The 140,912-nt window shown below is 37.6% G+C and overlaps 13 protein-coding genes across 18 annotated transcripts in view; 7 read left to right on the top strand and 6 right to left on the bottom strand.

Annotated features, from left to right (window-relative positions):
• LOC149003911 (uridine kinase-like protein 3) overlaps nucleotides 1–12,263 on the bottom strand; it is a 15,105-nt gene extending 2,842 nt beyond the window's left edge. The window contains exons 1-12 of the mRNA XM_089167757.1: nucleotides 12,099–12,263; nucleotides 8,996–9,031; nucleotides 8,751–8,906; nucleotides 7,266–7,357; nucleotides 6,591–6,660; nucleotides 6,013–6,131; nucleotides 5,590–5,686; nucleotides 4,852–4,931; nucleotides 3,739–3,933; nucleotides 3,487–3,570; nucleotides 3,310–3,370; nucleotides 2,845–2,905 (exon numbers count right to left, since the gene is read on the bottom strand). Of these exons, the coding sequence (XP_089023883.1) occupies nucleotides 2,845–2,905; nucleotides 3,310–3,370; nucleotides 3,487–3,570; nucleotides 3,739–3,933; nucleotides 4,852–4,931; nucleotides 5,590–5,686; nucleotides 6,013–6,131; nucleotides 6,591–6,660; nucleotides 7,266–7,357; nucleotides 8,751–8,904 (1,013 nt within the window). The 5' untranslated portion in view covers nucleotides 8,905–8,906; nucleotides 8,996–9,031; nucleotides 12,099–12,263. The remainder of the gene's footprint in view (nucleotides 1–2,844; nucleotides 2,906–3,309; nucleotides 3,371–3,486; nucleotides 3,571–3,738; nucleotides 3,934–4,851; nucleotides 4,932–5,589; nucleotides 5,687–6,012; nucleotides 6,132–6,590; nucleotides 6,661–7,265; nucleotides 7,358–8,750; nucleotides 8,907–8,995; nucleotides 9,032–12,098) is intronic.
• An 11,348-nt stretch (nucleotides 12,264–23,611) lies between these two features.
• Nucleotides 23,612–35,757, top strand: KP1 (kinesin-like protein 1). Its single transcript, XM_089167969.1, has 18 exons — nucleotides 23,612–23,874; nucleotides 24,318–24,525; nucleotides 25,497–25,660; nucleotides 26,685–26,828; nucleotides 27,651–28,013; nucleotides 28,720–28,788; nucleotides 28,961–29,182; nucleotides 29,764–29,845; nucleotides 30,139–30,234; nucleotides 30,323–30,502; nucleotides 30,949–31,055; nucleotides 32,266–32,444; nucleotides 32,663–32,827; nucleotides 32,918–33,171; nucleotides 33,458–33,621; nucleotides 33,715–33,909; nucleotides 34,001–34,704; nucleotides 35,121–35,757. Exons 2-18 carry the CDS (start codon nucleotides 24,375–24,377, stop codon nucleotides 35,278–35,280), a joined length of 3,399 nt encoding a protein of 1,132 aa, XP_089024095.1. The 5' UTR covers nucleotides 23,612–23,874; nucleotides 24,318–24,374; the 3' UTR covers nucleotides 35,281–35,757.
• A 1,842-nt stretch (nucleotides 35,758–37,599) lies between these two features.
• Nucleotides 37,600–38,753, top strand: LOC149003913 (uncharacterized). Its single transcript, XM_089167653.1, has 2 exons — nucleotides 37,600–37,677; nucleotides 37,777–38,753. Exons 1-2 carry the CDS (start codon nucleotides 37,635–37,637, stop codon nucleotides 38,751–38,753), a joined length of 1,020 nt encoding a protein of 339 aa, XP_089023779.1. The 5' UTR covers nucleotides 37,600–37,634.
• A 1,471-nt stretch (nucleotides 38,754–40,224) lies between these two features.
• On the top strand, nucleotides 40,225–46,353 carry LOC149003914 (regulatory protein RecX family protein). 2 transcript variants are annotated; one of them, XR_016175525.1, is made up of 7 exons: nucleotides 40,225–40,323; nucleotides 40,647–40,915; nucleotides 41,131–41,356; nucleotides 42,256–42,348; nucleotides 42,792–42,879; nucleotides 45,066–45,759; nucleotides 45,891–46,353. XR_016175525.1 is itself a non-coding variant. In XM_089168155.1 (6 exons), exons 1-6 carry the CDS (start codon nucleotides 40,253–40,255, stop codon nucleotides 45,345–45,347), a joined length of 1,029 nt encoding a protein of 342 aa, XP_089024281.1. In that variant the 5' UTR covers nucleotides 40,225–40,252; the 3' UTR covers nucleotides 45,348–46,353. The 2 variants fall into 2 exon arrangements, 1 of the variants encoding a protein (XP_089024281.1); XM_089168155.1 differs by having other exon boundaries at nucleotides 45,066–46,353.
• Nucleotides 46,354–46,713: 360 nt separating this feature from the next.
• LOC149003915 (LRR receptor-like serine/threonine-protein kinase RGI3) lies at nucleotides 46,714–51,167 on the bottom strand. Its single transcript, XM_089168154.1, is given in 3 exon segments — nucleotides 46,714–47,192; nucleotides 47,902–48,373; nucleotides 48,376–51,167. Coding segments are annotated over 3 exon segments (3,411 nt in total). The 5' UTR covers nucleotides 50,836–51,167.
• Nucleotides 51,168–58,591: 7,424 nt separating this feature from the next.
• LOC149003916 (protein transport protein sft2-like) lies at nucleotides 58,592–63,276 on the bottom strand. The gene is made up of 4 exons (XM_089169641.1): nucleotides 62,855–63,276; nucleotides 60,744–61,011; nucleotides 60,535–60,639; nucleotides 58,592–60,148 (listed from the first exon to the last, which is right to left on the bottom strand). The coding sequence occupies exons 1-4, from the start codon at nucleotides 63,049–63,051 to the stop codon at nucleotides 60,038–60,040; spliced, it is 681 nt and encodes a 226-aa protein (XP_089025767.1). The 5' UTR covers nucleotides 63,052–63,276; the 3' UTR covers nucleotides 58,592–60,037.
• Nucleotides 63,277–64,757: 1,481 nt separating this feature from the next.
• On the bottom strand, nucleotides 64,758–77,613 carry LOC149003917 (DNA-directed RNA polymerases IV and V subunit 4-like). The gene is made up of 9 exons (XM_089168904.1): nucleotides 77,498–77,613; nucleotides 70,714–70,788; nucleotides 70,440–70,514; nucleotides 70,191–70,292; nucleotides 66,467–66,578; nucleotides 66,242–66,319; nucleotides 66,095–66,128; nucleotides 65,919–65,987; nucleotides 64,758–65,124 (listed from the first exon to the last, which is right to left on the bottom strand). The coding sequence occupies exons 1-9, from the start codon at nucleotides 77,562–77,564 to the stop codon at nucleotides 65,050–65,052; spliced, it is 687 nt and encodes a 228-aa protein (XP_089025030.1). The 5' UTR covers nucleotides 77,565–77,613; the 3' UTR covers nucleotides 64,758–65,049.
• A 966-nt stretch (nucleotides 77,614–78,579) lies between these two features.
• On the bottom strand, nucleotides 78,580–89,780 carry LOC149003918 (WW domain-containing protein). 2 transcript variants are annotated; one of them, XM_089168270.1, is made up of 10 exons: nucleotides 89,584–89,780; nucleotides 88,625–88,717; nucleotides 88,019–88,140; nucleotides 83,964–84,808; nucleotides 81,710–83,073; nucleotides 80,731–80,810; nucleotides 80,547–80,642; nucleotides 80,391–80,464; nucleotides 79,910–80,045; nucleotides 78,580–79,332 (listed from the first exon to the last, which is right to left on the bottom strand). In XM_089168270.1, the coding sequence occupies exons 1-10, from the start codon at nucleotides 89,666–89,668 to the stop codon at nucleotides 79,249–79,251; spliced, it is 2,979 nt and encodes a 992-aa protein (XP_089024396.1). In that variant the 5' UTR covers nucleotides 89,669–89,780; the 3' UTR covers nucleotides 78,580–79,248. The 2 variants fall into 2 exon arrangements, with proteins under 2 accessions (XP_089024396.1, XP_089024397.1); XM_089168271.1 differs by lacking the exon at nucleotides 89,584–89,780 and having other exon boundaries at nucleotides 88,371–88,711.
• Nucleotides 89,781–96,234: 6,454 nt separating this feature from the next.
• On the top strand, nucleotides 96,235–107,809 carry LOC149003919 (uncharacterized). 2 transcript variants are annotated; one of them, XM_089168846.1, is made up of 7 exons: nucleotides 96,235–96,693; nucleotides 97,305–98,017; nucleotides 105,021–105,342; nucleotides 105,760–106,523; nucleotides 106,671–107,060; nucleotides 107,162–107,230; nucleotides 107,652–107,809. In XM_089168846.1, exons 1-7 carry the CDS (start codon nucleotides 96,366–96,368, stop codon nucleotides 107,739–107,741), a joined length of 2,676 nt encoding a protein of 891 aa, XP_089024972.1. In that variant the 5' UTR covers nucleotides 96,235–96,365; the 3' UTR covers nucleotides 107,742–107,809. The 2 variants fall into 2 exon arrangements, with proteins under 2 accessions (XP_089024972.1, XP_089024971.1); XM_089168845.1 differs by having other exon boundaries at nucleotides 105,021–106,523.
• Nucleotides 107,810–107,864: 55 nt separating this feature from the next.
• LOC149003920 (uncharacterized) lies at nucleotides 107,865–116,096 on the top strand. 2 transcript variants are annotated; one of them, XM_089168847.1, is made up of 9 exons: nucleotides 107,865–107,920; nucleotides 108,037–108,253; nucleotides 108,725–108,916; nucleotides 109,020–109,099; nucleotides 109,208–109,280; nucleotides 109,365–109,466; nucleotides 109,977–110,082; nucleotides 113,385–113,472; nucleotides 114,971–116,096. In XM_089168847.1, exons 2-9 carry the CDS (start codon nucleotides 108,065–108,067, stop codon nucleotides 115,161–115,163), a joined length of 1,023 nt encoding a protein of 340 aa, XP_089024973.1. In that variant the 5' UTR covers nucleotides 107,865–107,920; nucleotides 108,037–108,064; the 3' UTR covers nucleotides 115,164–116,096. The 2 variants fall into 2 exon arrangements, with proteins under 2 accessions (XP_089024973.1, XP_089024974.1); XM_089168848.1 differs by lacking the exon at nucleotides 107,865–107,920 and having other exon boundaries at nucleotides 107,927–108,253; nucleotides 114,971–115,168; nucleotides 115,271–116,096.
• Nucleotides 116,097–118,295: 2,199 nt separating this feature from the next.
• On the top strand, nucleotides 118,296–124,639 carry LOC149003921 (zinc finger protein CONSTANS-LIKE 9-like). The gene is made up of 6 exons (XM_089168502.1): nucleotides 118,296–118,441; nucleotides 119,271–120,013; nucleotides 122,573–122,800; nucleotides 123,568–123,860; nucleotides 124,202–124,342; nucleotides 124,482–124,639. The coding sequence occupies exons 2-5, from the start codon at nucleotides 119,453–119,455 to the stop codon at nucleotides 124,338–124,340; spliced, it is 1,221 nt and encodes a 406-aa protein (XP_089024628.1). The 5' UTR covers nucleotides 118,296–118,441; nucleotides 119,271–119,452; the 3' UTR covers nucleotides 124,341–124,342; nucleotides 124,482–124,639.
• Nucleotides 124,640–132,109: 7,470 nt separating this feature from the next.
• On the top strand, nucleotides 132,110–133,728 carry LOC149003922 (putative E3 ubiquitin-protein ligase XERICO). The gene is made up of 2 exons (XM_089169195.1): nucleotides 132,110–132,326; nucleotides 132,800–133,728. The coding sequence occupies exon 2, from the start codon at nucleotides 132,916–132,918 to the stop codon at nucleotides 133,366–133,368; it is 453 nt and encodes a 150-aa protein (XP_089025321.1). The 5' UTR covers nucleotides 132,110–132,326; nucleotides 132,800–132,915; the 3' UTR covers nucleotides 133,369–133,728.
• The window catches only part of LOC149003923 (BTB/POZ domain-containing protein At5g47800-like), a 7,993-nt gene continuing 790 nt past the window's right edge, over nucleotides 133,710–140,912 (bottom strand). The window contains exons 2-7 of one of the 2 annotated variants that reach the window (XM_089169193.1): nucleotides 137,735–137,783; nucleotides 136,822–137,008; nucleotides 136,660–136,729; nucleotides 135,825–136,223; nucleotides 134,981–135,715; nucleotides 133,710–134,572 (exon numbers count right to left, since the gene is read on the bottom strand). In XM_089169193.1, the coding sequence (XP_089025319.1) occupies nucleotides 133,952–134,572; nucleotides 134,981–135,715; nucleotides 135,825–136,223; nucleotides 136,660–136,729; nucleotides 136,822–136,880 (1,884 nt within the window). In that variant the 5' untranslated portion in view covers nucleotides 136,881–137,008; nucleotides 137,735–137,783 and the 3' untranslated portion in view covers nucleotides 133,710–133,951. Of the gene's footprint in view, nucleotides 134,573–134,980; nucleotides 135,716–135,824; nucleotides 136,224–136,659; nucleotides 136,730–136,821; nucleotides 137,012–137,734; nucleotides 137,784–140,912 lie in introns of both variants that reach the window. The other variant, XM_089169194.1, reaches the window with a different exon arrangement.

Consider the following 140,912-nt stretch of genomic DNA (forward strand, 5'->3'; position numbering starts at 1 on the left):
AAAGGCAAAAACCTCAGAAACAAGCAGTTCTTTTACAAAAGTTAAGATAGAGAAAAAATGAGCAACAAAATTAAACATGTTCATACATACCTTCGCATCTTTTATCAGGAATTTAACTTTAGAAAATTAACCTAGGCAATGGCCTCCTGACTACACTAAGATAATACTTTTGTAGAAGATTAAATGTTCAGGATAGTGTTGTAATGGTTTTGGAAAAAGTACTAGTGCCAGATCCCAACATGATACATCCCTTCTCTGTTTTAGGCCCTGAAATAGTAACACAGGACTACTAGAGTCTAATAGTAGAATTGGGAAGAGAAATTCATTGGACCACAACAACAGCAAGCCTTATCCCAACTAAATGGGGTCAGTTACATGGATCCTTGCATATGCCATACTGGAAACAAAACCTAAGCCATGCACATCCTTTCTCACCACTTGTAAAGTTCTCTTAGGTCTGTCCGTAGCTCTCCTAGTTCCTTCGATCTAGATTAAATCACTTCTCCATACAAGGGCATTTGAAGGCCTCCAGCAAACATGGTTGTGCCACGTCAATCGACTTTCTAGTAACTTATCATTTATCAAAGCTACTCCCAAACTAGCTCTAATATGACCCTACATTACCATATTCTTCCTAGTTTTTCCAGTCATCCATTTTAGCATCCTCATTTCTGCTACACTAAATTTGTCCATATGATGTTTATTGACAACCCAATACTCTACACCATACATCATAGCTGGTTGTACAATAGTCCTATAGAATTTTCCTTTGAATTTTAAAGAAATACGTTGATCACACAAGACCCCCAACGCACCTCTCCACTTCGTCCACCATATTTTAATTCTTTGGGAAACATCATCCTGTATATTACCGTCTTTATTTATGATTCAGCCAAAGTACCTAAGGGCCTGTTTGGTTGCATGAGTCTAAAGATTTCAAATATCTAGAGATTTCAAATCTATGGAGTCATAATTCATAAAATTAACTGTTTGGTAAATATGTGGATTCATCTAGAAAAATTATTTGGTCAACGTGACTTTTGTGAATGCGCAAATGTTTAGCGCTTTTATAGTAGGGGTGAAATCTCTCACCCCATACCTATAAATCTATAGATTCATGTTTTTAGTATAAAAAGATGAATATCTAGATTTCATGAATCCAGAAATTTTCACAACCAAACGGGTATAAATTTCCCATTCATGAATCCACAAATTTGAATTCTTTGGATTCATGTAACCAAACAGGCCCTAAAATAATCACTTTATGGAATCTCCTTCTCATGAAGTTTCACCACCTCATCATCCTCCTGGTCACGACCAGAGTTACACACTAGATAATCCATCTTTGTTTTACTTAGTTTAAAGCCTTTTGATTCCAAGGTTGCTCTCGATGATTCTAATTTGGTATTAATCCCTACTAGTGTCTCATCTATCAAAACATATCATTAGCGAAAAGCATACACCAATGAACCTCATCCTAAATGTCTTTTGGTTAAATCATCCATTATATGTGCAAATAAATAGGGGCTTAAAAGCTAATCCTTAATGTAGCCAAATTGTGATGGCAAATTCTCCACTTTGTCCTTATAATTGTTCTTGACTTGTCAATGAACCATCACATGTATCTTTAACTATGTCTACATACTTACTTACAACATTCCTTTTCTCCAGTAGTTGCCAAATTAATGCCCTAGGGACTCTCTTATAAGTTTTTTTTAGGTCAATAAAGACCATAAGATGATCTTCCTTACACTCTTTATATCTTTCCATAAGTCTCCTAATAAGGTAAATAACTTACATTGTAGATCTTCCCAACATAAAACCAAATTGGTCCTCCATAATGGTGGTTTTATGTCTCAAACGGGTTTCAATCATCTCTCCTATAGGTTCATAGTATAACTCATTGGTTTTATGCCTCTATAGTCTACAATTACTACAAGTTTGAATATCTCCTTTAATTTTGTAAATTAGGACCATAATGCTTCTCCTCCATTCATCAGGCATTTTCCTTGTGCTCACAATCTTATTAAATAACTTGGTTAGCTAACCTAGCCCATATGTTCCTAAACTCTTCCTATGCTCTATTGGGATTTCATCAGGATCTTATGCCTTGCCTACTTCCATCTTCCTTAGAGCTTCTTTTACTTTAAATGTAGAACTCTTTATGCATATGTATGATAATTGGACAAAACATTTTAGTGCGAAAACCATTAGGTGCTCGAGAAGGGGCATGCCTTGGCACAACGGTTGGTGGACCATAGTCGTAGCCAGGAGATCAAGGCATTAAAACAGCCTCCCAGCAAAAATTGTTGAGGTAAGACTGTGTAGGAAAACTGCACCCCCCCCCCCTGGGGGACTTTGCTTGTGCGGAGGCCATTGGCATCGGGTTCGGCCTTTTAGGTGCTCGAGGGAGAAGCAAAGTACACTGTTTAAACAGTGGTATTGTTTAGAACAGTCCAGGTAAGATTTGTAAGACTGCCCCAAGGAACCATCATGACAACTTTATAAAAGGGGCAAACCTGGTGCCAAAGGTTTCCACACAAACAGAGTCCAAGGGGCAATTTTCCTACAACCCTTACCCCAATTTTAGCTAGGAGGGTGTTTTGATACCTTGACAATTTTACAATCAGATATAATCAATTTTTGTTTGGTTTAGAATGTCTGTCCACAGCAAGAAAGTCAGACCAGCAAGACCTGAAATTAAAATTTCAATCAGAAGTTCATCTACAAACCTCTAAAAATAATATCTCAATCACAAAGGATATGCACAAAGGAGATCATAAAAAATCTAAGGTTAACATCAAATAAACAACACTAAAACTAGAAGCAGAACAGAAATTGTACCTTCTAATTACCGACACACCACATAACCTTTTACAGAAATCGACCCCAGTGTAAACAGAACCTGCATTTTATGCCAATGAAATTAATTGCATATGTGAACAACAATACTCATTTACTATTGTAAACAAAACTACTAAAAATCTCCCCTAGTGACCTCCTTTTTTGTTAGTGAATAACAAAAGGACAGCACATGCACATAGATAACCTACAGATTACTGCTTGGCTCAAAATGTTTAAACCAAGTAATATCATCCGATCCAAAGAATGGCTTCTTTTTTGTTAGTGAACTACAATTTCAGAAACAGAAGACAGCACATGCAAGCATAGATAAATTGCAAATTGAGTGTTTCTCTCAATTGTTGAAATCAAGCAATACCATTTGCCCCAAAGAAAGGGGGGGAAATTACAAAAATTACATTAAAGAAAAGGGATATCTTTTGTATATTCATAGAAAAGATGGCTCACCAGTTGGAGTGATAACTTGCTTTTCTGTAAAAGGAAGATGCCCAAGGCCATGTTCAACAACCTACAAGTGATGAAAAATATTTGGTCAAGCACCGCCAAGAACAAAATTTACATCCATAAGACAACAAAACATAATATAATGAATTGACCAATATAAATACAAAGTAAAAAACATACCAAACGAATCAACCGATCAGCATAGAACACAAAGTCATGTTTTGTTGTTTTAGCATCACGTATAAGCGTATGCATGCCACGTATCTGTATTGAGTAGGTAAAAGGTATTGGACCTTACTAGAAGCACAGTAAGATAGGAAACTTTGACTTTAGACCTTAATAACATACCAACTGACACTAAAAGTTCATTAAAATTTCAGAAGTACCATACCCCAAAGGAAAAGAGTCAATAAATAGTAACCTAGACAATACCTGAAAAGTTGACTGGATGACATAAAGGTTTGAGTATATTTTACAGAGATCATGTTGACCAAGTTTCGTATGAATGTGTTGCACAATCAAATCAATGGCCACAGGATTATCTCCTCCCCGAGGAATGATAATATCTGCATACTTCTTTGTTGGAAGAATGAAGTCATCAAAAGCAGGTTTGACAAACTTCGAGTACTGCATAAAAGATTGAAAATTAGCATCCTACAAAAACAAAATAAACTTTGAATTTGATTAATAGCAAGGGAAAACTGAATGATTTAGCTTCAGGCATCAGTAATCTCCAATAGCAAAAATCAGTGAACATCATCAAGGATCCCAGGACCTAGGGCACTGGTCCTTTGGACATTGTTAATCATCCTTGTTCCACGCAGACTTTGAAGGTCTGAAAATCCCCTACCAGTCCATGTGGATGAATTGTATGTGTTGTAACTAATGGATTCAACATAGACCACCCATCTAGAAAGAGGGACTGAAATTTCTGAATCTGGGGAGGGTCATAATGTATGCACCTTACCCCACTTCAAGAGGCAGTTCCCAACTCAAACAACCACTAGGCTGCAATGGAGCAACCTTGCCATTGCACCAATGTCCATCCTCTATGATGACATATATATAAGAAATTGATTTGGTAACATGCAGATTGCTTTAATTCTTATCCCCTGGCTAGGGACCAGAATGTTGTCAAAATGTTGTCAATCCAACTCTTGCTTTTCCAACTTGTATTTTTGAGTACTTGTTATCTGAATCTGTTTTTAAGCAGTCAAAATTTTCTTTTATCATAATAAAGAGAAGAGGACGGGGAAAGAACCATGGTTCAAGATTTCTATTTTAACCTCCTAAGTCCCTCTTTTTTTCAACCAAAATTTGGCATGTTCTGGCTGTGGCCACTTTGGTGGTTGTAAAAGTCACATCAGGGGGACCATAATCAAACATTTCTAACAAAATATAGGAACCATTACATTGTAACACTACTTCTATAGATATACAGTAAATGAAATTCAAAAAACGCTATCCACCACACAAGCAAATCAAATCAACCATCCTTCCACAATAAAAAGTAACATTCAAAACAACAAATGGGAACTTCTTAACTTGGTCAAGTACTGTTCTGATATCTCTGCCCTTTTCAACAGTATCACGTCTTATCCTCCTCGCCAAACGTACATCAGCATCTGCACTGAACAACTTCCACTGTGAATAGCAAAGAAGTAGAAAATTTAACACCAGAAGACAGCAAATCAACAGAGAAATGGAATGCAAAGTTAAAACCCCAATTTAGAAAGAAGAAAAAAATGGTGTGCATAGTCCACGCAGAGTTTGCACTGCCGGCATGTGGTGGAGGGCAAGTTAGGAGAAGAGGGGACTAGGAGAACCAGAATTGGAGGGGAGAATCACACAAAACACAGCCATCTAAACTCAAATTCAGTTCTTCAAAATCTTCATGTCTCTGTTCTATAATACAACGAATAAATAGAAAAGACTCTTGCATGAAATTGAAACTATAGAAATGAAGGGGGATTAACCAAGTAGGAAAGCTTGAAAACCATCTTACTTCTGACTTCTGAGAGATGATCCAAAAACATGCTACTAATTCTATGTGTGTGTGTGTGTGTGTGTTGCCCATCATCAACACCACAAGTGCATGAGTATCATACCAAAGCAATAAAAAAATTTCATCTCACAAACTCCAAATGAGTCAGGTGCAGTATCTTTCAAAGGTCTGAAGGTAAATCTGTATAATTTGTGCACCTAAGTCAATGAGTGTCAACCTAGCCAGTAGGACAAAGTACAATGGAAATAATGTACTTCAAAGGGAAGCAGCAAAAGAACCTGTATCAACAAATATCTTCATGTTCATCAATTCTCGGACACGTGTATCATGGAAAAGCAGTATGCCTTCCAAAATTATTACATCAGAGGGATTGACCTGCAGCGGAATATACAGAAAATGAAAACTTAACAGTATGTTCAAAGAAGTGACCAGATAGAGTAAACTGGACTGAAAGTAAAAGAACACAGGAAGTACGTAAAACCAAGGGAAAGACCTGCAAACTCAATATAAGAAATTCTCATCAAAGGGGACCTCATATTCTAATACCTCCATAATTCATACTAAGACCCCATGACCACATTCAATCATGCATTTCTCTTTTACGTCTACACACTAAATTCAAATATATATATAAAAAAGGGGTGGAACAAGTTCATGCTCCGATGCTCTTCATTAACCAATCAGAAGTAAAAGAATCATACCCTTCTTTTTGGTAATACATTGTTTTTGTAACTCTTAAAGTCATAATTAGGAGTATCCACCGGCTGGCCCTGCTTCAACCTCTCAATAGTCAATAGTAATTGCTCCGTATCAAAAGCATCTAAACTCAAGAAAAAAGAATATTGTGAGAAAAACAGCAAATCAACACGAAGCATGTACAAACAAATGTAAATAATTGTGGACCACCAACGTGCTTCGTTTTTTACATGCTTTGCTCAAACCTCTAGAGAAATAAACCTATGTCCTAGGTAATGAATATGGTAAGCAAATGGCAAGCAAGCTAATTGCAATATAAATTACAAAATAATCAACAGGGTAAAAGGTATAGAATAGAAAGAATATATATATATATATATATATATATATGATTCAAGAATACCAGTAACACAAACGGTGATCCTTTGGATTACATAGGACAAAAATAAAGGATCAAACTTGAAAACTAAAGCAGAAAACCATCAAACCAATATATATATATCATAAAAGAGAAAATAATTTGCCACAAACTTTCATGGGAAGTTTGCATAGAAGTTGTTTGCTAACATAAGACAAACATTACCAGGATGGTCAAAGTTGTATTCATGAACTCGTGTCAACTCCTCTTCAGACAAATTGTGATAAAAAGAATCCTGCAATATCAACCATTAAAAACCTTAAGAAACTTTTCTTTGCAGGTAAGTTTAACATGAACAAGAAACTCAAAGAAATTTGAGCAGTTGGGCTTTATTTTATTCAAGAAAAGGGGAGTGGAACTTAGTTTGGGAACTAATTAAAGTTAATCCTAATCAGTGAACTGCAGAGAAATCTCTGAATAATTTTTCCATGTTGCTGAGATGCTTTTTATATGCCATGCAAATAGTAAACAGTAGAAACAACATCTGTATTGGCATGGATAGATGGGTTACTACTTACAATGAAGTGCTACATATTCCAATGTAATCAACTTATCATTTAGCTCTCCTTCAGTAAAATGAAAAAAATCTTCTAATGGATACATGGAGAGACCTGACCATCTTCCAATTAAGTATTTAAATATTAGCACCTAATAAAATGGAACAATTCTTGTTCTACCAATGATTCCAACATTTTGTAGCCAAATGCAAATGTGATTCTTCTTAGGATAGGCTAACTTTGTTAGTTAAAAAGATTTGCCATAGAACAGCAGAGAAATCTCACTTGATCAACTTTATCACTAGGATTACTAGAATCAGAAGTCTCTAAAAGCAGAAAATACCTGGTTAATAAGCACAACACGCTGATCCCGAAGCTGCTCAATAATCATATCGCAGACAGTAGTCTTCCCAGATGCTGCACCGCCCGCAACTCCTGCAGTATTGAGGAGTATCAAGTTTTATACGAGAATGTATGCCTAACAAAAAAGAAGTGTTTTGGCTTGGCAAGAAGTTAACTCCAAATCATAACAACTTGCTTTCATTAAGTTGAATAGCAAGAAGAAAAGAAATGATGAAAAAACTTTTGGTATGGACTAGTAATTCATAACTATCACATTATGTTATGACAGCTCCCAGATATGGAATGGGTAAGTAACCATCATTTTGACAGAGGCCATGAAAATATTCATAAACAAAAAGACGAAGAAGGATTCAAAGGAGAAAACAAAATCCATAAAAATGACAGGAAGCCCAATAAAGGGCAAGGAGAGTGAAAAGACCAGAGATAAGACACACAATTGCATAGGTAACCACACAATGGTACATCTTTCATTCCCACACTCTTTTCCTTGCCTAAAGAATTCCATTGGTCCCTGCAATATGACTGCAATCTATATTGTCAAAGAATCCTATGGCTCTAAAAGCCCATGATATTAAAAAACTAACCAAGCATCAAGTTGCTTGGGAAACCCAGTCTGCAAGGTCCAACTTTCTGCTCTGATGATCCAGACAGAATAAAGGTGAACTGCTCTGGTTTTCTAGGGGATCATACAATGAAAAGGTCCACGGTCCAACAATTGTTCAAAACATTGAACTAGACCACTGAAAGAACTTTTCATAGCGAGTAGATATTTTAGACTTTTACTCTGTTGAACTTCAATACAAAAGAGTCGGCATATGTATTATATATAGTAGAGCCTACATTAGAGAAAAAATTAGAAAGCACTACATTGTCTCTTCTTGTTTTCAAATTTTCCTTCTCTTTATCCCCCCCCCCCCCCCCAAAAAAAAAAAAAAAAAAAAAAGGTGCAAAGGAATCCTTTTAGAGAGGGTAGGAACTTTCCAATATTCATAGGAAGCCTCTTGAGCCCTGTCACACAGTTTTCTCTTCACTAATTGCAGCCTGGACAAGGAAACGTAGCTTTTTCAATGGAATTCCTTTTTATTCCAGAAATGTTCAAGCTTGACCAATCAATACTTTTGACCAGGACTGATCCTTTTGACAGGGAGGAAAATATATAACTAAATAAACTCATTTGATTCTTGATGAGGAATGATTACTGAATGTTTTTGAAAACTTCATATACATAGTCTCAGTACTGTTATTTGAAAACCACCAGGGACTTGATGCAACTTAAACACCAGTTTTAAATTCTCTTAACAGCACATTTGTAGTTTAAACCTTTATAAAGATCTTTCCCTCCAATTATATGGATGAAGCAACCGTTGAGGAAAGGATAGTTTCTATACTGAGGTAATTCAGTTACAGACTAAAAGACAAATTCTTATATTTATTCTTCATTTAAGAGATTTAATTGAAAGCTCACCAATTATGAAAGGCTGCTTATGCAGAGTTTCAGTTTCTGAGGTTGTTGGTTGCTCCAACTCCAAATTTCTTGGCTTTACTCCATTTAAGTGAAATCCAGAATAATGAACTCCAGATGAAGCTTCCAGTATTTCTACAGCAGATTTGGAACCCATATCTACTCCATACAGGGGAACAGAAAAAATGTCAAGATCTTAAAGAAAGTATCATCAACAATAGAATTCCTGTTGAACATATTAGACTTACCTGTTGTACACTGAATTGCACCAAGCTATCTGTTATCTGATACAAAGACACAAAAAAAGTGTACTGAGAAACAACCATTTAACAACAGCCAATGACAAGAATAGAAGCATCACACGGATAAAGTTTGGTGCCAACAAAGATTTCAACCATTCAAAGAATATAAATGCAATGTGGATGCAGTGATGTGCACAGGTGGCAGACTTCAAATTGGAGGATTAATCAGAGACTCAGAAGGCATCTGTTGGATTGGTTTCACTAGATGTATACAAGGAGTTAATATATTAGAAGCTGAATTGAAGGCCATTTGGAAGGACTATGGAAGGTGACAAGGGATGGGCTCTTTCCTCTTTATATGGAATCTGATGCCCAGGAAGCAATTTCTCTGTTGAAGCTGAATGTGCAAGCCCAAGGGAAGATTGCAAGGGTGGTGGAAGCAACTAAGAATTTAGCCAATTTAAATGGAGTCACAAGATTTTTCCCATGTCTACAGAGAATCTAATGGTGCAGCCGATTGGATGGCAAAGAGGCAAACTAACTTAGAATATCTCTTGCTTGATAGTCAGAATCTACCTCAAGAACTAGAGGTGATTCTTCAGGCAAATACAAGCATGACTCTGTAAGTTAACCCCGTTTTGGTATCCCAAAAAAAAAAAAAAGATTCCAACCACTCAAAAACCAAAATTATGGTCAAGAACGGTTGAAACCAAGTAATTTTTTTTGGGTAGAATTTGACATGTGATGACTGATGAGCTGGCTAAATGATTTAACCATGCCTAGCCCCCTCAAATTACCATCAAAACTTGACCCAAGAACCAAGCCCAATTAGCGCACCAATGACCAAACCATCAGAAGGGTAATTTGGTCTTTTCCCCACCCCCTTTGAATACAGAATACCAAAAGGGTCTGGTAAATTCCCATATATTTTTAGGAGTCCATATCTACTTTTTGTTTTTCAATTGGAAACTGAATCAGACCTAGCCGCACGCTTCGTTGAGAGTTTTGAGTATGATTTAGCTGCTGTTCTCTGAGTTTTAGCCTTAAACAGCAAGGATCTAAACCCTAGTTTCCTGGTGGTTCAATTTGAGAGGATCCTGAAGACTGGCCCAGACCCTAGGTTACATCACCAAAGTTTGTTTAAACTACCGAATATGGTTTAAACTAGTCGAAACTACTGAAACTACGCATGTTGAAATGGTTTAAAATAAGTCAATTTTTTTTTTTGGATGAATAAATAAATATATTAAAGAAGCGAAAGCAAGAGAACAAGGTCTTTAAGAAGAAGACCAAAAAGCAGAGCTAAAACCCCAGGAGACAATAATAAGCCTGTTCCTTGAGGTATCATCAACAGGGGGTGGGGAATAGCTAATAATCTAGAAGAAACATCAAAATAGATGGCGTTCCAAATCTTGTCTATAGAGTGAGATTAGGAGGTCCATCTCCGAAGATTGTGCTCCCACCAAAGGTGGTGGATCAAGGCACAAAACACTAGCTTACCGATCCGATCACAAATGGAAGATCCTGAAAAGTTTATCCAAATACATGACCAATCTCGCCCAAACCATAGGAACGCCTCGAGCGAGGCCAAATGGAGGAAATGGCTTTTCCCCAGATAAATTTGGAAAAAGGACATGAAAAGAAAAGGTGCTCAATGTTCTCCGAATCAGACCAACAAAGGGTACAATTGGGGTTAATGGGGACGTGGCGGCCAATAAGGAAGGATTGGGTGGGAACGACAAGGTTAAAGGCTCTCCAATGACGGGGAATGTGACCTTAGAACCAAAAGTTGGTATTTATTGGTCAAAAACTATCAACATTTTCTGGAATATTGCAGAAACTGGTCAAAACCTGTTGAAACTTGATATCCTATAAACTCCCTAAAGACTTTTGCTCCTTACCTACAAAACATAGATTTGTTTTAATGATCAAACCCATGAATATCTGTTGGTTCTTTTGTTTTTATCACATGGTACTACATCTATCGACAGCTACACTTTTGCCCCCAAAAAATTATTTTTACACCAAATCAAATGGGATACCCTTTTTTTCAAAGAAGTAAAAAACTCAAAGCACACCATGTGAAATACCTAATTGAGAAGTTTCAAAATACTTTACTGATTTAAGTTCATCGCCGCTTTTCGTGGTGCTTGTCCCAAGTAAGAGTATACGAATGTTTTACCCTGCTATCACAGAGAAGGAGTCTCCACACTTGAATTTGTGACTACTTGATCACAATGAAGCAATATAACCGTTGCACCAAGGCCTATGGTGCATATTTTTATCTTATATAAAATATTTCCCCAGAAAATTCATAATAAACTGTAGCACAGATAGATTGATACACAATCAATTGACTGAAGGGCGCCCATAGAGGCATCACCTGATATTAGCACCTAATTGCTATGAAAATTAAGCAAGGTTCTCACAGAATGCATTGATGGAGAACCAAAAAACTAAATAGTAAAAAATGAAAGCATTCAAGGGGAACTAGACAGTAGTATTAGTGGCGGATAGGAAGATTTAAGATGGTTCGGTCCATTAAAGATAACAGGTAAAGAATGCACCGAAGCAAGGCTTTGTTAAAACACCGTGGATCAAAAAGAATTTAGGTTGACGTGATTATGGGGTGGATTTAGTTCTGGTGAACTAAAAAGAATAAATTACTGTCCGCCCCAAAAGAGAAATCCAGATTCGATAAAACTCATCTTTCTAGGCCTTCATGTATTAAAAATCATCTACCCAAAATGATGGTATACCAAATATCATTAGCTACATCAGCAATGGGCCATAATAACTTATGATTTCCCAATAGTAACCCTTAAAAAGGATGACTCAAATACTCAATAATAAGACTTTCAGCAACTGTAACACGAATTAAATCTCAAGAAGACATCATGCAAAAATTGAATCTTTAGATATGTTATCTCAGGGAGACCTCCACAATAAACAGTAAGGTGTTGGGATGGAAGTGAAAAAAATGTTACAAATACAGATCAATGAGTCTGCACATCATACAGAAACTAAAAATCGACAAATGATCAACAGGAATGCAGATTAAACAAAACAAAACAAAACTGTGCCAATGTGGATTATTGATTATACTTACTGAATCGAATAGAAGAGTCTCTGCAAACTGAGATTATCCTGAAACACGGTTTGAGTTTCTAAATCCTCTAGTTTCGCATTTGCGGTTTAAGCAGATTTTGCATTTGCAGAAATTCAGTAATTCAGACGGAAGACGGAGATGATGATTCGGGGAAGAACACTAACATCTAGGCGTGTCTTTTTATAGGGGAATCGTTGGGAGAGATGTGCAAAACTTTTATGGAAAATTTAATTTACGAAAATATCCTTCCGGTTTATTGAAATTACGATGAGACACCTAATTTTGGATAGTTAATGCGTCTTATCAATGGCAGCTGTTATTTACTGTCCATTTCCGTTAGAACAATGCTCCGCCATCGTACGTTGTCGCTGAGTGCCGTGGAAATTGAGGAGTGAGGACAAAGACTTAGGCATTCTGTAATTTGAGTGAGGTCATTTTGGTCTACTAATTTGACTATGGAGAACAATGTAAAAATGAAAGATGAAGGTTCCACGTAGAAAACGATTCATCAGTGGGGCCCAATCGAGTAGACTCTGAGTCAGTGACCGTGTCAAAGACGATATTTAAACATGCTGTGAGTTCTCTGCTGTCGTGTGTCAGATTTCTGCGGCATGTCTCCGGATCGGTGCGGTGCGATAAGAACGAAAGTCCGACATGAAGCATCATGTGGGTCCCAATAATGATACCCTACCGCTACAAGCCGTTCACACTTCCATGTTCATTGCGGCGCAACCCGACCCGTACCCATGCGCTACCGCTCCCCCAGCCGCTTCAGCGGCGATACTATTCTGGCGAGTATGCACAGCATTCGCCACATATACCGGCGGGGGCCCCGGCCCCGCCCGCCCCGGCCCCGCCGCGGCCGTCCCGTGTTGCCCTGTGTTTTTCTGTTTTTTTACTTCCTTTTGCCTGGGCTGTCCTCTTTGGTTGGTGGTTGTCTCCCCCGGTTTGGCCCTGGTTCCCTCTGCTCCCCCCCGGGGCGTTCCCCCCCCCTGGCGCGCGCCGTGCCCTGCTACAGGCACTATACATATATACCAAATAACTAGTTGAGAAAATAAAAAAAAACTACAATACTATTTTGGAATTTTTAAATTTGAAATCAAACTTTAAATCTCAGTCTATTATTTGATATAAGAAGTGCACTACAGCAAATGATTTTTTCAAACACAAGAGATGAATTAGTTGGCAAAAGATGTCGAAGTTAGAATCCCCTCGAGGTCAGAGGCAAAGCACGTCTATATTAATTATTAATTTTTTATGTTTTCTTATATTAATTATTATTTCTAGAAAACTCTTCTGAGGATGTAGTCGAAGTGTGTATGAACTGGTCCCAATGAACATGTTCTATTTTTTTTGTTACATATGAATGGAAACTATTCTCATTTGCAGCTCAAACCCTTTGAGATTTTGGATTATCAATATCGTCATAAATGTCTTTGATCTTTTTTCTTATATACATACTACGATCTTTTATTTTCTAGTTTTGTGTGCCCTATCAACTATGATTGTTGATGTACCATCTCAGCAATACGTAATCATAAAATACCAAAACATATATAAAATTATCTTACCCATGGCTCCACTATATCTTCAAAAAGGTCTTTCAACGTAAATTTTCAAAAGACCTAGTTGATAATATTGTTTAAATGTCATGTTAATGGTTTCCTCAAGTATTTGTATTGTCAAGTTAAATTTACATTATCAAGGAAATGCAACTTTAAAATTTGTACTCATGGTGGAATATTAGTTCTACATGAAAATCTTTACGTCACCTAAATGGAATTGTATGATAAGAGAGAGAGAGGGGGAAGAAAATTACATATATATTATAATACTATATGACTTTCTAGCTAGAGAGTCTTTCAAGTAATGTATAAGTTTTAATATGTATCCTTTTTTTTTCCTCTTTTGGATAACTAATGCTTTATTCGGAGAATTTGGATTCTCTCCTCAAACAGCTTTCCTACACTCAATTTTATTGTGTCACAATCCATATGACACAGGCTCTTGGGCCTACCTATTGTTCGTTGGATTGTGACTTGTGAGACAATATTTTGGGTGTAGGCAAACACTAGAAGCGGAAAATCTAGGCTCTCATTTAGAAACATAACATAATAGCTCGTACTGTGAAGATTACACAATTCACCCTTTTACCCTCTATTGCGACTGTTTATCAATTCTCATTCTACTCCAAGCATTTAGGAGTCCTACGATTGTTGACCAGGAATTAAGGGGGGCAATAAGATTAGGGTGATGGATTTTTTTAATATTTTATTAGTTTTTACTTGTAGGTCTTACATAATTTGTGACCGTAACGCCGTAAGAAGAGCACATAGTCAGGAGATATGATTCACACCGCTCAAGCATTTATGAAGCATGAGAGAGATGGATTATCGTGAGATGAAATAAAACCCAATTCAAAGCAGAACCACACAGCTTAGGCTATGCCACAGGCCAATGAAATATGTTGAATGATCTCCTACCTTTTCATATTGGACAACAAATTTCTTTAGTAGGTCTCTACTATTTGTTGAGTCTTACAATTTATCACATCACAATTCACATATAACACTAAATAGAGATATAGGACCACATAAACACATATAAATCTTACTTCAACCTTTAAATGTGACTGATGGATATGTGTTCTTTGTCAAGAGGAAAATAGATGATGTATTTATTTGTCAAAAATCAACCTGATAAAATTCCAGGGGATTAGATCGTCTACAACCACAAGGGTGTGGAAGTGTGGAACAACACCAATGTTTAAATTTAAATTTAAAATTTTAAATCATTCAAGGATGTAAGATTATCTGAATGACACTTGGTGCGCTATTATTTGATAGTTGAAAGATGATTGGATATATCCATAATTCAGGTGGAGAATCCTCTAAAGCCTTATTCCATTAATGATACAGTTGTCACATTTAATTCGATTATGAAACGTTTTACACGATTATGCCTTTTTCTAATAAAATAAAATACCCTGATGTTTGTGCTTGTCCCCTTTCAAGCCCACTTTATTGAATGGTTGGTTCTCATCACGTTATTTTATTATTCTTTTTAAGGATTAGATTCATTTGGATTAGTTTGTGCGCAACTCGACTACATCCTTAAAGGAGATGCTTCGACAATAATCAAACTCACGAATCCGGATCATCACCCCCGTCGGGTCCCGATGGTTTTACCACCACAAAATCGGTAGGCCCCACAGCTGAAAATTATTTTAAAAAAAAAAAAAACTCTCATCATCCAACCCTGAGCCCCCTGTATTTGGGGTGGAAAAGCCCGACAGGGTCGCAGATTTGGACTTCAAACTCACATCATCTTTACTGAAATGTGTAAATCTTACCACTGGAGCAACTCTACCTATGAATTTAATTCTTTTAGGTAAACATAGCGTATGAATTAATGCATCAAGAAGTCCATTTTACAACGATGTGTTATTTTGTTGACTTAGAAGCCCGTTCTCGATTCTATAAGTTGAAGAATTTGAATTATCATTTATTTGTAATAAACTTTTAGGATTAAACTTGTGTAATTCGTGATTGAAATTTGATTGAGAATAAAGCATCTTATCCTAGCATCCATGAAAAAGATAGATCGAGTAGGCAATTCTATCTTTTGGTGGTGTTGTGATATATCTCAAAGAATAGCTTTTTCACTTTAATTTTATTCTCCTATTCGTTGTCCATAAAAAATCGATCCAATCGTGTCTAGGAAAAATGATCATAGAGTGCAAATTCCGCAAGAATTGAAAGCAACATATAAAAGATACATACAATGACATTTAGATATTGTGACCCTATAGATCAATTTGCAACCTTCTACCCTAGGCCTTTTAAGTTTTGGACTAAATTGAAATCAAGTTGACAGTGTTATAGTTAATCTCTGGTTCATCTGGGTTAGTTTACGTGTATTTCGACTACATCTCCAGAATAGCCCAATGGGGTCGGTCGGCATAAGGTATTGATGAAAGGTTAGAGCAAGAAGCTAGCAAGCTTGCTAGCGAACAAGTGAGGAGGAAGATAGAGCACATTATTGCTTGCTTCCTCTCCCACGGCCATTAGGTCTAGCTTCTTGCCCCTTACTTTACATATCTTACTAGTTTTGACTATCTTTCAATGCTAGCAAGAAGGCTAGCTCTTCCACCCTTAGCTCGTGGAAAAAAGTACCCATGCCCTCAACGAGTCCATACATAAGGCGGCACCTTCTTCTTATTTGGTGGATGAAATACAGGTACAGTATGTGTATTCCTATGTTGAATTAGCCTGATGAAGAGCCTTTTTGTGATTAATCAATATTCTCTATCTCCACCCACCGCCCAACCAACTCTTTTGATAGCATGACCACGAGTGAGTAGCCTTTGCCAAAGAAGCGCATTGAGCCTGGACCATATCTTACAATAATTGAGAATGGTGGAAATCGAGATGAATAGCGCAAGAGGAATGCAAAATGATAGAGACATGTTCCACATGATTTGTTTGAAGCTCTCTTTCACTCTCTCTCAGTGGTAGCAGTATCTCATGTACTCATCCGATTGCCCACCTGATTGCTTCTCTATCGCTTCACTCGTCTTTGCCCGACGTGCTTGCAGGTTTTTTAGCCCTTGCGCGCATTAGCCTTTAAATAAGAAATTGATAATCATTTATAATTTAAAATACCATAAGAAGAGTCAAACCCCATGATCTCTTCATTAAGAGATGTTAGTCATCGCCAATTGAGAAGGGAAAAAAATTAAGGAAAGTCATAGAAAATTTATTAATTATGATATTCTTGTCTTCGTTGGACCATGGAAGGACACACCCCGCCCCGGGCGTCGCGCCGCGCGCGCCCGCCCCCGTGCCGCGCCCTCCTCGCTTTTCCCTCCCGCCTTCCCTCCCCTCCCTCTTGCCCGGGGGGGGGGGGGGGGGGTTGCGTGTTGGCGTGTTTTTTTCGTCCTTGTTTTTTCGTCGTGTGTCCTCGGGGTTTTTGGGCCTCCTCCTCCCCCCTCCCCCCCCCCCGCCTCCGCGGCGCCGGTTTCCGCCCCCCTCCCCGTGTTTCCGTCGGTCCGTGTTTTTTTGTTTTATTCTGCCCCACCCGCCCACCTTGGTGGGTGGAAACTTCGTTCTTGGGTGGCCCTAGTAGGCATGGGCTGAATTAAAACACATTTGGATTGGGTTAGGCCCAGCGAGGCCCATTGTCACCGTCATAATTCATAAAACGCTAGAACAGTCGATGTCGACGTCGTTTGAATTGCGTCTTGTTGCCGCCTTATTTTCCTGTTTGCCCCGAAAAGATTTTTCTTCGTTTTGTCGAGAAAGGTTATCGCCATTCGATCATAAGCTGATTGATTGATTGATTGAAACAAGCTTTTCTTCTCTGATTTGAAGATATTCTATCTGCTACGGTCATTCTTGAAGCTGAAACAAACTGTAATTGCTGATAATCCGATAACTTCTACCAGGTAAGTAATTCGCATATCCAAACCCTAGCTATCAAATCATTTCGCTTTCACTATTGAACCGCATCATGAATTCAGATGTAATCGGAATCGTTGGTGGGAAAATTCCTTTGAATATGAATGTTAATCACCATAGGCCTGCAATCCACAGCATGTCTCCGTTTCTTGATCTTGCAATGCCAACCTTACTTCCCTGTTATATGCCATCCTTCTTCTACACCAGCCTCCATGTGATCGACGAAAGTTTTAATCGACTTAGGGTTTCCTAGCCCAATATGCTCTGCTAGTATTACATAGTTGAGTTGCAACATAGCTTTGCATATGCATTACGGAGGAGTTTTCCTCACTAAGGTTGGATTTTGTTTCAGCCTTGACCTTCATAATTGTGATCGTTGATCTTTTGCCAACTGAACAACCCCTCGAAGTTAGATTTTAGTGTCTTGGTGATAATTTTTTAGCTGAAACATCAGTATTCTACTAAATGCTGCTGGGCATGAGAGAGATGTTTAACTCCCCATTTCATTTAGAGAGAAGCAGGATACTAAGAGCTAAATTTGCTGCTATCTTATCCTGCAATCTTTTATTCCTATGCATCCATAACAAACAAGAAGTCACATTAATCACCGAGAAAAACCGCTCACACATCACTTTTCGGGTTTAGATGTCTGGAGCATGGAGATACAGAAACTCCTGAACATCCAAGGTTTTCAATACACAGCCCTAAAGGCCTGTTGTCCCATAGGTGCTTAGTGATATTGTAAGAGAAGCAATCATGCAAAATAGTTTCTGGAGGGACCATATGTCTAGAGATCCTAACTTTAACGGGAAACCCATCATGAAGAATTCTCAGGAAGAAAAGAAAAAAGATTGAACAATTAGGTAGAGTGTCCAGAAGATTTTTTCACCGGAGGTTTCAATCTCTTCTGAGCCCAAGTTGATGGGGAACGTGTAGGACCCATTTGATAATCCATTGGAAAACAGTTTTTCTGTATGTTTTTGTTTTGAGAAATAAAATATTTAGCTGAAAACCATTAAAACTGTTTTGTTTTAGGTGTTTTTTGAAACATAAATTGAAATTTATGAAAATTTTTGATTCAAGAAGCAATTTTAACACTACAATTAGTTGTTTTTGCATGTATTTCTTTATGCAAAAATTGAGTGTGATTAGCTTTAAGTGATATAGTTTAGATAGGAGTAATCATAGAATTTGATATTCTAAACACAAGAACTCTGCTAGAACCTTGCTAATAATGTTTTGCCCAAAAATGTGTTTTTCTTTAACAAAAACTGTTTATGGTGTTTTTCGAAGCAAAAACACTTGGTGGGTTACTGAAAGTTAGTGAAGAGGTTATAGATTTGATTTCTATGATAGATATAATCCCTCCCATACATAAAAAGGCTTTCTTGTACTAAAAATAATAATAAAAAAAAAGGGCTTCTTTCTTTTATGATTGAGTGATTGATTTTAAGGGAGAATCTATGCTAAGGTGCCCCCATTAACCCCGATTAAAACCAATTTTAGATCAACTGATTGACAACCAAGGTTGAGAGGGGCTTTGAGTTTGATTGTTTTTGTTTACTTGCATATCATTAGGCTATGCCTGACTCAAAATGCCACATAAGGTAAATAAGGTGAAGGTTGCAATACATTAGAACATAGAGGAACATCAATGAAAAAGGAAAGCGAGCAAAGGAATCAGAGGAAAGTCTTGAGGGTCAACAGGAATTTTTAATTGAGTTTTTAGAAATGGGAGGTTTATTTTCACTTAAAACCTACCTTTTAATCTCAGCCTTCTATTTGATATTCCACGTATTGATATTGTGTTGATGCATTATTGTGTACAGCAAAAGATGTGCACAATAAATCGTTTTTATCCAAGGTTATAATAGCTGATGCAAAGATTACTATTAAAAGGGTTGCTCTGTTGATAATAACCAACACTTCTTAGTGAAGATATTACAAAATCAGTGCTCCTTATGTATATGTAATAGTCGTCATCCCCTAATATAAAACTACCCTTCTCAACCCCCTCCTCTCCGGCTCTCCCCCACCACCAACAACAACGACAATAAGCTTGATCCTAATTAAATGGAGTCGACTACATGGATTCTTGCCTTTCAATAAGTTTCGTTTGAGGCCATGCTAGATACAAGGTCTAACTTATATATATCATTTCTCACAACTTCTCCTAAGGTTATTTTAGGTTTATCCCGATGCCCTAGCTCTTATAATCCCTTTATTTTGAATCATATCACTTTTTCATATAGAGGCATTTAAAAAAGGGCGTACCCAGTGCTGAAGCTCTCACACTGTGGGGTCTGTGGAAGGGACTTTCTAGGCAGCCTTACCCCTGCTCTTTGCAGAGAGGCTGATTCAAACCCGCGACCTCCAACGAACAATTGAGAGACTCCACCATTGCGCCCTTCATACAGAGGCATTTATACATCTCTATTAAACGTGGCCGTGCCATTTCAAACGACTTTCTCAAAGTTTATCATTCATGGGAGCAATTCCCAAACCAACTATTAAATGATCATTCATTATCTTATCCTTCTTAGTTTTGTCATTCATCTGTCTTAATATTCTCACTTATGCCAAAAAAATTAAATAAAAATCATGTTTTTCTCAAACCCCAAAAGAAAAACAACTGATGCAAGGATTACCCTAGCATGCATAGTCGCGGGACCCACGTCTATAATCATGTCCACCCATTTCAAAATGCGAACCTATTATATATGGTGCAAAATAAATATAAAGCACAAGGGGGACCCACCCGTGGATGAGAGTTGGTGATCATTACCGTTGCAACCTGTCCTCCGAAAATCTCTCCTTCTCCCCCGCCCAAAAGTCAAAAAGCTATTCAAATATTCTCTGGTCCAAAGCAATTAAAACTAAAAACACCTACATTAATCAATTCTCATTATTTATTTATTTTTGGGTAAGAATTCTCATTACTGTCTTGTTAATCTAAAGCAAACTTTTTTTTTTAATGAGTTTCCACTTTCATTTGCTTCAAAGACAAGTCATCTCTTCCAAGAACCTAATAAGTAGTTTGTTGTTATAACTTGAAATTAATTTTCATGAAGCTTTCTCACGGATCAATTTTCTAAAGATGTTCAACATTTGGTGGTGAAACCTAGCTTTTTTTCATTTTAATGTGATTTCGTTTTGAAGATTTTCTCCCGAACTCTTCTAATAAAATTTCTTTTCCACTTGCAATCAAAAAAGTTATGTTCTATCAAAGAGGTCCACTAATTAGGGGGCAAACTATAGGCATACACAAGAATGACATTTATGAAAGCAATTATTTAAAGTGTAGGTCCTGATTCCATATTGTGTCCTTTTCTATTTTCAAAAGTTCTAACATATATAATTTGTAAAGCCCTTTCACCAAATCCAACATCGAGTATTCTAAGTAAAAAAGCTTGTAGGTATCCATAGAATGTTCATTTATATGATTAATGAGTTTGGTGTGGTTGGAGTTTTGGACCGTTGCATTGCATGCCGAAAACTACCCTTTCGAATTTATTGGATTCTATCATAAATGAAAGAAAATTTCATCATAAAATTGAAAATACTGAATTATTCTTAAAAATAAACCCTAAGATGTGAATACCATAATTGACCCTTTATATAATGTCTCGATCAAAGTGCCATAAAGATAATGCAAATGGACATGGAATGGCTTTATGCCACTATTATCATTCCTTCTTCTTCCAAGTATTGCTAAGAAATGTAAAAGGAAAAAGAAGATTTTATTTAAGGAGAGGTTTCTTAAGATGATAATGAGTAATGAGAGAAGAAGCATGTTGTAACATCATTAAATATATACCTTTACTTACCAAAAGGGCCAATTTCATATGGAATTCTAAGTAAAAGAATGATATGAAAGTGAAATTCACCATCAAAAATCATGCTTGGTCTTCTCCATCACCCACATGTTCAACAAGCAAGTGAACGGCCAAAGGTTTTCGTTTGCTTTAGGTGGGTCAGCCCAACTCATTAGCTTTAGAAATCAATTTCACATGCTCAAAGTGTTTTAAATCAAAGTCCGTCAATGTTTTAGTTGAGATATTAGCATGTTTTAAGATGTGTTTGGTATGAGTTCTTAGAATAGATTATTATGGGACCAGATTCTTCATAATTTCTTGTTTCGAATGCACTCTAAAAATCTATTATAAAATCAATATATCCTTAGGAACTATGATTATGCATTACTTTCCGGTGGTTTTTAGGTGGCCTTATAAATTCTTTCAATAGATTTGGATAGTTTTTTCTTTTTCTCCCCCTTGGTACTAAGGTCCATTTGGGTCAGCTTACGCTTGCATACCTCGATAAATACCTAGCGGGATGATAGTTTTATGCATTGGTGGTGGCCGGTGGTTGGGGTGGGGGTATAATTTGTATGAATAATGGGCTTTGTCCAACCCCGAAGAAATTTGATTTTTTTCTTTTTTGGTTATTATTATTATAGATCTAAGGTTCATCTAAAGGAACTAAATACACTTCAACTACATTCTTAAGATAATTTATTTATTTAATTTAAATATACCATCAGGGAGAATCGAATCTTGACCTCTTATGCATTGGTCATTACGAACGGACCAACACTATAATGATAGGAGTTTAAACTCTAACCTCTTACATATCAATGGAGAGGTTTTTTTTTTTTTTGGTATCTGAGGTTCATCAGGGCCAGCTTGTGCCACACCTTGATTACATCCTCAAGGGGATGCTTGTTGTCCACAAGGATCGAACCCATGACCTCTCCACTGAGAAGTATGGATCTTACCACTCTACCAACCCTACATTGACCAATAGACAATTCAATGCTCTCAAATTGATAATTGATAAGTGAAAAATAACAATCAACTAGGTCAAACCATGGTTGGTTCAATCACTCTAGTCAGTTCAAGAGTTAAATCCAAAAGTATCATAATCATGAAAGAACTAAGCAAGAAGGAGGACTTGGGAAGACAAGTGCCTCTATGGAAAGAAATTCTTTGAGGTGAGATCTCATTAAGTTTGGGATAGACAATTGTGAACCCTCTATAAACTAACATAACCGGAAGATCAAATTGAACTTTGATTCCCCCCCGAGGAGGGAGAAAACTGGGGGCTATAATCGGCCAACTATAGATGAGACTTGTGAATGAAATAATTTGAGAAAAGAATGAACGATGTGGAGAAGATTTAGGAAAATTTCAAAGTTTGCTAACTACCAATTATTTGTGAGATGTGTGAAACAAAAAGAGAAGAAATAGGAATAAAGAGGAGACAGGAGAACAAATAAATGAAAAAGGAGAGAAATGGAGACGGATCTGTTGTTTAAAGTTTTAATTAGATTTAACCTTTTATTCCTTAAAACTAGGGATTTAATGACAACCATTAGATAGAGATTATGAATGACATTTGTACCCATCATCTTTATCATAAAATTTTAATTTTAATTTTTGGAGGGGGCCAAATAGGGTTTTCTCCTTTAAGATGGGTGCACTTACATTAAAAAAATCCGGGCCTGGCCCCTCCGGTCCCCGTGGCTCCGCCCTAGCCCTTGGGGGGCCTTACTTAACTGTCGAAGATGGCTTCTCGACAGTAAAATTGGGCAAGCTTGACATTGTTTTGTAGGAATCCGAAGGTTGAGCAATTTTCAGACGCATCAATAATTAAATGGGGTAAACGAATGTAATTGTATGATCAAATCACCATTTGGTAGAGGAAAGCTCAATTAATTGGATTTGACGCTTGTCTTAACTTGATTTGGTATTAGTGTGCCACTTGGACGCTTTACCTATAGTCAAACTAGAATCTTCAGTCTTACCATTTTTTTTTTTTAAGTGCTACAAAAATCCTTTTCAATTATTTCTAATATGAAAGTAGTGGTGGTGACTGGTGACTGCACTTAATATCGTTAACGTCTGTTACACTTGGCCGTCAATGGCCAAACAGATAAATGGCAGAAACCGTTATCTCTCCGTCAAACCGCCATCCATTGAATCGTTTAATTTTGTCCAACAAAGAGAGACAACGGAAAGTTTCTCGCAACTCTTTTTTTTTTTGTAGAAAAAGTTTCTCCCAACTCAAATACTCAAAAAAGAGTAGTTTTGAGCGGCACTTTATTCAATATTTCCATTGCGAAGCTCTTTCTCTTCGTTTTCAGAGTACACGGGAAGCTTGTTTCAGTTATTGCTTTCTGCTCCAGATCGCCTTCAACATAGCGTCAGAATCCACAGTGGTTCTCACTTCTCCGCTTCTAGGCAGCCAGGATCGACGGTGGTTCTCACTTCTCCGGTCTGCTACGACAATCCAAAGAACTTAAATTTCCCTCGGAGGTACGGAGATCGATTAACTGCAACTCAAAACGAAACCTAACATTTTTCTTCTGATCAAAATTATTTCTCTGTATTTTCTCCGATCAAAATTCACGGTGGTTCTTGTATGGAGTTTTCTGTTTCAGACAAACTATTGCTTACTCTGTACTTTATCCGATCAAACAATTCAACACTAAAGCTATCTTAGTCCACTATTTCCTTCATTGATCTTCCTTTTGTGACTTAATTCTGTCGATCATATGAGTTTTATGTTATCCGTTGCTATTAGCCATCATTTATGAACATAATGCTTTTTGAACCATTTTCTGTAGAATCGTTGAAGCTGAAACAGAGTAGTTTTTGCCAGATTTCGGCTCTGTTTATGTTTTACTTTTTAAGAAAATTAGTTTTAAAGTGAAGTTCTGTGTTACCGAATTCTGGAGCGAATGTTTTTGTGAGTACAGATTCGGATCAGGAGTTTCTTAAAGACACAAATCATCTCTAAAGAAACTACTGAAAAGATGCCGCGAGACGCCAACTGCATTTCCATTTTCACTTCTCCTTGTAAGAATCTGAGACCAGGACTGAAAGGATTAAATTCTGAAGACGCTTACATTGCCGATGAAGTTATCAACGACGACGAATTGGCTCAAAGAAAAGCAGAGGAAGCAGGTAGTTGTTTAGTAGTTAGTGCTTGCTTTTCTCTCTACACGTCTCCGGCATTTCTGCATCCACTCACTAACAACTAGTAAACCAGATGGTACTCTCTAATAACTAATAGTTTAAGAATTTTCCTTTTGTTGTCGTGAACATTATAACTTAATCCTACCTGTAAAAAAATCAATAATTTAAGAGTTAACATGTAAAACATGTCACCTGAACTGGTTCTATGGAGATAATAAATTTAACTATGGTTTACGACAAAACCTACTACCAAAGAATATCATACACAAAATTTATAACAAATTCGCTTTATTTAATTAATTTGTATATAATTTAATTTCGACTAATTTATCTTTATACTACATAATTGATAACATATATAAACCAGCCAGCTTTGGTTGGTAAACATGTTAAGATGTTTGTTGTTTGATTATAGTAATTAAACTCTTATTTTTCTTGACATATACCGAAATTTTTTTTTTTAACTTTGTTGTAGATCTTGATAATTATTATTATTATTATTATTTTTTGAAATTTTGATGAAGCATTTAACATTTATATGAAGAATTATAGGCTTTGGCATTAACATTTACCTTCCAGATTTTTTTCTCCCTCTCTTTCAGAACGCAATCTCAATTATAAGTCACTCTTCCTTAATTTCTTGGTCTGTAAATTCGCTTTATACCCAGAAGCAGAATCAGGATCATAAACTATTATGAAAATGCATAACGGTCAAGAACTGAATGCTATTAACTAGTACGGATATATGTTCCTCAGAGGATATTGAGGTTTGGGGCTCATGCGATGGCAAAAGTCTGAGTCTAAAGTAAAATCAAATTTAAAACCATCACAAGATAGCAAATTATTGAACCATGGCCCTATACGCTCCAGATCCATGGGATTGTTAAACCCGAGGTTCATGGAAGAATTGGAGAAGGGATGAAAATCTGAATATTTGTTTTGGTAAAAACTTGTGACAGCATTCAGAAGATCGCAGGCGGCAGAATGGCTGAGACAGATGGATCAAGGTGCGTTCGAAGCACTGCCCAGGAAACCGTCGGAAGAGGAGTTCTGTCAGGAACTGCGCAACGGCCTCATTCTATGCAATGTCCTCAACAAAGTCAATCCAGGTGCCATCCCCAAGGTAAATTTCATTCCACTAACTCTTACTCCTTCCTTTCCTTTCACTGACACTTCCCCATTTCCCCCGAACTAATATTTGAAGTCACAATAGATGAACAAGAGTTCCCTCGATTTATGGAAGTTTACCTGAATTTCCTTTATTTATTTTTCCTGTAATTTTTATTAAAACTGAAAATATTTTCATGCCATAGGCTTAGATTTGACGCCACAAGAACTATTTGTTTCTTCGTGGGGCCTTGTTAATTGGCATGTTTGTTTGGCCTGAATTTGGTTTCACTAGAAAAAGAAAAATATGTAGTAACACAAAAAATGTGATGATCCTTTGAATGATCTATTTGTCTATCTCCAATTACTCTCCTCAGGAAATTAGTTTTTTCTTGATACACAATAGTTGGCTATAAAGTTCTGAAGATTCCTTGCATTTTGAAAAACAAATTGGTAAGTTAAAAAACGAGGGAAGGAAGTCAATAATATTTCAGGTTTGCATGAGAGTTTTTTTCTGAAAATTAATGTGTGACCAATCTAGAAAGACTAGAACATGTCATCCCCTTCTTGTTCAACGGTTGGATTTTCTAACTATTTTCACACGTAGCTCAATACATGACAGCTTCCACAAGTAGACAACATGCTCTTTTCCTCAGAGTAAAATAAGGAGGACTTTAGTCTATACAGGTAGTCTAATAAGAACTTATCTATTTGTGTGTCCTAGTTAAACTGCTAAACTACATGCATTTCTCTCACAAAGTTTTCCCCCTTGTTTATTATATTAAAATATATAAAGAAAAATCTTTCACGTCTCCTAACATTGAACTGGTAAAAACATGAATAGATTTACATTTCTGTATTGTTTTCTAGATATATAAGATAGCTTCTGTATAATATTTTCTATAAGAAAAAATGGGAGATTCTGTACATCACCTTAGTCAGAGAATACAGCACCCCCTCTTCTCCCCTCCCCAATCCACATCCACCCTAAATTTCAAAATTTTCTCACATCTTGAAGTTGATATATTTTCATGCAACAGGTTGTAGAAAGTCCTGTTATTACTGTTCAATCAACCGATGGTGGGGCTCAATCAGCAATCCAGTACTTCGAGAACATGAGAAATTTTCTTGTGGCAGTTGGAGAGATGAAGCTCTTGACATTTGAAGCATCCGACTTAGAGAAGGTTTTATTGATCTGCCATGACTCAAAATCTTTCTTTGCTTACTAAGAATAAACTAATGATGCATGCAGGCTGAGAACTGAAACCTTTGCTATGAAAAAAAAATCCAAGAGACTAAGACTACACTGGATGCATTATGCAAATTTTTACTTTCTAATTTCACAATGTTCCATGTTCCTGTGTCGGTGAAGCTAGACCTTCCAGGATCTCTTGTTTCTTATCATCCCATTTATTTACATTCAAATAAAATCCCAAAAATGAAAGAGAAATGTCATCAAAACAAACAAAAAAGATCAAGGACTCTATGAACTCCCCCTTTCACTTTGTCTCCTTAAATTTTTACCTTTTGTTTTCGCATTTTAAATCTGTGTCAGTGGGAGGGTTGATCTATAGTACTCATAAACATCCCTGTTCATGTTGTTAGTACTCCTCAGATTGACATTGTTGGCCAAGTGTTTGACAAGCTACCCTTGGTTAAACATAGAAAATTAGATGCTTGCTCATTGTAGGATTAGTACCTGACTACATAAAATTAAGAATGGGAAAAGTAGATCATTAGATTAGGGAAGGTCAGACTGGTAATAGTTTTCTAATAAAAAAAGAAAATTTCTACTGGACAATGTGACAACAATTTGACGGACTACCATATCCAACAGTCGCAAGATGAAAAGAATTAGGTTTGAGTCAAAAACGTCTTGGGGAAGTATGATGCAGCTTTTCTATTCTTGTGTCTGTTAAACTTCTATTTGCATAGTTTATCTCTTGTGCAGTTCATTGCCCACAGTAATTATATGTTGTCTGAAATTTGGGAACCTTTCTTTGCAGGGCGGCTCATCAGGTAAAGTGGTAGACTGCATTTTGTGTCTTAAAGGCTACCATGAGTGGAAGCTTGCAGGTGGAATTGGGGTTTGGAGGTATGGTGGCACTGTAAAGATTATTGCATTGCCTAAGGGCTCACCATCCTCCTTGATTAATGGTGGAAGTACTGATGAGTCATCAGATGACTCTGAAAATGGGAATCATGACCAACAACTCCTGGAGTATCTGCATCTTTCTAGTAAGATCTCACTCGAAGAATCTGAAGAAGCAGATGCTCTTGCTTTCCTCTTTGATCGCTTTGGGCTTGAGCTTCTGAGAGCTTATCTTACAGAATGTAATGCAATTAGAGAGTTGCCTTTGAATGGAATGGTAGGTAAGTTCCTTCCCCTATTTCGCCTGTACTCTCTTAGAATCTCATTTGACCTGCATTACAATTCATACATTTTGGTTTCAGTTCAATTTCAATGAGTCACTTATCAACCTGAAATTAATCTCCACATAATACCATGTAAAATGACATTGACGAGAGATTTTCCACCTGCAACAGAAGACCAAGCAGATTACTTGCTCACTGCATGTCTTTATTTTCAGTTGATAAAGAAATTTTGTTGATGTAACCTGTTAACTTGTAAACAGCCTTCCCTTTTCTGAAGTAGGAGTAAGGCTGAGTATATTTATTCCTTCCAGACCCTGTAGCGGCGGGAGCCTCATGCACTGGGACAGATTTCTAAAGAAGTTTATTAATAAAAAAAATAAGACGAGCACATTTTTCATGAAATTACTCTCTTGCACTATGCATCACCAATGATTAGAACCTCTAGTAACCTACAGTCTTACAGTTTTGGCTGGCAAATATTCAATGAGTAAGGCTGATTTTGGGTGCATTTGTTAATTCACTTTACCAAGTGAATCAACAGACCAATTGAAAGAGAATATGGAAGAGTTGGATACTTCTATTTCTTCCTAGCACCCGCATTTATTTTTTATTATGTCATTTGGTTGAGTATAAACTGTTAGTTATTCCTAACTGGAGATTATGCAAGATCTAATATCATACACTGATGAAATTTTGTAGCTCATCGATACAGTGCTCAAGAAGGTAGTTGAGGATTTTACTAAGCTATTTGTTTCACAGAGCAATCAGGTAACTGCAGTAAAGATAATCAGACTTGAAATAATTGTGTATCTTTTATTATTCGGATCTAGTAGAAAATGTATTCATATGGAATTGTGCCCTGATATGTTTGAACTTTCCAACTATTCAGTTAGATTTATATAATGTAACTCCTCTGTATCTTTGTTTCCAATATCTGCAGCTTGGAATGCTTTTGAAGAAAATATTGGATGCTAAAAATAGTTCTGTATCAAAAGAAGACTTTAGAGAAGCAATTTCAAGATATCTTCTGCAGAGAAGTGGGATTTCAAGTGATTTCTCTAGATTCTGCATTTGTGGTGGAAAACTTGGCAAAGCACCAATCAACAGTATCCAGAATGCCAGTCATCTTGATCGACTAGATCTTCAACAGAAACAACTTGAGGTTGAGTATCATATGGAAAACATTATTCAGCTGGCTTGAAAGTGTACTAGTGTTTAATTTTCTGATGTTCTTATAATGCAGTTCATTGGGTTTTTTACCATTTGATCTTAATGATTGGTGGTTCTTCTGCTGTTAATTTTGTTGGGTGGCAATCTAGGACATACCTAACTGAATATTTCTGAATGCCAACTACTTTATTGTTTACAGACAGTCTGAAAAATAGGGGCAGATCTTCATAAGATCCTTTTGTGATGCTATACTTTATTTTCTGAGATCAATTTTTGTTAGATAATGGTGCTTCCTTTCACATGATAGATGTGTTAATTCGCTCCAGAAGTTTAGGTTGATGGCTTTCATCTTTTAGTGATAAACATGTGGTGCAGAACACTGAACCTGTTGCTCTTGTTGTCACTGGTCTAATAATTATCATAGACAGAATATATATTCCCTGTGTTAGCTGCGTTAGCTGCGTTATCATATTGACATGTCTTCTAGTCCCAATGGAGATTTTTAAATGAATGGATATGTCTATTGAACTTTTTATGATAACATTCAGTTTCTTTTTCTTTGGATATTTTCAGGGGCTAAAGTCAGTCTTCCAAAGGACAAAACTTGAGGTTGAGCAGGATCAATTGAACTGGGAGAATGATCTCAAAAGGCTTGGTGAGCATTGGACCATATGACTTCACTTCACTGACATTACCCCCAACCCTGAAAATTCTGATGTGCAAACAAACTTAGGACTGTCTAGAGAGATTATTTGTAGATACTTTGCATATCTGAAGTCATAGACTCTATAATTGGATCCATGCTGGGCCAAGGTTTCACATGAGCAGCGCTGAAAATCACTTGCATTGGACTCTGTTCTGAGATGTTCTTTGTTATACTAGTGCTGGACCAGGATTACCAGACCGAGACATTCCCAGAACTTATGCTGTTTTCCTTTCTTATTTCAGAGCATCACATTAAGGGCCTTGAAGTTGCTTCTTCTTCATACCATAAAGTTCTAGAGGAAAATCGTATGCTCTACAATCTAGTACAAGATCTAAAAGGTAAAAATATCTTCCATCTTCCCAACACTTTATTTTTTTCCTTTCTTTCTTTGAGATGTGAGGTCTCATGGATCATGTGTTTTCACAGGGAGCATCAGGGTTTACTGCAGAGTGAGGCCTTTCTTGCCAGGGCAATCTGCAGGGCAGTCCACTGTAGAATATATTGGAGAAAACGGGAATATCATGATTGTGAATCCCCATAAGCAGGGAAAAGATGCAAGGAAAATTTTTTCGTTTAATAAAGTATTTGGAACCAATGCAACACAGGGTATGATCTCTTTCAACTGTTTCCTAATAAGTGTTCACAAGTTCTTAAAATTTAAGGTTATGGATTGAGGTTTTTATTGTTGAAGTCATTATAACAAGAAGAAATGCAAAGAATTTATTTATCAAAATAGAACAAGAAAAATAAATTTAGGCAATTGAGAAGAGTTGATTTATCATTTTTTTCTTTTAAGATATTTATGGAGCAAGAAAGAAAGTCTTAATTTTAGATAACCTTCAAAGAATATGCAGAGCAATATATGCCAAACTTATTTCTCCTCATTGTTTTAGGTACAATTTATGTAGGCAGACGACTAGCTTTCTGGTATCTTATGTTTGCATGGGATTAATGTGCGGAGTTGTTTTCCAATTTGCTGGTTTTTTATACTTCACGATTCTCATATACCAACAAACTAATTGTGTTCGTGTGTGTGTGCTTTTGTTTTGCAGAGCAAGTATTTGCTGACACCCAACCATTGATCAAATCTGTTCTAGATGGTTACAATGTTTGCATCTTTGCATATGGACAAACAGGATCTGGAAAGACATATACAATGGTAATATGAACTATAAGCATTCATCTGAAAATGTAGAAAGTTCTTTTCTAAAAGTTTTTTTTTTATATTTCCCAAGAGTTTGAAAGAATTGCCTACATAACCCCCTAAAGATATTTTGATTATTAGAAAATCCTTTTGCACATTAGAACACAAGGATGATGTTTTCATTCCTCTACAGTGAATAAGATGACAGAACAGCCTTTGACATAAATAAACATCATCTCATCAGTCACATTTATTAAAAGTGGCTAGTTGAATTTGTAGTCGGATAAAACCACGATCACAAGTTGAACCATCCTTGGTCAATATGCTTTAGAACGAAGGATAGATCCTAGTCCTTTTGACTGATGATTTTCTTTTTCAGATGAATATCTTGTGTGGGCTTTTTCTTTTCTTCTTCTTCTTCTTCTTTTTTTATTTATTTATTTATTTATTTATTTATTTTTTAAATTACTTTAGAACCCAAATCCACCATCCTGATGAACTTCATGTAGAATAAAGTGCAACTCCTTGCAATTTTCCGTTTTAGAAAAATTTTATAGTTAATTAAGCTCACACCTACGCTGGAACCATATCTAAAATCGTATGTGCATCACTATCAACTTTTGGATCTCAAAATCTGACCTTTAAAGATTTCAGTTGTGAACGAAGGTAGATCCTAGTCCTTTTCATTGATGATTTTTTTTCAGATGAAGATTTTCCATGGGGTTTTTCTGGGTTTTTTTATTTATTTTTATTTTCTTACTTTTTTGTAACCCAAATTCCCCATCTTGATGAACTTCATGTAGAATAGAAGCGCAACTCCTTGCAATTTTCATTTTTGAATAATTTTATACTTAATTAGCTAAGACCTATGTTGGAGCCGTATCTAAAATCTGATCCGTATCACTTTCAGCTTTTGGCCCTCAAAACCTGACCTTTAAAGATTTCAGTTGTATCTTGGTAGGACGAAACATATCATAGTAGACCTAGATATGGATTTGGGGCCTTTGAGAAGTCTTCAATTTAGCAGGTAGTGTATAAGTATGACTCATATGCAGAGTATTTGTGTGGCTAAGATTTGGATCCAATCCAAGCTAGATAGGTTAATAAGCAATTGACAATGGATGAGAGTTGCAGAGATACAAAATGTTCTGTTCCCTACCATGGGATACCAGTCTAGTGCTTATTGAATCTGAAGTTGTTGATATTGCCTGGTTTCGCATTTCAGAGTGGACCTGATTTGATGACTGAAGAGACATGGGGTGTAAATTATCGAGCACTGAATGATTTATTCCAAATGTCAAATGCAAGGATGGATATTATTGAATATGAAGTCAGTGTTCAAATGATTGAAATATACAATGAACAAGTGAGGGATCTATTGGTTGTTGATGGTTCTAACAGAAGATATCCTTTTGTAGTTTATTTATTTCTGCTATAGATAATCTTCACCCCCCCCCCCTTTTTTGTTGGGTGGCTTACAGAATTGAATGACTATCATTCCAGCAAAGTTCACTCCATTTCTGCCGAAACATCATTGGTCAACATAATAAAATTACATCAGTGAGGTTGCACGCTTTAAGTCCCATGAACAAATTTGCTGTCAGCACCTTGACTTCTTGCACATTAGATATAAGAAACAATTCTCAGTTGAACGGCCTTAATGTTCCTGATGCAAGCTTGGTTCCTGTTAAATGTACGAAAGATGTTCTAGAGTTGATGAAAATTGGCCAACGGAATCGTGCCGTGGGTGCTACTGCATTAAATGAGAGGAGCAGTCGTTCTCATAGGTAAGACTTTCTTGTCTTTTTTCCTCCTAATTCTATTCATATGCTATGATGCTGACCAATCCCTTTGTATGTTTTGCTGGCCTTCTGAAGTGTCTTAACAGTCCATGTCCAAGGGAAAGAACTGACCTCTGGATCTATCCTCCGTGGCTGCCTTCATCTAGTAGATTTAGCTGGAAGTGAGAGAGTAAATAAATCTGAGGCAGTGGGGGAAAGATTAAAAGAAGCTCAACACATCAACAGATCACTTTCAGCTCTTGGAGATGTTATCTCTGCTCTTGCACAGAAGAGTACACATGTTCCTTACCGAAATAGCAAGCTTACTCAAGTGTTGCAAGATTCATTAGGTAATAATCTACTCGATCTGTTTTAGCTATTTTCCACTTTATATGAAAGTAGGGGCACAGGAATAATTTCCTGTAAGTTCTGTCTATCCGTATAGACCACATTCCAGATGGATCTTGATATATTTTCTTCTGAAAATTAGAACATATAAGATGGGTGTTATTCATTATATGACTTCATTTTCATTGTAATGGAGAGAACTTAGATGAGACCCATTCTGGTCACCAGCATGGAGGTGCCCTTTCTTCTTTGTAATTCTCTTTATTCTAATTAATCTCTCTTGATTAGGTGGTCAAGCAAAGACCTTGATGTTTGTGCATATAAATCCTGAAGCTAATGCCATTGGGGAGACAATTAGCACACTTAAGTTTGCTGAGAGGGTGGCTTCAATAGAGCTGGGGGCTGCCCGTGCTAATAAAGAAACTGGTGAAATTAGAGAACTGAAAGAAGAGGTTTGTCCATTGTTAGAACTTAGAAGTACTGCTTTTTGTGATTGGAAATCAAAATTTTATAATTACTGGACCTGTTGTTATCAATGTATTTAGGTTGCAAACCTCAAATTGGCATTGGAGAGAAAGGAAGCTGAGCTGGAACAGATGAAGGCAGGGAATAGTCGGGTAGGTATGGACCCTCAAAAACTCAGAACAGCTTCTCCATTGCGTTTACCTAGAAATGGTATCAGTGCCAGCTTGAAACCTGAAATAAGTCAGCGGCCTGTGGATGAAACTAGAAGCTTTGAGGTGTGTTTATATTCACTTGAAATTCTTTAAGCAATTGCATCCAAATCTCTAGAAGTTTGGTCTTTATTTAGCAGTGAACATTGATTTGTAGGCCAGAAGCTGTTCTTCAGGGAAGCAAAGGAAATCTCGTTTTCCCTCTGCATTATCAGAAAAGGATCCAATTCCAAAGATGTTCCTCCATCGTGAAGAGAGTGCCATTAACCCTGGAAAAGCAAGATCACCATCCCCTCCGGTTCGGAGATCTTTATCCACTGATAGGGGAGCTCTTATTAGAAGTAGAATGAAGCAAGAAACACTTGATAATCAACCACCGGTGAAATTACAATTTCCAGCCAGAGTAGCAGTTACCAAATCGGTTGCTGCGATGCCAGTGATCCCATCAGATGCCAGCAACTCCAGACAATTTTGGGGTCCACAAGAGCCATTAAAGCAGGATAACATTACTGATGCGATCTACAGCCTCCATAGGACCAACTTGAGGAAAGTCCACCTGGAACATCAGGAAGAGCAGCTTAAGCAAGCACTCAATGTCAGGCAAGGTGGTATTAGAAAAATCAAGAATGAGCCTAAAACTAAGATCAAGCATCAGCTTCCAGCTACCACACAGAAGCCTGATGCAGCACTGACATTAATTTCTGAAATGGACTTGGGAGGAAAGGTAGATGAGGCTCAAACAATCGATTTTTCTGAGTCAGAAAACGAGAATGGAGTTACTGCTTTGCCAGCAAATGGTAGCTGGAGAACGAAAAAGTTTCAGCAGAACTTCTCTAGAAATTCTCAAAATCTTGAACCAAGGTAAATCAGTTGTTCTTTAAGTTCTAGGAAAATAGTCCCACATTGCCTCTATATGGACAATATATTCAACAGTGTGCTAATGGTATATGAAATGTAGAGAATAATCCCATATTGGTTACCTCTGAGGCCTTCATTCCCGTCAAAACACCCCTGAGTTCCTCCACTCAATAGTTTACGGTTTTTGGGATGAATATTTACCTCAAAGAGGTGTCTGGTGCTATATGAGCTAAGACCCATCCGAGTAATTGCAGCATTCTGCATGGACATCATGTGTACCAGTATTTTCAGGCTATAGATATTAATCTATATTATTTAGTTGTATAAGTTGTGTTGGGCAGGAGGGAAACATGACCTTTCTTCTATTCTTGTTTCTTAAGCTGTTCTGATAAAAATAGCATTTCCCTCTGTTTTTGCAGAGCACTAGTGCAGGCAGCAGAGCCTTCTTTGATAGGGAAGCATGAAAACAAGCAACCAACCGGTGTAATTTGCATTGGGAAGGAAAGCACTAACATTTCCATGTCTGCTTTAAAAAGAAGCCTCTCTTCCCCGCATGGGAAGTTTTCAGGTTTACCTTGAATTTTCACTGTGAAGCTAAGTCCTTAATTTCCTTGAATTTCCCCCCAAGTTTGTAAAGAGAGACAGAGAGGGTGAGACAGAGGGTGTTTTCATTATGCACTTTAAGTAGGAAGAAGAGGCGATAACCCTAGTGTTTATGTTTTATTTTCTATTAGTTTTATTTTTCTTGGGTGGGAGAAAGGAGGAGGGGTGAGGAGTTGATAATATTCAACATTTGGCCTTTTTGTTTTATAATGTATTACCTCCACCCCTTTATGCAGTGCAGTTTGATATCTTAGTGTGTGTAAATTATATATCTACAGAGCATCATATATTAATGTAATTTCTTCTTTGAGGTCCTTAATGTATGCTTCTAGTGGTATTGCTAGCTTGTCCTCCAAGGTTCTTTCCATGGTTTATAGATTAATTTCCACTTTCAAGTCAGCTGGGTAATGAAAAGTGATTTTTAATACATGATTGTTCTTGAAATCAAGTACAGTTCAGGTTTGAAAATTGTACATATTGTGGATGGGTGGTGTGGAGGTCCCATGGAAGGTCGTCCCCTAAACCCTAACTATTAGTATGTGTTTAATGGGTTCTTGTGTAAAATCATTTTTAATGTTCGTATGTTGGAATATTGTTCGTTGGGATGAAACCATTCTAGAAGCATTTCTCATAGAGCCCACAATTTGAAAAATCTAACTTTTGAGCAAGACGCGGGAGAGGAGAGCAAGGTGAAATCCGTTTGCAACCGAAGTCGGGGTGAGAGGTGGTCTTGAGGAATCACTATTGAGTCGAGACCAATTTATCAAGCTTCTATCCCTTTAATAGAGCATGTCCTAGATGTTCTGCAAAAACCATTCATTAGACCACCTTTTCAATCAGTTTGTTCTTTAAGGATGAAAGAACAAACCTTTTAACAAACAGCTATCATCTTTTCTTCTGTTTCCTACGACAACAAAACGCAACCTTTATATTCAGAAAAGGTGTGTTTACAAGTAAGAGGAAAGTAAGAAGCTAAGAACCGTTTGGATCATCAAATTTTTGTCAAAGCTGGAATTTTTGAAATGGTGAAGAGAAAATTGGGTAAGAATTGAATTGGTGCAATTGAGCCTATGAAGGATAAACGCACGCCAAAAATAGTCTTGAATGTTGACGTGTGCTAATCAAGATTATGTCCTCCAGCATACCAAATTAGTTGGGAAACAAGAAGATAGCTTCCAAGTTACAACTTCTCCGTGCTAATGCCATTGCCAAATATCTGACTTGGTCAACCTAGTTGAAATCTCATCTAATTAGCAAGGTAAAATTGTATCTTGTGCTTATCCAATGCGATCACAGTGGTGCTTCTGACATGGTGGTGCCTATGATATCCACCGTTAAATGTACCCACGTGAGTTTTATTAAATTTTAGCAGCTCAACACCTATGAACACATTTAACCAAATCAAGTAAAACAAAACCTGGTTTTTTAGATAAACAAAACCATGTTTTGAGCGATGAGGATTTAATAGAATTCACGTGACATCATCCAAAAGTAAGCACCACAAGCACCTAAATCCCCTAATGTGTAATAGATAAAGCATCACTACCTTGACGGTTAGAGGATCCCAACTACATAGACAAGGAATTTACTAAATAAGGGGAGAGAAATAAAAGGATAAAGATGTTCCTACCTGTATTTGGACAAAGTGAGTTAGAAAATTTTCTTTATGAGAAAAAGAATGGATGGAAGTTGGAAAAATTAGTTACACGGGCCCTGCTTCTTTGGAGTGTTGATCTAATAAAACTAAAGAACGTTTTTAGTTGTAATTCTCTTCCTAATCCCTTTGTTTCGGGAATTTAATTACAATCTATGGAGGAGAAGCCTTTTCATCCAAAGCCAATCCCTTCTCCTCTTGTGTTGTTCTTCATCATTCACAGAAATTAGTAATTCCTTTTTCCAGCTGTTCTCCGGTTTCTGCTCCATTCTGCAGACAACGAACGATCGACAAGAACGAAGAAGAAGGAGAATATTCAAACTCTGTGAGTGAATTCCAAATTTTACATGGATTTCTCTCCCATTGCTTCACGCAGATGTACATGGTTTCTTCTCCAATAATTGTTGTTGTTCATCGTTGTTCTCAGATTGGTAGCAGATCACTGTAATAGTCTCCATTCCTGCTTAGTTAACGTGTAATTTTCTGCAATTTCTGGTGAATTAGTCCATCCTTTGTTACACGCAAAGTTGCATCTTGGAAACCCCATACAGTTTATGTGTGAAGCATCCATGGTTATATCAGAAATCCAGGCCTCTAGCTGACCCAGAAAGGATTAGAAAAAAATTGATTTTATTTTATGGGTTTTACGTACTAATCAAGTTTCTTGCATGCCACCATGATTTACAGCATCTTCCACAAAGCAATCCATGGTGGATCAGGTATTCCAACCAAAATAAATTTTCTTTATTTTATGATCTTCAAACTTTAATTTTGTTTCACCTAATTTGGTTCCTCTTCCTCTGTTTGCCATATTTGAGGTCACGAGTTCGATGATGATAAGATCTCAATGAAAAAGAAAAAGTCTGAAACGTCGTATCAAACTATAGGGCGTTCTAATGATTCAACAAGTGGAACTTCAGGGGAGAGACGCTCAGAGGACCCAACTACGAACAAATCCTCCACACAATGCACAGTTACGTGTGTGTATCTGACAAAAATTGCAGGGATGTGTCGCAATGTTACGGTTACATGGTGCAAGAATCTCATCAACCAATCTCTACACATCTCAGTAGATGAACCTGGAGAAAGAGAAATCAATTACACCTGCAAGATTGATCTCAAGCCATGGCATTTCTGGAGTAAAAAGGGATTAAAATCATTTAATGTGAGTGGAAAACGAGTAGATGTTTTCTGGGATTTACGTTCTGCAAAATTTTCAGGTACCCCAGAACCAAGTGGAGACTATTATGTAGCATTGGTTTCAGATGAAGAAGTTGGGTTGTTATTGGGAGAATGCAAGAAAGAAGCTTACAAGAGAACAAAATCAAGACCTTCTTTAATGGATGCAGAGTTAATTTGCAAGAAAGATAATGTATTTGGTAAGAAAAGCTTTACCACAAGAGCTAAATTTGATGAAAGGAAGAAAGAACATGATATCGTGGTAGAGAATTCAATAACAGGGCCAAGAGATCCTGAAATGTGGATTAGCATAGATGGGATAGTATTGATCCATGTTAGAAACCTGCAATGGAAATTTAGGGGAAATGAAACTGTAATAGTGAACAAAACTCCAGTTCAAGTCTTTTGGGATGTTCATGATTGGCTGTTTAGTAGCAATGGATTAGGTCATGGTGTCTTCATATTCAAACCAGGTGCACCTGAATATAGGCTTGATGACTTCAAAGATGGCAGCAGCAGTGTCAGTGGCGATAGTAGCTGTTCATATTTCTCTACACAGAGTGTTCCAACATCACCAGATTTTTGCTTGTTTCTGTATGCATGGAAGATTGAGTGACAGAGATGATGATGCCGATCAATGATGATTAAGTCTCTGGGATTCATATAGGTTTGTTTTGACCAGTTTTCACCCCCAAAAAACACAAGAGAGAGAGAGAAAAAAAAATGGAAACCAGCAACCTTAAGTTTCTTGTAAATTAAGCTGCATGTAGGGTTAATCTCTTAGGTTTATTGGTCACCTTTCCTTGTTTTTGTTTTTAATTCTTGTATGGCTTTGAACGTATTTCAGACCTTGAGGTTCATCTGTACATTATGGATGTCTTCACCTGAAACACAGATCCACCTTGCTAAATGTGTGTTTCTTGTCTCTTAAATCCATTTTTCTAGCTTACTTTGTCTTTCGAAATGCTGTAAACAATCGTGGATGGTATAAATTATGAGAATTGCCCAAACATCTTAAATATTCCTTCTTTCTTAAACCCGACCCGAGGAGATCCGTACTCTTGACCTCTTTTTTATTGTGTTTGACTCGTTGACGATTTGATTTCTGAAATGGTTGGCCACAACACTAACATTTACCTCAATCAATGAAGGTCCAACATAAGTTTGGCTATCCAATGAAGAGTCTTGTATGGACAAAGGTTCTTTCTTCATCGTGGATTTAGGGAAGTTGGAATCCTCTATTTTGATGGGTAGAAAATTGTGTTTTCCTCACATCTCTTCACTACCATTAATTGAGCCAGGTGCAAGTACCTAAGTCTAAATTTCCAACAAGGATGAAGGTGCCCATGTGTGAATACCACACAAGATATGTGCAACCTTTAAATGTGTGATAAAAGGTGTAAGAGAAGCACATATTCGAACTTTAAATTAACTGTGATTACTTTTCATCTATAAATCATAATTGATACATAGTTAGATCTCTCTTTAATGTCAAGATCTTGGGAGTGGGGGGTTAGGGAGTTATTAAGAAATCCATTAATTGAAACTCTTAGATAGATACAACTCAACTAAGCTCCATCTTAATTCCAATTTCCAACTAAGCTCTATCTTAGGTGCCCATTTTATGAATACCACACAAGATTATGTGTTATTTGCCACAGAAACACGCCTTCTGCTCATTCTACAACCATACAAGATTTCAACAGCCGGAAATGAGAAACGGGCAATGACACAAGAAAAAGCATAACTCGCCTATTTTCAAGAAATGAGCACCGAATCGTTACTATACAACCCCTTAACGATCCAGTTATATTGGTTAATGATTTAAAAAAAAATTTGTAATTTTTCCTTTCCTTCTTTTGTTAATCACATAGGTTAACCAAAATAACAAACAAACACAAGAACTATTCCACTTCTAATTAATGATGGGCAGCCCAGCCCAACCCAACTTAAGGAAGAAGTGGGCTGAAAGTATTGATGCTGAATCCTAGTTCTATAGTGGGCTTGTACAGAGTAACAAAGAACTTGGGTGCTTTGCCAATGCAATTAATAAGCTTATCAAAACTCCCGCTTTGATTAGGGTTATTACCTGAAGCCTGAAGAAGGAGGGATCAAATGGCGATTGTGTTGGGGAACCTCTGCATCAAATTATCAGCCAAGCTTGGATTTCATGTCTTATCGCATCGGTATGTCTCTTTCTGCATATCTTTAATGAACATGTCTGAAAGTTGCTTTCTTTTTTTTAAATATGGAGGTTGGGTTCGGGTTTGGGGAAAGGTTGGACTGAGAACGTTAGAACAATTCCGCTCTGGCTTGCATATCGTCTGGGTATTGCGGAAAATGATGTTTAATGTTCGACGAAAAGTTTTTAGACCATGCAATTCTTGCTAATTATGTATAGGCTTTCCATAATTCTACTGGGTATTGCAGAAAATTATGTCTGATCTTCACCAAATATTTGTAAAGCATGTAATTCAGTGCTGATTCCTCTATATGGGTTTCAATTTAGGATGAAAACAGCCAATGTCATCAGCTGCTGCAGGGATTATGGATCCTCCGGACCCGTTAGATACATTCCTAAGAAATGTCGTCAGGCTGGCGAGAAACCATTTTCACCTCCAAAGAAGTGCTTGGAAGAAAAAGTTAACTTTTCGGATTCCAAACCTTTAAGGGAGAGGGATGATCAAAGTGTGAAAAGTGTGCCGGAAATGTTGGGATTGGATAAGGAATATCGTGATCAACCATCCTTTTCTGACAGAGTCTATCGTGCTGAAAGTGGTATACTTTGGCTGAACAAATCATTGATTGCATAAATTTTCCCATCAAGCGATTTTTTTTCTTTCATTGCAGTGCATGTATTGCTTGCTTGCACATTGTGTCTAAGATGTACCATGTTGTTTACCATTTTAATATGTGCATTATGCGTAATCTTTCACATTAAAACTGTTAGTTTTGTGATTTTCTGAATTTCCTTTGTTTTCATCCTCTTATAGTGAATTCAACTTCAGCATTTGGGAACACCATCCAATCTTTAGAGTTGAATGATGACGCTATTAGTGAATTGGAGGTCACTGATCCTGATTTAATCGGGGAGCTTGAAACGGTTGATGATGAAATTGAAACTTCTTTTGGGAAGAATCTGTATAAAGAGAAAGCAGTAGAAGCCAAGAGAACAAAAGAAAATGCCAAGAAAGTAGTCATTGAAGCACTTGGAAGAAGGTGATAAAATCTCATACTTATCTTCTTGTAATTTCGTGTGTTGTTGGTTCCTTTACTTCTTACCCTCAAGGGCTCCTGGATGGTCAAAATCACCCCCCCCCCCAAAGATGTTACATGTGCTTCTTTCTGCATTTCTGATTAAACATCATCAGAAGAGAGAGGAAAAAATGATGAAATTAGATTGTAAAGAAAATCTATCTTATTACAACAAATCCTTTTAGTGTTCTTCTTGTTTGGTATACATTGCATTATGGACTGTCGGTGGTAATCGGGTTCTTTTTGCAGCTTAACTTCTCTTCAGACCATTCCACAATTCAGTGCTCTGCCCCCCACCCCAAAAAAGATAAATAAGTAAAAAATCCTAATTTTCCATACTATTCCCTCAGGAAATTAGGTAAGAGACTTTTAAAGATTAAGAACTGCCGAGGTTTTCCTTACTAGGAAACTCATCACCAATGTTGTTAAATCCTGGTTAGGAAATGTTCTTGACTCTATCAAGGTGTGTATATATAAAATTAAATAAATAAAATCGGTTACTTAAGACTATTGAGTTAAATTAGTTTTTGTGACCTGGATGTCTGTTGATTGACTGTCTGAAGTGTTGTTTTTGACCGAGGATTGGAACTTTCATCTCAATCTTTCAACTTTGTTGGAGGTGGTACATTGTTTCACTGTTGTATTCTCTTGGAATGGTAAAACATTGGTCTTTTGAAAAAATTGAGAATTGAGAGTATATGACACATTACTTTGTGAATCTTAATATATTTTTCTTTGTCACTGCATATCCATTCTTTACCTATCCTTGAGAGCACATCATTTACTTAGTCACTTGCTGTCATTTATCATTCTCAATCTATTTGTACGTCTGTCAATCTGAACTGTACTTTATACTTCTGCAGGGCATATACAGAAGTTGAGCTGCGAAAAAAACTGCATGGGAAGAAATTTTCTCAGAATATAATTGAGGAAGTAATAACTGATTGTCGCTGTAGGTGTGTAACAAGTTCCCCTTCACTTCCCAATGGCTCCTAGTCACTTTAGACAGAGAATCCCTACTATACCTGTGGTTATTATAATTTAAATAGGTGGTTCCTTGTAGACTTTGACAAGCTATTGTAGAGAATGCTCTACTTACCACATCAACCATCTTAGGTGACAAACATGGGAATAATAAGGACTAGACTGGTAACTATACAAGTTCTGTAGCTTCATCTTTATCAACAGTAGACATTTTGAGAGTGGGTAGGAAAGAAATGTGTGTCTCCCTGAAGGTATATAGATATGTTTCATCTACTGTCCTCAGCAGATAGATAGACTTTCTTCCCATTATTTCTGTTTTGAGATAACGGTATTTTTCCTTTTGAAAATGATTGTGATCAATGAAGACTATCTTCATGCTGACATGATCCTTCACAACCTTTCTGGTTACTTGTAGGGGGTTGATCAATGATTACTTATATGCAGAATCTTTTTCACGTTCTAGATGGTCTTCATCATTTTGGGGGCCTAGGAGGATCAAGCAAGTAAGTGAATGCTCATTTACTGATCTTTCATTCCAGGTGTAGTGAGGGTTTGCATGGAATTTTCTTCTTACTTGTGTGTAGCATACAAATTTGAGGCGCTTCTTAGTATCTAATGGATATTCTTTTTTTCTTTTTTAATTATATTATAATTATAATTTTTGTGTATTTAAGCTTATTGGGTTGTGAGATGAAACTGGATGTGACCAGATGTTTAAATTGGGCACACCGCCAGCTTTCCTGGAGCTAGTGGCTCAACCATCAAAGGCTGGGATGGGTGTGCCCAGTCTTTATTCAAATGTAAGAGATTGTTAAAATTTTTGAATTTTGACTTTGATTTGAATTGGTACACTGTAACTTTGAGATGAGAGGACCATTTTTTGAATGCTAGAACTTTGGGTATGCTATCTCAAATCTCAATGTAGCAGCTGTGTGGTATCGTATGACATTCATTTATACCTTATTCTGCCTTAGGAAATGATTTAGAATGCCAGGTGCAGTGTGGAAACTCTAGAAATCCTGAAACATAGAAATTTGGCACAGTTTCTTCTAGTGTCATGATAACTAAAGATCAGTTAGTTTACATGACCTAGTTTAAGAATGAGTTAGAAGCCAATGTTATGCAGAAAGAACATGAAGAACTAAGCTGATCCCTCTGGAAAACTCATACTTCTAATGGACGGTCAAATAAGCCTTTCTGGTTTTATGTAGGGATTTCTAAACTTTGAAAATTTGATTGATATCATCAGAGTTGTTGACAAAATTTAACCCAGATCAAAGGAATTAGAAGAACTAGGGTCATACCTAAGATAACCTTAGGAGAGGTGGTGAAAAAGAATATGCATAGCTTAGGCCTTGTATCTGGTATGGCCTCAAATAGAGTTGATTGAAGGCAAGGATCCACATAGCCGACTCCATTTAGTTGGGACAAGGCTTCTTGTCATTGTTGTTGTCTTTGTATATTCTTCGCCCTCAGGCAATTGCATATTAATGAATGGATGTAACTGTTGAAGGTCATAATTATTTGCACAGTGCTGAAAATTTTTGCGACATTTTAGTACCTTGTTCTTAGTCATTTATCAATGAGGCAAATCCTTAAAATCAAGTTGGGAAGAATCTTAAAATGAAGAAGGGGAACTGTATGCCCGTCTCTTCTTCATTTTAACCTTCTGAAAATAGAGCCTAACAAAGGGGTGAAACAAGTGGTAATGATAATGAAACCACCAGAAATATAACAGCTGCAGAGTCTCCTAATCACTAGCATTGTTGACACTGAGATCCATAACCCAGCATTGTCACTACTGTGCAGATTAAGTACACCATAGGAGTCTGAAGTTTGTATGCACATTTGATATTGATGATGCTACAACATGGCCTCCTCAATCTCGATATTGCACTTGACGATGAGTTGCAGTGAGTTACAAAAACAGTCTCTGTTCCTCCTACTACAGTAGGCCAATAGCATTTCCTACTATGTGTTCTTTTCCTAAATTCGGTGCTTCAGAAAGAAAGGACGGGAGTTGGTGGAAGGTTGCGTGGGAAAAACAAAAATTTTCGATAGGAAGGAAATAAAGATTGCACAGAGATTGCACAATCACACTCCTTCAAATAGAAAAATTCCACATTTTATTTAATTCACTAAATCTATTGCTGCTTTACAAGCATGTTTTAAAGAAGAAAATGACAAGTCTTTTAGTTGGAATTTGAAACTGAAAATAACAACTTGCAATTCAAATTCGGACTCAAACCCTATGCTGGTTACCCCAAAAAATAAAAGGTTAAAGTACAAAAATAACTAAACTAATTCCGACCTGTATTGGACCATAAATAATTGGATCAAATCTTTTTGGTCCATGTCACTCAAACCAGCCAAGTGATTGTCACATCAGACTCGTTGTTGACATAGGGTAAGAAACTCAGTTTGCATTTCTGAAATCACTATGGGAGTAGAGGGAAGCTGCTTACAACTTCTGATGACATCATCTACATAGGTTTTATTCTGAAAACCCTGTTAAAGGTTCCGTTTCTTGGTATTACAAGGCACTTTGGTGGCTGCCTTCTTTTGGATTGTTATAAACATTTATACAGTTGAAAGCATCTTCTTCCTAATTTGTTTAAAAATACGAAATTTCAAGCTAATTCTTCTTATTTTGTATTATTACAATACATGATTTATCTTATGGAATCAGGCACTGCATCTAAAGGGAGTGGATAGAGCAGATTCAGAGAAAGCAACAAAAAACACTTTTGAGGATGGTGATCATGGAAATGATGGGGAGTTGAGATTTGGCATATCTAGTTCTTTATTAGAACGTTTATTTGTTCAGGCCTCCAAGCAATGGCTGCGGGGTCGAGATGTGCCATATGAGACACGAAAATCACGAATTGTTAGGTGGTTACAGTATCGAGGTTTTGACTGGAGCATCGTCAGTTACATTGTAAAGAAGTTGGAAACACAGCATCCATCATAAAGCAGACTAGAAAGTTTTTGACAATATGAAGTTCTCTAATTGCTCAGGTTTTCAGCCAACAGGAAATTTCTCGTGAATGAATCTTGAGTTTTTAAGTTGATGCGGATTGTGTTGCAGAAATTCCAAGCGACTGCATGACATGAGGATCTTTTGATTCGACAACTTTAATCCAGTGTCCGCCTTCTCGTGTATGGATGCAGGAATATCAACTTCGACGTGATACACTGCAAAAGCCTAAAATATTTGTTGCTTTTGAACTCCCATGCTTGTCACATAGAAGATGTTGCGTACATTGGCCAGGCAGGTGTAATATGAGGATGATGTAAACGCAAAAATGTCGAGGAAGTATGGTACCATGTGTTGGGCCAAGAGACGGGGGACAATTTGGCAACTATTGAATGTTAAAGTATTGGTATGTTTTACTTACCAAAGTTAAACGTGTTTTCATCATGTAATGTAGCATGAATTTTGTTCGTTTTCTTGGGTTGCCATGAAGATAATATGCTGAAAAACTGATTGTTGTGCCTTTCTTCTGTTCGATAGATCCAACTGTTGTGGCCAAGTAGAAAAACTACAACAACCCTTGCTGTTAGAATTAATGAAGAAGGAAAGAAACCCAGCGAACACTTAATTACAAGTAAGCTCCCATGCATATGACCTATGAAGTAAAACCCCTCTTGAGTGGAGGGAAGTCTTCATTAGATCAACCTGATTATGAAATATTGGTTGAAGTGGTGTTTCTAGTACACCAGATAGTCTTCCATTAATGAAGCATCTCTGCTCGACCCTAGCCCTCATTTTGGCTGTCTGTGGAATGCAAGAGAAGAAAGAAAAGAATTCATATAAAGTCATTCATTATATTTAATCTTTGTTTTTTCCTTATATTATTTTTCCTTTTTTATTCTATCCATTCTTGTATCTTTTTTTAAAGGAGAAGTGTTAGTTACACTCTTATTGTATGAGAGAGCGACTAACAAAGAAATTCACAAGATTGTGCAGCGTGCATAGGTTTTGGCTGATGAAAAATTGCATTAAAGAAACAAAATAAATAATTAATCAATTTAAGAAAAAAATTTACATGATCCTTTTGGACTAAAGAGGAATGCAGTGTGCTTGCTATGTGGACTCACTCGTTCCCATCACACGCTTTTCTTCCCTACTTCCTCATATAGGTTGTTACAGTGGAGTTGAACTTTTGAGTGTTAGGGAACTGGAATCGAGTTGATCGGAGATTGGCTGGCGTCGATCCCAGCTGGTTGGATACCCATGCAGGTACAACACTTTCTCAAACTTCTCCAATTCAATTTGGCCTAGTGCTGGTTTTCTTACATATGTTTGGTTTTTTTGAAGCCTGAAATCTCTGGTTTTAGAATTTTACATTTGATAGGGAGTCATCAGAAAAGGCAAATGAGCAATTAGATGATCCCCCTGGGACAAGTTTGCGTGCCTGTGCCCGTGCCTGAGCTTGACCCTGAGCAGGAGTGGTATACTTCACTATTTTTGTGTCAGATCTTGAAACTTCTTCATGGTGGATCTCCTTGAGCATGGCCACAACATCTTTCATCATGGGGCGATCACTAGCCCTTGTGCTGACGCACAATAAGGAGACAGCCAGCGTTTGAAGCATCTCATGCACCTGAGTGTCAGGCCTTCCTTGGAGCCTTGGGTCAAGTAGGTCAACTGGGTCTCCCTTCCTCATCAAGTGGTCCTGTACCCATTGGACAAGATGTGCTCCTCCTGGCAATGTTGGGTCCAAAGGATGCCTTCCCGTGAGTACTTCCAATACCAACACTCCAAAGCTGTAAACATCGCTTTTCTCTGTGATTCGTTGCATTGATGCATGCTCTGCATGTCACAAACCAAAACCCAAACACAGCTCAACAAGAAATCCTTTTTCATAGTATGTAATTTTACCCAAACTCAACAAAGACCTATTTATTGCAATGGGTGAAGAAAAATCTAGTTCTAATGTAGAAAACTACAAAAATTTACTTCGATTTAGCTGCCCTGTTTCAGTTTGATTCTAAAATGGGACCTTGGGTAGTTCTTCCATGTTCCATTCCAAACAGAAAGAAGAAAATTTAGCTGTGGTGATGTTGACTATTCAAAGGGTTGGCTGTGATCCAAAGAGGTCTTGGTCAGTCCAGTTTGGAGCAGTGTTCATCGGCAAGGCTCATCTGTCTCATTCGAATACTTGACCTCAAGCAGTCATTTTGCTTTCTTTCTTTTTTGCTCATGGCCCACAGGTTTCAAGATCAAAATCTGGCTTTAATACCAAATATTAGTTACTTGAGTATTTTATCAAAAGTTTCGAAGCTTAGCTGAGTCAAGCCCGTTAACGTAATCATACTAAATTTGTTTAGTCTAGCATTTAAATACCAAGTCTAATAGAAGAAAATTAATGGAGAAAGCATGAATTTCTCCTGGATCTCAGGGTTTCTTATCAGATTTGGCCAGGTTTAATTTTCTGGTTGTTTATCATAAAATTCAACTAGAAATGGAATCGAAATTAAAAAGAGAATTAAAGAACTGTGAAAGAGGTTGACGTACGTACCAGGAGCCATGTAACCATAGGATCCTGCAAGCTGAGGAGGCTTGAATCTCAACTTGGACTTGGAGGAGTCACCATCACCAACATCAATGGCAAGCCTTGCCAACCCGAAATCCGCTAGGTAGGGCTCCAGACCCGGACCCAATAAGACATTCATGGCCTTGACATCACCATGAACAATGGCAGGTACACAGTCATGGTGCAAGTAAGCCAATGCATGAGCCACTCCCAGAACAACCTCATACCTTGCTTCCCACTCCACAGCCCTTTTCCCCTGCAACTCCTGCTGCCCACTTCCATCGCCATGGATCATAGAGCTCAAGCTTCCATTTGGTAAGTAATCATAGAACAACAGCTTCATGCTTCTGCTCCTATTGGCGCACCAACCCAAAAGCCTAACTATGTTCCTGTGTCGGATCGACCCCAGAGTCCGAATCTCCGACCCGAATGCACCCGACTCCATCATCTCCCCCTCTCCAACCATTCCTCCGACGCCTGTGCCGGAGAAGAAGAAGGAGACGACGATGACGACGACGATGACCACATCTTCTTCACCGCCAGCGTTTCCCCGTTGGAGATTCCCACTCTGTACACCACTCCAGAGCTCCCTGTTCCGATCACATTCGCTGAGGTCAAGTTCTTGACGACTTCGTCGATTGAGAAATCGAATTTCTGATAGAGTCTCATCTCCCACTTCTCATCTTCTGCTGTTATTCCATTCGCTCTTACGCGCTCTCGCATCAGCAAGTAGATGGCCAGCAGTAGCAGAACAGCACTGGCGCTAACGAGGATTGACATTGCGAGCTTCATTGCAGGCTTGCTAGAGCGAGCTCTGTCAGCTGGTGTAACGACGCCTCCATTGGGGGCAATGTAAAGAGCTTGGTTTCCGGATAGGTCGCTTAGAGGAAGCTTCCGGAAGAATGGGGTGTTGGGCAATTCTCCAGAGAAGCCATTGAAGGATATGTTGAGAAGAACTAGGTTTTGCAGACCCGAAAGCATGTCAAGTTTTCCTGTTAACTGGTTATGTGAAATATCCAGAATTCCAAGCTTGTCTAAACCAGAGAACTCAGCCGGGATTTCACCGGAGAGCTGGTTGCAGCTCAGATTCAGAGATATCTCCAGCGCCGGAATCCGACCCAGTTCCTTAGGAATGTCGCCTGAGAAACCATTGTCGCCAAAGTCCAACAACTGCAACTTTACACACGACACTAGCTCTGCGGGAATTCTACCATTGATTCGGTTCTTCCCAAGAACCAGTTTTGTCAATTCTGCTAACGATCCAATGCTTGGAGTCAGTGGCCCTGTTAGCGAATTATCAGATAAATCAATAAACTGAAGGCCTTTCGGGAGAGTTTCCGGCAGAGAACCGGTGAGTCCGTTGGAATGGAAGTCGAGGAACTCGAGGTTTTGGCATCCGGATATCGCCGGAGGAATCTCTCCGACGAAACGGTTGTTGCTCATATCTAAGAAATTCAAATTCCTCAAGTTCCCAATCTCTGCTGGAATCGTACCAGAGAGTCTATTGTCATTGATTCGGAACCGGTACAAATTGGTGCAGTTTCCGATGTCTGGTGGTATGAAACCCGATAAATCATTCGATAGCAGCAGAAGCTTTGTGAGATTCCTCAATCCGAAGATCTGTTTTGGTATGGGGCCCAAAATTTGATTGTAGGAGAGATCAAGAGCTTGAAGATTCTGACAATCTGCAAGACTTTCAGGAATTTTACCTGTCAATTTATTCTGCCACGCGAAGAACAGTGTCAAACTCTGTAGCTTTCCGATTCCTACTGGAATCTCACCAGAAATTTGGTTGTTGTCGATTTCGAAGTGAGTCAGAGCTGTACAGTTTGAGATCTCGTAAGGTATAGTACCTGTTAACTGATTGATGCTCAGTTGAAGCTCTTGAAGCCCTAATAGGTTTCCAAAACTTCTGGGTATGCTTCCTGAAAGCAGATTCTCTGATAAATCCACCACCTCAAGCTCTCTGCAGTTCCCGAGCTCAGAAGGAATGGTACCCACAAGGCTATTCTGCCACAAAAGCATGTTTTGGAGATTCTTCAATTCTCCAATCCTTCTGGGTATGGGACCAGAGATTGAATTCTGGTACAGGAACAGGTTCTGAAGACTGCTGCAGTTTCCGATCTCATCTGGAATGGGTCCAGAAAGCAGAGATGTGTAAACTGCTATGGTTTGAATCTTCTTCAGTGACCCTATTGATGGAGGAAGACTTCCTGAAATGCTGGTTTCTGCAATTCCCAACATTACCAAATTACTGCAATTCCCAATCTCTGGTGGCAATTCTCCTTTCAGATTTTTATTTCCGCCTGCTCTGAAGACCTCTAGCTTACTTAATCTTCCAACACTCCTGGGAATTTCACTTGTAAGTTGATTATCATAGAGCAGCAGAGACACTAGGCTAGAGAGATTTCCAATATCAGAAGGGATGCCTCCTTCAAGAAAATTGGAGTTGAGAACCAGAGTATGAAGCTTGGTTAGCCTGCATATATCAACAGGAATTTCACCGGAGATGGCGTTGCCGCTGAGATCGAGCAGTTCCAGTTCTTGATAATCTCCAACCGAGTTGGGTATTGGCCCTGTTAGATTGTTTCCTGAGAGCACAAGAGACCTCAACCTCGATAGAGGTTGTAAATTTGAAGGCAGTGGACCTTGCAAATTGACTGATTTTACACTCATTCCAACTACTTCGCCATATGAATTGCAAACGATCCCAAACCAGTTGCAGGGATTTGGGTCCGAAGGATTCCATGTTCTTAATACTTCTGTGGAGCTGTTTAGACTGCTCTTCCATGCTAGAAGTGCTTCTCCCTGTACATCAATGGATAAACATCTCAAGAAAATGAGAGAGTTTATGGAAAGAAGGAAAGTGATAGTGAAGACATTGGGAGAAGGGAAGAGATTCTTTGGAATTGCAGGCATTGCTGCTACAGAGAAAAGAACAGTGATCTGTTTTGGGATTGTTGAGGGGAGAACCCCATGTTTTGTTTATAGAGGAAAAGCAGAAGATCTGGATCTAATATCAACTTGTTTTTCAATTATTTTACATCTCTGTTTATTGTGAGATGGTGAGAATGGTGATCCAGATGGGTTTATGATTTGATTAATGCTTAATGTTAACTGGATCCTTTGGGTCTTTTGTTTTCATCTCTAGATTGATAGATCAGGTGGAGCTGCATCAAGATTCTTCTCATAGTAACTCATTAACTCCATGAGTTAATATGGAGATGTTGGTTGGTAGATATATCCAAATATAATGGAACTTTCATCCTAACCTTCTTTTGAGCTTTCTTTTTCAACTTCCAAAGTCAATTCACAGAACCCCATAAATTCAAGGTGGCCTTCATTCTTCATGATCCGGGTTTTTTTTAATTGATGGGCGCCTATCCCTCAAACAATGAAGTACTAGTTCCACCTTTCCATCTGTTGTTCCATGTTTTAACTGCCCAAAGTTCCTCCATCAGTTTATGGATAGCTGGTCAGATTTTGGGAGTAGTGTTACTTCAAAAACAACCTAAAATGATCTTAGTTTTTCATTAATGTGAGTTTTGGTTTTAAAATACTAGAAAGTTAACTTAGGGCTCTGGACTAGTCCATCATCATTCAAAAACTAAGGATGTCAATCGATTCGGTTTGGTCTAATCCGGTTCTTGATGGGGTTTTTTTTAGTTTGCATTCAGTTCTTTCATACCATTATTAGGTGGAAGTCAGTTTAATTAACTTAGTTTGGTTTTACTTGAAACTGAATGGAGTTATAAAGATCAATTTTGAAAGCCAAAGCCAAATTGCTCTACTGGTTTGATTCAATTTTAAATGGTCGGTTCATCAGGTTATGAAGTGACAAGTGACAACACCTCTATGGTCAAGAGGTAATAAGAAAATGGGTATTACAGACCAATAATTTCAAGTTCCATGATCCATGGCAAGAAAAATAAACAAGTTGATGAGGTTCATGGATCGAGATCTATCTGTATTAGTTTATGAAAAGAGGCAGTTTTTGGAATCTATAACATAGTGAATTGCACATGGAAGTGAAGAATAAGTAGAAAACTACAGCTCCAATAAAATGTTTTCTCTGCTCATCTTGTCGGGGTGGCAACTAGCTAGCCAGTAGCCCATTGCTTCAATAGAAAATAAACCTTAGATGTCAGGGATGAATCAACCCAATGTGATTTTCTTATAATTGACTTTTAAGAAACAGGTGAAAGAGAAAAGGGTAGGAGAAGCTGGAGCAGAGGCAGAGCAGTTCAGAAAAGGTAATTTTTGAATTAACTTCATCTTCACCATATCCCTCTGTTCTAGCAAGCTTCTCTTCACCATATACAAAGTAACCACAGCAAGTAGAGGCTAGTAGTAGTAGTTGTAGTATATAATGTTGATAAGGTTGATGGATGCTTAACGTATAAGGTGAAAAGATTAAAACAAAGAAAAGAATTAGAAGACAAAAGTTCTTGAACCAAAGATGATGAAATAAAGAGACAACTACATTAAAAGAAGAGATGGTGACACCACTGAAAGTGAAAAGAAACTAAAATTAATGGAACATGGTCCCTCCATCCCTGCAAGTGCAACTGTGCAGAACCTCTCCCTCCTTTCATATTTATTTGATTATCACTTTTATGTTCAGAGATAGAAAGAAGGTTTTCTGGGTTATTTTATGGTTGAACAGGGTGGATGGAGAAGGAATTGGATATGTGATTTGTGACTTGTAACTCTGTGAGAGGTAATCTAATGGGGAAAGAGTGGAAAGACATCTTCACATGCAGTGATGCACATCTGTGTGTTTCAGAGAGAGAGAGAGAGAGAGAGAACAATTAATTAAGAGTTTAAGAGAAATGCTTGTGCTTTAAGAATAGTTTAAGAGACATTATTCTTTCACGATGGTACCAAGCTATATACCTTAACACCTTGTACTATTCTTTTATTAATCTTCTTCCCCTTCACTTTAGGATCATGGTTCTAAGCACTGCACATGAATGCATGAGAGACCACAGCCCCAAAGCCATTGGTTTTATATTTAAGAATTAAGCTTGGAGATCACAGAGAAAATAAAAATTAGAAAGCTCTTTAGCAAGACAAAGAAACATGATAGATAAGAAAAAGAGAAGAAAGAAAGAAAATCAACCCCACCCACCTGCCCCTTACCCAAATTATTCTATTAAGACATCAACATCTATGGTGGTGCTTGGAGACAGATTGTACATTTGATTATAAGTGGCTGCTTCCACACTTGTAGCAGAGCATCCAATGAATGAAACAAAAAAAAGCTGCTTCAATCTCCACCTTTTTCAGGGATGGGTGGAATTGAAGTAGGTGAGAATCACTAAAAATTACTGGCCCATTTTTCATACCAAACCCAGAACAAATTAAATAAACTTCTCCATTAATTTGCTATTATTCAACTTTTTTTAGGTGGTGGTGGTCTGGGGAAATTTATGGACCATCCATGTGTAACATGAATCCTAATATCACATCAAAATGGTTGAAATCCATTTATAAGTCACATCAAAAAGTTGATTGATATGACTTATAAATGGATTTTCACCATCTGATGTTGGAACACGTGTCACACACCTTCCTTGTAAGAAATGGACCTAATATTGGTCTAGTGGTCTAGTGGTCAGAAGCTCAATCCTAAGTGGTTTAGTAATCTCATGTCTCAGTTTAAATCCTCTCTGCTCTTCTGTTTCTTACATTGGACTGTTGTGTGTTTTTTGGCTTGGGCATGGGAGTTACCGACTTCTGTGGACTATACTAGAGTTCCGCTAAAGGCGTCAATGCACTTGCGTTGGTAGTACACAGGGCTAATGCTTTCATAGGTCACACTCGATAAAAAAATCCGAACATTGCGTAGCAGGGGGCGTTAGGATGCCTCTACTGCATCCCCTCTTTTGATTAGCAAAAAAAAACTTTTCTTTTCTAAGTATGATGTCCTCCTACAGCATACTAAAGGTGGCAACCAGCAAGGGTTAAGTAAGTTTACAATATCAATCTCTAGCAAACAATATTGATTTTTAAAACTGTCGGTCATGGTGCCTCACTTCAAAACATTAGTACATTACCCTAGGTTCACATCCTCTACAAGTCTCACACCCTACAATTCCCTGTAATTTCTATCTAAGATTGTGACACTTGGCAGTTAATTATCCAAGGGTCTTAGAACCCAATTAGGATCTGAATCTAATAAATTCCTAAATTTTCTCCAAATTTCTTCTCTCCTTTTTCCTTGAGGTTTATTTTTAAGAATTTATTAGATTTCGATCCTAATTGGATTCTAATTCTGACCCTTGGATAATTAACTGCCACGTGTCACAATCCTAGATAGAAATTACTGGGAATTGTAGAGGATGTGAACCCCATTACCCTTCACTTATTTTATGACTTTTGATATTTAAAATATTTGTTACCTTATATTAAACGGAAAATTCTAACAAAATTGAAACTTGACATATAAATAGACGATGTAAGGATGTCTATGTATTTACAAAAATTAAGCCTTGTTTGGTCTGACACATACACTTGTAAAAGAGTTGGTATCAGATGAATTTGTATTAGATTACTTATATTAACATAAACCGTGAATATTCCAATGCCATTATTGGCTTTTTAATTAATATTTTTTTGGGATTATATAAATGGGGTATTTGTTTTTTTTTTTTTTTTAGAAAAGATAGCTTTATTTATTCAAGAAAAAATCACAAGGGATTTTACATCCTAGAGAGTCATAGAGCAAGATCCATGTTAAAATGGGGGGTGGGTTTGGTGGTACGCGAACCAGTTTGGGAGAGGGGCTGTCAATCTGGCCAACTCATCGGCGACGAAATTTGCTTCACGATGTACATGTATGAATGAGCAATTCATGAAGGCAGTCACTAGCTTGAGAATATCAGTGAGCACATGGGAGATTTTTCAGCTGTGACTGGAGGCTAGATGTGTAATCGCCTACACTAGCACTAGGTTGTCACTTTCCACTAGGAGATAACTGCCACCAACTCCGAAAGGAGGGTTTTTAGGATAGAACGGTCATTAAAGAGGAAGGTGAATGCATCTAATGGTCGAAAATAACAGGTAAAGTCTATATAAACTAAAGGATCGCACATGGTGAAGGTAACTGAATCGTTTCCCTCCATTAATTTGTTCAATTCAAGCTCTGCATCAAGTCAAAGCTCTGTTGTGTTTTGCAGAAATCTGAAAGCTAAACAATTTTTGGACGGAACATACTAGAATAAGCCGGATCTTGGAGCTAGAGTGTCCTGTGCTGGAGACAAAGACATTGAGTCTATACATTGTTTGATGGACATAGATATTCATTTTGTTTAGCTTTAGAATAATTATTAGTTTCCTTTATTTTTTTTTCAGTTGTAATGCATTAGAGATTCGATCTACCTTCCACATTGATCTTAGAGTTTATTTCCACTATACTCTATAATTATTTTCTTTGATTGGTATCATTTTATTCTACACTCTGATTATATTTTAAAATTTATTATGAGATCCATACTTGATTGTTTCTTGAATTTTGCTAATAGGATCGATGCCCTAGAGTTTGTATCATTGTCTATACATCCACCTCTACCTCCGAACGCTAGGGGGGGAATTTGTCACATCCGTTGTATGGGTGTGATTTATGACCATCTCTGATTGTCATTGTCTTTACAACTCACTTTCCCCCCACCCAAAAAAATAATAATAATACTAAAAGCACATCAATTATCCAAAAGTATTAGGTGACCCAGACATAAGTCGAGACAAGACTTGGATGTTGATCTTGATCTTATATGACCCATCATGCTTTAGATTTGGCTCTATAAAACCTAAAGCCTATAAGGGGGTTTAGGTGATGATTTTCAACCTTAAACAACACCAATATAATATGCTACGTCCATAAACAAGGTTGAAGAACTTTCATGACGTACCAAAAAGGATTAAAATGTAAATATATCAATATCCCAAAAAATGACATCACAAACTCTCCCCCAAAATTTCACCCTAAAAAATTTTTTAAAAAAAATCCTAAGTTGAAAATTCCCAAATTAGTATATCAATATGAACCAATCTTCAAATCAAATACAAGGATTCAAAATACACATAACCATATTAAGTAAAGCGTAGATTTCCTCATTACTCGATCGATAAGTTACCAATTTGAAGATAAAAACTGAGGCTACGTTTGTTTGCTGGAATAAAGGTTGGGAAAAAAGGGGTGACAAAATTCTTGAAAAAAATGTAGATTTCTTACTTTTCTTTTAAATCTCAAAATGGTAGATTGTTTAGTTGCTTGGGGTGTAAAAGTAGGAGACAAGTTTCCTTAAATCAAATAAACTTGTTTGGTGCTGTGGCAGCCCAACTTCCCCACTCATGTTATTTTAAAACTTCACATATTTGGTGGGACTTTGTGGAAAAGTTAGAAAAAGTAAAAAGTGAGACCCACCAGTATCACTTTTCCACAAAATCATTTTTTTTCTTTTCCTTCTCCCTCACCCCACTACACATGGGACCCACATATATTTTTTTTCTCACCCCACGTTTGCAAACAAACGCAGCCTTAGGGATACAATCATTAAATTCACCGAGAAATTTTTTTTTTTTTTTTTTTTTTTGTTATTTGAGGTTCATCCTGGGCCAGCTTATGCGCACCTTAAATACATCCTCAGGGGGATGCTTGTCGTCCGCAAGGGTCGAAGCCATGACCTCTCCACTGAGAAGTATGAATCTTACCACTTTACCAACTCTGCATTGACACCACGTCAAAAATATTCCCATCTGAAAATGCACACTTTAGAAAAGTTGTTACCAATCCGGCTCCCATTACTAATTGTCGAGGCTAAGCTACATTTAGGATTGTTTACCAAATATAATATATTAAGAAATACCATTAAAAGTTATTAAGTCAAATCGTTGTCCCTTAATTAAGTGATTGTCTCCTCATCTTCTCCTGATCTCCGAATTTCTTTCTGTCTCTCTCTGTCTCTCTCTGTCTCTCTCCCCTTGGAAAGGGAGCCAATAATTGATGTCAAGTGGCCAAATTTTTATTCTTTTTAGTTTAATAAATTGGATCTAGAGGTTTACCTAACATGTGTAAAAAGATCCTTTAAGTTGTAAAAGATATGAAACATAAATGGTTTAAGTTGTAAAATTTAGAGTTTTTTACGTGTAAGTCTTTATAGAGGACCACAAATTAATATTAGATCTTCTTAATATAATATATTACACGTGGATCTCAAGCAAATTAATATCGTTAGCTGCCGTTAAGTTTATTCAAATTTCTAACATAAAAGAATCAAAATATCTCTCAGGTTATTAATATATTGTATTACCATATAGTTTTAAAAAGAGATAATTAGTTATTAAGCATTAATTATATACTTAAATATATATATATATATATATATATATATATATATATATATATAAAATAACAAAATATATTAAATAACTTGAGGGCATTTTGGCCCTACACGTTTGAAATTAAACATACTTATCATCTAGTTAAGACACATATGTAATATAATGCACTAAGGGGACCTAACAATAATTTGTGATCCACTCAAAGGACCCACACGTAAAAAACTCTAAAATGTATGATATATTTAATAGAATCTATTTTGGTATATAAATGTTAGATAAAATCAACCCAGTATAGAATGCATTAAAAGACTTAATTTAACATGTTTCATGAGCTTTGAAACTTTTGACACACTAGTCAAATAGTTAACACAATTGATATCAAAACTAGCACTATATCAATAATTCAAATCTCAAAAAGGGCAACATGTATGGAATGAAAACCCCCAAATAAAAGGTTATACGTCGTCCACAAGAATTAAAATGAAAGACCAAAGTGCAGCCACGCCTAGTCTAACGCCCAAAAGTGAGTTCTTTCATAGCACACGCAGGGACCAAATGCAAAAATGCAAGCAAAAATCTGTTGAGGTATTTGAGTCATACTCAACTTGTGTTGAGGTACTCAAGTTATACTCAACTTATTGTTGAATTATTTGAGTCATACTCAACTAATGTTCTAATATGAGCCATCAGATTAATTACGATTTAACGGTGTAATGAGCCTTTATAGGAGAGTCCAATTACCAATAGAATTCAATATTTATACTATAAATACTAGCTGGAAGCAGCAGTCTAGGTATTCCAAACTAGATACATAGGGATTAAACAAAATCTATATCATGCGTTTCTGCTTTTTTTTCGGGTAGAAAAAGAGACAAGATGTAGGGATTAAACAACCGCTCCAGCAAGTTACAGAACATGGCTATTAATTGCAACCTCAACAATAGAATCCTTCTTGGATTGGCCTTCCAACTCAGTCAATATCAGGGGGATCAGTTGGGAATCAACTTGAAACCCACCAATTCTTCTTGGTTCAACTGAACGTTGAGCTGTTGGGATTGAGCAACTTCGATTCAAATTGATAGGCATCGGCAAAAGCAGACTTTTAAAATCAGAATTAGTTTCATCCCCATCCAAGACCCGTTAAAAAGTCAATTCGGTATAGTAAAGTACCATACCGAAATTTCAAACCCTCGTACTCAAACCGTACTGTGCCAAATTTATACGGTACAATATAAAAATAGTATTTTTAAAAAAGGTTCAATACTGTACGTTTCAGTATATCGTACGGTATAATTTCAATAAAAAAAAACTCTTTCTTCTAATCTTCTTCACTTACGACCTAAGAGTGTTTATGGTATTGGTTGTGTAATATGATCTTTTAATTGTTCAGATTTACAATATATGAAGAAAAACAGTGTACTTATATTCTCGCACAATATATTTTCAATATAAGATTTCATTATTTGAAGTCTATTTTTCTTTCTCTCTTAACAATTGAACCAACCCAGGAGTAATATCAAGATGGACTGAACCTTCATTTGGACCCAACCCAGGGGTAATATCAAGTAATGTCAAAATGGTCTGGGCCTTGGATTCCCAACCCAACCTAGATATAAGGGTGTCAAATTCTGTATAATAATTCAGTACATACTGACGATAGGCTACCTAAAACCGAAACCGTACAGCACCAAATTCCAAAAAAATGCTTCAGTACATACCACACCAAATTTGGAAACTGTGGTTTAAACAGTGCGATTCGTGGTTTAAACAGTGCGATTCGGTATGGTTAAATGGCATCGGTACCCAGTTGACACCATTAGTCTCCAGTGGCCAGGGTGGAGTTGATCTGGGTAGGATTATGACCAGCCTTTCAAAACCACGCTATAATTGTAGCAACAGAGCAATTGGGTTGGGTTAACTGGCGATTCAAATGTCAAGATTGGAAGAGGCACTTTGGACCAACAAGGGTTGTGATGAACCTCATTGCCCGGGCACTCCGATTAGTGCACTCCATGGCCAAAAATGGGTCTCACCTAGCCTGAGATTTCTGTCATGTGACAATGTTAGTAGAACCTAAACTTCAATCCTCCACCACATATCAGGCTAAGCATCGAATCTGTCATAAAAATCAGCACATTTGATTTACTAACAAACTTGAAGAGCACCTAATTCATGAAGAATGGTCAAAATAGGCCACCAGACTTTATGCAGTAACTGAATTATAAAGAGGATCGGCCATCTACTGTGGATCATGTTAATATATCCAACAAAACCAAGAGAATGAAGCATCAATGATCTAAATGAGTGGACCATCCATGCATACTTTACTAGGACATGACAACACACTCCCAAGATGGAACCACTGGTGCTAAAATGTTAGGACTATTTAACTAGCTTATATTTTACCTAACAATTAAGGACCGGCAGAAAAGGCTGAGAGAAGCATAGACACTGGACATCACACTTCAGAGAGCCCTTCCCCATAAACCCAGATCTTCAATAGCAATACTTCTTAGAATCCAAATGCGCCATCCCCTACAAGTTGCTCGTGCTAGTTTATCCAAATTCATCTATTCCGTGTGAAAACAGTATGAAACAAAAGCCTTCAACCAACCAATGGGTCCAAGACAGATGTAAATAGTATATAAGAAACACTAGAATTCTCATACACAGATATCTACTAAAGAACAAAAACGCAACCCTTTGATTTTCTTTTGCTTTGCTCCCTTGAGGGTGCAGGAGTTGGGAAGGAGGAGTTGTTCGTAAGATATTAGCATCACCTGCCGAAACATTTCATTACTGAAGACCCAAGGGACGACAAGAGGAACTTCATTCCAGCAGACCCTCCAGGGAAGTAGGAGATAGCATAGTATATGAGTGCAAGTACCTAATCAAATTTGATCGACCATCAGTAAATTTGAAATGCATATACCTTTTTATTATCCTTGAGAAGGATAGATACAAAAATTTGGATAGAGGAACAACTAAATGGTGTAAAGCTAGTGAATAGAGTAACTAGTAACAGCCTGGAGAGGTGGAATGTGCATCTGCCTATGTCTCTTGGCTCCAATTACCTCATTGATGGCTCACCTCTTCCAACCCCCCCCCCCCCCCCCCCCACCCCACAAAAAAAAAAAAAAAAAAAAGAGGAAAAACTCCCAGGGAGTGATGATCTTCAAGTAAGTAAGTAAGTAAGATGCTCACTAGATATTATCAAAAGAAAATGCGAGCAAGAATCAGAAAGAGTATATGGAATGAAGAGAAATTTCATACCTGTAATACAGAGAAAAGCACAGAAAGAATGTAACTGTGAAGCACCATGGAAACATAGATGGTACCCACCATGCAGCCAATGAATCCCAATGTAAAAGGAAGTCTCTGGCAGAAAGAAGTGTCCAGCATGATAATCAGATTGATTTGACTGTTGCCATCTAAGGAAAAAGTGCAACATGTTACCAGTAAATATTCAAAAGTTATAGTACCTCTTTTGTTGACATGTGTGCAAGCTGAGTTTTTGGACCTTTCAGGGCAAAGAAAGATCCAATGATGAAAGCACATCCAAGGGTAAAGCAGAGAGCAAACTTCTGCGGCATTAGCACCATGACTGGAAGGAACATGGTAAATGCAATAAAAATGAAGAAGACTCCAGTTGCTAGGAATACACCAAAGTACATGAGAGATTTTCCAGATGGGACATAGGTGGTAGCAGATTGGAGGTTCCCTGGCAAATCTTTCACTCCTTTTGAAACCCTACAATATCATTTTTGGAAAATTCAGCAGGCAATACCAGAGAAAAACGACATTAAAATGTCAAATTTAGGTAGAAGTTAATACAGCAATCCGCCAACAGAACAAATTCAGGTTCTGCAAGGAGAAGACAAAGATAATCATTTATTTTTGCTACTGATGTTATTGGGCAAGTATGAGTTATCAACATAGTAGGAGTCATAAATCTGGTTCCATCAATCAGTTCTATCATCATAGGAAGTTTACCAATTCACAACAATTGTGAAACATAACATACAATCCATCTTCCTCCACTCCCACACTCTCAAGCCCTAATCAGAACAAGACAAGTACCAGCCTGGACCGACTATTCTGATATTCTCCATACAGGTGTAACTGTTCAATGCAAAACAAACTTTGAAACAAAGACTTTAAGAATGTAAAACCATTGGTTCACATCACAGAAAATTATCCATCCTTAAAAGCAAACTAGTAAAATTATTTTGGTATGGTCCTCCACTAATAATCTATAATCTGCCATCAGGATTCATTGGAACTTACCATTTCATTGAAGACCAGGAAACACAAAGCTAAATTGTTCATGACACAATGGAGATACAAGGTGTGAGATTCTCTCTCTTCTGTAGTAATCACTGCATCAAAGTGTTTGTGCTAATTTGGTCAAGGAATGTAATTGTGCTGAAACCATCTCAGGTTGGTAGGCATAACTTTGACTGGGAAACTTGGGTACAGTTACTATTTTATTTTCTCAATTACAGGCAATGCTTAAGCTTAGATAAAGCTGGTCATATTGATAACATTGACTCAGATATTAAGGAGGTAAAGAACTGGAAAGCTCAAGGTTGGGTCCAGGTTGGGACAACTACTTTAAAGTGTAAAGCACAAGAAATTATTTCACTATATACCTGTACCTGGATTTCTGGCTAGGAACCATATGCAGTGACTCAGGATGAAAGCAAAGGATGGAAGACAGCTGAATCATGATCTCGATGAGTTGGAGAAGGCTTCTTATAGCTTGTAACTATAATTCATCATTCTTTATTAATATGTGCTGATCTTCAGTAGATTTATCAAGCCAGCCTCAAAAATATAAGTGACACAATGATGAAGCACTCAAACAGTGCATTTGCGTCCTTTAAAATCTAGAGGAAAACACGACAGTTCCAACCAATAAGAGAAGAAGGAATCATGTCTGTTATAAGTGTCTCTAGTTTATCTGAACTATCCAGCAGAAACTGGTTCTGAATCCAAGGTTCTGCATAATGTAGACCAGGCAATCTATTATGGTACCTTTTCTGGGCTCCAAATAACCACATAGTAAATTGCAATTGTAAAATAGAAAATATTCTTTTTGTAGGCATTGTTTCAATTTCAAAAATATATTTTCCCTTTTTTCTCTAATTCCTTGAACATTCCTTTTTCCTTATACTTCAAAAATACCTATATATATGTTCAACAGTTACAGAAGCCAACATCCTGATCAGGATCAAGGGATTTTTCCCCCTTTTTGAAGAGGCCTATTCGTACTTTAAAAATATAAGTCTCTTACAAAATACAGTTCCAAGAACAACTCAAGAAAAGGATAATAAAACAGACGTTCTAACGGATCCAACACAGAAAATTGAACTAAAATACTTTTCAATTCTCAAATTAAAAGTAAGAAAATGCATCTAAACATGAAGAAGAATTAAGATTCCAATTTGACAAGAAGGGAAAACCTCTTAATGGGGTAAAATTCAATACTGCCAGCAACGCAAATACAGAATCTAGAGCAAAAGCAACTAGCCATAGGAAAACAGAATATTCAAGAGTCAAAATCAATCGGTGGTTTCAGATTTGCACTTACACACTAAAAGTTCCGGAGACCGTATCGTTGGCAGTTCTCACAGCGGATTCTAGATCGAACCCTAAGCTGGACGATTCAGTCTCTTCCGAAGCTTTGGAGGCCGCGTAAGAGTTCCAATCGGCGAGCAGAGACGAGGATTCCTTCTGATTATTGTTACTCGGTCCCCCCATAAACCAAGCTTGAGCAGTATTCTGCATAATTCGAAAGGGACGACGGCGACCAGGAAGAATAAAAAGAACGTGATCCTCAGCTTCGAGAACTGGAAAATAACGAAGCTGAGAGTGTAGAGCCTTCCAGATCGAGAACGAGATCGAGAGAGAGATCTGAGCCTTCCGCACCGTTCAGTGTTGTTAATGGCGTCTCTATCGGTGAGAGCCAATCGGAGATTTTAGCAGTGTTACCCTGGCAATGTTGCAGGCAGCGCGCGCTTTTCCGTTCTTCTACCATTGCGGAGCGGATTGTTGACCCGAAGCGGACCCGTTCAGTGGATCGTTTAGGTAGCTCCAATTGTAAACAGCCCGACCCGCCCATCTCACGGTCCAGAGCGTCCACAGAGTATGGTCAATTTCTACCCAAAAGAAAAACCGTACAGAGCCAAAGCTGGGATTGCCCGACTGATAAGGCCTAACATCTCTCAGTGAAGAGCATGGTAAAAAATTCGAGGGAAACTCAAGTTTCGACCTGTGAAAATGGAAACTTATCAGAAACTTGCTAAAACAACTTTTCTCAAGTTTTGAAGTATTTTGGGTCATATATTTAAGCTAGTTAGAGTATAAAGAATGCATTTGTTGTATTTTGCTAAAAAAATCAATGTAAATATGTCATTCAATGTACATACATCAATGTAGAGTTGTCCAAGTATTTATAAACTTAACTACTTCCTACATTCAATATATAATTTGTAACTCAAAATAGTTACAATAAAAGGAAAATACAACTGTGTTAAGAGTAGGATCATCCGGCCAGTTGGATTCCTCGACTGCTCCCGCTTTTATGCCTCCAAAATATTTTTATTTTGGGAACTAATAGCTTTATATTAAGGAAACATGGAATAAACAAAAAAATTGAAAATTTGGAAGCTACTATAAAAAAAAGTCCCAAGTTTCCCATTTCCCAGTTTCCACGAACTTTCCGTTTCCGTTTCGTTTCCCGTTTTGTTTCCGTTTGGTTTTTCCCCATGAACCAGCTGGCGCATTCAATAGCTTCGGCGAACCGAGGACTTTTTCGGTCCTCATGAGTTTCATTCGCTTTTCCAAAATGGAAAATTTTGATGGAAATTTCTGGGAACTTTGTTGGTGAATGTCAAATGGTTCAAAAGGTCTTCCATTGATGCACATGTAATATCTTCGTCCCTGGGATATCTGTATCATCATCTGAAAAAAAGGGGGAGGATCGCCACTTGGATTGGACCTTTAATTTTGGGAACTAATAGCTTTATATTAAGGAATGGCGGACTATTATAAAACAACGAAAAGTTTATACGAAAATGAAGAGTAACCCATGACATCTTTGCTGAGAGATGTTAGTTATTGCGATTGATCTACTCTTTGAAATCAAATAGTTCAACTTTCCATTATAGTTATCTACAGGGAGCATTCACAGCATTCTAATTGCATGCATTGGAGAGTGACTGAGAACACGCACGTTGGCATCATGAAGCATATGCCAGCGACAATGCCCTCCAAACTGAAGAAGAAAGTCAATTCACTCCCTCTTCATCAACCATCCTTGTATGAGAATCATATTGAATTGCATCCTTACCCCTGATGATCATCTTATGAGGACCTGATTTGCATTCCATGTTTGAGCATGAGCAGAATAACAATTTTTCTTTTTTTAGAATTGATAGCTTTTATATTAGGGGGTGGAAGATTAATGCATATTAGCATATACCACCAGGAATCAGAACCCAAGTGGAACGAATTGACAATGCCAGACGATGATGAGAACCAGTAGGCACTATTTCTATAAATCTTGTAGCATTCCAACATCTTTAGAAGCAGCAAAAGATTAAGGCAATGCAACATCCATAGATCCTTTTTTTAAATCTTGCGAACAAGTGCAATACCACCAGAAAACCAAAATGATTCAATCAGCTCTGTTCAGACAAATTTCAACAGCCCAAGCAGGGAACAACTCCAGACTTCTCACTGTAAGAAACAGCTTTCCAAGGATATGTCAATGTCATCAAAGATTTAGTCGAAGCTTTTACACTTGACTAATTCATAAAATGCATCTGTGATGGGTTCCTCAATCTTGTGCCTCCTGGCCTGTAAGAGGAAGACATAGATTAACCATGTAGAATTATATAAAATTGGACGAGCCACTGAATAAAAGATATGCAACCAACTCGTTCATCAAATTATAATAGCAATAGCACAAAAGCTCAAGAGCAAATCTTACAAACTTCAGGTATTCAAAAGTGGCTGTTAAAGTTGGAAGTTACCAAAATCCTGAGGAGTCGGTATCAATTTATGCCAAATTGCTCCACATATAGTTCTTCGAACCATAATGGTTGGTAATATGAGGGTAAACCAGAAAGGTTTGGGTAAGGCTGGATCTAAGTGTTGTCTAGTCAAGCATTTTGTGGTAAGAGTAGTTATGAAGACTCCAGATTCGCTCCACTCGAGTGCATCCAACATCCAAAATTTTGTCTTACAGCCGACCTGATAATAGGTGGGCCCAAGGTGCCTGTGTCAGATGGGTGTGAGACATAAAGTTGGGTGGAGGGTGGGAGATGGGTGGAGGAAATCCAAATCCAGTTATGAACCCTCCATGGGGATGGAGAAGGGAGGACCCCACTTCTCCTTTTTTAAAGGAATATACTTGTTCGTTATTGGGACACCTCAATCAAAAGTGAGGTGTTCGAATGAGATAGCTTCTTTCCACACCCTACCACCAACCTCCTCACCCCCTCCCCTAAAAATAAAACAAAAAAAAGAAAAGAAAAAAAAAACAAAAGAATGGGTCCTGAATTGGTAGGCTATACACAGTTAGAACCACTCTTAGATGCTAAACATCGTCTAGAATCAAACAGGCAAAGAACTGGAAATAACATAATTACCTTCAAAGATGGGACAAGAGCAAACACTTCGTCAAGTGATTCAGGGCAAATGTTAGCAATCATGCATATCTGCAGTAGGCAGACAATAAATATTAGATGATCAAGCGATATTAAATATCTATCTATTTGTTATTATGCCAAAAAGGAAAAAAGAATTTTTGTGTCAAGCTCCAGACCTCTCCATCAGAGATGCTGTGTCTTTTGAGTGTCCTAAAATATGAGTTAAATATTTCAAAAGTAGTGGAACCCAGATAAAAGTATCAAATTAAGCACACGAAATATAAAGTATGCATCCAATGTTCTCCAAACATCAGAAAGGATACTGTAGGGCTCGTCTCACAGACTGGGGACTCAAATAACGGTTACCAGATTTGGCATACAGCAGCCCTTTGTCAAATGATCTGAAAATCAGAACATCTCATCAGATGTTTAGCCACCAATGAGTCATTCAAGTTAGTTATCCCAATCAAGATAAGCAGCAAATACTGGGAATTGTATGAAAGACACTTGAGATGCAAAGGCAATTAAGCTTTAAATGGATTCCCCACTCTGGCATTTTAAAAGTTGGATCCACAGACAGACTGGCTTGCTGATCCTGGATTCCTTGTAAAACAACTGCTGCCTCACAATCCATCAAGCATTTTGCATCCTTCGGAAGCTCTGGAATTATAAAAATAAGTGTTCAAAGTATCAAGGAATGCAACCACATAGTCCATTATCCAATTATGTTTAGTACATATGCTAAAAAGAACCATAACCGGCAGCGAGAACCATGCCAGCACTCCCATGAGTCTTTCATCCCATATAAGAAAGACACACATGCCTCCTTTTCAGGAGGGGGGGGGGAAAAAAGAGAGAGAGAGAAATGTTGGCATAGGCTACACTCCCGGACAGAATGCCATTTCCCATAAGTTTTAATAATTATCTTTAGGACTTGGTAATTAGTAAAATTATAAGAGGACAGGAAGGGGAGAGGCATAGGCAAAAGATGCAGTCATTGCAAATATTGACATCCTTTTAACAAGCAATTCCATTACCATTAAACTAATTGTGCCCAAAAACACATAACCCACAAGTAAAGAGAATGCATAAAGGACATTTAGAGTTTAACAAATGCATTATTTCATACTCAAAACTTGTTTTGATGTGTACTCAACTAATTCAACACTAACTTGTATCCTATAGGCAGTGTTTCAAACTTTTAAGTGACCAAAACGTATGCAATATTCACTAGTACCTATTATTTGTGGTAACAATAGAATTACCAACATTAAAGATAAAAATTGTCATCTCAAAACACTCAGCAAACATCTCTTTTAATCACCTATGCGCTCCACTCATCCACCTATAATAGTTTAATAGTATTTTACTGGCAATTTTGGAAAGAAAAAAAAATGCATAGCAGTTCATCACTGCAATGATTGACAGGGCAACCCCTTGAGATAGGATAACAAGAATGGTATCAGTAAAAGACTACAACTTGGAGGAATTTTCAGTTGCAAACCCCTTCTTTTGCATTAAACACTGTCAAAGGGTAAGGGATAATTCCAATATGAAACACACTGAGATGGTGGATGAGGCCTCTAAAGCCATCAAATCTGAAGACTATCCAAAACTGAATCTAAGGCCCAGAACGTTAAGTCTATTCATGTGGTTAAGAAAGTCTTCTTTTTATCTAAGCACATGTCGAAACAATGAGAAATAGGTTTTTTTCCGATCATACGAGAATTGGAAAACTTCCTAGATGAAAGGGGGGTCAAATCCTGAAATATCATAATGATTTGAAAAGAAGATAAATTGAATTGATTTTTTTCTATGATAAGAAAATCGAGGAAACTTCCTAGACAGGGGGATATAGGAGAGTAGCAGCTTGCTGGTGTCCCTTCAGGTCAGGAACTCCTGCAATAGGCAGCTACCTCCAGACTTTTTTTTTGCTCGCAATAAAGCTAGGGTCCTGATCGAGCAACTAGATAGGACTGTTTGAAAAGAAGAAAAATTGAAGCTATTTCATGATTTTTCAAGAAATGCCAAAAAATGGATCGTGCAAATTCACCAGGGAAATAGGACTGTTTTAATAGAATTAAGTCTAGGGATGGGTTCCATACATGTTGTGATGTTGGGCCTTTGATCCCACAGATTTTCTGTGAAAGGCCATTTTTCTGGGCCTAAATTATGGGTAATAGGGTTGCATAAGGATTAGATGCTTTAGTTCCATAGTTCTAATTTGGTGTTTTATTTCTTAAATTGGACTTGGTTCAGCCAATGGTGTTCAATCTAGGTGATTTTAGTAATCTTCTTTCACATGTTTAAAGGGGCTTGATTAGGACTCTGTTTGGAGTCTTTCGATTTCTTAGTCAGTTTAAGTCATCTAATAGGTTAAGAATAAGGTTAGGCCTTTCCGTTTTAGTGTATGAGTTAACATTTATATATTATATAAGGTTGGAGAGAGAGAAAGAGAGAGACAGACAGACAGACAGCCAGACAAAGACAGAGAAGGGGATGCCAAGTAATGAACACTAATTTCAATAATGAAAGGGCTTTTCGCTGCTATCTTCCATTCATTTGCCTTGTGAAAGGGGTTTTTGTTGATCAAGGATGGTCAGGTTGGTGATCGATCCAAGCGACACCTTGCAGCCATGGTGATTCTTTTAAAGCTTTCTTTTGGTCTTTCATCATGCAAGATTTGATTACCCACCCTCCCTCTCTCCCTCCCTACCTCAAGGTCTTCATTGTTGTTATACAAGAATATCTTCAACAACAAAAGGTCAGAATCTTCCCCAAGCCCACCCTTTCCTCTTCTAACCCTCTAAAAGCTAAAAACCCTAGTTCACCCCCCCCCCTTTTTTCCTAAACTCTGCTGAGATATAACCAGCCAGGCCCGTATTTGGATCAAATTTCCCTCTCACTCTTTGGAAACTCAATCCAGGTTGCATGCCTAGCAGAAAATCCAAAACCCTAGAATTACATCCTCCTCTTTTCCAAACCCAAATCCTAACCCTAAACTTTGCCACTAGTCTGCTACTCCACATTCAGGTCCACCTCCATCCATCAAAGCTTATCATAACCTCCACTTGAATGCTCCCCAACGTAAACTACCTAAACCCTAACACCAAAGCCTAACCACAATTTGACCAACAACTCCTACCAAGTTGAACTACCCCTTTTAAGACAGATCCCAGTTATTGGCTTCTACTTTATCTCCAACCAATCTAAAACCGCATTAATGGGAGGAAATGGTGATGTCAAATAAGGGAAGAGGGGCTACAGTTAGGGTTGATAAACAGGCAGATAGGGTTCACACACGGAGATAAGAGAACTATTAGCATGTTGAGCATGTTGAGCTCTCCAAGTAATATTCCCAATTGAAATCTAGCCATTTGTTTATGAGGGAGGGGTAGGCCAGCTCAAGCCGTTAGAGCTATATGTATATACAGATGTGTGTGTGTGTGTGTGTGTGAGAGAGAGAGAGAGAGAGAACACTTAAGCTTGGGTTTTAGATATTTCAGTATCATAAATATACATCAAAGGACATGAAGTAGATTTAGATGGGTCTGGATGGCCAATCCAGCAGGCAGGATGGGTCAATGGGCTTGTCCATGTTGGGGAAAAAATGCATACAGAGCCCATTCGGTTCAAGGACAACCAATTTAATTATCAAGGTAACAGAACAAACCAGAGCACAAAATGGGACTAGGTTGAGTGAGTAAAAGGGATTGGCTGGGTTGGTAACTTTCTATTGAGAATTAACCTAGAGCTTGATCAAGCCACAGGAAATGTCAATGGGTGGATAGAAGGTTTCTCAGATGGATAATGGTCTTCAATAAGGCGGTCTGCCTGTTACTGAACTGATCATTGACAACAAGTTCCAGTCACCGACAATCAAAAAAGCAAGCCCCAAAACATTGCCGCTTCTCCCTCCATCAATCTCTTGGTCAATTTGGCAAAAATTAGTTGTCAAGTTATTTCAGTTGCATCAGACCAGCTCAGTGCAAAGAATTCAGAGATGGAGAAATATCATTATAGCATGCAGAGCTTTTTGTAATAGCTTATAGCATATGAGCGAAGGGTTTTACCCTTATTTATAAGTTATGACTTATCAGGAGAAATATTGAAAACCAAGTCAAGTGAAGAACAAAAATAAATGAATTAGAAAACAAAATAGGATGAAATAGCATAAACACAATCACATAAAACTATTTTGAGAATTCAAAACAGGTTGATGAACATAAGAATCAGAACATGGAAGGATGCTTAGACAATTTGAATACAAACCTTCTTCAATTTTCAACTCTAGCACAAATTTTTCATTTACCACACTGGCCTTTCCACCACTCTTTCCTGTCTTATCGTTCTTCCCTCCTTTACTGCCATCTCCTTTGCAATCAAACATTATAAAAGAGACAGATTATCATAGGTTCAATGTAATCATACACATTCAACCAGAGGACCTATTAATATGACAAGTCAAAGCCCATGACTAACGTGATAATCCAAAAATATACCACAAGGTACAAGCCATACCATTAGCAACAGGGTTCTCAAACACGATTTTACCACCAGATTTTGATGAACTTCTGATCCTTGGTGTTGGTAAATCTAAAGTATCCACAGAATCATATCAGGACAATAATGATCAAATAAATCTCAATTAATTAGAGGGGAATTTTTTGAAAGAAGAAACATGGCGCCAGAATTGAGGTCAAACCGAATAAACTCTATAATAAATTTTGTATAAAACCCATCAGTTGCATGAAAAAGTAGAAAAAACAACAGTAAAGTCAAAAGCACGTTGAACCTTCAGAATCTGAACTCTCAAAATGAACCTTCTTTCTTCCCCTCTTTGATGAACCATCCTTGCCTTTCAATGCACCTAAAAAAGTTTCAGGAAAAAAATTATTAAAAGAATGTGATTGTTTGTAGTCTTCCCAGGTCTTCTAAACAACTCTAGGCCTTACGCTCTAAAAACATCTGTATAGCACCCCCATAAAACAAAAACATACAAAAAGTTGTGGTTATTTCCTTTCTCCATGAGGTCATGAACTCATAAAATTATCAGGCAATGGGAAAACAAACTGATAATTGTAAGACTCCACATAGACACATTCCCATTATGTCAAGAAGTAACAATTTTAGAAACTGAGAAACCAGAACCAAAGAAGAAGAAAGGAGAAAGGAAAGATGGAAGGAAGTGATGAGAACCATGTGAGACTCATCTCTATCGTGGATGAGCAAACTTTATCTGCCACTTTCAGTTATAGAAATAGAGTCTAATAACACTCCTAATTTGAATACAACTAAAATCATAAACCAAAAGGAAAATAAGAGCTTATTTGGTATCATTCATATATTTTATTATAACCTACTTAAAAGAAAAATGAAAAAACAGAAGCATCAAACTAATAAATCACAGCATGAAACTATGGGAAAAAGTTATCAAAGCCTGTTTGAGAAGGGGGGCTCATTTCTTAATGAACCAATGTGGCTTTATGCCGAGTAGATCCATTATAAAGGCTACACCTATGGAGAAGGCTCATGGAGAGAAGGATCTCCATGTGTTCTTTAACAACCTGAAAAAAACCTATGAGTAAGTACCTAGAGATCTGGTCCAATATGTTCTAGTGAAGAGAGGGGTGTAAAGAATTATTTTGATGTCATTAAGATATGTATGAGGGTGTAGTGACTGGTGTGAGATAGGGAATTCCCAATTACATCTAGATTACATTAGCATTTGGCCGCAAGTCCCTACATCTTTGCACTAATGATGGACGATCAAACCAAGAGCACTCCAGACAAGGTCCCTTATGTATGTTCTTTCTGATGATATAATTTTGGTTGATGAGACAAAAAGGGGGTTAACTCTAAGCTAGTGCATTGCAAGTCAACCTTGGACAACAACAAGAACAACAAGCCTTATCTCAGCTAAATGGGGTCGGCTCAAGGCTTGGAACCAAGAGATTTCAGGATTAGTAAAACAGAGAAGCACGTGACATGTAACTTTAGTCACAGTATAATGAATATTGATATGGTGTGAATTGAGGAAAGAAACACCACAATACGATTATTTTAGGTGTCTAGAGTCGGTTATGAATAAAGATGGTGACGTAAAGGAGGATGTTCTACATAGAATTAAGATGGGCTTATAAGGAAGAGAGTGTGTCCAGGGTGCTACATGACCAACGTATTTCTATAAAGCTTAAAAGAAGTATAGGGTTGTTGGTCATCCAGCCATGATTTAGAGGGAAAACGATGGACAGTTAATAAGTGTAACACTAATAAGCATTGTGTTGTGAAGAGAAGGATGTTAAGATGGATACATGGAAAAACAAGGAATGATAAGGCATGGATTGAAAGCATAAGAGTGGACTTGGGAGTTGCACCAATCAATGACAAACCCAAAGAGAGTTTTCAAGGTGGTGAAGACTAAGAGGTTGTATGGTAACGTTTCTGTTTTGCCTGTTTTAGGTAAGAAACAGTTTTTTCTAGTTCCTATGCATTTTCACTATTACCCACTATTTTTGGGTGCTGAAATCATGTATAGTTTACACATGAAAAAAAGACTTATGTAACCCCTCCCCCCCCCCCCCCCACAAAAAAAAAAAAAAGAATAGAATGAAACAGAGAAGAAACCTTGAGTCTCTAGGGTTTCAAACATAGTTGTCACGGTGACGAGGCGATGCAAGGCGGGTTAGGCTAATTGAGGCGATGAGTCGACGAGGCGCCCTCCGAGGCGCTTTTGAGGCGGTTGAGGCGTTTTAAGTGAAATTTTTAGTGTACATCTCATTCACTCTAAATCTATCATATATTATATAATAAAAAAACTAATATTAGACTACCTCAAGTCATCCAACATACTACAAACCACACATAATAGGTCCTAAATAAAAAGTCGCAAGAAAAAAGGAAGAGAAGAAGTTGCTTGTCACTGACCACTGCTTGCCGGAGTGTCGCTGCGGGAATGGAAGAGAAGAAGAGAGGAAGAGAGAAAGAGATTAGGGATTAGAGTGAGAGTGAGAGTGTGAGACTTGAGTCAAGAACTTAATCTCTTTCAATTTTGTTTGTTTTTATTTTTTTATTTTAACATTTGATCACATGTAGCGTCATTATACATATGCATATAGGTTCAAACAATAGATACTTTACAATTGGAATCTAATAAGTATTTCAATATATGCCTTCGATTAGGCATCTTTCTCGTGATTTAAAAAAGAAAGAAAAAAAAGCGGACGCCTTATTGCCTAAAAATAAGGCGACGCCAATTTGAGGCGCTCTGAAGGAGCCCAAACGCCGAGGCGACGATTAAGCGACGCCTTGACAACTATGGTTTCAAAATAGGAGGTTACATTTGGATGTCAAAAAGACACGAATGCCCCCGTTGGAAGACTGTGTTTCTCTGCCTTTTTAAGAGAAGAGTGTTTATTTTATTTTTCTTTCTTCTTTCCTTTTTTTTAAAGGAACACCAATTTGATGTTTCTCAAAGTGGGCTCAAAACCATACCAAGCGTGAATTCATTTCAAAATGAGGAAAAAACGCGAGAAAAGACCGGATTACACATACATGATTTAGGTTGTTTCTGTTAAAGAGCTAGAGGCAAGACCTAAAATGATCATATGACAAGTGGAGAGGAAAAACCAAGCATGATCTCAAAAAGAGCTAAAAGAGGGAAAGGATCATGCTGTAGACCCCATATAGCTGATATTCTCCTAAAGTGTTGGACTGTGCCTCATTCTTCTATGTTTCATTTTCATTCTTCTATTTTCTATTTCTTTGTCTTTTTCCATTTCTCGTGTCTTTCCCCATCCACGTTGTTTTTGGTCAAACTCTGTATACTACATGAAAGAAAATATACAATAATATGCACAGAAAAACCCCACATTAAAACTTTAACCCAATACGCTTCATGTTTAGAAAAGAAATAGTCAAATCAGTTATATAACTGAACAAATATAACCGAACAAAGACTCGTCTATTGCAAAATGTAAAACAGTATGGTGCAAGGAAGGAAGCTGAAGGCAGGGCCAGGTGTGACAGTATAGATTACAGGTATTTGGCTCCTCTCCTCAGAGAGAATCTCCCGATGAGTTATAGGATTCTCCTATGTGCAATATTCTAATCGAAGGGCATTCATTGGATTTATCCTAGCCTTTGGAGAATATTACACGTGGCTGAATCCTATAACCCATTGGGCACTCATTATGAGAGCCCCTACAAGAAGAGGATCCAAATCCAAGATTACACCAGGGTAGGGCGGTGTGGTAGTTTGGGATACAACAAGGCGTGGGGGATAGGTGAGCTTGCAGTAGGAAAAGGATGAGTCTTTTTTGCTAAAGTAGGACACTACACTTCTGCCTCGACTTTGGGACTTCTAACCACAAGCTTTTAAATAAATTATTAAAAAAAAAAGCGTAACTCAGTATCGAAGGCTTCCACATAAGCGAAGTCCGAGGGGGGCAACTTTCCCATGTAGCCTTACCCCAGCAATTTTTTCTGGGAGGCTTTCTTAAGTTTCTGTATAAACAACAGAAAATGATTTTTGTCATAATAGATATGGTTTTTCTATTGTCCTAGTTAATTTAAATGAAAATAGGATTCATAAAGGACACCACACCTGCAAGAACGTACTTTGGGTCACAAAAAGTTTTAGCAAACAAACCCTAACAGGAAACTAGCAACTAAGATTCACAGCTAAACCAAGATAGGGACACTCTCCCTATTGTGAGTGGTATTTGACTCCCACTCAAGCTGGAATATAGAGAGAGTACCGAATCTTGAGATCTTCGTAAGATAATGCATTTCTTTTAAATGTTTCTAAGTATTGTTTTCATGGGCAAATGACCATGGTTTGTTCTAAAACTTCAAGGGAAGCATGTTTGAAGCTTAATAAATATATTTTATTCTCATTGGGAAAAAAAAAAAAAAAAAAAAAAAAAACAGTTTAACTATGTGGATTTACACCATTGCCAAGTAATAAAGCATGAAACCTAAATATAAATGTGTAATATTTCCTATTCTACAAATTGTTTAAAAGAAAATATACATAATTGGTAAGTAAAGAAAGTAATTATCCAATAGGGCAAAGACACATGAATTAGAAACTTTTAAATCTCCTTTTTTTTTCCCCTCTTAAACAATTAAACAATAAGTAAATATTACATAGGTCATACTGTCATAGATACCATACTACCATGTAGTTAACTATAATACATAACTAACAGAATCCATAGGCACCCTAGTGTTCCACATCCCAAGTCTCCCACATCCCAACAAGTGACTACCTACTTACCATCCTAGTCTCCCACATTTCAACTCCTAAGTCCGAGAATACAAATATACAATATTATGGTTATGTAACCAAGGTATTACATTTTGACGAAACTAGGCAAAATTTTGCCACCTCGGTACTAGGCAAAATGAAATTCCCACCAAGATGAAAAGTTTCAGACTTTGCTGAAATTTCGATAATTTTGCTGAAAATTTGGTAATTTCGCCTCACTCAAATTTCGAAAATTATACTAAAATCTGGAAAATTCCGGTGAAATTTTAAAAATTCCAAGGGGATGTACCATACAGAGCTTATGACTATAGATATGGATAAGGTGGAGCATATGGTGGTTCATCTGCTGACTATAGTAGCATGTCTACATATGGGTATGGAGATAGATCAGGTGCATTATTTGTGAACTCCATCTTTGGATATCCATTAGGACCAACATAGCCAGTTATATCAATGACAGACTATATGGATAACTTTATCCATACCATGTCATGGCATGCTCATGTCCAGTATTCAGAATACTCCTCCATTACCCAAAGGATGAATCCAACCCGACACATACTTGTATATTGAATTCTACTTGTTGTATTTGTTATTGTATTTTAATGAAAGTCTTAGCGGTGTCTTGCAAAATATCCATATTTACATTGGTTAAAATTCATGTTCCAAACTTCCAGTTTCACCTGCATATAGCTAAGCATGTGCCAATCAAGAACATCACTTTGGATTAGGTTTTAGGCAAAAATAACACTCCAAGTGTGTTAATTGGCCTCGAATTAGGCTGGACACCAAAAACCAGGCCAAAATAACCCAAAAAACCCACTAAAATTAAGGGTCAAAATCCAAAAGGAAGATTCCGAAATTTCGGTATTTCAGTCATCTTAGTAACTATCGAGATGACCAAAAAATATTGAAATTTTGCACCTGGTATGTCACTGTGTACTATCTATTGACATAGAGATTCTCAAAACAATCGGGATGCAGCTGATATATTGTCTAGATCCTCAGAATATTCAAAGTCTTTGGCTTCTTTAAAATTGCATTTTTATTTTTTTCATTCATATGCTATCTAGTCTTCACTCCTGAGAACTCCATGATATCTTAGTGAGATTATGAACTATGCTAACCACAACTAACAACAATGACTCCAAATCAGTTAATTTCCTTACTTTCGAATATATGCTCACATGTTGAGAGGCAATGAAAGCAGCATTAAGCAAAACTCGAAAGTAAATTACATGTCAACAAAATTGATAGTCAAATTTGCCAATGTGGGTACTAAATTTAATAAAGTTCAAGTTAGCAACCCAACGAAGATCACAAAGAAGTATTCGAAGTATATGTTGTAATCTTCGTAGTCTTATTTGAAAATTCAAAAAGTTTATTTTTCTGAAGGTTGGGTCTTTTCCTAAAAGACACCTAAATGGCCAATAGGTGTCCCTCTTTTGGCAGGATAGCTTGGTGGCTAACAAACATGCCTTAAGGGAAGAGGTTTGTTCTTCGGGGGACAACCTTTGGTGGTGTCTCTTACTCTCCTATATAAAGATGGAAGGGGTTTGTTATTCATGCACAAACGTTTTTTGAGAAACATTATTTTCTTTAAATTGTGTCATATAAAACAGATTGATGAATTTAGCTTTACGGTCCCTTAGTCCATCAGTTACATGGTGCACTTTCTACGATGGAGGGTTGACTAATCTTGGGGGTGAAACGCATTCAAGGTCCTTGTGCACTATTCAAGACGTTTAAATACCTTAAAGAAAGTGTCAGCCACGAGTTTCAGTTTCAGCTCCGCCACTTTTTCCTATATCATTAGATGATTAAGCAACTATGCTTTCGACAAGGAGATCATTCATGCCATTTGAAACAAGATAAGTTGTCACAAGATAAGTTGTCATACTTATGATTCTGTTTTATTTGTCTTATAGGACTGCTCATGATATCATTAGATTTCCAACAGTATATGCACTTACTCTAATAAAAGCACTTGCTTCCCAATACTGTAAACACCTCACAGCGCATGAAAAACAAGTCGTGTTATACTAAACCCACCCAAATGAGGGCTACGAGAGAAAAAGAAAAACCATAAGTATTGAACACCACAGTTTTATGATACTACTTAGAGCGCGTCAGAAGAACCCTAAACGGACACCATAAGATGAAAAGAATCGGAATTTCTAGTTTTAGACGTCGCATTGGTAAGGAACAGTTCAACCAATGCTGCAATGGCGGAAAAAAAAAGTGAAAGCTCTTAGATGGTTAACCGAACAGCAAAGGGGGAGAGGATTAACAAGAAAGGAGGTCTAACCGGGGGATTTCGATGAAATCTTTCGTTCTTTGGGCAGCGACGATCCTTTTCCACCTTTCTCCGCCATCACTGGGACACCCGAGCTTCGAAGAAGAAAGAAATTAAGTGCTTTCCACGGACGGGCCACTATTAAAGCCTTCGTCTGACTATGCAAATATCTGATACACACGTGGTTTTTCCCTTTTTTTTTTTTTTTTTTTTTTTTAAGTAGTAACAATTTTTTTTTTTTTTTTTTTTTTAAAATACTAACAATGGGAGGTTACAGAACCCATGTTAAGTCTTTCACTGAAAGGTTTGGGAAAGGTTTGGGAATCTGCAGCACTGAGCTGTATTCCGTCATGATCAAACTAAGTGATCAAGGTTAAAATCTTAACCACTCATTTTGTATTATTTTTTTGTTACAAATAGATATGGCTAAAAAAAAAACATAGAATCAAGGTGGTCGAGATTTCGACTTGGATCATTCATTCAATTGTGGCCTAATGCACAGCACTGAATCTCTTCGTGAGAGATTTGGTCATTTAACAAGCACTTTAGAGTGAAATTACATAGAATTGGCAAATCCACACGATAGCTCAACTTGCAAAAAAATGTACTTGTTTTTGTTTTTTGCGTGTGCTTTTTTCATATTCTTAAAGCGAAAAACACTCTAAATATACAAATTCCCCGCCTGTACTGCAGGAATGTGAAGGGACACAATCCTTCGTCTCATGAATAGAGAAAGATATACAAAGCTCTCCTTATTCTTTTTCTTTTTTGATAAGAATATGGAGCTCTGATTACAGTAATATAAGGAGGTAGATGTAGGGGTTCAACTCTACTCCAAGGAAATGTCTCCCAGGGAGTGCCCAGTGACTTTTGAGAGCTTGTCACATGGACTATTTGATCCAAAGGCTCGAAGAAAATACCTATATTTTACCCAAGTGAAACCCATGAAACTTGTATTGAACTAAAACCTAGTTGAGCAGCTCCAATAAAACACAACTGCAAACGAATCCAAATCAACAAAGGTGTTGCAGAGCAGAGTTCTTCTCTGATATGGGTGAAGAAGCTTCTCATTCCAAAGGCAGTTCATTCTCCACGGTCCACCTTAGCTGTTGCGAACGAGATCGAAGCATTCCGACTTGCTGTCTTCTTCTTTGTCATCAATGGCGTTTTCAAAATCCTTGACTGCTCAGTTTGATAAACAGGCATTGGAGACTGACATGTATATTCTGGTACAGCTTGTGATGGGTATTCTTTGTTTTCTTTTTATGATAGATGATAGTTCTTACGCAGTGTTTTTTTAATTTTTCGTTTCTGGGTGAGTGGAAAGCAGAATGAGAGATTCAAGATAGCTTTGCAAGATCAGAGGAAGAATAAAATAATTATCCTTAAGGAGTATGGAATCAAAGACGATGAGTTTACTGACACAGACAGATGAAGACATTGCAAGTGCAAACAAAAGATGTTATTTTGAATTTCTGGCTTTCAGGCTCTTTTGGGGTGGGGGGAGGGGGGGTGGAAGAGGCTTAGGTTTCACAACAATATTACTAATTCGAAAAGTTCAACAGGTAAAATTAGATTATACAAATTCCTACCCAAAAATAGTGAGGAACCTTTACATGAAACGAGAGGGGCATTTTCTTTACCCTCCTACATTATCTGTGGAACACAAGACAAAATGGGGGAATAAGATCAACATTGGGATGACAATTCCTCCACTAGAGCAGCTACAAATTCAGAAGCTCGTATCAAACAAATAAAATGCCTCATCTTGTTGGCCTGGTCCACGTTGTCTCTGAAGTGATCGCATTTCCATAGTAGACTTCTTTCGATGATTCATCCCAATATGCCTGAAGGGTTCAAAATAGCTTCATAAGTAAAGATTTTTCAAAGAAATTATATGTATCTAACTCAGAAAACTAAGCCCATGTGGTTCCCAGTCTCCCTCAATCCTCTAGATAAAACATCTCTTTCAAGTTAATCAAAGAAGATCCGAATGGCTTCACTAGGATCCCAATAGCATTCATCATTTTCTCTATCCCATTTATCAAAGCATCTAAATTATATATTAATACATTTCCAATTTTGTTAAATTATCATAGTTGTCAAGGTGTTTGCCTAAGCATCGCCTAGGCGTCCTGGCCCTTTTTCGGGTCAAGGTGACCTGGTGTTGCCTTGTTGCCTTGGTAAGGCCTTGAAACCTTGCTTGGTGTCGCCTTGGTTTTCATTGTCCTCAGTCACCTCCCCTTGCGTTATTGCCTTGACAACTATGTGTTAAACATTGGTGACACAATATCACAGTAGCCTAAAGCTGTCATTTCACTAACTAGACATCAAAAACTTGCAGTCATAGAAATAGATCGAGATTACTAGAAGCCGCTAATCACTGATAGAAGTTGGTCAACTGAGTTTTCATAGTGAAATTACCTGCCATCCAGATGGGAGATCTCTTGAAAGCTCAGTTAAATCTGGCTGCTGCTGCTTTTCCTTCATGGCAACCTCCGGTTCATCTTCCACCGCATTCCTTTTTGATTGAGCTCTCTTACGCCTTATCCGTTCACGCCTATACCAGAGAACAAATAAGAAATTGCAGAATGGTAATGTAATGCAATCAACCCAGAAATAAAAAATAAAATAAAAAAAGTATTGGCACCCCCACTACCGATGCAATGGGTGTCTAGAAAGCTAAATAGCATGCATCCAATTATTGTCCTCAAAGTTTAAATTTAGCAAAAGAGCCTTGGAAAGAGAGATCAGAATAGCAATCAGTTGATAAGGGGGTGGGCCAAAAAACATCACTGTTGTAGCCTTGACGAGGTGAATACCCCCATCAACAGTCCAAGCAGCCAAGGAACCAAGATTTACCAGTTACACTAAGAAAAGCAAGGCAGGTTAAAAATTAACATACCAGTCACCACCTAGCGGCTGAAAATTAGCATTGTCTTTAGCTTCTCCTGTAGCAATTTGTTGTGCTCGCCATTTCTGCAAGCAAAGAAATGTGAATTGTTAAAACCACCAGAACAGCTGTTATTGAGACATACAGAGGGGCCTACTCTGGGTGTACCTCAATTTCTTTTTGCCGTTTCCTTTCTAACAACTCCAAAGCATTTTGAGGTTCATCTTCCTCATCCTCATACAGTTCCTCTTTGGCAGCTTTCCACTGTTGAAAAGGACAATTACTAATCCAAACAAAGCATTATAGGTAAGGTGCACTTACATCAGGTTGTACAGAAATGAGACAAAAATACCTTGTCGACTAAACTGGAGACCTTCTTGTTAGACCTCAAAGTAGGTGCCACTGCGACTGTACGTTTCTTTCCTCGTAAAACTGGCGCAAGAAGAAAAAGAAAGAACACATTCTTCAGAATGAAAATTTGCGCAGGATAGGTCAAGGGAGAGTCTAGCTTAGGACCAGAAATAACATCACAAACAATTCAAATGTAGAACACATTTCAGCAAGCATATAGAGCAACTAGTGTCTGATCAGCTATATACACATTTTATTCATTATGGTTGGCAGCGTAGAAGAAATTTGTTAGCCTTAGTTGTAAAGGTTGGCATGACAGGTACAAATCAGAAGGCAAAAACATCCCCAAAATGACAGGGGTTATCTGTTCAGCAAATTGGATGGACCCATACGTCCCTATTAAGAGTTTGTGCTGCACAGACTGGAAATGCCCTATCTCATAAGTTATGCATCAAACATCTCAAGGACAAAATATGTGATACAACAGAAGGGGGGGGAGAGAGAGAGAAAGGAGAAGTGGGAAAAAAAGTGTGATTACCTATATTGAAGGTGCATGATCTGTTTTACTTTTCTTTGGAGGGGGAGGAGAAAAGTGAGGATTACAGACACAGAAGATGTCAACAACTAGTTATTTTTGCCTTCCTACACACCAATCCATTGTATAGAACAAGTAGCACCCACTATTCCAGATTAACATAATTGCCCATGCAATGTTCCCCATTTAGACTGCTCTGATTCATAAAAAGAATTTGCTACATATTATATAACCAAAACCACCAGTAAAATTGCAACCGTAGAACTCAAATCATATATAGATTCAATTTTAATGAAGACCATATCCTTAACCCTTTTAACACCTCAAAGCTGGGATCCACCGGATGGTAAATGAAATTGAGGCCATATAGAAGCTTTAACAACTCACAGTCGCACAATATTATCTATGAACAAAATATTTCAAATGGTTAAACAATATAAAATACCTTTAGACTGGCCTTTAGCTAGAGTAGCAGATTGCGCAACAGAAGCTACAGTTCCTGAAGTTTCGGCGCCACCATCACTCACTCTGCTTTCTGTAGTGGCCAAGGTAGAAGACACTTGTAGATTCACCATTGCATCCTCACGGCCTGCAGAAGAAACATCAGACCCAACCATTGTACTTGGAACTGAACCACTCCCAGATTCCATGAAGATCTCAACAGATGATGTTTGAGCAGCAGTAGCAGCAGTAGCAGCAGTATAATGATAACTGACAGACGTAGATCCACTGTACATAGCAGAGGAATCTATGCTATTGATTACAGCTCCAGGGGGTACCATTCCGTTGGAATAGTCATAATACACAACGGACTCCACAGGCAGTGGGTTTACCACAGGTACAGGTTCTGGGTATGTGGTCTCCATGGTTTCATAATATGGTGGTTGCTGAGGCTCAACTAGTTGGCATCCTTCAACATGAGCATAATAATTAGCATTTGGCACTTCAGGGATAGTAGTTCCATAATAGTGAAAGTTAGAGACTGGGTAAGCCATATTGAACTGCTCTGTGTAGGGAGTTTCTGCTGTTTCAGAATATGGTGGTGGTGGGGGATATGAAGGGAGTGGGTCATCAGGTGGAGGAGGAGGAATTGGTTCATTGTCAGGAGGTGGTGGCGGTATCCACTCTTCATCTGGAAGTGGAGGAGCAGTGTTTTCAACTTCATGTACCGAGAAACATTCTGCAGGGGAAACTGGTCGGATCTGTTGATCAGCTTGAGGTAAAGAATTGGCATCCAATGCATACCCAGAAGTTGTGTTCTCAGCAGGAGTTTCGTCATCAACATCCATGTCAACATCCATGTCAACATCTTCACCCATATGGGGCTCCATTTTAGAAATTGGACTGTCAAGTTTTGTCTCATTGACCTTCTCAACGTTTCCTTCTGCTGTATTTCGAGTCGGAGATTGTGTTAAAGGTGTTTCTTCTGCATTCCCAGCATCATCCGTAGATAAACCGTGTGAATCTTTTTTGAGCACTTTCGGCACATCATCAGCTGGAGAGAGATTTGGTTTTTCTGAAACAGGGATTATTTCATCTTGTTTCTCATCCAATCTGCATTCTTCCATGCTTTGAGGTGGGGGTAGAACCTGAGCATCCTCAGCTTCATGCAGTTGTTCTGGTTCAACAAGCTGGGAGAGCTCATTATCAATGGCACATTCAATGCGTTTAAGTTGTCCTTCAGAGTGCAGCCAGAATGGCAGCAACGAAGGACCATAAGCCAGGAGGGCCTTGAAGTCAGAAAGTCTGATCTCAACTTCGAAGATATATTTTAACAACCAATCACGTCCTTCAGGTTTACACTTGTATCTGAACAAATAAAATATTTAGGTATTAAAGAAGGATATACATATACACACACATATATATAGCATTAACAATCGAGAACAGACTGAAACACTAATGCTACCAGAGATGAGACCCATGACCACCAGCACTACCTGTCCAAATGTTGGATCGTACCCTTGTACTGGCGAATGGACAATCCCGCTTGATATGCTAAAATTCTAACCGTCTAAATTTATTCAATAAGTGGTACTAAATAGTACAGCATGGATGCCACACAACTGCAAGTTCCACTTCTAGAAAATTGACTTCCAATCAACATGAAGCGTTGATTTATGTACACTTCAAAAGCTGCACACACTTCTCCAAGTCAGGTTGATTGGCCTTACATATAAATTCCATTTTGCAATGTGTCACATGACTTGTAAAAATTCTTTCAGTTTATAAACATCCTGAGAAAAGTTATTCCTCATAATAGCCTCCAATTTGGCGGTCAGAGTTCACCAATGGAGTCCGGATCGTCTCCCCCAACGGGGATCACTCTATGCTCCCCTGACAGCTGTTGACCACAAATTACAGGGGGGCTCACACGGTTAGGGTGATGGGATTTTTTTAATGTTTTATAGTATCTTTTACTTGTGGGCCCCACATAATTTGTGGTTGTAAGACCACTGGGGATAGGGGATATGATCCACACTCTCACCAATGCCACTAATGAAAGCATCAGCAGTTTCAAGTTCACATAGACTGAGCACAGAAACTAAGTAAAATTTCATACGAGTGACACATTTTGTTTGTGTGACTGTGTGCGCATGTGTTTGATGAATGTGCAGTGATTAATGTACGTAGACACGCATTCACTCAAAAATTAGAGCTTTCAGAGGAAAGAAAGTTAAAAAAGTTAGTTGTTATACCCTTCTACTGCCTTCAAACGCTCTAACAAACTTTCACCATACTTCACAAGATGAGAAGTAAGAGCAAACCCTGCTTCATGGTTTTCATGGTGTTCATTAACTCCAGTAATTTGGTCTCTCATGCCTGAAGTGGAAATAGCTGACTGGTCTTCGGAAACATAACCAAATAGCGAACGATTTTCTTGACACTGTGTAGTAACTTTAGCAGAGCCATCATTTGATTCTATTTGGTCAATTTTGGCACCAAATTTTAAAGCATCTAGACTTTGGTCTTTGAATCCTTCATTCCAATTACCCACTTCAAGCTCCGATTCATTTTCTTCCCTGAATTCAGGAATCAATTTAGAATCACTAGGCCCATCACTAGCAGTCACATCTGATGTCACATCTACTGTAAAATTTGGAATGGGTACACAACTATTCACATGTAAATTCTCCCTGATTTCATCAAGAACAGCAACTTTTTGTTCACAGGCCATTCCTGTACCCTGGGTCAAAACACCAGGTATTTCCCATGATGTTTCACCTGTCTCAGTATTCCAGTAGTAGTATTTATTGCTCTCTTCATGCATCACCATCTTCCAAGCAGAGGTCACATCAGCAACAACTTGTACACCAGAAGACCCTGAATCAGAAACTTGTGCCTCTGGATCTGTTTGATTTCCCAGATAACCTGAAGCAGCAGCAACATTGGTTCCTACACCATCGGTGCTACCAGGGCCTATGGCAGCATCAGGTTGACCATAATCATTCCCCACATCATCTTCATTGACCTGTTGAGAAGCAACTTCTTTGCTAGCATTTCCTAACAGTTCTTCACATTCTGTAATCACAGCTTCCTCTACCTAGACACAGCACAACTTAAATTTAAATCATCATGCGAAGATAGCTAGGCACAATAGTTCTAAAAACTGACACATGCATGGCTGCACATACAGGGAACAGAAACAGATACACTCCATGATTAAAAATGTTGCCAGCCAAGCCAACTAATCTGCTTCCATATCAGCAATATGAGAATGATCAACAGAAGAATCACATCACATATTTTAAAAGCGTTAACAACTTAACTATGACATAACAATGATAAGTGGCATTGAAATTAGACGTACAAATCCTTGCGGTGACTGATGACGGAGTTGGTTGGAGTTGGGACCTCAGATTGATTATTAAAACCACCTTACAACTAAAGTATCCAGGAAAATTAGAAGAAGCAAGTTCAGGAGAAAATCAGGCGATTGGACAGAAGCAACATGTTAATTTTGAGAGTCCAACCGATTATATGAGCCATAGTCTTAATGATTTAGAGTTTTACCAATGTAATGGGCCAATTCTGTATATCCAAATGTAAGATATTCAAGTCCTATACATGATTAAGTAATTGCTTTCTATTCTATAATGTTCTACAATAGTTTCTTATTTTCTAAGAGAAACTAAAATCGTAACTTCAATGGAATTCCCTTTTCAATACATAGAGGGTCCTTTTCTGCTTACTTCCATGAAGTTCAAAAAGATATATGGGGGTGACATCAACCACCAATGATTTTGACAGAAGGAGCACTTCACCATTATTCTTTGTGAGACACGTTGGGAACCTTGGTGAGATGCCAAGTTGGACCCAAGAGTTCTTAGTCGAGTTCTAGGCGAAGGCCCAGTCCAATTCCTTCTCTCCTATCCTTTTTCCAGTTTTGTTTCAAAGTCAGTTTTTGAGTTCTCCACCATTGCACATAAAAGTTCAGATCCCCCCTTTCCTGCTTATATAAGTTCTTCCAGCTTCTGCTACTTCTCTTAAGTTTATAATACTGTTAACAACTTCTATTAGTTTTTCTTCTCGGTTTTCTATTATAAACTTCAGCAGGGTTCATTGATGCCAATTTCTATTGGCACATCACTGCCCATCTCTGAGTGCTATTACAGCATAACTTACCAGATAGGAGACCATGAAGAAAGCATTGCCACCACAGAAGGCTGAAGACAGTGTGAAACAGACTTCGGAGAATGTTCAAAAAGATCAACAACTTTGCTCTCGAGAAAAGCATTGGACAGGATTTGTTTCCTTTATCATCATGGAGATGAGAAATAAATCAAACTAATCAGCTGCATGCACAGAAGGAGATGAAATTGTCCTTACGGTTCACACGTCAAACGGAATTCACAGTCTGGTCAATTCCACAGATCAAAGGAGTTATCACCAACTTTGGCAATTTATACTGAACTAAAGAATTTCAGACGATTTAAGTTTCCAAACATATTCCACGTTCATATTTGAGTTTGACTTACTACTGGGTTTCAGTAAGTTACCTATAGCAGACTTTAAATTTTGTTAACCTGCTCTTTCTAGATTACAACATATCTTCCAATATAGCCATTAATTTTGACAACCTGTTTTTCAGTAAGATTCTATTTCTAATTATTACACTGAATAACAAATTAGACTTTGTCCAATAGGATGCTATCTCACTTACTGAGTCTTTTATTACTAGTAAATGTCATTGATCTTACTTGCCAGAAGGTCCACACCACTTAGAAGTCTAGTTCCCTTTTTATGTGAAGCTCATAAACCCTTCCCAGACAATTTTATTTGATGGAACAAATTAATCTGGTTTGGGTAGTTGCCATTGATGGCGGAAGCTTTCTCTCCCATTTGATTTAGCAATGCAATTAATCTCTACCTCACCCCCATAATCAGTTTACCCCATGACCTCCTCTTTCTTCTTTTCCTTCAGTGAGATATTTCTAAGGAAATGGTTTCTTTCTTCCCTCATCACCACTGGGTTACATATAAATCCTAAAATTAAGGATCTAACAACCCTAATTGTCACCTCCATGGCTCCATGACACCCATCTACCAATTGATTTTATCACCTCCATTCCATACATTAAAATTCAAACATTAACCAGATTCATCACACTTCAATATGGAAAAATAGTTGCTCAGATCTTCTAGCTTTCATCTTCAATTCTGACAATTAGATCTGAGAGCTGATATTTACCAATGTCTAGCCATCAGATTGATCTCTCCATCCACTAGGGATCATTTATTCGTATGTCAATCAGAACTGCAACTCTGATTGACCTACATTACCACCACTCATGCGTAAACAAGGTAAACAGTGACCAAGTTTGAACAAAAATGTAGTATATGCTCTGTAACATTGGTTACTCTAGGACGGATAATGAAGTGGTGAAATTCATGAGACAGAGGTTCCACAATGTACTAATTTAGGCATATGAGCTCAATAATTAAGAAAATTGGCAGTATTGAGAATAATGCCTCAGAAAGAATAGGATGGATGATGTGAAGAAGTGCATCCATTCCAAAAAGAAGAAGTCCATATGACAATCATCCAACCAAGTATGATGTACATTGTGCAATGTTGGTGATGTAGGACAAACCATTGCTCAACGTGAACAAACACCCTTACTTTGGCTTGGTGTGAATGCTACTAGAAGACCTTGTGCAGGACAACACCAGATCCTACGGAGACTTTTAGAAGGATCAGTTTTTTCCAAGCGTTGGGACTTGGCGATTTAGTTTTGTTTATAGTGGAATTTAGAAATTTAGTATTGTTTATATCTTTTAAGTTATTCTCCTAGATATTTTGTGGATGACTATTAAGCGACCTTAGTTGTTGTTCTAGTGAAGATGGATCAGTGTTGAACGTCACATGACTATAAACAAGGGCAAAAAGTTCAAGGTGCCAAGTGTTAGCAGTCTGCCATAAAACCCAGCTTATATTCAGCCAGCCATGTGCAATAAATATATGATAATAAACAATTCTTAAGTTAATTTTCTCATTCCTGTTCTGAAAATAGTGCAGAGATCCCTTAAATTTTTTTCCTCCAGGATGGCTTCAAACCTTTATTCTTTTTCACTAATGGTCTTATATTTTTACTGTTAAATCTCATCCCACAAACTCCAACATACTACAAAATGTCAGTAATCATTTCCATAAACAAATTGCTATAAGATACATTTTAGCATGCAATTAATTAATCAGTGTCATTGGAGACATCAATGGAACAGTACAATGAAGCAAAAGAAATAAGGTTACCTGGCCACTGTGGGTAATCAACGAGCTCTCTGTGGCATCATGCTTGGGTTTTTTGTTTCCTTCTTCTAGCTCTTCGTCACTATATTGCCCAAGCAACAGCAAAGGATTCTCCTGAGGTTGACCTGTAGACAACATAGAAAACCATCACTACTCTCCTCAGGAAAGCATCCACTTAGCAATAAGCCACTTCATCAAAGACCAAGAATGTAAATACACTAAAATAATTGGTCAAAAACTTAATATCACAATATTGACAATTAGAGACAATAAAAAATTGTTTATTAACCATGGGTACCTGGCAAACAGAGAAAAGCTGTTAGAAGTCACAAACCAAATAAAGCCAGAGACATACGAACCGATAAGGTAAATTTATCCTGCTGAAATCTCCAATCGCTAGATGCTGCCAAATGGGCCATATCAGGTCGGGAGTCATTCAATTTTCACGGTGACGGGTCCAGACCTGATCTGATCATTGAATGTTCCCAATACCATAGCCATCCTACATCTGAAACATGACTTGTACAACATTCCCAAATTCCACCAAAAATATGCTGTGAAGGCATGTCTTCTCTACATATTCCTTTGAAGAAAACTGACGGAACCCACCTGAAGTAGATGATGAACGGGGGACTCCAGGATGACTATTTGAATCTGTTTCCCCTTCAACTTCATCGTGTACAGAGGAGCCACCCATATCTCCTACAAATTCAGGGATGTCATCAGATTCAGTCATAGCCGTATGGATTAACGTCAAACTAGTTATCTCCCAGTGCAGTTCTCATGATTCAAATAAACAAATAGACAATAGACAATCCCACATCAATCACAATATGCCATCATACAAAAATAATAAAAAGGACAAAGGAATCACACATATCCATAGCACTGAAACTGAACACCAATCCTACACCACCAATTAAAATGACAAAGCAATAGGCCTCATATTATCAAACTTCATATGGATTCAGTTTAATTTTTCTCCTTTTTGGTTTCCCTTTTTGAAAGGGGAAGATAACTGGACACATAATCTGGAGTCTCGGGTTTCAGAAAATAATAGAATTGCACTGAAATGGAGAAATACATCAATAACAAACAAAAAACAATTTTAATGAAAAATGATGGAAATAAAGAACGAAGGATCAACAGAACTCTAAATGAGATGGATATGAATATAGGAAACAGGATTTCCTAATAACTCCTGTAAATTAATGTGCATACATGTCGCCAAAGTGACTTACTAGGCGATAACTGCATCTTCTAATCAAGTTACTATCTTCTAATCGAGTTACTTACGTATTGGGTGGAATTGGGTGATCCAATCCCAAAGGTGATAATCACAACCTCCAATGAATGGGATAAAATAAATTAAAGCTCGAAATAACAGCACATAGGTGCATCAAAACAAAAAGATAAATCACATCTTTTGAAAGATGAACATAATACAACCAAGGAATATTTTTAAGGAAGAAAAAAGGCAACTGAAACATGAAACAAACCAAGGCATGAGAATAGAACCAAGTTAAAGTATTTGATGAACTTAGTAGACATGGATCGATATGCATTACCAGAGGGTTCCGCGAAAAGATCAAGCTTTACCCTTCGACCGGCTGCGCTCTGAGCTGCAAGGCGGCGCTCCTTTCTCTTCCCCATCTACGATGAAATTTTGAGGTCGAACAGATATCGAGGTTTTGTGACTTTTCTCGTTCAATATGCTCTCTGCAATGCACAAGCGAGACACGCCTCAAAGGTTGAGCTTTTTCCTTTGCCCTATCTAACTTGAAAACACCGACGCGGTGCCGCTAAACCCTTTTATACGTATTTGTCACTTGTAATCCTTGGCGTGCATCCAATCGTAAAGTGCAAACGGACTGGGCCGGGTTGGGCCTAACTATAAACCTCCTTTCGACCGCAGGATCCCTAGGTTCAAGCCAAGAGCCTGAGGTGAAACATTGACGGACCGGACCGGACCGGTTTCGACTCCATACGATTCCGTTATGGTTGAAACAAATCGGACCCTTGCTCAATGAACCAGTTCGGGTTTTCTAATAGGAGAAAATTTCCATTCTCCACCAAACAAAATTTATCTATTCGGGCATTCTTGAGTTTAGCTTCTCTCTTTGAAGAGGCTCTAAACTATAAACCTCCTTTATACCCCATAATCCTTTTATTAGGCTACGTTTGTTTGCAAATGTGGGGTGGGAAAAAAAAACATGTGAGTCCCATGTGTAGTGGGGTGAAGGAGAAGGAAATTAAAGGGTTTTGTAGAAAAATGATAGTTGTGGGTACCACTTTTTACTTTTCCCAACTTTCTCACAAAGTCCCTCCAAATATGTGGGGTTTTAAAATGGCTTGAGGTGGGAAAGTTGGGCTACCACATCACCAAACAAGTTTCCTTGATTCAAGGAAACTTGTTTCTCACTTTTCCACCACAAGCAATCAAACAATCTACCATTTTTTGATTCAAGAGAAAAGTCAGAAATCTACACTTTTTTCAATAATTTTCCCACCCCACCTTTATTCCAACAAACAAACGCAGCCTAAGGTTCAAACCAAAAGCCTGAGCTGAAACATTGACGGACCGGTTTCAACTCCATACGATTCGGTCATGGTAGAAGCAAATCGAACCCTTCCTCAATGAACCAGTTCGGGTTTTCCAATAGGATAAAATTTTTATTCTCCACCAAACAAAATTTATCTATCCGGGTTTTCTTAAGTTTGGATCATTTCTTTGAAGGGGCTCTCCCAATGACTGCCAAATGAATTATAGGATCTAGTTACGTATAATATTTTAATCCAGAGGTCAAAGTAAAACCAACGAGTGCTATTGGATTATAATATATTAATATTACAACTAGCAAAAGGTTAGAGAAATTGATTTCCTTAAGGTCCTTCTTGTTCCCTTTTAAATAATCCCAGACAATAATCTAATCCACACATTGTGGTTTCTGTCCTGTTGCAGTTAATAATTTCATTTATCAAATTATTGCAAAAGGTGAGAAAGTCATATTTGCCTCCTCCCCTTTGAGAGAATCTCCAAATGAGTGCCCAATGAGTCATACAATCCAACCATGCATAATATGCTCATTTTCAATGTTTGAAGGAGAACGTTGGCCTCTTAAGAATGAGTACATAACTACTATAGATACCCTAGAATATAGGCATCAACCTTGAAACTAAAAATAAAAATAAAATCATCCCAAACAAAACCAAAGAAATCAACCCCAATCAAGGCGGAATGCTATCATAATGGTTTTGGTTTTGGGATATTCCAATCTTGAACCAAAACTGGAATTTTTCGGGTCCTATTTCTTTGATTATGAATTGAAATCGAATGAATGAATCTATATGTAAATAAAAATCAACCTAAAGCGACCAATTGCACTAAAAATTTAAAACCCGCCCTATTGAAATAAGTCCTTGATGGGGTTCAAACCAAAATGCACTAAAACTGCAAATGGAAATGATGTGATATTTCTTATGGAAACAATGATTTTAGCAAGGAAAGTTTGGCCAAAAAATCCAAAAGACACTCAAGTTTGATGAATGCACTTCACAGTTGATCCAAAAGGGAAGGTAGGGGGGTTGGCACTCTTATGGAAGCAACCAATCAAAATAGAGGCAATCCAAAGCTCTATGAGGTTTATTGATTGTACATTGTTAATGGGCAATAAGAATTGTTTTTTTCCTCACAACAATCTATGGAGATACTGATAAAATTAAGAGATTGAAAGTCTAAGAAGATGTTGGTGAGATAGGAGGGGCATAAACGATAAATGGTTATGTACAAGGGACTTCAATTCAATATTAGACTGGCATGAAAGAAATGGAGGCAGTTGTAAATGCAATACGGATATCCTACAATTAAGAGAATTTACTGCACAATATGGTTTGCTTGATCTGGGTGCACATGGGGCAGCATATACATGGAGTAACAAAAGGGTGGGAAGAGATAATATAAGTGTAAGGTTAGATAGGGCTCTGGCAAATTCATAGTGGATGTTAGCATTTCCGGAAGCAACGACCTTTGTTAAGATTGCTTGCACTTCGGACCATGCCCCTCTATCACTAAACACTTATTGGAGACCTTCACGAGATGCCAAACCCTTACAATTTGAATAAATGTGGCTCAAAAATCCTTCCTATGAAAGGGTTATCCAAAGGGCTAAAGGACATTCTTCTATTCTCCACAAATTAACTTGGTGTCACGAGGATTTTAAGATATGGAATAGTGAAGTCTTTGAAAATGTTCAGAAGCAAATTGAACAAAATATAAAAGAGATTAGCATTCTTACAAGGGCTACTAGTAGAGAACCACACACAATGAGAGGAAAACATACTTACGGAAGAATTGGATAATTTCCTTGGCCGTGAATAAATGATGTAGAGACAAAAATCTATAATCCAATGGCTACAAGAGAGGGAAAAAATATCGCTTTCTTTCATCATAGTACCATCAATAGAAGGAGGATAGAGTTCCAAAAAATCCTAAATAGTAAAGGAAATTGGTGTGAGGATGAGGAGGAAATCTATGGAGTGTTTTTTGAATAGTACTCCTTGCTCTTTACATCTGATGAGGTCGAGGGCTATGATCTAGAGGCTGCCATTAGTCATATCCAGCATAGGGAAGACCTGCTTAAAGATCCTTCACTTGAGGAAATCAAAGAAGCACTTTTTGACATGAATCCCTTCAAGAGCCCAGGTGCAGATGGTCCCCCCCCCCCCCTAGATTATTTCAAAGATTTTGGGAATTAATCCATAAAGACCTTTATAGTTGTGTAGTACATTTCTTCTATAAAGGTGAGGTCCTCGAAGGAAACAGTGAAACACTTGTGTGCCTAGTCCCCAATAAGGATAAACTTGAAAAGGTGGAGAACTTTAGACCAATTAGTCTTTATGGAGTGGCCATAAAGGTAGTATTCAAGATTATTGTAAAGAGACTACATGTCATTATTCCTATGATAATTCCCCATGCTCAATTATTTTTTAGAGGCTAGATTGGGAAACAACCCATAATGGGCATGAAGAAGTATATTGGAAGGAATGGAGGTCATCAAGAAATGGTGGATTTGGAGCATTGGCAAAGGAAATAAAACAAATATTTGGAAGGATCGTTGGGTTCCTAAACTTAAAAGTTAAAGAATTACTTTACCAAAGCCCTCTAGGTGTACTATGAATATAGTGGAGGAACTCATAGAGAAAGAATCTAGAACTTGGAAAGAAGAGGAGGTCAAAAAATGGTTCATAAAGGAAGAGGCACCGAAGCAATATTGTCCATTCACTTATTTCTTTTCCCAAAGGAAGATGAAATTATATGGGGTGAAAATAGTGATGGCACATTCTCGGTGAAAAAGTGCATGTAGGCTTCAGAAAGACTCCAATATGAAGAGGAGATGTGTAAGCCATCATCATCTAAATCTCATGGATGGGAAGAAATGCAGTTGGAAGATTGGAATGCTATATGGAATGGCCCATCTTGCCCAAAATTAGCTAATTTATATGGAGAGCATGCAATGAAAGCCTTGCTATCATGGTAGGCTTGAATAGTAGAGGCATCAAGGGAGATGACACTTGTGGTGATTGTGGGGAACGAAGAAGAAGATGTCACACATTTTATTTTGATGTAACTTTTCATGACGAGTATGATTTGGCAGCTCTTTATCTTGGAGAGTACCTTAACAAATCCGAGTAGTATGGCGGAGTGGATTAGAGGTTGGAAAGATGTTAGAAAGGAAATTGAAAAGTCTTACAACTTTATTTCCTTCATAGCATAGACCTTGTGGAGAGAGAGAAATGACCGAACCAAGAGGGAAAAAAGTGGACAGCAAGAGAGATGATTGTTGAGGCTACAAAGGCTCATGAAGATTTTTTTGGCAACATGAAAGAAAGACTCAATATGGGGGTGGAGGGATACCAGACTCACTTGATAATAGGGTTTGTGCCTGGGCTCCCCCGACTCAACCATTTTGCAAACTAAATGTATATGCTTTGTGGAAATAAAAGATGGGGAAAGGTGGACTTGGGTTTATAGTGGGAGAATGGGAAGGAAAACCACAACTTCCATGGTCAATCCCATCTCACTTCTCTTTGGTTTCGGAAGGTGAGACCCTTGCGCTCTGAGAAGAGTTGCTTTACTGTTTAGCAGATGACGTTGATTATGTGCAAGTGAAAACGGACAATCAACAATTAGTGAAGCTAATAAAAAGCCATAGCATAGGGAGTTGTGCAAGTGAAAACGGACAATCAACAATTAGTGAAGCTAATAAAAAGCCATAGCATAGGTGCTCCCTCTTCGGTGAAACCCTTGATTGAAGATATCCACACTTTGACTGGAAATTTTATAAATTTTTAGATTTCTTATGTTCTTAGGAAAGCTAATGTAACAGTTGACATCGTAGCTCGAAGGGCCCTTTCGGTTGAGAGACCGAAAGATTGGTTAGATTCCAATGAGTGGTTATCAAAACTTTGCTCGGCCACTTCCTATGCTCCTTATGGATAAACTACTTGGTTACCAAAAATAAAAATAAATGGAAAGGTGTGCTGAGTCCATGTTGACATTTTATCATTAACTGTTATAGCTTCAACTAATAAGAAGTCCATGTAGTTTTCAAAAAACACAATTGTGCTGAGTCCATGTAGTTTTCAAAAAAAGTCACCAAACCCATATAGAGTCCTCATAAACATCAACACTTGGTATGCGTTTGGTAACGTTTCCGTTATGAGAAACTAGTTCTCATGTAAAACCGTTTTTTAATGTTTTTGTGCTAAAAGACCGTTCTTTACTTGAAAATAGGCTTTTGATAAATCCGTTATGAAAATATCATTAAAACACTAAATAGAATATGTTAGTGTTTTTTTTTTTTTTTGGTTGAAAAATAATTTAGTGTTTGATAAACTTGTTATAAGGCTTCAATTTGAACCAATTTTATCACTTATGTTTCTGTTCTTTGGTAAAAACATCTTTTTTATGTTCTGCAAAAAACGTTATTTAGAACACTTTTCTAACTGGTCCGTTCTTAAAGAACAGAATACCGAACCATTTTATCAAACGCCTCTAACTTGTTCTTCCGTTCCCAAATACGAGGGAATGCAGACGCGTTTTTAAGAACGTTATCAAACGCACCCTTGGATTCATAGCTTACAATTGGATGGCTCTGTGGATTTAGTGGCTGTATCCAATCAGGAACACAACTATTTCTCTCCAAAGACCACTAATAAAGTAAATGTCATTTATAATATTAATCTTATAATTTTATTGTGTGCAAGGGTACATCACAAATCTGTAGGAGAGTCAACCTGGAGCGTGGGGGTTGTGCAAGTGAAGGCGGACCTGATAAAGCTAAGCAATGGAAGGAAAATGGATGGGGATGAAATAGAGGCAGCTTTCGGCAATTTGGGAGGGTTTGAAGCAAGCAAAAAAATCAACTCTACATCAAAGAAATATGGTGCAATCAACCGATAGTAGTGCAATTACTATCAAAACCAGATCAGTCCATATGGCCACTCATTCATACTCCAATTTTGGTTAAAATTCTTCTTGAAATAAACAGTATCTCGATCTGTAACTTTAAATCCCCCATACCCCACCATTCTACAAACCTTAACTACGGACATACATAGTAATAGGTTAATTTCTTTCCCTAAAAATATGGCAGATGAGTCAATCCGGATAAGAAGTTGTAACAGTTCTAACTCTTTTTAGTAATTTATATTTTCTTATGATAAAAAAAAAAACCTGTTATAGCTACAAACTTGCTTATTTATGTCATAAAGTATAAGTGAAAGAACAATAATGAATAAGGGATGCATATGTTGAAGTAGGGTTTGGCGTTTGTCAAAGGGAACTCTTTTTTTTTTTTTTGTTGGGTTACACTAAATGGGGTATATGACTCAAAAAGCGCTTATGCTTCAGTGCAGCGGTTGCGTGTGTTTAGCCAATGGCTGGATGTGCAGCTATACGTGCACCTTAATCCGAACTGTTTAATTCAACGGCTCAGATGTGTATGGGTGTACGGATGCCCATCCAACCATTCACCCAAGCAAAGCACCTCAAAAAGAGCAATAAGAACTATAAGAAATAGGATTCGCCATGCTCCTTTTAGTTAAAATATTTATTTATTATATTTATTATATTTATCCCTTATTATTATTTTTTTGGTGATGATTGAAAAAGAGAAAAAATGGAGGGAAGCTGCATAAATTGAAACAGAAAGTGGGTACCGGGTACTGTTTCTGCCTGTCTGGGTTCACCATCGCACACTGAAACTACGCTCTACACTCCCACCAGTCTCATTTGTTCGGCTGCAAATAGTGATATTTGCTTCGAAATTGATAGGCTTGTTCAAGATCCATGGACTCCAAAGAACGCGATGAGCTCTGCGACACTGGACCTGAAGAAGAAACAGGGGCCCGTCAGAAGAACCGCTCGAGGCGCGTTAGCTTCGCGGAGATTACTTCGGTTCACTTTTTTGACAGAGACGATTCTGATAGCTCGGGACCAGCAAAACAAAACGAGCATTTAGGGTTTCAGAGCGATGTTGGTGGCAGCGACGAATGGAAAGAGTTGGTGCAGAATGAAGAAGACGAGGACGACAACGATGATGAGAGGAGGGCATTTGTTGGGGACCCGTATTCATCTTCTCCGGGAAGTGCAATTGGTTCTGCAACTTCTAATGATGGCAAGTTACTTTCATTTGGTTCTTTACTGGACTTAGTATTGGTTTGTTTATGGCTCTCAGCTAACATGTATAACTCACAAAACGGTTTAAATGGGTAACGGGTAATGCGAATTCAGGAAAATGCACTGGCTTCTGTAAAAGAGAGAACGATTAACACTGGTTCTTGCATATTACTTCATGTCACTGTGAATCTTCTGATTCTTGATTTAGTAATCTGATGTGTTTCTTTAAAACAAAAATTGAATTCAGTATAGTTTCCATTAAACCCTGCTTAAGGTGCGTATTCAGTACTTCCTGATGTTGAACTAGAGTATGGAGATATGGTTATTCTTTGGGAATTTTATGTAGAGTTGAACATTTCACAAGCACCGCAGTGCATGTGGACCTATCATTTTAATGCAGCTGGATTAAAGGTTTGAACAACAATAAGGCACTGCATTATAATGTTTGTTACCGGATCTTAGACATTTATGATTTAGCATGGATTCATTGGCGTTCTGTTACAATGTTTGCTTGACCTGAGTTGCTTCTTCGTATATAAAATTTTCCATGCATTGTAGAAACATCCATACGAGGCATTTGACATAAACTCTCTGTGGATCTTGCTGCAGAAGAAGATTTTTTTGGCCCTGTATCAGCAAGTTTTATTAGATCTGGACACACATCAGACTCTGCAGCCTCTGATGATAAGCATGATATAACTCTCGATTCCACTGCCTTTTCCATGCATTTTCGTAGTCTAGCGCAGTCTGTCTCTGAAGGAGATTTAAAGACACCATCGAGACATCATCTTGCCTCTGAGGAGAGGACACCATCTGAAACTTCTGTGCCAACAAACCAAAGCAACTGTATGGCATTAACAGGAATCAAGAAGATACTCCCCCACTGTTCTGTCTCGGATGGGAAATTTAGTGGCACCTCTGAGTCAAATGACATGAGCCTCGTAGAAGAAAATCCTCATAGGTATGATTATGCAAGACTGTCACCGACGCTAGGTGCACTTTTGGCTGAAGGCAGCAAGGGTTTGCATGGCATCTCTGTTTCTAATGATGCAGAGATTACAAGCCCATCTAACTGTCATAGTGACAGTAGGTTTAAGGACCTCAAGGATTCCCGAAATGAGGAGCTTTACAACACTGTAACCAATGATATGCCTGTTGAGGTTATTTCTGGTGGCAGCATTAAATCGTGGGATGGAAGTGCAAGATATGCAACCCCTCCCGTTTACCAGATCAGTCATGACTGCTCATCTAGTTCAAAACATGCTCAGCCTGCTGATGTTTCAGTGGGTGACAGTTGTCAAATTTTCCTTGAGTCACAGAAGGTTAGATGCTACACCAGTCTTTGTCTCTTAATCAAGTTCTCTGCTTAGCTTTGTAGTTTCCTACTTTTGTTGGTGTGCTGCTTGAATTTGATTCTCTCTCTCTCTCTATATCTTTTTCCCCTGATGATGATCAGTAATATTACTTATCTCCAGTTCTCACAATTTCAACTCTCTATAAGACAATGAATAGAGTTTCCAGTTCCTGATTTCCTTCCTCTGACTATGTTCGGGATGATGCAGGATTATCATACCCAAATGCCATTTAGTTGGGAAAAGGTCTTTTCAGTTGGTTAGTAGTTATATTCAACTAGTCAGTTTAAAAACTAGAATTTTAGATAAGAACTGTAAGTAGAGTATGAATTGAGAATGGGTATTATATTTTCATAAGCCAATGTGTATTCTCCTTTAAAGAATATATGGAGTAATTTTCCAAGCAAAATTTTAATCTGAGAAAGTGGGTTTCCTAGCTTTATTGTTTCAGTTTAGGGTGCTTTGTACTTGTCAAATAACTTGGTGCATTCAACTTGTTCTTCCTTGGTTTTTTTTGTTCAATCACTTTCCCCAATCTATGTTCATAGCACCAGTCAATCCTCTATTGTTAATCAATTTGCCCATGCAGTTTGATTTTATTTTATTTATATTTAAGGATGAATTGCTTGAATTTTATTTAGTGACCTTGTTCATGAGTTTGTTAGATGTGTTTTTCTCAGTTTAGTTGGCATTCAACAATCTGCAAGATTTCGTTGGTATTTCACATGAATTTGCATCATAGTAATGAAAATATCATTAGCAAAGAGCCAGGACAGCAGTTCTTCCTTAAGAAGAAATGAAAACTCTGACAATGTAATCGACTAGAAAGAGATCAACCCAGATTAAAACTAATGTACCATCCACCAACTGTAAAATTGTCTTTGAATTCTCTCACCAGAAATTCCATAATACTTCAATTCAGAAGAAGAAAAAAATGAAATATCATTTAAAGAGAAGAGAGAATGAGTGGGGAGTTTGGTCAAAGAGGCAACTAAGAGAATTTGAGATGGCAAATAGTCCCAAAATTTGCTTCTGCTGGTGTTATTGCGATAGAGAAACCCTCAATTCACTGCACCATAACCATTTGGAGAGTAATTATTTGCCAAAGAAGAAGTTTAATTAGAGGGTCCCCATTCCTGAATGAATTTCAACCACAAAGAAGGTAAAACCAGCAGGGGATAGATCATCACCGGGATCAACCCAACAAGGATGAACTAATTAACTGACACTTGTATTGGTCCCCCCCCTCTTCTGTTTACATATTAAAACATGAAATGCATAAGAGAAGAAGAACAGTATTAGGGAGATATGGATGGTAAGCTATCTCGGCCTCAGGCCTCTCACCCGCTGCTGTCTCAGCTGTTGGACACAAATGTTTCTAATCCAAACACTTTCAAGCAAACAATTGAAATTCTTTTTAAGCTAGTCTGAGTTTAAGTACTTCTGAAGGGGCCTGCACATACATGGCCTAAGCTTCACAAAATAGAAATCAAATGGAAGCAAAAACTAACTCCAAGTAAGAGGAAATAAAGGACTGAAATATAAACTTTAGAAAGTTGAGACTTCTAAATGGTAAATGGAAGCTAAGGTTACTTTTTAAATCTAGAGTTAGAAACAAAAAATGCTTTCTAGAATCTGGTCTTCTAAAAAAATATCATTACTAAAAAAGAAAGAAACATAATTCTAAACTACTAGATATCTAGAGTTAAAAAATATTATAAAAATAGAGACTAAGTGATGTAGAAACAAAGGCTGGAAAGAAGAAAACCATGGAACCAGGACCAAGTGGATCAGCTCAAGCTAGCCCATCCTGTCTAGATGGTCTTTTAGAAGGGCCAAAAAAAGGCCAAACACTATTCATGTTACTGTTTATGTGGACAGTGTCACACTGAGAATATTCATAGAGCCATAGAGGATTTTGTGGTGCCCAAGATGAGATTATTTAAAGATTTTATTATTGAGAGATTTTGGATGTTAGTTTAGTTTCTATTTTAGATATACATGCATGTGTCTGAATCATAAAGTATTCTAGATTCTATTGTCTCTAGTTACATAGTTGGTAGTTTCTATTTTCAGTCCACAAAGTTTCTACTCATTGTAAAGCTCTAGCCAAGCTATGAATAGACCGTGTAATTTTAATATAAGAGGAGACTTTAGAGAAATCAAATTTGCAAAGCTATGTTGACATTGCTTATGGAGAATCCAGGTTCAATAGCTGAGATAGTTGTGGGTGAGAGACCCAAGACTGAGATAGCCCATCCCTCTATGCCCCCTTCTTCTATCTGTCTTTATTCTTATCCTTTTATGTTCTTCTTTCTTATGTGTGAAAAAAAATTCTAGTTATTAATTTTGTCCTCATTATTGTATTGATCCTAGTCACAATCGATCTCCTGCTGGTTCCACCGGTTTGAGGGACTTTTTGCATTACTAAGTTAATAAAACATTCCACCAACATCTAGCAGCTAATCTTCATACGAACTGCCGTATCAGTCCCAAAGTCGCTGTTGCTGTTCACATGATCACCAACTCATAGGATCAAAAATAAAAAGGGTCCTGTATTTATCTCCTATCTTCTTTATGCTTCTCTCTGGGCTGGACTGCCTTAGGTGATGCTGCAAAGAACCAACAAAACCTTGCCATGTAATCAAACCAGGGTGTCTCTCAAAGCAGTCGAAACCTCACAACCTTACTGGCTGGTTTTGGGCTTGTTTGGGGGGGGGGGTACATGTGGACTTGATGTAACCCCCAAAATGGAGAGCCAGTTACAGGAGCAATCAATTGAATTCAGCAGTAAAAACTATGACTTCTCTAATCCAGCCCAAGCACACCCCATCCTCTTCTACCTCCCTTCCCTCTTCGGGCCGCCTTCTCCCTAATCCCTCGGCCCATGCCCTTCCCATCTCCCTCTTCCCTCTCCTTCCCTTTGGCTCAGCCCATCCCCCTTTGTGCCTTGAGGCTCCACTCCCTTCTCCTTTCCTTGGGCCTGGTTCATTCTCTTATGAGATTGTTGCAGCCCTCATTTCCCCTAACCCTTGCAATTCCCCCAATTCTTCTGATGTGGTGATCGTTAATCTCCTCAAAACCATTTCAAGTCACTATTCTTGCCTCCACCCTTGTACGGATCCCCCATGGCTGTGTTTTAGTGGCCCCTCTTTTTGATAGTCCAACTCATTATGATTATAACCCCACTGCTTATGAGGACTCCAACATCCTTGAGGGCGCTGGCGAGTCTAATTGTGATGGTTCATGGTTGTAGGAGAAGTAATCACTCCACCAAGGGGCGCCACCATTTTGTTGAAGATTTCATTGTAGATTTTAATTCCTCTAAGGAAAAAAAGAAGAAAAAGAATAGGGGGAGGAATTAGCTTCTTTTAGTTATATTTCCCTCTTTCTTGCCTCTCGTTTGGTTTGCTTGGCTTGCTGCTGCTTGTTGTTTCTTGGTCCTTCCCTTTTGGCTGGGTTTGGCCCTGTTGTATTTGTTCTTCTTTCCCCCCCTCTTTCTTTTGGTTAATCCAAAAACAAACTATGACTCCTCAATACCTGCTTATGCTGTAGGGATTGTTTTTGAATGTTCTAGGGTTTGGGAAAATTTAGGGTTTCTGGTCTTAAGGTTTCTAGGGGATGGCTAGGGCTAGGGTTGAAGGTAGAGGATGGGTGGGGGATGAAGCGAAAAGGGAATTGGATTCGAGTAAGGGGTTTGAGAGATCTAGGTGATAAAAAGTTAGGGTTATTAGGTTTTGGAGAAGAAGATGAAATGCAAAAAATTAGGGTTTGGGTGGGCAATTGGGGGGGGGGGGGGTGAGGATTGGAGTTGAAGGCTGGTTAGAGGATGGGGGTAATGAGTCCTAAAGAGAGTGGGGTTGAGGGAAGGGGATTGTGAGATATAGAAAATTGGGTTTTGGGAAAGTAACTAAGGCTGCCACAAGAGAGAAAAGAGGAGAAAGGGGAAGGTGCCATGGGGTAGGGTTTGAGAAGAAAAGGGGGTTTTGATTTAGGGCTGTGATGGGTTATAGGGGTTTGGGGATGGAGGGAATAGAGGAATTAGGGTTAGGGGAAGGAAGAAGGGATGCCACAGGCTGGGGAGGGGAAAGGACAAGGGCTACAAGTGTGGAAAGAGAAGGGGAAGGTCGGAAGGGTAGGGGTAGGGGTGGGGAGTGTTTACTTGTTATTGGAGAGAGGAGGTTGGAGAATTTCAGAAAAAAGTTGTGTGCTCAAAACTGCCGTAGGGTTCCTCCTTGGAAACTCTTCGAGGCTCCAAGCAATTCTCCTTTAATCACTGTTTATTCAATTATTGAAACTTTCTTGCTTATAAGTATGGGGCTATATTTATAGCCTTACATTGAAGGATTTCTACTAGGACTCAAACTGGAAAACAAAACACTACTTTACTTGTGTCTCCATTCTACTAAGGACTCTTCTCCCGACCTACGATGATTCAAATTACAAAAGAGTAGTCTAGTCTCCATTGTTGATAAAGCGGTAAAGTGACCAAAGCATTTGGGGCTCCGTTTTGGCGATCAGGCAATAAAGCGACCAAAACGGTTGAGTCAAAATTTTTAATACAACTACTTTTAAACTACTTTTTAATACAAATACTTTTTATAATAAACTAAAGTACTAAACAAAATTAAACAATCACATTCCTAAAAAATAAAAAAATAAAAAAAGCATTCAAGAATCACAATTATGAAAAATTATCAAAAAAAAAGAATACAAACATAACTTCATCTCATCAAGCATCATAAGATTCATAACAATAACTATGTAGTATGTATTATATCAGTAATGACTCACATATTTAAATTTATATACGGCATTGTAGAATAAATTATGATTAAAAAAATAAGAAAAAATAATTTGCACAAATTACAAAATGTAAAAAAAGCGGCTGCTTTAGCATCTAGGCGGAAATATGGAGTAAAAGGCGGCAAAACGGTAGTGCCTAGGCAAAAAAGTAGCAAGAAATCAACCCATCAGTTAAACGGTCACAATTTAAGCGGCTCAAAAACCGCTTTGCCGCCAAGGCGGACGCTTTGACAACCATGCTAGTCTCCCAGTAGAATTCGGACTGCAACTAAATGAATCCTTCTCTAAATAGTATTCCTAACCATGGTTGTCAAGGTGGCAAGGCGACCAAACCGGTTGGGGCTTCGCCTAGGCGATTAGGTGACATAGCGGCACCTAGGTGGCAATAAGGCGACCAAAGCGGTTGGGTCAAAAATTTTCAATACAACTACTTTTAAACTACTTTTCAATACAACTACTTTCTATTAAGCTAAATAAACATTCAATAATCACATTCATCCAAAAAAATAGATCTTATTATTCCAATTTCCAAGTCATTGTCCATTTACTAGTTCATTGATTCTCGATGTTGAGTATGGCTCATGCTTTACATTATGTTGTCGGCGGACACATGGGTCCTGCTCCTCGGCAAGTGGGCGGGGGTCTCGGGAGGCTTTGTAGAATAAATTTTGATTTAAAAAATAAAATAAGAAAAAAAAATATTATGTACAAAATGTAAAAAAAAGGGTTGCTTTAGTGAGGCAATAAGGCGCACAAGGCAACAATTTAGTAGTGCCCAGACGAAAAACCGGTAAAAAAACAACACTTCAATTAAGCGGTTCAAAACAAGGCAGTTGAAAAACCGCCTTGCCGTGTAGGCGGACACTTTGACAACCTTGCTCCTAACTAGACTAGGATCTCTTTTACAACTTGACTAAAACTAAATCAAATGCCCAAATAAAAGTAGAGTTGGACTCCTAACATGCTGAATCCAACTAACCCCAATTGGGTTTGTTTAGGACTGCCCAAATTACCAAAATATCCCTCACTTGGAATGATTTTCCTTCAGGGCCATAGGATGCTGGGCAGCAACCCTAGGCCCTCTTTCGGCCTTTGGTCCTCTATGGGGATGTCCGTGTGTCAAGTTCACATCAAAACTTGTGATCAACATCATTTCCACTATGATTGAAAGCGGTTTGCAAAATATTTTATGGAAATTTTGGAATAAGCTAATCTTTAGTGAAAATGAGAAAAGCACGTGCACCATGTCATTCAAAGGATTGGAATATAAAAGTAGTATTGGAGCCAAATCGTTAAAACGATTAGCAAATTTTGAATTGAAGAAGTCTGTCGCACCCTTGAGATATTTTGAACGGAAGGTTGTATATGCTAGCATATTGTAATGGACTTGTATATATACCCACATCTTACTGGCTGTCAGATAAAACAGAAGACATCCAAGTCATTTGGACATGCTGCCTTGCAACACCTGCACATCACAGCCTTTGCAATTATCTTCTCTCCCCTTCTCTGGCTATCCTGCTACCCTGCTACCTTCTCTTTCATCAACATCTCCATCTGCTACTTTGACACAACCAGCCGCTGTGGCAGTTCCTATCCAGTGTGCTTCCCAATTTATAACAAGTTACTGTAGAATATAACTTGGTGGATGGAATATGAAACCGAAGGTTCAAGGTGGCTAACCTTTCTGAATTAGGTGAGCCGTTACAGCTTCAATTTTTTATTATTATTATTTCTGGAATTGGTAGCTTTATATTAGGGGGTGGGGACTATTACATATCCCACAGGGAGAGTTGAATCTGTGACCTCTTCACTAAGAGGTCCCGGTCATTACTGACTGAAGAGGAAAATTACATCTTAATTCCCGTTGACTAGGAAACCAACAGTCAGTCAAACTAAAAGACTAACTTCTAAACTAGCCTATGCCTAGACTTCTAATTAAAAAATAATGACATACAGACTAGACTTGTCTTTTCTTATCCTTTGCTTAGCCGCATCGCTTAATTCCAGCATCATTATATTAATTATGAGAGCTGGTCACTTTTGGTTGCATGTGTGGTTCTTTCTGATTGTCATGTTTTCCTTTGTACCTTCTGAAGAAGTTTCTAGGCATATTCTTTTTGTATATCTAGTTATGGCTTATTTCAGCATTTTCCATCACTTGTAGGAGATGCCTTTATACAAGGAGGAGGCGCTTGGTAGCAATGCTCTTGAAGCTAGTGGATTGATATCAGAAGTTGGCACTTTCACGAATACCACCTCAAAACCTCCAAGTAAAACACTTGATGTCAATTTGAACACAGATCATGATTGTGGATTTTTGGGTGGTCCGAGAGCCTTAAGTGGGGAAGGACTTGCTGGTGATGGAAATCTTACTCCCACAACACTACAGATCTCTGATCAACAAACTGGATCTCCAACAGCTGGGTCTGTATCCTCGCTTCGTGCCAAAAGAAAACAACTTTTTTGTGATGGAACTGTTTCGCCAGGTAGTGAACAGTTATCTATTCGAGTTGGTCAAAAGCGTTGTTCCTCCTCTTTAAAAAATGATGAAAGAGGAGATGGGGAAAATGGATCTTCTATTGAGAAAACCATTTCAAAATTAGATTTTCTTAATAATCCTGTTGTTGTCAAAGATGGATTTGACTATTCGAAACCAACATTCTCTGGTTATAATTGCAAACTGGTTTCACAGCCCACTGCTTTGAGTGAAAATACAGAAAATCTTTGGCCAAGGAAAGTGGAAATTTCTGCTACAGTTTTAGAAGACCGTTCGTTATGTAGTGTTCAGAAGAACAGTGAACAGATAGATACTGTTACTGTGGATGCACAAGTGAGTGAGTCATCTAATATTATTAGCATGCTTGGACAAGCTGAAAATGATATATATGTTGTGCATAATGCAGAATTGGAGGAGCAGATATCTGACAATATGTTCTACACTGATCAACCTAGTAAGGTAATGGCGGTGGCAGTGCCTCCCCAGTTTTCAAGCTCTGGAAAGCAAATACAGGAGCATTCTTTGGCGTCTCACGATACTGTCAAAGGAACTTTCATCACTTCTAAACCTGGTTCATTATTAATAGATACTACAGAAGACATTAATTTGAAAAAACAGTTAATTGTTGCATCGGGTAAGTTCTCTGAATCACCTAAACACAGTGGCATCCTTTCAAAGGCTTTGAAGCAGCAGGATCAAAGGAACAAGCTTCTCAGTAGCAGCAGTAAACATGATGTAACAGATTCAGGAGTAATTGTTACCAGTGCTAGTCATTTGACTCCTATCACCAGAAAAGATGTCAATTATTTGACTCCTGGAGCTGGTGGGTTCGGTTCCTTTCTGAAGGAGAAGAGATCACAAGCTGTCTCACCCATCATTGGGAACAATAGTAGGGGTTCATTAAATCTTGCTGAATTGGAAGGGTTGTGTGATAACCAACTCTTCAATAATCAGCAAAGCGAATCTGGAAACATTATGGATTGTAAAACACCCTTACAACTTCAAGTTGCTCTGAGCTCCCAGTCCAGAAGTTTAGTCCAGAACAATCAAGCTGTTACGGACTTTTCCATGTTTAGAAATAGACTTTCTGATGAAGAACTTAAAGAATTTTCGTATGATCCTGCTTCCCTAAGCATGCTTGAAAATGCTACAGCTACACAAGTTCAAAAGGTCGTGTGTTTACCATTGTTAAGTCCTTGTCTCCTTTCATTGTAATAATTTATCTGTGTTGGCCATATTAATATATTGTTGCTGGGTTCCATTCTCAAAGCCTTCCCTGTGACAGTACTAATTGATATCAGCTTTGTCGATTTGCAGGTTCTGGTGGATCAGATGACTGAAACCCCCTCTTTGGAAAAGGCATTTAATTTTCCACATACTGATAGGATGCAACACTCTGTAGGGAAAGATTCCCCTAAATTAGTTAGTTATTCGAACCAGAAGAATCATAGTAGCTCCCCTCAGGATCTGCATATTTTGCTTCAATCAATTCCTGCATGTGTTGAAAATCATGAAAGAAAGAGAAAAAGTGAAGATTTTGTTCTCATGGAAAATATCCGGGTGGAAGAAACAGGCAAGGCCCAGAAGAGCCCAAAAATTCTTGAAATGGATGGTAGTGTGCCACAATTTTCTTCAGAACATTTAATTGTCAGAGAAAATGTAGTGCACAGGAATCAAGTTGATAGACCGCCAAAGTTGTCCTCTGATGTATGTATCCTATGCAATGCTGCTGATTTGATGGAATTTCTTTTCTCAAAAATTTATGTCATGATTCTAGTTTGATCTAACTAGAGAATCTTATCTTCTAGGTTTTCTCAAAGTTGTATGGGGCTCTGAAAGAGCAGCTTTCTGAATCAAGCCATGGTCTTAAATGGCAGGTATTTTTTTTTCCAGTTTTATACTGTTAATCATCATTTGAGGGCATGGAATTCTTGTTCTGCATTTTTTATTCATTGAGGAGCAGGCCTTGGCATAATGGTTAGTGGACCATAGTTGTAGCCTGAAGTCAAGGCATTGAAATAGGTTCTCAGCAAAAAATTGTTGGGGTAAGGCTGCATAAGAAAATTATCCCCCCAACTTTGCTTGTGCAGAAGCCTTTGGCACCGCATTCGCCCTTTTTATTGTTTACTCATTGAAACTAAGTTCATTAATGAGAATCACACTGTATGCTAGGAAGACTGACTCAGATGGTTAGGGCTGAGGATCTTGAGTGAGGTCCAAGCTGTTGGGGGTTATGAGCACCCTTCAATTGTTCTCATGTATTTATTTGTCTTTTTTTTCCTCCTCCATGATGCATAGCTTCACATTCTGGAAGATATGTTGGATCAGCTGCAGAAGGTCAAGAAGTATGAGAAGCTTTGTGCTGTGATCCAGTTTCAGGTCTGTTAAATTAGCTAGTCATATTGTATTGCGAGAAATTCAAGTATATTAGTGTTTTTATTTATCTATTTATTTTTTAAAGTTTTACTGCTTTGCTCCTTTGAGTGGCTAAATATTTATTGACTTGTTAGCTTTTCTTCTAATAACTGGCCAACTCATGTTCATCTGGGAAACTTTCAGCCGAAAAGGTGATATTCTCATCGCATCTCAGGTTTTTTGAAGCCATTTTATCTTTTTGGTTGTTGTGGAAATAACTGTTTTAAGCTTGAAACATGTTATCATTGATGAATTGACGGTGGTGCAGAGTAGCCGAAGCTAGATGCTTGCAACAGATGCTTGTTTATGAACAGGCAAAGTTGCAATTAATGCGCGTGAAGCATGAAATAATGCAAAGGAGGTTACATATGTTGCAGACAGGGATTCAGGAAGTACAAAATTTGAAGTCTTGTTCTTTGCATCATCTCTCCATGGCCAGTGTTAGAGGTGCTGAAGATAAGGGATTTGTTAATGGTAAAAATAAGGTATATTCTCATTTGCCATGTTGGAGTTATTAATTCATTTAATAAGATTTGGAGCTTATAGTTCTCTATTTGTGACCCAGACAATTCAACCCCTAGATTCACATGTACTATATTGATATGGATATGTGTCCAAGATTGCCCCCAAAAGTCAGTCACTTGGACATGGCTGTGAAGAAGAAGAAGAGGAAGATTAATCTTTTTTTGTGACACAATAATCATCTTAAGTGGGAAATTGAATTCCCTTACATTTCAAGACAGCTTGGGCAAGTCTCTATATCAATATTCATTTTTTTAGACATACTGGTGTCATGAATCACGATCTTCCAGTACCTGATCTCTCTTCCCAAACCCAATCAACATTCATGTGAATGTTTAACTGCACAATATATACCTCTAGTTCCTCATAGTGTAACCCAATATGTCAGTTCCATGAAAAGAATATTCACGTGGTTGATTAACTGCTATTTTCAGGAAGCAGCTAATAAAGTAATCAAAATGAAGCAGGAGATTGGAGACTTAGATGAAAAAACAAAGTCCATCATTGAACGCTTCTCTGATTCTTGTCATATAAAAGGTGATCTGAGCCATGATGAGTCCATAGTTATGGTGAAAGATCATTTGAAGAATAGAACATCTTGCAGTAATCTTTGTCAAGACTTGCAGGTACACTACTATACACTCCTTTTTTCTCCCTATTAATCTCAGAATGTAATAGATATGTCATAAAAGACTCAGAATTTTTTTGCTTTGTTTTGCATCAAACCAGTTGTGGAGTATTGATGACCTGGGGAAGGAGAGTGGTTGCCACAACATTACTCTTAATTATTGCAATTTCCTCTTCCAAAGGTTGCTTTCTTGTACTGATTGATTCTTGTTCTTGTATTGGTTGAGAATTTTTGACCCTAACATTCTTTGAATAATTCTTGTATCATTTTCTTGGTTGATATCCAACAGGTTGACCATTACTGTCCATCCCATTTCAAGCATAGTTGTTGTGAACAAATTGATTGACACAAACATCATAAAGGTATCGGTGTCATTAATTTCTTAAGCTTCTTCTCTCATTATTTGGTGCTCTACTTAATCATGGATGCTTCTTCGGTCAAGTTAGGCCTTTCCTGGAATCAATGCTTGTACAGCCTTCACATTTGTGTTCAATGCTGAGGCAGCTGACAAGGGGAGCAGCTCCAAATGTTTGGCTGAAGAAACACAAGTAATAATGTTTCCTACCTAGACTTTTTCTTGACATGTGGAATCTGAATTATTTCTTTATTTATAATTCTTTTTTATGTCTAAGATAATGTAATACATAAAACTATGTTGTATAGGTTAAAGCGAGGAAATTCACTTGCACTCATTGTTAAAAAGTGGATTATGGAATTATAGTCCTTGAAACTACAGCATTACAGATTTTGTTATCCACGTTTTTTTAATTGCTTATAAGTATATTTGAAGATGACAACCACAGCTAACAGCTTTAGTCTGCTGTTATTTTCTTCAAGATAATCATGTTCATGATCGTTTTTGTCTGTGCTGTTGCCATAGTGCTCTTATTGTTGTTGTGGTTCTTTTGGTAAAAAAATTGCTGTGTTGTGTGGGGCAGATAATTCTTGTTTTCTGTTTATTCAAATGACTGGCTTCCAATTATCATGTTGTAATAATGACCATAATGAATAAAAGGAGAAAAAATCTTCATCAAGCGCATCTGTTTCTGTTCTTGCAGATTACCAGTTCTCTTTTGGGAAATTTGTTAGATGTTATTGAAGAAGTACTGGCTGCTCGCATAGATCTTCCGGATCTATTCCAGACAAGTTTTTATTCTTCATGTGGTAAAATAATTGCCTTTCCTCTCTTTCCATTTCTTTCCCAGCTTAGGACTAAAGTTTTGTCTTCATATTCCTTTTGAGGGACTTTTATGAAATCATAAAATGTTGTGCTCTTTGAAATCCATGTCAAGATTGATGACTTAATACGTGAATAAAAAATATCAAACCCTACGGTTGGGGTGGGGTGGGGGGTTGGGGTGGAGTAGCGAAGGTGATCTTTTTTATTGTGGGAAATGGGTTTGATTCAGATTGATTACCAGTTGGGATTGTTTTACCAGGACTAGTCTGTGGTTGGGTTATACATATATATTGGGCCTTTCATCCAGCAGGTTTTCAATATAATAGTCAAATTTCATGGGCCTAAAACATGGATTTAAGTGGTGTTGAGTTAGTGTATTCTGAAATTAGCATAGACTGTGCTCAGCTGAGTCGGCTACGGGTTTCCAATCGAACTCTTAAGTCTTTTTCTTATGATTATTTCATGTCAAATTCACAGGCATATTAGGACCTTAAGTTGGACCATGTTTTGAGTTACTTGCCTTCATTATTCTAGTTTCGTAGTTAAATTAGGTTGCATTGTTAGTTAAGGATTGGGCTAGGAATTTCTTCTTAGTGTTTGAGTTTTCTGCTAGTTTCCCCCCCCCCTGTTAATGAGTTTCTGCTATTTGATCCCATTGGATATCACATGTGATATGCCTAGGTGGTTCCCCCGTGGACTTCCAAAAAAAAAAAGAATCACTAGATCTTGTCCATGGGAAATGGGATGAAACCATTGATATATAATAAACTCAATCCTGGTACTACGATGGATAGAGTTGCTCGGAGGACATGTACTCCTGTAGCTGATCTCTTGTAGGGTGATGTTCTTAGGATATTGTTGAGTCTTGTGACTACTGTTTCCATTTCTTCCTTTTTTTCCTTATCTTATTTTTGTTACTTTTATGGCCTTTGTTGGATACATTTAGCCTACTCCATTTAGTTGGGTTTAGTTAGGGTTGTTGTTATCTCTTCTATTATCCACCTGAAGCAAACCTGAGAAATTAAAAATATAAATACTATACTACAACCAGCCCTTATTTGATGAAAAATCAGCTTGCGCTGGTTTGTTCCGGGCTTGGTTTTCCAAACCTTGTCATACTTGTCCGACCATTCAACTGCTATGCATCGACTCTCCTCCACATGGACCTTGACTTTATCAAGTTTGGATCAAAGGAGCCCATCTGGGTCTATACATTGGAAGAGTGATCCTGTTATCTTGTTGAGCTTAAGGTTGCTCCATTACGACCAAGTGGTCATGGGTTTGTTTTGGAAACAACCTATCTATGAAGTGGGGTTAATACTGCATATTCATGACCTGACTGGCAGAGTCATCAAGGTGGGCTCCTTGTGTTGTTGGTTCACTTTGCTTTTTGGACATCTCCAGTGCCATGGTCACCTTTCCACCTTGAAAACTATGCTTGCTAGATCTTGGGGTTGATGGAATCTCATGCAATTGGTTAATGCCTTTTTTAAATGTTATTTCTTTGCTGCCGTTCTTGAAGGAAGAGGTGTTCATATACCTGCAATGGAATCTTCAGACTTTGGCTTTAAAATATTCAACATCTTTTATTATAGTTATTTGTTTAGTTTCTGGATAGTGTTAATTGCTATTTAATGGTACTTCATTAGAAGGCTGAACTAATAGAGGAGGATGGGTTAATGAATGAGCAGAATATCTGGTACCAGTAAAAGAAGGAAAATAATAGATATCCTTATATCATTTGTATTCAAGGTTCCATCAACACGTTAAGTACTTGACTAGTGCACCAAAAGCTCTGAAGCTGATGGAACGAGTTGAGTCAAACCCTTTAACCTATCCCATACTAGATTAGCCCAATCTACCACCCAGTTTGGGTTTATGCCGGGAAGATCTACAATGGAGGCTATTTACTTAATTAGGAGACTTATGGAAAGGTATAGAGAATGTAGGAAAGACCTTCATATGGTATTTATTGACCTATAAAAAGCTTATGATATAGTTCCTAGAGCGTTAATTTGGCAAGTACTAGAGAAATATGTAGACATAGTAAATAAATATGTAGACATAGTTAAGGATATGTATGATGGTTCAGTGGCAAGTGTAAGAATAGTGCGGGGACAAAGTAATGAATTCCCAATTACAGTTGGGCTACATCAAGGATAAACTTTAAGCCCATATTTATTTGCAGTTGTAATGAATGAATTAACCAAAGACATTCAAGACGAGGTCCCTTAGTGTTTGCTTTTTGCTAATGATATTGTGTTGATAGATGAGACTCAAGTGGGGATTAATACCAAGTTAGAATCATAAAGAGCAGTTGGAATCAAGAAACTTTAAATTAAGTAGAACGAAGACAAAATATCTAGTTTGTAACTTTAGTCAAGATCGGGTAGATGATGAGGTGGTGAAACTTGACAATAAGGAGATTCCTCAGAGTGATTCTTTTAGGTACCCTAGGTTCAATCATAAATAAAAGGGGTGATTTAGAGGATGATGTTTCCTAAAGAATTAAAATAGGGTGGATGAAGTGGAGAGGTGCTTTCAGAGTCTTGTGTGATCAACGTATTCCATTAAAGCTTAAAGGGAAATTCTATAGGACCATTGTTCGACTAGCTATGATGTATAGTGTAGAGTGTTGGGTTGTTAAAAAGAATCATATAGATAAACTCAGTGTAGCAGAAATGAGGATGTGCAAAACTAGGAAGGATAAGATAAGGAATGATCATATTAGAGTTGGTTTAGGAGTTGCTCCCATAAGTGATAAGCTTCGGGAAAGTCGTTTGAGGTGGCACGACCATGTTCAGCGGAGACTTATAAATGCCCCTGTACGGAGAAGTGATATAATCCAGATTGAAGGAACTAGAAGAGCTAGGGGTAGACCTAAGATAACCTTAAGAGAAGTGGCGATAAAGGAAATGCATAGCTTAGGCCTTGTATCTAGCATGACCTAAAATAGAACTGATTGGAAGGCAAGAATCCACGTAGCCGACCCCATTTAGTTGGGACAAGGCTTGTTGTTGTATTGATAATTCTGTACTTATATTGCTTTTGATTCAGCAAGTGCACGGAAAGTGCTTATATTGCTTTTTATTTGGAAAATACACTAGAAGCATGAAGTTTATAGAAGAACTTATAAAATTTCATGATGCTTTGTGCTTGAACTCTTTTAAGTTATAATTCCAGGCAGGTTGAGTTTTCTCTTTTACATTTTGGGTTGTTGGGGGTGTTCCATACAAAATTTAAAGTGTGAATGTGATAGAAATTTCACTGACTTGTTTATTTGCAGCTAAACAGCTCAACTTGCGTCTTTGTTTCATTCATTTCAAGACTGGGTTGAAGGTGATCCTGATTCTTGACATGACTTATTTGAATTGGTAAGTTCCATATGATTTCATTCTTTGCTTGCTGTAACTGGCATATAACTTGCTGACAGTTTTGTAGCACAACTTCTTTCTTATGTTAGTTACTTTATATAATCTATGCCTCTTGTGTATTATAATTCAAGTAGCATAAAAACTAGATCTTCCAAACACTTATGTCCCAGTCTATTCCTCTTCTTTGCGTGAATCTGAATTCATAAGCAATGGAAGATAAAATCCCAAGTCATTCTTTCAAAATTAAAACTTGTAAGTCAAAATATTTTAAATACTTAAACCACTTTCTAAGTTGGAATTCTATTTTCAAGTTAGGAAGTTTTAGTTTTACAGCTTTATTTGATTATGAGTTCTTTAACAGAATCCCGTTTTCTAGTTGTCTTATGAGTTTGAGTCCTAGTCCAAGTAGACTTCTTTATTTTGTTGAGTCCTAGTATAATTTCCTTCACTGTAAAAGGCTATAAATATAGCCCTATACACATGTAACAAGGCAGATTATGATTATTTGAATAAAGCTGAATTTGAAGGAAGACTGTTAGAGTCGTGGGTTTCCCAAGGTAGGAGGCCTGCAGCCGTTTATTCTACTGTTTTACGGCGTTTAATGCTCTTTCTTTAGTACAACTAAGTATTCAAACCCCCTGCATTGCAGACTACTTCTTCCCCTTCCGCTAGCCGGCAGTGATCCCTTTTCTCATCCCTAACCTCAACCCTACCCCATCTTACCAACCCTTCTCCCCTCCCTTAACCATAGTTCTTCCCTTAAACCCTATTCCTCACATCCCTTTTACTTTCTGGAATTTTTTCTGGAAATTTGACTTCTCTAAAGACCTGAAATTCAAGGCCAGATCTATGACAATCTAACCTTTACATCTGTCCTAAACTTTATGAACCTCATCCCCCACCCTAGTGGGCTTCCCTACCAAATTCAGCCCAATCGGACCACCCAACCCTAGTTCCTTCGCTGCCCTAATTTCCCACATTCAAACCCTAACCCTAACTAAACCTTCAGACATGCACATCTCTTCACTTTCACTTGAACCTAATTCCCTTTTGAATTCCACACCCCTACCCCCTACTCTACACTCGACCCTAGCCCTAAGCCTAACCCTCTTTCTCAACTACATGGAGAAATCATGCTTCCCTAAAAATGTCTATGGAATTCAGCTGAAATGGCTGATATTATGGTTGGGATTTGGGAGTTGCAGGTGGATGTGATTATCGTTCTGCTTTGGATGTCATATGGGTGGTTTATAAGAGTGTTAAAATCTCCATTTTTAACATTTTTTTTTGGGAGGGCTGTGATAAATGTGTATGTTATTAAGTGTTTTTCTAGCACAACATTGACCTCTGTATGATTCTTTAGGTGCGCCTTGTGAAGATCTCTGATATCTGTGCTGTTGTCTAGGTTTATGAAAAGACAAATTTATCCTGTTCTTTAGACTACTCTAAGTACAGTGTCTTACAATCTCAATTTGTGTAATTACGTGTTTTGGAGCAGCGGAGTGTATCCCTCTGATGTTGTCCCAGCTCATGTATTAACTAATACTAATGGAGTGGAAACACCAATATCCCCATCATCGTCACTGTCACATGACATTACAGTTGCAGTTGCCAAACTTAAAGCTGGGCATGCGAGGATATCAAGGCTTTGTAGGTGTATTTCTCAGGTGATACAAGCTTGGAGCGTGTAGATTATGTAAGTAAAGGTTGCCATCTGTGTACTTATGAATCTGGTTGTGCATTGCATTGAATATATCGTTGAGTTCTAACATTCCCCATTTGGCCTTGCATGCATCAGCAAGAAAATGCATGCCTCTGTTCTTCACTGTAAAGTCGCTGACTTCTTTGTAAAGGTAATTCATCTCTTTCTTCCTACAGAGGGAGCTTCTTTCCTTCAGAGGAAGCTTTTGTTAGGATTGGCTTAGTTGTTATATATGAAAACCGACATTTTCCATCGATTCCAGTTGAAGGGTTTTTCTAAAACTCCTGTGATGTGAGTTGGGGACCTCTACCCACATGGAGAAGAGATTTTCTACCTCACAGGTTGGATTTTTGACATGTCCAATCTCAACTAACAAAAGTTAAAGTAGCATTTAGCATTATTAATCACTCTTTTAATTAATTTATTAAAAAAATATTGCTTTCAGATTTGGATACATTTCATGAATGCAAGTTAAAAAAGCAAAAAAAAAAAAACGATTCGATCAATTGAAATCGAATTTGTTATTTGATCTTTTAAAGAAAAGAGAAGGTGAAGATGGGTCGGCATGAGTGGGAAGGAATTCCTTGTAAAGTTTCTCAAATGAAAAAGTCTAGTGGGAAACGTGGGATTCCTGTTTTGATTTGGAAAAAAGGAAGAAAGAAAAGAGGAACACGAGATTGGAAAGAAGGGACACCTCAAACAAAATCTAACTCCCCAATGCTAAAGTCTTGTACAATTAGTCTAAATGTTTGATAAAGGGTGACAGAACCGACCTTTTTTACATGAGACAACATCTTAATCTTTTATCGTTTTACCCGAAATATCTTTCGGGTTTCAAATCATTTTTTTGGGAAGCACTGTTCCTATGTCGGTACCAATTCGGGTCCACTTTAAATGACGAATATGCCCTGCTTCTCTTGGTGATGATGGAAATAATTAGGCCGTGGTCTTTTTGTTCCAGACCAGAAACACATGTGCTGTCTTCTTGATAACAAGTGGCACTTTGACATTGTGGGACCAAGCCCCATGATGTCATGCCCAATTATTTTGTGGGTCCACATGGGAGGACTAAAAAAGTGATCATTATTTTGCAAGAAAAGAAAAAAAAAAGGTATTGTTGTGCTTGTGTTTTTATATATTATTTTGAAAAGATCTTTTTAGTTTAAATTTCTTTATTGATACATGTATCTTTCATAAATGTATATATATAAATATGATATTAATTATTATAGTTGCGTTTGATGCATATCAATCTAGTTGATCTTTGAATTGAGTGATGATAGAAACCATCCACTGCTATGAATCCTAGTTTGAAGATATTTCAAAATTTTTATATAATTAATTGTCCAATTACAGTATGAAGATGAATAATTGTACTCATAAAAAACCAAAAAAGAAGAAAAGAGAAAAGGAAAAGGGATTGAACTTATTTTATTTTATAGGTCACTAATCACAGTTCCAATTAAAAACACTTTGTCATTGGTTAATGATGTTTTCGAGTCTCATGTGATGTTTGTGCAAAAGTTGAATTCTTTCTTCAACCCACTTTTGAAGACCATTCTTTTGTTTGCATTCACATAAGTTTCTCATTTGTAAGGGGAAAACAACTTTGAGCTGATAGTGGAGCTACATCAATGCTTGCACTCTCTATCTCTCTTTCTTTTGTTAGATTAATTTTCTACACCCTCAAAATATATAATTTTTCAAGATTGTACCACCGAGGTTGGTGGTCTAGTGATTTCAAGCTCACTCCCAAGTGGTTTGGTAAACCTTATGTCTCAGTTCAAATTCCTTTTGCTCCTCTGTTTCTTGCATTGGACAGTTGTGTGCTCTTTGGCCTGGGCATGAGTCATACCGGCTTTTGTGGACTATACTAGGGGCCTCCGGTGGGGCTCCGCTGACGGGGCCAGTGCTTGCGCTGGTAGTGCACAAGGCTAATGCTTGCATAGGTTGCACTCGATAAAAAGGCCGAACATTGCGTAGTGGGGGCGCGCTATGTTGCCGCTACTACACCCCTCTTTTTTGTACCAAAAAAAATTTACTTTTCAAGATTGTGCTCTTGTCATGTGAGGCTATGGAGATAGCGGAGGGAAAGAAATGCTCTTGAAATGCTCTTGAGTCTTGAACGTATCAAACCTTCCCAATGCATATTGGATATGAGAGGCATCAAAGAGATCACCACTGTTCTGACCAATATGAGACATTTAATGGGTTAGACATTATGCCACTCATGTCAACCATCAAGATGTATGCAACACGAATGTGCGACCAACCCATCAAGTGACTTATTAAGGTTTACCTTCAAATTCATCACGAAAGTAGGAAATCCATATTGTTGATTTTCTTCCTTATGGGGGTGTCATACTTTTGACTCTAGTACATGATGGATTACTCCACCTGCTTTGATGGTTAATAGCTACTTTGTAGTTTCAAAGAATTTCACTTCCATGACCCGTCAATGTGGAGTTGGGACCCTAAATGTTTACGGCTGTATAAACAAAGTCTAGATCATCTATCCACCACCAGGATAGATAGAGGACTGTTTGTTTTATGTTTTTTTACCACACAATAAAAGTCATGTCTATTTCTGAATACTGAGCTATATGAATTCTACCTCTATTATCATATACTGGAAGAGCATAAAAGAACACAAACTTCTACACTAATGGAGGAATGTATTAGACTTGTATGAATGTCCATTCACTTCCATAGGTAGGATTCTAAAATCTTCTAGTGGAAGAAATGAAATGGCAGTCGTGGAAAGAGAAAAAGGTATTAATCCACGCGGCTTGCGCAGGAAGGCATCTTCACTATTTTTATAACTTTAATATCTCTGCACACGTATGCATGGGTGAATGGGTGGAAAGGGTAATTAAAATAAGGGGAAAGTGGGCTTACGTGGAACATGGATACCTATAAATAAGCTTATCCGAAGTAACAGTTAGCGAACTGGAAACGACTATTTTCTTTCTTTTTTATTTTTTATTTTCAGTAGCAATTAAAAGTGATGAGAAAAAGCGAGGACCTAACTTTTCAGGGAGGGAAAAAGTGGTGGGCGCAGTGTCGTGGGCCCCACATTTCTAGCACTTCTATCCTACAACCTCCACCAGATTTCATAGATTCTGGATATCGACTTATTAGGGTTCTAACTTCTAAGTTCCAAGTTTCTAACACACCTGTTCTACTTCTCCTTCTCCTTCAATCGTCTCTCTCTGCTTTTCCTGCTTGTTTCACACCATCCCTGTACTTCTGGATCTGCTGCAATAGGTAATTTTCTCTATCTTCTATTTGTCTTTCACCTGTATTTTCTTTTTCAGTATTAGTTTGTTCATATATACATGTGTTAGTGAGCTGATATTTACTTCTGAAACTTTCTTTTGTTTTGCTTTTTGGTTTCTTGCTATTGTTTTTTGTATGATATTTCTCTTTTGTTCTACTTTTCATATGCTTCTGTTGTCCGATCTGCTATAGGAAAAATTAAAATCTGAATATTAGCTCGGATTCTAGCTGAACCTCAGCTAAACTTTGTAGGTAGCTTAATTCTGAACCTTAGCAGTTTGTTTCTCTTTGTTCTTTTTATTTGCTGAGCTCGAGTTTTTAAGCAATTCACTACCTTTTAGAGACAAATCTAAAAGGTTGAAGTTGCTTCTCTGAACCTGTTTTGCATTCTTTTAAAAAGCAAATCTATTCTTCATCAAATTTCTTTGCTTAAGATTTTAGTTGTGTTTGGAAATTGTCCTCGGGGGAAGGGGGAAGGGGATTTACACTTTTCTTTCAGAACGAAATAGTGAAGTTTATTCTGGAAGGTAAGCTGCCAAATGAATTGAAGTAAACGAACTTTTAGAGGATCTGTTTGCGTTAATGACATCACCCTTCTGAGTAAGGGTTTGCAGCCAAAACTTCCCCCTGAGGTTCTATTCTTGTACAAGGAAGCTGTAGCCAACCCCTTTTGGCTAAAAATAGTTTGAGATCAATGTTTTACTTCTTCTTCTTGAATTATAAGATGATAAGTAGCGTATTTTACTTGTCTTTGGTTGAAACGATTCAATATTGCTTATTGATTTCTATTTTGTTTTCCATTTTCATCTTGTGACAGTTGCATGCTGGCAAAATTAGGCATCTCTTCAACATCTCTTGAAGGTTGTACATCATTTATGAGGATCTTGATTCACTAAAGAATAAGAACTCTGGAAGTTGAGTTTTCTTCTGACAAGAAATTTGGGAAAACTTATTGCGCTGTGCTGAGATTCTAAAACAATATAAGGGTGAAAAATAATAATGGGTCGGTTATGTGATTTCTGTGGGGAGCAACGATCAATGGTATACTGCCAGCCTGATGCGGCTTGCTTATGTTTGTCCTGTGACCGAAGTGTCCATTCTGCAAATGCCCTTTCTAAACGCCATTCAAGGACCCTTCTATGTGAGAGATGCTATTCTCAACCAGCCATAGTTAGGTGTCTTGAAGAGAATATATCACTTTGTCAAATTTGTGATTGGAATGGGCACGCGGGCTCATCCTCACACTCAACGCATAATAAGCAGACAATCAATTGTTATTCTGGATGCCCGACTGCAGCAGAAACTTCTAAGATCTGGTCCTTTGTTCAGGACTCTCCATCAGTGGATGATTCTAGCTGTGAACAAGGATTGGGTTTAATGAGCATCGATGAGAACAATATTAGTAGTTTTTGGGGGCATACTGAAAATAACAGCAAGATTGACGGAATGGAAAATGCAGAAAATGCTGACAAGTTTCCTATGTGGAGGGGTACATCTTCAGTGCCGGCTCCGAACCCCAATGGTCAGCCATCTGAATCTGTGGATCCAATCAATGCCAAGGTGACTTCATCACTTTGGAATGTATTTATTAATCTAAGAGGTACAAAGAGTTTCGTCTTGGAAATCACAGGGACTAAAAGCATGGGCTGAGGACAGTCTACCAATAAGATCATGGTACAGTTTGCAAACATGCAGGGAGATGGGGCCACTGTCCAATTTGGTTTCCATGGTAGAGATCTCCTATGCTGGTGCTGACTGGATGACCATAACTATTCCTTCTATAAACATTTTCTCTGGATTGTTCCATTTTCTTTTCAGATTGTCTTAAAAGTCCTATAGTTTCTGTGGTTGCATGAGAGGCTGGAAACAGTTGTACATGGTACTGGCTCTTCTCTGACCACTCCTTTTTTGGTTGCATGAGAGAGTGGAATCAGTTGTACATGGGGCAGGCTTTTCTCTAACCACTCCTTTTTATCCCGATCGTATATTAAATTTTTTTTTTGGGGTGGTGGAAATGTTTTTCTTTTGGATGAAAATCTTTTAGTGTGGTCCCGTTTATGTAGGTTACCCTGCCTGTTTACTGCATTGAGATGTTATCATTGGTAGACTGCCGCTATATTTTAGTGGTCAGATGTTATTCTGCATACATCTGTTATGTTTTATGCTACAACACATATGACCTTGCATTTACCTGCATAAATTTTATTGGATGTTCTTAGTTTTGAGGCTAAATAGCTTGGTGATGAAAAAAAAAATTGACTTGCTTTTAAATTGTCTGTCTTGATGGAAAATGACCATGGGTATCAGTGATTGTTTGCAAATAGACGTATCCTTAGTTTCACAGGGTTGACAGATGGTTTTTGAAATTTGAATATCTATTGTTTTGGTAAACATTTTTAGATATCATTGTGTGTACTTAGTGTTAACTTTGTAGTTTTGACATTTAAGTCACTCAAATCATACTTCAAGTTTTGCTCGGTTTTGAAGTAATCCCTGAATACTTCACCAGAATCTTGAAATCCTGAATGTTTTCTAATTTGGGTATGGGTAATTGTGTGGTGTTCATAGCCATGCCATCTCTATGTAGCCAAATTGACTATTTTCTTATTCAAATAGTGGGACCAGATGTGCTTCAGTCCTGCTATTGATTTTCCTTTTGTGGATGCAATTCTAAGGAAAAAATGACTGTTGTAGTTATTACACTTGAGAAAGAAGTAAAAAATGTTGCACAACAAGTCTACATGGATCTTCTATTCAAAGTCATACATGATACAACACCTAGGCTATGTATGTCTTTCCCAACCTCTTATAAGGTCATTTTAGGTCTGACGCTGTGTACTTTAGTTCCTTCACTGTGAATCAGGTCACTGGACATTAGAGCCTCCAAATGCTTCCATTGAAAAAAGCTATACCATCTCAAACAACTTTCTCGTAACTTATCTTGTATTAAAGCTACTTGCATATCCATCTCAACATTCTCATATCTGCTAAACTTAGTTCAGCTATTTTTTGATTTGTAACTGTCCGACATTCCACACCATATATCATTTCCAGTTGTGTTACAGTCCGATGAAATTATCTTCTATGCTTTTAAGGAGTACACTGATGCACGACACTTCAGGTGCACTTCTTGGCTTCATCTTTCCTATTTTATTTGCATGAGCAACATCAGTCCTTATATCTCCTTTATTATAAGTGAGCCAAGACCTTAAATGATAACTTTGTGGAATCTCCATCTCAGAAAATTCTCACTACCTCATGATCCATTCTAGTATAACTAAAGTTACACACCATAGACTTCATCTGTGTTCTTTATATCTCAAACCTTTTGACTCCCAGGTAATTTCCACAATTCCAACTTGGTATTAATCCCTGCCCTTGTCTCCTCTTCCGAACAACATCATCGACAAAATATAGACACCACTGAACCTCATCTTGAATTAAAGGGCATACCCATTGGATGAGGCCCTTTCCGTTGCAGAGTCTTGGGAGGGTCAAAATGTACATTGCCTTAACGCTGCTTTATAGAGTTGCAGTTCCAAACCCAAGCTTGTGGTCACGCACCAAGGCCCATCCTAAAACCTAATCTCAAATGTCTCCAAGGTTTTCCTTCCATTATAAGTGCAAACAAATAAAGGCTTAAGGCTGATCCTTGATGTAAATCAACTGTAATGTAGAGTTTGTGACCATGACCATCCCCCCCCCCCCCCCCCAACATAGTTCTTACACTAGTCATCTTTAATTATGTCCATTTATCTGCTTAAACCTTTCTCTTCCCTAGCATATGGGTATTACCCCTCAAGAGACTTTGTTGTTTATCCCCCTTGCCTTTTCTAGATCTTTCTGTGAGTCCCTCTTGTGTAACAAAATTGCTTCATCACACACATTTATGAATAATCCTGTTCAGTCATATGCAAGTAAGTAAAAACTTATTGTACTATGCTTCTAGCAGTTTCTAAACTCTTAAAAATCTTTTCATTAAGAAAAGTGGGGGTGGGGAGCTTTTGGACCCCCCCCCCCAAAAAAAAAAAAAAAAAAAAAAAAAAAGACAATAACAATAGTAAACAGAGCTTTCCCTTTTCCATTTTCACTTGATAAAAATTATTCTTTTTTGTGTAGTTATGCTGCCCTAGAAACAAAGTACTTGGACCCTTTGAAGATGACGATCTTTATGAAGATCTCAACGTGGATGACTTTGATTTGAACTTTGAGAACTATGAAGAACTCTTTGGTATGTCTCAAAACAATCAAGAAAAGCTTTTGGAAAATGGTGGGATTGATAGCTTGTTTGGGACAAAGGAATTGTCTGCTGCGGATTCCAACAGTCAGGGAGAATTTATGACAGAGGTTTTCCTCATTACTTATTCTTCTATTGCTGAATTTGCATCTTTCTTATGGTGAATTAGTCCACTGTTAAATTTGTCACTTCTGGGTTGCAGGATTTACTTTAGTGCTTTAATGAGTTTTACTTACTTCCTGGATCCAGTTTGATTCTCAGATTTGTTTCACTAAATTACATGCCGCTAGATAATTTTTTGTTGCTCTAAAATTTTCATGCAAAAGCATTGAAAGGTTGATACCCTTAAATTTTTATGGCAGCTGTGGCCAAACCGTAGTAGCAAGGAAAAGTTATTGCTGTCTGTAATCATATGTTAATGTTTTCAACTCACCAAATTTTTATGCACCATATGAAACCTTTCCACTTAAACTGACAAGATACTATGTGTTTGTTATAGGAATAATTTATTTTTTGAAAACAAGGAATCGTTTAGCCCTATTGTCCCTTCAAGTATCCACCCTCATTTTAGGGCTTTTTTTAAGGAAGAGAATCCATTTGTCCACATATTGAAATGCTTCTACCACAGTGAAATTGTGAAATCTTTAATTTTATCATCTGGAAAAGCATATCAGACATTATGAACTGAAAAAGGGGGAAGGAGAAGAAAAGAGGGAATGTTTTACACTCTACATGAACATAATTTGGTTGCATGTATTCTTGATCAGTCAGAATTTGATGGGTCTCTCTCTCTCTATCCTCCCCCCCCCCGGCGCATCTGTATTGTGGAATCTTACCACTATTGCCAAATGATTTGACCGAGTCTCTCTCTTAACAGGCTAAAGCAGTGCAGCCAGCTTGTAGCAATACAGCATCTGCTGATTCGATGATGAGCTGTAAAACTGAACCAAACCTCTGTTTTGCGTCGAGGCAAGCCCATTCTGGCGTCTCACTTTCATTTTCTGAATTGACTGGAGATGGTAATGGTGGGGATTACCAAGACTGTGGGGCTTCATCAATGATATTAATGGGTGAACCTCCATGGTTTCCTCCCAGTCGTGAGAATTCATTGTCGTCAGTTAGCAGGGACAATGCTGTCATGCGTTATAAGGCCAAGAAGAAGGCTAGGAGGTAGATTTCCTCAAAACTATTCTCATTAACCTATTTTACATTTCAACACTTTGTTATGTCCAATTTCCGTGTGTTCAACCTGAAGCAGTAAAATATATATTAAAAGGGTAATCCTTCCAAAGGTGGTAATCTTTAGTGTATTAGTTGTATAATTCACAAAATGATGGTTTAGTTCTTTTTCTTTATTTCCCTCATTCAGTTCGATGGATCTGTGCAACTTGCATGTGTCCCTTTTGTGAAATGGAACTTGAATAATTCACTGGTTCATGCAGTATTTTTGAATGATTATTTCCTGAGAGTTCCATTTGATGAAAGGAGATTTTGTTTATTTCCTTCTGCAGCCAAAGTAGGTTCGAGAAGAAGATCAGGTATGCCTCTCGAAAGGCTAGGGCCGATGTACGAAGACGTGTGAAGGGCCGGTTTATCAAGGCAGGCGATGCTTATGATTATGATCCACTGTGCCAAACCAGAAGCTGCTGAGAGTAAATCTTTGAACTTTAGGGGCTGATATGAAACAATATAGCTAAAGATCAATTTTGGAAATTTCCTTGATTTGATTTGGAATATTTGATAAGTTCCCCGCTTCTGTTTCGAATGACTAATTTTACCCTTGCTTCACAGGGGCACAGTTTAGTTGTTACATTTGAAGTAATATCAAGAAAAAGAACCAAGAGGAAAGGGGGGAGGAATGGCTGTTGTAGGAGGTGAGTTCTGATTCTAAAGCTCAAATGATGTGAATTCACAAGTCACAACCTTGGAGGAAAGTGATGTCTTAAATTGCAATACCGAAAGTGAGTACCCTGCCTCTGTACAGCAAGCATCCTATGGTTGTGAATCCCCTTTACCTTTCTCAGGGCATGAAATCATGCTTCACCTTTTTTAGGAAAGGGAAGAGCTCTACTCATCTCTGTGCAAAACTCACCTCTCTGCCAATTCCCATACTTGTTCATGTATTTCCCCCCAACAGTTGCACCTGAGGGGCTTTGTATACCTTGACAACCTGGGTGATGATGCATTACTTCTGGGTCACATAGAAGAAACTTATTTAAAGCATTTCTTTTTCTTTTTGGAAAAAAATGTAGGGTTGGGGAAGGTGGTATCCATCTATGTAGTCAATGTAATTTCTTGATTTAGGAGCTCGTGTAAAGAAGAGATGTTAAGAAGAGTAGTAGCCTTTCGATGGGTTTGTAGAGTGTAAATTGGCCTGGAGGATTAGCCCTGAAAATGTTTAATACCTCATATTTGTCTTTCTGTAAATTCGTTCACGTCTACTTATTTGCAATTTCCCCAATTTGTTCACCCATACATAATGCCGCGATGCTTCAGTAACTCATGCATTCTACAAATTGCCCTGTCAAGTATATAGCATGCTTTTGGTATTGTTTTCGAGTGTTCTCATCAAAGAACAGTGGTCTGAGTATAGTTTTGCCCGTTAGGTAAAAATAAAATGTGTTGAGAACGATTTTAAAAAATGTGATTGATCCGATCCATATGTGAAATAAAACCAAAAAAAAAAAAAGCTCTTTAGGTTTTAAAACACCAAACCATACCTTAATATTTAAAATACATTTCCCTTTGTATGCTCTTTCTATGAGTCTCTTCCTTTTTGCGTATGGCATCGCCACTCCCTTTGGCAGCATCCACTAATTCGGAACTTAATTTGAAAGCCATATTTCGACTCGTACGTTTTCGGGATTCTCCTAATAACTAACGAATGGCAAGTGCTTTTCCTTGTGTAGATCTTATTTCAATGGGAACTTTATGAGTCGATATGCCTAAACGTCTTGCTTTTACTGTTAGATTGGGAGTTACTCCACGTATTGCTTGGCTTGAAACAGGTAGTGGATTTGTTTCTGTCTTTTGTTGAATCTTTTTCATGGTTCGATAGATAATTTGATAAGCCAATGATTTTTTTCCATGTTTCAGAATACGGTTAACCAACATGTTAACTAATCGATTACGATAAATTGGATCGGATTTTGCAGTTTTTTCTTTTGTAGTACCACGACGTGACATGAGCGTGAAAGAGGTTCAAGAATCACTTTATCGGTCGGAATAATGAATTACTAATAAGTCTCTAGGATTCAAGCCTTAATTCAGGTTACTTTCTTATCCGGTGTACTTAATTCAGATTATGACTACTTACAGAAACCCTAAGAAACCACTGCAAATCAATGTATCTATAAACAGTTGGGGAATCAATTAAGAAATCTCCCATAGTTCAAAACCTGCTAAATAAAGAGTATGAAAGAGAGCAAAGAACATGAAGACAAAGGAGATTATTCTGAGATAGAGAGAGAGAGAGCAAGGTGAAATAGGCCTTCGCTGGAAGTCGTTTCATTTATTTTTATTTGTATGAAGGCAAGAAACTGGAAAAATAGTTAGAAGTTGTGTGAATGAACTTTAGATAGAATGTCCCTCTTGGTGCCTAATTTTGAGATGTGCTTTTTGTTTTTGAGAATAAAGATATAAGTCAAAGTTGTTTTGCAAAAAACATTCTCAAACACTTAAATTGGATCAGCTTGTTTCCTAAATACAATACAATGACCATTTTATCCAATTTTTTCGAAAAAAATCTTATGCTATAACAATGCACATTTTGTACCAAATAGAAGGCTGAGATTAAAAAATTTAAAATTCTCAATAGTCTTGTATTTGCTTTGCTTTTTCAACCAACCATTTGGTATATATATGTGCACTGCTGTGCATAGGAGTTTTTTCCAATTTTTCTTGGTCATTTTGAGAACAGTAGGAGACTAAAAACTGTTCCAAGGCCCATTACCATATGCACCCCAAAAAGCCCAAAGAGATGAAAATATATTCGATTAATATAGAGTTGGATATGTTGATTTATCTCTTCTCCCAGTCGTGGTAACAAATAACTGCATTGTGGGTTTTTTTCTCTACTTGCCATATGAGCTCAAAGGAATATAGGAAGATATTCTTTCCCTCTCTTCCAATATTTTGAATCGTATTTTTGTAAGTGTTTCAAGGGAGGCCAACATTATAATTAATTCCCTGACAAGAAAGACCTTGTCTTTAGTATGTATGAGAGTTTGGTCACTTTCGAATCCTTGGATAATGGATATTTTACCTTTGTTGCTGATTTACTATCAAACCTAACAAGTGTTATGTTTAGGGAAAAATTACATATAAATCTCTTGTGTTTGTAATCAATTATGTCTTACTATCTTTGAATGAAAAAAAAAAAATCAATTATGTCTACTATCTTCGAAAAAAAATAAAATCAATTACAGATGTTGTAAGAATTGAAAGTTATAAATGTATATCTTTGCTGAAATAGTAAGGTGACATTTGTAATTGTTTTTTTTTCTTTCCAGGAGTAGTAGATGTAATTGATTGTAAACAGATTTATGTTTGAATTTATCAATTTAATTTTAATATTTTCTTCATGCATTAATAGAATTCGAGTCTGGATTAGTTTCTGGTTAGGGTAGAACAATGGGCTAACTACAAAATAATAGTGGAGCCCACATAAAATTTGCTTATAATTTATTTTATTATTAATAACCTCTGAATTTTATCATATTATTATGTAATGAAAAAAAGGACAAAAACCACATTGTCCTCTCCTGACTGATAGAGTGGGAGGTGATCAACATTCATAGATAGATATGATTTTAAAAAAAAAAAAAAAAAAATGGTCGAAACAGGAGGAGAAAACGTGGTGCAAGCAAGAGAAGCCACGTGGACATAAAGAGGGCTTCAACGCGTGACGGGTGTTTCTTTTTATACATAAACAAATAATTTACCAGTTGACACGTAAACGCGGATCCGTGAAGTGAAGCCAATTGGATTGTTTAGTGGGTCCCACTAAATGTAACTCCTTTTCGTCACATAAAACGACAAATCCGGTACGTACACGTGAACGCAGGTGGGTGAGTAGTACTGTGTTGTTCTAGTTGGGTTTTTTTTTTTTTAAATAAATAATAAATAATAAAATTGGTGAGTAGTGTTTAAAAAGTGTATCTTAATTAGGAGCTGACAGAGCCAACTGGAAGATCGAGCATGGACACGTGTAAATTTCCAGATTCTTCTAACCTTGACCTGACACGTGTGTGATAGGAAGATGGTCAGTCACGTGAACAGTTTGACTCTCTCTCTCACAATCTCTTATTAAGTCGTATCTTTCTTCCTGGGCCCCACTCAAAGTTGTTGTGGACAAGTGTCGATATTTCTCTCATGGTCCCCGTGGAGCTTACTTTTTGCCATGTGGCAAGTTTTAATATTGACGATAATGCCTGGATAATAATTATGATATGCCTTCTTCCCAATCCTTACGTCAACACGTAGTCAACACGTATAAGCACAAGAAACAAAGAAAGAGAACGAACGAAATAGCTATATCAGTCGAGTCATCATTGGTACTATCTTAACTAGGAATCCGAGGGGAGCATATAATGCACTCCGACGATTTTACCACCATAAAATCGGTAGGTCCACAGATAAAAAATATAAAAAATATATATAAAAAGAAATTCCCATCACCCAACCTTTGACCCCTGTAATTTGTGGTGGTAAAGCCATCAGGGAGTACACTCGAGGATCTGAACTCCTTAACCAGTAACCACCTTTGCCAAGCTGAAGAGAAAATGTCTATCCTAACTATTTTCTTCACCAATCTTTCAAGGGAGCATCAGTGCATGCCCATGAGGGCCATGACTCCATTACTCAACTGAGAGGTTCATGAACCTCTTTTAATCTAAGAGAACTGTCAATTACATGTTCCATTCGAGATCAGCTTCATAATGATGTTGGTTGTGTTCAAATCTGACTTCTCGAGAAGAATTAGGGTTGAAAAAGTTTCATAAATTCAATTTCATATTTGTACACAGTGATAGATAATAAGAATGGACTAACCATTGGGAATTAGGTATTTGTCTTTGACGATCAAGTTAGTAGATGAAAACAACCCCGTCCTTATTGAATGAGGTGCAAAGGGCTTTGAACTAAAGAGTTGCAAAGTCAAAGATGAATAATAGATGCTATAGGTTAGAATCCAATAAAGGCCAGGTACCTTCGATTGAGAGCTAGGGTGATGATGTCCATATAAAGTTAATTGTAGACGCGTGCCTGGTAGGTGTTCCTCTTTAGCTTTGATTTTATCTTCACGAGGCACATTAGAGTCCAATTGGTGTTAAGAGTCACCTTGGGGTATGGTTCTCACAAAATCAGGGTAACCAAACAATTTTTTAAACAGATTCACTTTCAGAATCAGGGTAACCAAACAGTTTTTCAGATAGATTCACTTTTAGAATCAAGATAACCAAATGGTTTTTCAGACAGATTCACTTTTCAGAATCAAGGTAACCAAACAACTTTTTTTTACGAATATGATTCTACAGAACCTAATTCCACAGACTCATGATTCCCTACAGAAGTGGATTTCCGAGAATTGCGGAACCAAACGCCCCATCAGTTAGTGCATTATATTAGGTGACTGTTCAATTTAGTTTGGACTCACTTCTAGAGTCTTAATTCTTTCCAACTAATATGTGATAGGGAGCCATGTACATAATTATTGGGATAGAGAGAGTGAGGTTAAGACATATATATATATATATATATCTCATATGGTCATCTGTCCATGTATGTGGGGACATTGAACCTAGACAAGTGTCCTCATGTACTTAATGACCATGGTTTTTAGGGATCATGATTTGGTCTTTCACTAACAATTGATATTTTCCAGCCTAGTCACCTCAAGAAAGGAACTAATATAAGCTAATGATAGTGAAACTGTGAAACTGAAACCTCCTCTTTCTCTTTCCCTTTCCTTTTCTTCTTTCCTTTCTCTTTCCCTTTATTCTTTCCTTATAGAAGAAACTAGAATCATGACCGATTGGTATTCTCTAATACCAACTCAACTAGGACTTACCAACTATATATATTTTTAATAAGGTGAGTTCCTAGTCAATTGAAGCTTTATATCTCCCCCTTGTTTAATTACTTTGCATATAATGCACGTTGCCCTCTCATGTATGGAAACGTTCTATTATATTCTCAGTTTGAATTATAATAATTGATCTCACTGCAAAAACAAAAAACAAAAATAAACCTAAGGTTAAAATTGAAAGATTCTAATCCAATATCTTTGAGCATCTCCTGTGCAATCTTTATATCGAGACATGGTGTTTGAGTATCTCTTGCGCAATCCTTATATCACGATATGGCGTTTTAGAATATTCAATTTACAAGAAAGAGACCTTTTAGTTTCTAGATAGAACCAATGAAATAGCTAGATCAGTGGAGTCATCATCGGTACTATCTTATCCACCCTTGTGAAGCTGAAGAGAAAAAATCGTCTTATTTTCTTTACCACCTTTCAAAGGAAGCATTGATGCATGTTCATGAGCCCATGACTACTCAAGAGAGAGGTTCATGAACCTCTTTCAATTTTAAGAGAACTCTCAATTATATGTTCCATTCGAGCTCTGCTTTAGAATAATTTTTGTTGTTCAAATTTGACTTCTCTAGAAGAATTAGGGTTGAATTTTCATGAATAATATCAAATCTTGTTAAGGTAGACAAGTCAGGGAATCCAGAAAAAACTGCCACTAAGGGCACCATAACCACAAATTAAATGGGAATCACCAAATCCTCCTCGCTTCAAGTTGAATGTGGATGGATCATTTTTTAAAGATCGCAGAGCAGCAGGATATGGAGGTATTGCAAGGGATCATCGGGGTTGTATGCTTTTCTGTTTTGGACGAGGATTCGAGTCCCAAGACGTTCTCACTATAGAAGCTATGGCAATGCGTCAAGCCTTATTGTGAGCCCGTGATTTTTATTTGTCTGATATTGAAATAGAAACCGACAATCAAGCCTTGTTTTGCATCTTGCAACACCGCCACATGAAGCTCCTTGGAAAATATTCCCAATAATTTCAGACATTCTACATCTAAATGCTTCATTTGCCTCTCTCACATTCCAACATATATATCGCAAGACTAACATGGTGGCGGATGCACTTGCAAAGGAAAATGCCCTTATGCAAAATGCCTTCTTAACTATTACTTACCCCCTCCATCTCTACTGGATTTTACTGTTTGATATATTAGGTCTAGATTGTAATCGGGATTCTCCTCTAAATAAATAAATTTATGTTCTATCAGAACATACAAAGGTAAATACATATATATATTTTTTTCTTCTTGGAACCAAAGTAAATACAGACATAGATAATGACTAATATGTGCAAGAGAGAAATGTACATAATTATTGGGATAGAGAGAGGTTGAGAGTTGAGACACATGTCATATGTGAGCTATCCATATATATGGGAACATTGGACCTAGACAAAGTGTTTTCATGTACTTAATGACCATGGTCCTCAGTGATCATGATTTGGTCTTTACCAACCATGCCTAGTCACCTCAAGAAAGAAACCAACACAAAGCTAATGATAATGCAACTGAAAATTCCACTTTCTCTATCCCTTTGTTCTCTCCTTATGGAAGAAACTAGAATCATGATGGATAGGTATTCTCTAATACAACTCGAAGTTACCAATTATAGATATTTTTAATAATTGATGCTATTATCTCTCCCTTGTTTTCTACCCAAAAAAAATCCAAAAAAATTATAATAATTGAAGGAAAAAACAAAACTAAACCTAAGATTATTATTGAAAGATTCTAAGCCAATATCCGTGTGAAGTATCTCTTGTGTAATCCTTAGATCGCGACATATTATTTGAAAAAAATTCAACAACTGTAATTACAAGAAAATATTCGGAGATTACAATCATTAGATTTCTAAAACGTCACGCAAATCTAAAAGTCTATATGAAAATACTGTCTGACAAGAAACAAAAATTTCCATGCCTTTCGATTGTTGAGTTACTTTTTTGAGTTACTCGGTTGGCAATGCCAATCTGTTTGTAATTACAAGAAAATATTCGGAGTTACAATCATTGATTTCCGTCTGTCATGCGCGCGCTTTCCGCCTTCGATTGTTGAGTTACTTTTTTTTTTTTTTTTTTGTTTTGTGGTGTTGTTTGTTCTCGTTGGCAATGACCAATACTTATAGTGAAGATGATTCTGATTCGATTCTCCCTCATAATACATGTAATAATCTCCACCACTAACCTAAAAAACTTAAAAATATGTATTACATATATATACCCTACACGACCAGGTAGAGTAGTTAACCGTGGTTAAACTTTAACTCCAATCCAACCAGGCCCCAATTGCATCCCCTGTCTGTATTGTATATAAAGAGAGTGTGAAAGAAGAAGTTTCAAAGACAGTCCACTCCACATCTGGTGATCCGATGAATCTTCGTCTTCTTCCCTTTTCCGTGTTTTCTTTGCCTTTGATATAGCTCTGAACATCATCTTCTACAACAACGATTTCACACTACATCGGGAAAATATTATCAATCTTCTTCTATTTATCCATCTCAGATTCGTCTCTGACTGACAATCAAAGCTTGCCCAAAGATGTAAGTATCTCTCTACCTCTCCTTCTCCTTCTGTGCTAGTGTAACAGGTTCTATTGATTACTCAAATCTTTCTTATTTTAGGGCATTTAACAACTTTCTTTGCAAATCTCTTGGTGTTTTTGTTTTTGGGTTGGTCGTGCGTGCTTCATATTTTTTGGGTTAAAAGATTTCGATTTCATACCATAAATTTCTCCTCGGTTTCAGGATAATAATTATGCTTTAGCTGTTCTATGCTGACAAATGGGATTCTTTTTTCTTCCATGAAATTTTGTAGTGTTGTCACGTTACTGACTTTCTTTCATCCTTAATCTTGTACACGAAGAAAAGAGTTTTTTTTTCTTTCTTTCCCTGCTCCCCTCTTTTTGGGTGTTTAATTTCTTAATTTTGTTGAGTTTGAAGATAATTGATCTGATATTTGTTGGTTGAAGCATAATTTGTTGATCATATCCATTCTGACTATTATTTTCTTGCAGTTAGGGAGGATCAAGTTCAAGTTCATCTCTGCCGGGTTGGTGGTTTTCATTTCAGACAAGATCATTTACTTTCTCTGGTTGGCCCCAAAACTTTAAACCCACATATCTCTATCCCAATGGGTCTCTCAAGCCTCCCATCTCCATCAGAAGGAGTTTTTTGTATCCTCTTGGTAAACACAGCTCTGTCCATCTCTATCGTGAAAGGCATAATTCGTTCTATCCTTCAAGTAGTTGGTATTAGGTTATCAGCATCAGCATTAAATGATTCGTCTGAAACCGCACCAGAGCCATTTGAATTTTATATAACCCCATCAAACACTTTAATTGAGGAATTTCGGTACAGGACTCCAGCAATCCGGTTTGCCTCCACCTGCGGTTGCAATTTATCTGAACAAGAGTGTCCTGTTTGCCTGAATCGGTTTGAGAGAGACTCAGAAGTTAACAAGTTGTGTTGTGGTCACTTGTTCCATAAGAACTGTTTGGAGAGGTGGCTTGATTACTTGAACATCACTTGCCCGCTCTGTAGAACACCATTGCTGCCTGAAGAAGAAAATTCCTGCATATGGTGAATGTGACCATGAGAATTGAGAAGCTACCCAAGGTTCATCTTGGGTCTGTGTTACATAGTAGTGTTGTACAGTCCCACTGGAGCTCTTTTTGTTCTTCTGTGTGGTCTCTACGTATTCTTAGGCCTTTGTTGTACTTTGTTTTTGGTCCATGATGATGATCTACCTTTTTCTTTTCTCACAGATGTTATAATGTACAGAGGCAGTTTCTCTTTCTGAGTTAGTCTGTGACCTTGTTTCTGTATTTTCATCTTCAATCACTCTTTCTTGACTCAAAAGCAGTTCATTTATACTACCCAAAAAAAATAATGAAAAAAAGAAGTAGCAGTTCATATATAGAGCAGAAATAGAACCATACGATCTTTCATTTTAAGGGGTTTATCTTCATTGTATGTTACCATTCAGTACTGTGCAACCCATTACGGAAGGAAGATAGAACTGCACCGAAGACTTCTTAATCTTTGTTACATAGGTATTTCGTAATTGGATTGCAGTTCAGAATGAATAAATAAGAACATTATTTACGATACATTGAAAAATGCAGAAGAGAAGGAATGGAAAAGCAGAAACATTACACAGATGCCCTCTAGCCTATAAGTTTGTCTCCAACTCTTTTATGGCCGACTGATCTACTTCTCCCTCTGGAGTTCTTGGGCTCTGACAGGCTTCTTGATTTACCTTCCTCTCTAATCTCCCTTATCGTGTCAATTTCCACTTTCCTTTCTGAATCCAGTTGGCGCTTTCCATCTGATTTCACTGTTCTTCGTTGGAGTCTTTCCACAATGTTTGGACTTATGGCTTTCCTGAGGTTCCCCATCTCATCCTTTCTTTGTGAATCCGACTGCTGCCTTAAATCTGATTTCAGCGTTCTTTGATGAACTCTTTCTCCGATGCGTGAAATTGCGGTCTGTCCTACAGTATCAACCCCACCAAGTTGTTCATCAGGCCCCGATTTCGACTTCCCATGATTATCAACTTGAGCAATAGATTGTGTATTCCCCACTCCACGAATCTTCTCTGCTTGCAATGGTTTTAGAGCAATTGGTTTGCCACCTCTTTCCTGTTCGTAGAACATGACTTGTACAACAGTTCTCAGTGGCAAGCGTTCGTTCCCTATTGCATGAGTACATACTTCTGGGGACAATTTCCGGCAGTCAAGAATCCGGCAGAGACGTTTCTTCTCTGACTTGCTTAGATCCGGGTGCTCCTGGTGCCCATCAATGCAATTCCAATGGTGAGGTATGTGGATAATTCAAACTTGCAGGTGATCACACTATTAGGTAATAAAAATAAGGATTTTTTTTTGTGTAGAAACCATTCCCAATCGAACAAGTAAATCATGTCATTAGCAATGGCTTATAGTCTTAAAACCTGGTGATGTCAATGAACCAAGCTTTGTTCAATGCACTTCCGATGGCGTCATGGTTCTCGGCTTGTGCTTTGATTAGGGTTTAGGCTTGGCTCACCAAAAAGTTATGAACCAAGCATAACTCTGTTTATAGAGTGATTGACACCTAAATAGTTATGAATTCTTGGGCTGAAACCACATCAAAGGTATATAAGACGGAAATGATGATTTTTCTAAAAGATAAATGGTCCAAAGAAGTTGGTTTACCTTGAGATAAATGTTTACTGCTTTGTACAACTCATCATGCTGTGGCCGGGCAATTTCTGGTAAGGATTCTGCAAGAGCGACCATTTTCGATGCTGGCATCTGAAAACGTTTTCTGGAGATGACCTGGAGGTAGGAATCAACTAGTTGTGCCACCTTCCTCACCTGCTTTAGAGGTTCACCATCTTCACGAAAGGTTTGTCTTTGCCATTGAGCTAAAAAGCTTTCCAATACTGACAATACCGAGTCGATATCATAAAGATGTCGATCAGAAGATTGTGAAGGTAAGAGCAAGTCCTTGACCACTGCTTCTGTTAACTGCTGAGCAGATCTCCTTACAAGCTCAGCTTTTGTTGAAGAAGACACCCCTAGGTTCTTTCCCTTGCTAAGAAGCCTCAACAAGAACCCAACTGATACTGAACCTCGTTCAGCTGGAATCATGCTCACAATAATCTCTAGTACCTGCCTATGCTTCTCCACTGCTGATTCTGTTTGAGATGCCGAGGTCTCTGGGGTACTGCTCTGTGATGTCTCTGGTAGCCATCGACATGCATAGACATGCAAAGCCTCACCAATAAGCTGTGGGGAGAGTATCTTTGTTGACCTGATGGCAGCAATTATAGTACGAAAAAGGTCTATGTCAAGGTTGGATATATCCTCTGTCCACCAGTCCTTTGGAACAGAGTGGTGGTGCTTTCCCTGATATCCTGGTCTAGTGTAAGTATAGGACCATGTGACCTGCAAGGAAATGTTATTAACCAAGAACTATATTCAGTTCTGAAGACAGAAGATTGTGCAATCTGTGCATCATATTTACAGAAGAGAAAAAAAAAAGTGTCTAACCAACCTTTGATGGGTGAGTGAGAATTTTCTCAACAATTGAGTCTATGCACTGTCCAATGAGCCCAAGATTTTGAGCCCACTCCAAAAGCTTTTCATTGGTCTGTAGAGTGACAATAGAGTCCTTCCAACCTTCAAGAATGCATGACTTGAAGAAGATTTCAAGTTTCAAGACAAAATTTCCTTTCTCAACTGATTCAGTCATCCCAAGGAATTTCGCAGCAGTGAATGCAAGCACATAGTTGTGAGCACTTAGGTTGATTGTTATTCCATAGCAGTACTTAGCACAAAGCTCGAAAGCCTCCTCTCCTCCAGGAATATCATGAAGCTCTAATGGAACTTTGCTAGGGTTGCTGGCATTACAACAGAGTCGTTGTAAGAGCCCACACTTTGGAAGAAGCGGAAACTACAGTGAGGATAGCAGAATTAGGATTAATTTAAGTGGTAATAATATATGAAGACAACATCATGAATTACAGTAGCTCTATGATTCTTGAAATGTTCAAATCAAAATCCTCCTCCCCCTCCCTAAAAGGCAAACAGTCACTGGACAGAAGCAACACATATTATGAAATTTTGATGGTTCTTTTGGCAGTTCCTAGATTGATAATGAGAATTGATGAGATCAAATAGTTGTGAATAAGGAAACTAGATCAACATTTTCCTCTATGGTAACTTACATCAGTGAATCTCCAATATAAGTCACATAAGGACACAAGAGTGACAATTTGTGTTCAAATAGTGACAGCCCAACAGAACAAGCAAACCTTAAGTTGCTCAAATTTAACCTAGTAGCTTTACCAAGTCTACTATAAGGAAGCATGGCACTGAGCTGAAATTACCTTATGAAGAAGATAAATGGTGTTGTCGATACGTATGAGAAGATCACTGGGTACATCTGAATATAGAGACCTGGACAATTGAAATCTCTTAGCACCGCAAGTATCACTACAAGGATTATATGTTCAATAATATATAAAAAATGTGGTTTAGATCCTTGATACCTTTTTCCATCTTCTGTGTAGAAGGTATCTGGCCTGTTCCCAATCTTCATAAACTTCATCTTTCTGTTTTTTCTCCCCCTTAATACATGTCATGACACACTGTTATATGTAATTTTTTCATTTTAAAAGGAATTTATGCTCCTTAACCTTCAAAAATTTTCCCTGCAGCTTGTCAGATTTTCATCACCTGCTGTGGAACAAAAGGGTTAAAAAAAAAAACTAGGGAAAAATCTGTAGCGGAATTTAAATGGTATAAAGAGAAAATAATGAAGAAACACAAGAGTACTTGTGCTTTTGTGTGCATATCACATAATTCCTCTATGTCTGGGAGATTCTTAAGGAAAAACCATAGACTTCTCTCTTTTAGGTTTCTTTTGACACCTTATGCCAAATGGTCTTTTAAGCTCTTATTCTCTTATTATAACACAAAAACAATGTGGTTATCCGATTCACTCCATTATAAAAAGAGAGGGGAAACATTCTTTCCATGGAAAACGTTTAAAGATAAAAAGAAAAAAGTTGTCCAAGTCCAACTCTAGTTCACATGTTCAGTTAAACTACAGGCTAGAGGAAGCAAAACCCAGAAAACTTTCTATTAAAGAAAGAAATGGATCTGCCCAAATTCTTCAAATAGCAATATCAAAAATAACTAAAGCTCTTTTGGCAATGGTATATGAGAGGGAAGATAGACTCTCTTTAAAGGATTTCCAAATTTAGAAACCTCTCTTGAAGGACGAAAAATAGAAAGAGGGAGGAGAAAACAAACAAGAAACCACAAAGGGGAAAATGGGTTTCAATGTTTTAATTAGACTTGTTTTTTTTGGGTACGTTTTACTTAAGACTTGTGTGAATTGAGAGTTGCAGTGTTCATTTCACTGATAAGATATACAAGAATTGAATGGAAGTTACATACCTCAAATGAATAAGGAACCCACAAGCTTTCCTCTTTGCAGGACATGACCCTACGCAGAAAGGATAAACATAAAGTGGTTTTGGGTATCAATCAAGAGATCGAAAAGCATAATTTCTGAAACCAAACAGAAGAGAAAGAAAAGGAAAAAGCTGAAATGGAGAAAGATGGGTGGAAGGGAAAATGGGAGATGTCTGAAGAGTTCTTAGCAGCATAGAGCTTCATTCCTTCTTTGAAGTCTCTGTATATCAATTACCAGGCAAATCTTACTCCCGATGTGTCATTGGAACTTTCCACAATGAAACACCATGTGGCAATTTTGTAGTACAGAATAAAAACAGAAAGTTCACTTTTCATTAAAATGATTTTATATTTCGATATGAATAAATAAACCCATTAAAGAAAGTAGCTATCAGATTAATTCTAGATAATGTTCAATATATATATACCACAGAAGTTCTTATTAAGAGAAAGGGCTTTGGTTTCATGTAACTCTAATATCAAGCATGTTCATATCAAGAATCTAACTCAGGGGTGTCAAATTTCAGCTCCAACTAACCCATTAAATTTAGACCACCCTGAAATTTTATTGCTGTCGTTTTTAAATTGGGGTGTTCTGGAACTGTAGATTAAACCTGAATCGACTTAGAACCCGTTTGATAATCTATCAAATGTTTCTGTTTCTAAAAATACAAAAAATAGAAAAAAACATTCAAGCTATAAATATTCTGACCAATTCTGACTGAAGATCATTTCGAAATTCAGAATCCATACTTATTTTGAAACACACTTTTGCGAAACAGAGCATGACCCCTTATTTTGAAGCATGAAAATGATAAAACAATCTGGGGACAGCCCGTATAGAAAGGCCAAAATCTGTAGTAATGAGGACACTCACAAACAGTAGATGTAGAAAAAGCAATAAATAAATAGATTTGGCCCCTGAAATAGAAGCACCTAAATATGTGAAATGATAAAGAAAGGGCATGCTTGTCTCATTTTGTATTCAGTAAATGGTGAAAGTGTCTCTTACTTGCATATACACTACAGGTTCACTTTGTTGGGTTTGTGTATCTTGTATTCTGTGGTCCATGTAATTATGGTTTTGATTGTATTTGTAATTGAAACAGGGTTTGGATCAATTAATAATATTTGGAGTAAAATTGTAATTACATTGAGATTAAAGTTTTAAGTTTCCATATAAATAGTCTTTGTTGGATAATCTATCGGCATCAATCTCTGTAGGAGATTGGTGGAATCAATCCCTAGGGGATTGGGGAACCCATCCCGAGGATAAGGATGGGGGAAAGCAAATAGTAATACTTTGTGGGTGTGAGAGTGGTGTGGGGTTTCCTGGAACTAGTGAAACTCTTTTTCTTTCTGGTGGATGTAGGCAGGGTTTTGCCAAACCACGTTAAATCCCCTTGTTCTTTGTGTTCTTTGCTTGTGTTCTTCTTCTGTTCGTGATTGTGCATCCATTATCCCTAACAAAGTTAAAGGTCAATGCCAAATGACCATTTTACCTTTAATACGGGTATAATATAATTTTTTTTGTAACCGGGTATAATATAATTCAGAGCATTTTTACATGCACCTCTTTGAAAACTTGCTAAACTTAGGGCACCTCTTAAAAAATCACACCTTACACTTTAAAGTCTTTTGGAATAGTACTAATTACTTTGACTAGTTTTGTAAATTCAAACTCAGAGACATTTTGTTAATTGAGATAAAGTTGGTTTACTTTTGTTAATATAAATCTAATTGTAACTAATCAAGTGATTTCTCCTACATGCAAGGGCATAACTATCCCAGGGAATGCCACAACCCCCCTCCCCCCTCTTCGGACCAAAATTTCTGAAATTTTTCACTCTTTTTTAAAAAATTTTGAGATTTTTCCTCTAGCCCTTTTTTTATGTGTGAAATATCAATATTTGTCCTCCTAATTTTTTGAAATTCTCACCATTTCCTTCTTTATTTTTTGAAGTCCCCCTTCTAGCCTCTTTTTTCATGGGATTTTTATTTGTGATTGTGCGGATAAATGATGACACATGGCAGAAATAAATCAGACAACCGTAGTTCAAATTGCTCTAAGCTAAGAAGATCATATTAAATACATACTTAACTTTTGTATATCTTATACTAATTCTCATATGTTGCTTTGTGTAGGCTATATAACAAACAGCTAGGCAATGCAAGATGGAGCATGGGTATATATAAAGATGGACATATCCAGTATCTTAGTTATGGAAGTATAACAACTGTAGACAAAATTGAGACGATTCTAGTGGCAATTCAAATAGAATTGGACAAAATGAGACAACTAGGATTACAAAACCAAGGATATTTGGTGCAATGGACCCAACATCTTGACCTTTCTGTCCAAACCTAAGAAACCTTGGCCTATTAGTCTTATTAATATTTTGGTTGAAGTTGCAGAGGCAACAAAACATGTTAACTACTCTATGTTTCAATCCACCATGTTCCAGGAGAAATATGATAGTATAGCTAAGATATCATCTAATAGTAGTCGAGCATGTACGGAATCATAAACTCCCATATGTCAATGCTTTTAAGTGCTCTGAGCTGATCTAAGATCGGGTATGGATCAGCCCTTCTAAAACCAAGATCCCAACCCGGTTCACCCGGACAGACCCTCTCATCCTGAATAAAATCATTCGTTTCCATAATACATTACCATCGAATGGGGAAAATTTTCAAACAGCTGACGACTCCTTTATTAAAGTTGATGTTTTTTCGCGTGAAAGTCCAAACACAAACACTCCATCACGAAGTTGGAGGCGTGGACCGCAAAAACATCAATTTCTTCCATGTCTGGATTGTTAATCAAACGCCACATTTGCTTACGCATTAACCACTCTATTGTTTGATTGCATTTATTTATATCTTCTACCCATTTCGATAATATAATATAATATAATATGAAGCAACTTGATTCAATCTTTATCGTCGTCTTCTTAGTCTCCTTGATCCTAATCTGCACAGGTTTTTAGAATCCCTCTCTCACCTCCGTGAAGACAAAGAGAAAACAAAAGTTTGTTGTTTGGAATGAATGCAAATATCAAACAGAACAATTCAATTCAGGTGGGTAAGGGTTACTGTCAATCAATCAGGCAAATCCAAACTTCCAACAACAGCAGACGAAAAGATGAAAAAGCAAGAA

The sequence above is a fragment of the Hakea prostrata genome, chromosome 9 (assembly GCF_041222555.1).
Source record: "Hakea prostrata isolate BN-2017 chromosome 9, UWA_Hpros_2, whole genome shotgun sequence".
In the NCBI taxonomy this organism is placed as follows: domain Eukaryota; kingdom Viridiplantae; phylum Streptophyta; class Magnoliopsida; order Proteales; family Proteaceae; genus Hakea; species Hakea prostrata.

Excerpts from the sequence above, each read along its gene's own strand:
- KP1 (XM_089167969.1), top strand. The coding sequence starts at position 24,375 with ATGCCGCGAGACGCCAACTGCATTTCCATTTTCACTTCTCCTTGTAAG. Across the intron at positions 28,789-28,960 it reads TTGTTTCACAGAGCAATCAG|CTTGGAATGCTTTTGAAGAA; the intron begins GTAACTGCAGTA and ends CAATATCTGCAG. Across the intron at positions 30,235-30,322 it reads TCTAGTACAAGATCTAAAAG|GGAGCATCAGGGTTTACTGC; the intron begins GTAAAAATATCT and ends GTGTTTTCACAG.
- LOC149003918 (XM_089168270.1), bottom strand. The coding sequence starts at position 89,668 with ATGGGGAAGAGAAAGGAGCGCCGCCTTGCAGCTCAGAGCGCAGCCGGT. Across the intron at positions 88,718-89,583 it reads TCTTTTCGCGGAACCCTCTG|GAGATATGGGTGGCTCCTCT; the intron begins GTAATGCATATC and ends CTGAATTTGTAG. Across the intron at positions 80,811-81,709 it reads AGCTAAAGGCCAGTCTAAAG|TTTTACGAGGAAAGAAACGT; the intron begins GTATTTTATATT and ends TTCTTGCGCCAG.
- LOC149003916 (XM_089169641.1), bottom strand. The coding sequence starts at position 63,051 with ATGCAGAATACTGCTCAAGCTTGGTTTATGGGGGGACCGAGTAACAAT. Across the intron at positions 60,640-60,743 it reads CACACATGTCAACAAAAGAG|AGACTTCCTTTTACATTGGG; the intron begins GTACTATAACTT and ends TCTTTCTGCCAG. Across the intron at positions 60,149-60,534 it reads TGCTTTTCTCTGTATTACAG|GTACTTGCACTCATATACTA; the intron begins GTATGAAATTTC and ends AAATTTGATTAG.
- LOC149003920 (XM_089168847.1), top strand. The coding sequence starts at position 108,065 with ATGCTTGTTTATGAACAGGCAAAGTTGCAATTAATGCGCGTGAAGCAT. Across the intron at positions 108,254-108,724 it reads TTGTTAATGGTAAAAATAAG|GAAGCAGCTAATAAAGTAAT; the intron begins GTATATTCTCAT and ends TGCTATTTTCAG. Across the intron at positions 109,467-109,976 it reads GTTTGGCTGAAGAAACACAA|ATTACCAGTTCTCTTTTGGG; the intron begins GTAATAATGTTT and ends CTGTTCTTGCAG.
- LOC149003919 (XM_089168845.1), top strand. The coding sequence starts at position 96,366 with ATGGACTCCAAAGAACGCGATGAGCTCTGCGACACTGGACCTGAAGAA. Across the intron at positions 96,694-97,304 it reads TTCTGCAACTTCTAATGATG|AAGAAGATTTTTTTGGCCCT; the intron begins GCAAGTTACTTT and ends ATCTTGCTGCAG. Across the intron at positions 98,018-105,020 it reads TTTTCCTTGAGTCACAGAAG|GAGATGCCTTTATACAAGGA; the intron begins GTTAGATGCTAC and ends CATCACTTGTAG.
- LOC149003917 (XM_089168904.1), bottom strand. The coding sequence starts at position 77,564 with ATGGCGGAGAAAGGTGGAAAAGGATCGTCGCTGCCCAAAGAACGAAAG. Across the intron at positions 70,789-77,497 it reads GATTTCATCGAAATCCCCCG|GTGCATTGAAAGGCAAGGAT; the intron begins GTTAGACCTCCT and ends AAACTTTTTTAG. Across the intron at positions 65,988-66,094 it reads ACAGCATCTCTGATGGAGAG|ATATGCATGATTGCTAACAT; the intron begins GTCTGGAGCTTG and ends TGCCTACTGCAG.
- LOC149003922 (XM_089169195.1), top strand. The coding sequence starts at position 132,916 with ATGGGTCTCTCAAGCCTCCCATCTCCATCAGAAGGAGTTTTTTGTATC.
- LOC149003914 (XM_089168155.1), top strand. The coding sequence starts at position 40,253 with ATGGCGATTGTGTTGGGGAACCTCTGCATCAAATTATCAGCCAAGCTT. Across the intron at positions 40,916-41,130 it reads AGTCTATCGTGCTGAAAGTG|TGAATTCAACTTCAGCATTT; the intron begins GTATACTTTGGC and ends ATCCTCTTATAG. Across the intron at positions 42,880-45,065 it reads GGCCTAGGAGGATCAAGCAA|GCACTGCATCTAAAGGGAGT; the intron begins GTAAGTGAATGC and ends TTATGGAATCAG.
- LOC149003921 (XM_089168502.1), top strand. The coding sequence starts at position 119,453 with ATGGGTCGGTTATGTGATTTCTGTGGGGAGCAACGATCAATGGTATAC. Across the intron at positions 122,801-123,567 it reads AGGGAGAATTTATGACAGAG|GCTAAAGCAGTGCAGCCAGC; the intron begins GTTTTCCTCATT and ends CTCTCTTAACAG. Across the intron at positions 123,861-124,201 it reads GCCAAGAAGAAGGCTAGGAG|CCAAAGTAGGTTCGAGAAGA; the intron begins GTAGATTTCCTC and ends TTCCTTCTGCAG.
- LOC149003913 (XM_089167653.1), top strand. The coding sequence starts at position 37,635 with ATGATTTACAGCATCTTCCACAAAGCAATCCATGGTGGATCAG. Across the intron at positions 37,678-37,776 it reads AGCAATCCATGGTGGATCAG|GTCACGAGTTCGATGATGAT; the intron begins GTATTCCAACCA and ends GCCATATTTGAG.